Genomic DNA, 144,179 nt, shown 5'->3' with positions numbered 1-144,179 from the left:
GGGTATACTTTGCTCCTGGGCATGGAGAGGGTGATCCTTGAGTTGTCACGAAGAAGAGCAACAGACTGCTGACCTTATTCCTGATCCTTGCCTGCACACATCTCCAGGGTTTTGGATTCAAGGGCTGGTTTGGGACAAACTTCAGGGATTGCTGGATTTGATCATGACAGTGGATAGCTGCATGGATATGCTACAAAGGAGTTCAGAGGATCTCCCTCTGCTCATCTTGATGAGAAGGTGGTTCTCACCCTCTGCTCTGATGAGACCTGACCTGTGGAGCTGCGTTCAGCTCTGGAGTCCTTAGCACAGGAATGACATGCAGCTCTTGTAGAAGATCTAGAGGAGGCTATGAAAACCATCACAGGACTGGAACACCTCTGCAATAAGGACAGACTGAGACAGTTGGGGTTCTTCAGCCTGGAGAAAAGAAGGCTACATGGACACCTTACTGTGCCCTTTAAGTACCTGAAAGGGGCCTATAAGAAAGATGGGGATGGACTTTTTAGCAGGAGATGTTGTGACAGAAGAAAGGGTGATGGTTTTAAACTAAAAGATGGGAGATATACATTAGACAGAAGGAAGAAATTTTTCATAATGAAGGTGGTGACACAGTGTCACAGGTTGCCCAGAGAGCTGCTCTGTAGTTGAAGATGTCCTTGTTCACTGCAGGGGGACTGGGCTAGGTGACCTTTAAAAGTGTCTTCCAATCCAAACCTTTCTATGATTCAATGATTCTATGATCAATATTCACAGAGTGAAAGAGAAAGAAGTGGTCTTGTCTATCAGCATGAAGGAGAAGCAGCAGGATCTTGGCTGCAGCAAAAAGTATTTACAAATCTCAATGCTAACCTCTCCTACAGCACTTCTGTGAAACAATGTGCTGGATACAATAATGGGAGCCCTGCTAGAGTTTTACAGATGAGCCTTTTAGAACAGTCTTTAGCAGATATTTGTGTAGCCCATTTGTAAAGTTCTCCAGCAAAGATCTCTCAGCCTCACAAAATACAGGGTTTTGGTTTTTTTTTATTTACATTGAGCTATCATAAAAACCTGTTCTGGATTGCTTAGAGGTAAAGACCAAGTGAGGACCTGAGGGAATTAAATACACTTGCAGAAAAGTCTTTTCATCCTGCATGTGTTTTTTTTTCTGAGGCTACAATAAGTTGAAAAGAGAAAACCAGCAGCCAAGGTCCTGCTGCTTCTTCATGCTGATAGCCAAGACCACTTCTCTCTCTCTTTCACTCTGTGAATATTGACCATACAATCATTGAATCATAGAACGGTTTGGACTGGAAGAGACCTTTAAAGGTCATCTAGCCCGATCCCCCTGCAGTGAGCAAGGACATCTTCAACTACATCAGGTTGCTCAGAGCCCTGTCCAACCTGACATGAAATGATTCCATGCCACAGAATGATGGGGTGTCTACCCCATCTCTGGCCAACATGTGACACTGTGTCACCACCTTCATTACAAAAAATTTCTTCCTTCTGTCTAATGTAAATCTCCCATCTTTTAGTTTAAAACCATCACCCTTTGTCCTGTCACAACATCTCCTGCTAAAAAGTCTGTCTCCATCTTTCTTATAGGCCCCTTTTAGGTACTGAAAGGGCACAGTAAGGTGTCAATGTAGACTTCTTTTCTCCAGGCTGAAGAACCCCAACTGTCTCAGTCTGTCCTTATTGCAGAGGTGTTCCAGTCCTGTGATTGTTTTTGTGGCCTCCTCTAGATCTTCTCCAACAGCTGCCTGTCTTTCCTGTGCTGATCTTCAATAGCTTTATTTACTCATTATTTGTATCTTGGTTGTGCACACAGGTCCAAGTAGCATTGGAATGTCATGTGTTTGACGCTTTTACAGGTGTTTGCTGCAGCCCTTCACACTCCCAATGGCCTAGAAATATCAAGACAATTAGAAGACAGAAATAGTGATCTTCTTGTAAATAAGGGGTAGCAAATAATGACCAGCTGAAGCACTAGCTCAAGGGCCCACTAAAGGAGCTCTCTGAGAGCCAGCTACTGAGCTTGTATCTCCCTAATCTTACCCACAAGAACACAGTTCCTTTTTCAGCTGTCTAAAAATAGGAGACAACTGGCTCTAAAGGACTTTGAAATGTGGCAACCTTCGAGGCTCTTTTCCTTTCCTGTTTCCCATGCTGTAAATACAAAGTCTCTTGGTGAGATCATTACTGAACAGAGTATTCCCATTATGCTGATGATGCAAGATCTGTTTTCCAGGCCTTGTAGCTACAGGGCCTGCTCCATGGGAAATTTGGAAAGAGACAGTTAACTGAATGTGTCAGGAGTGATTCATCCTGAAATCTGAGAAGATTCACGTTCTTGGCAGAGGTCACACCTCAAGCGGGTACTCAAAAATCCGCAGCGCATCACCACACTGTGTATGCTAACAGAGCCTTTTTCATTGTTTTCATCCAGTTGCATTGTTCCAAGACCTCATCCCAGGACTCTTGATAGGGCAGCTGATGTCATTGCAGTTGTACATTTTCTCAATGTGATGGGCTCCTGTGACACATGATGTCCACCCAGTAATGCTGCTTATTATTTCTAAATCTTCCACCAGGCTTTCCTCTGGCTCTATTTAAGAACTACTTGCTGAGCTCGAAACCGGTTGTGCCTCTGTGCTCATACACCACCCACTGCTGAAAGTTTCTAACACTGAATATGAAGTCAGCTGGATAGCTTAATTCTGTTATGACAGACCTCCTGAATAAAATTCCATCTCCATCACATCTGTTTCCATTTATCTGTTCCCAGTGCTATGATTTTAAACTGCAACTATGCCTCTGCTTTCACAGGCAGCCCTTAGCCTTTCCAACATAGTTGCACTTGCTGCCTATTTCCCTTTAGCACACAGAATGATTTTACACCTCCCCATCCTAAAATATGTGGGGAACAGCTCCCTCCCCTGCAAAGCAGAAAGTATTGCTGCAAGCTAGGAAGAACCAATTGCATACATATGTCTTAAGCGTTAAAGGGAAGATCAGCCTCTTTAGTTGGATTGCAGTGGTAAATTGCACTTGCTGATCCATTTGCACAGTATTTCCTGTATTTAGAGAATGCAGTTTGTGAATTACATAGTCAGACATCTAGACTGTACTTTTATTTACAAATAAGAGTCTTTAAGAAACACAATAGAAGGAGATCATTAAGGGCATTCTTCTCTTAGAATAAAGAAACTTTGCCTTTGTTAGACTTCTTTTCTCTGCTAGGAAGGCTTATCCATTCTTCCCATAAAAAGAAGATAAAAGAAGCATTTGTTTCATAGTCATCACATAGACAGCATAATAGCGTAAGAATACAAATATTACAAGACCTGCAGATGCTGAGTCAAGCTAGCATAATATCTTGTCTCAAAAAGCATTCCATGTCCAGTGCTTCAAAACTGTGTAAGACTAACATATATAGAGGCATTAGTCTTTTCCTAAAAATCCCCATGAACCCAAAGCCCCAAACCTCCCACTTTCCTGCAAGGTCAGGGCTCAATGCTTTAATTTTCATTAGCTGAAATACATCATGTGATTGCAAAAGAAAAAAGGTAAATTATGAAATTATGTCATAACAGATTATGAATCCTTTGTAAGAGGCATGACCTAAGAAATAAGTCAATGGGTTTACCAAAGATGAGAATTGTTTTAGGTAATATTTTCTGCTTAACTATTACATGGAAAAATCCATACTAATTGGGACCCCAGGTGCAATAGCAATACAAATAATAAATATAATTTATTGATTCAAGTCCCCCTCTTCCCCTAGTGCTAAGGTTAGAACTATGAAATTGCAAAAATCACTGGAATGGATTTAAAAAAAAAAATCTACAGTAATAAAATGCTGTTTTATTATACATTAAATTTTAAAGGTATTTTAATGCTCAGTAAAAGATGCCAAGGCAGATTCAGACCAGCAGCTGAGAGGAGGCTGTTTCCTGAGCTTTGCTGGTCAGAATATGGGAATTCTTGGCCTGTATGTCTCTTAGGTCGTAATACGTTTCCACATCTGTTTTATTAAGATGCATCTGATCTTGGTTTGCTGTTTATGTTAATAAACATATAAACATTAATAGTCCATTTCTCGTCCCATGTGCATTGATTGCACTGTAAGTAGCCCATGGCTAAATTCATGTCTCCACATGTAGTCTGGAGTGGTAAAGAAAGAATTTTTAGGCATTAGCTAATCACCTAAAACTATTCTACTTCCCTTGTATTCTCACATCAGAGACTTTCCCAGAATTATAAAATTAATTGAGAAGAGTATAATCTTCAGCATACTCCACTAACATATAGGGAAAGTTTTTAGTTAGCTTCACACAATCCCAGGATTAAGAACCTAAATAGTCAGAGTCCTGGTGTAAGTGAGCAGGTCCAGCCATGTGGCATGAAACTTGAATCAAAATGGTCCTCTCTGGTGTAGAGTGGGCAGGAGGAGTGAAACCCTTGGATTTTAAAACTGAATAAGTTTATATGTTTACATTATTTAGAAATTAATATGATACTGGAGGTTTAGGTTTGACAAATCCTATGTATTTTGTAGGTTCTACAGCTGTAGAACAGACTAATAACCTTGTAATATAGCACCTACTGAGGAGTCATAGAATCACAGAATCATAGAATGGTAGGGGTTGGAAGCGATGTTCCAGTTTCTTAATCACCCTGAGAGCCCTCTGTTGGACTATTTATAGTATTTCCCTGTCACTCTTGAACTGGAGAGCCAAGAACTGGAGACAATACTCCAGAAGTGGTCTCACTAGGGCAGAGTAGAGGGAGGGGAGAGCTTTTCCTCAATCTGCTGGCCACACTCTTTTTAAGGGACTCTAACACACCATTGGCCTTCTTGGCCACAAGGGCGCTCCCACATGCTAATGTTTATTTTGTTTCTGAAGGTGTGGTTACAAAAAAACATTGCTTTACCTGGCTCTCAAAACATTCTCCTTAGAGTTTCACAACTGGGAGTTCAGTGTGACTTATTGAAAACAGTTAATAATTGCCAGGTTTAGACTTTTTTGTTTGATTTTTCTAAACAGAATCCTCACAATGTTTGCATGTGCCATTGTCAACATAGGCTTAATAACACACCATGTGCAACCCACTAGGACTAAAAAAGTAGATCCAGACATATGCTACTTTAATGAGAAGCCATTAAAACTGTCTGTCAAAAATGAATGTCAATCATTTTCCAGCATCTCATCTGCAAAATACTAAGGCATGTTTAGAGCAAACCCAGAATCACTAAGCTTCTTGGTTTTAACCATGATACATGGCACAAGAGTCACTGGGAAATCTTCACTCTTGCAACTGGCAAAGCATGCCCATTAACAGAGAAGTTGGCAGAAGGAAAGTGAGTATTTTAAGAACAATAAAAAGATAGTGATGAGCTAACAGCTTTCATCTCTGTTCCTATTTCCATGAGAGCTGGCTAGTAGGCAGGGTGCAGGATATAAAACACTTCATGGCTCCACCTTTAACTGCCTACATGTGATTTTCTCTGACTTTTCTTTGCTTCCTGATGAGTCTTGCCAGATGAAAAAGGTACAATAGGAATCAAGACTGGATCACAGTCTTACCAGATTATCACTGCAATAAGAGAAGCAAACCTGGCAGAATTAGTAACATGGAGTTCTTGATACATTTTTCTTTGATTCTTTTTTTTTTTCTCCTCCAGCAAATATTTTTTAAGCCCACAATTTCTTTTTGGTATTACTGATACTATTTTGGTGGATTGCTCATCATATTTCTGGAGTCTAATTTGTCAACCACAACGAAGGCATAACCTTACTGAGATTGATTAAGCTGCTCCAGTTTCTTTCAAATGACACGCTGGCCCATTGTTGAGGACAGTATGCAAAAAATAAAAATAATTTTAATAATGTCTTGCAGTGCTGCGTATCTGATCTTTCAAAGGTATCCCTTTAGGAAAGACAAAATGGTAAGAATAATTATTGACATGAGGAGCCAAGCCCATTTTGTAATACAAAGAGGGCTTTTTAAAGAAGGTTGAATAGATGGATGGTTATTTAGTTTATTAAATGTTGAATAAATACACTGTAGTCCTGAAAAAGAAGAACAGTAACATCACATTAAGAATATTAACTTTCTTTTGCATATTAAGAACCAATGGTAAACTACAGTGGAATATCCTGAGACTTACGAGGAGCAGTGGAGGCCACCTTGTTTATTCAGCTTGGAGAAGACAAGGTTGAGGGGTGACCTGACCACAGTCTACAATTTCCTCAAGGCAGGCAGCAGGAGGAGAGGTGCTGCTCATCTCTCTCTGGTGACCAGCAACAGTACACAAGGAAATGGAATGAAATTGCATCAGAGGCAGTTCAGATTGGACATTAGGAAAAGCTTTTTTACTGATAAAGTGATCTGGCACTGAAAAGGCTCCCTAGGAAAGTGGCTACAGTACTGAACCTGTCAGAGTTCAGGGAGTGTCTGGAAGATGCTCTTAGTCATATGGTTTAGTTTCAGGTAGTCTTGTAAAGATCAGGGAGTTGGACTCGATTCTTACAAGTCCCTTTCAGCTTGCGCTATTCCATGATTGTAAGCAATGTGAGCTAAAGGAACAGCTCGTACGCATATCACAAAGTTACAAGGGGAACTGAAAACTCTCAAACTTTCCCAGTTTTCCTCTAGATGCCATTGCAAGAAAATTTCAAGTCAATTAACTGTAAAAATCTAATAAGATTTAGCCCAGTCTCTCCCATCTGACAAAAGCTGAGGCAGAGTATAAGAAATACAGCTGATGGATAATGTCCTTTGATGTGTGTTAGTGGTTTATGGATGTGCTGTGCCAAAGTGTTCATATTTCTAATTAGTCAAGAATAGCCTGGAAGCAGAAACTGTTAAGCAATTAACTGTGGAGTTAAGCACAGGCAAGCTTTTGGTGAACTACAGCTCTTCCTGCAATTGAAGCCTACACACCTATTCATTTCAGCATCATCAGCATTGCTTTGACTACAACGATTACCTGTTCATCAGCTGTTTTTTCTTCAATCTCACAGAATCACAGAATATTAGGGGCTGGAAAGGACTTCAAAATATCGTCTAGTCCAACCCCTCTACCAGAGCAGGATCACCTATTCCAGATCACACAGGTGGGTCTTGAATATCTCCACAATCGCCCTGAGCAGCCTGTTCCAGTGTTCTGTCACCCTCACAGGGAAAAAAAATTTCCTCATATTTCCATGGAATTTCCTATGCCTCAGTTTCCACCCATTTCTCCTTGTCCTGTCATTGGGCATTGCCAAGAAGAGCCTGAGTCCATCCTCTTGGCACTCACCTTTACATATTTATAAACATTAATGACATCACTCCTCACTTTCCTCCTCTCCAGACTAAAGACCCCCAGCTCCCTCAGTCTCTCCTCGTAAAGAAGATGTTCCACTCCCTTAATCGTTTTTGTGGCTTTGCACTGGACTCTTTCAAGCAGTTCCCTGACATCCATCTTGAATTGAGGGGTCTAATATTCCAGATGCAGCCTCACCAGGGCAGAGCAGAGGGGGAGGAGAACCTCTCTCGACCAACTAACTGCACCCTTTCTAATACACCCCTCCAACTAGACTCCGTCCCACTGATCACAACACTCTGACTTCTTTTCTTCAACCAGTTCTCAATCCACCTCACTACCTGAATATCCAGACCACACTTCTTCCGTTTAGCTGCAGGGATGCTGTGGAAGACAGTGTCAAATGTTTTACTGAAATCAAGATAAACCACAACCACAGCTCTGCCATCATTTATCCACCTCTTATGTCCTCATAAAAGGCTATCAGGTTGGTCAAACACGACTTCCACTTTGTAAAACCCTGTTGACTGCTCCTAATGACCTAATCTGTTTGTATAATAATATCCTTATGTGTTCGGCTTCTGCATCCTTAATGAATCCAGTGTGAAGTTCACCTCCCACTTCATGCTAGAAAGGTAGTCTGACCAGCAACTTTTTCAATTCACAACAACAAAATGTGAATTTCAACTGATTGCCTAAAACCATGACTAGTCATCTAATATGTCCTGCAGTGATGTGATGTAGTCGCAGGGGTGTAACAGCAGACTTGACTGTGAAACAATCTTCATTGCTTGTGGCCTCTGGAACTGAGAAATTTTGAAACAAAAAAGAATGGTGTGAACTTAACAATGTCACCTCCACTTCATTGCCTAAGAAAGCCTGTGTGTGACACTGCATAGACTGTCCTGGGAATAACAGGACTGTTACAGGCTTGTGTCATGACTGTTGTTGTCTCATAGTTGTTTTGTTGATGACAATATCCAGAAAGTCCTTTAATGTTTAAAGGAAAAGTGAAGTTTGTTATAGATTTTTCACAGTCTTTATGCTAGCAAGAGTTATGTGCAGCATTAAGCTTAAATTGATTTTCAGTGCTTTAGTGCTAGCCTGGACAGCTAGCAACCCTAATTAGCATCAGAAGTCATTTAAATAACAGTATTGAGTGCTTGGGCTGCAATGGTTCCCATCTTGATTTAGAATTACATTTTGTTATGGAAACTCTTCTTGTGCTTCTGAGAGATGAACTTCCTGGGGAACTTTAAACATTAAACAAAACTTGCTTTTGTTATTTAAGCAGTGATAGTTTTGCCTCAGTAACTCAGCTTAGAAACCAGCAATGAAAACAGAAGCTGAGCTGCAGAAAAACCTGGCTGCTGAAAAAAACATCTCATGAGAACCATAAATCTGTATTTATAAAGGGCTTAATTTGGTCGTGATTCTTTGCTGATAAATTTGGTCTTTGGCTGTCTTTTCCACCAGCTTTGTGCGAAGTGGGCAGAACACTGACCTGAGTGAAATCAGGAAATGCAAACAGACTAAATCACAAATCCTTCTTCTACCCTCTGCAAAGAAGGTATCTGGGGACAGAAAAAATTGCTAAGGTGGCACCTTGCAAATACATGTAAGAAACAGTATTCAGGGATGGCAAGTTCAACAGAAGCAGTGACAGAGCAACAGGGATGTCACACGTTTTCCTTATGTTGTAGTTACGCTTGCTTTGTGAATGTCATATTTAGATTTTTTTTTTCCCTCCCTACAAACCATTATGGAGTTTTAATGTTAGAAAAGTGTAATTTCAGCCACTGTGCTGTTAGCGATCCTCCTCTAATTTGCCATCAATTAATTAAGGTCTGACATGGCTCAGCTATTCTTTACACTTACAGTGGTTGGCCATCTGGGCTTCACTAATAAAAAAAAAAACACTTTAATGGCTGAACTACTTAATAGACACTTTCAGTGAGAGAAGGGGGAAATTACATCAATTTTTTCATTATGAAAATATGCTGTGCCATCTAATTGTTAAAAAGCAGATGTCACTCAAACTCAGTTAAGCTGTTTAATGACATGAATATTTATTGCTAGCTTGACTGAGGGTTTGACATGGTTAAAGTAAATACAAATGGCTGGTAAGATTCTAGCTTCTTGCTTTTCTGTTTTATGCTTCTCAAAAATATCCACTTCAGTTCCTCTGCAATTTTTCTTATGACAAATTTTGCACTATCTTGTCTGAAATCAGGGTCTGCACAAATTGTTAACAAGCATGTTTTTCTTATTTTCACTTCCAAATATGTAGTTTTGGTCTCACAAAGAATGTGTCCAATTATTCAGATGTGAGGCAATCATGGATGTTGGTGGTTTGATATATAGCAAAGTTGCCCAAGCAAGATCTTTGTTTGGGTTGTTTTTTTGTTGTTGTTGTTGTTGTTTTGTTTTGTTTTTTAGTGACAGATTGTGAGAGATATTAAGGCTGCTTTTTCTCTGTAAACAACTTATAATATGCCAAGTTTTAGAACATGTTAATGAAATTTATATATAAGTTCCTTCTGGATTATTAAGATGAAGACATGCAATATTCACTGATTATTATGATATTCTACACTTCAGTTTTCATAACATGCTTTCCTCTTCCTTGTTTACCTCATTCTCCCAACATTTTTTAATTAGGTAATTATTGCTTAGTACTGATTACTTACATAAAATTCAGAATGGATTATCTCTGTTACAAACTTAAATCCATGCTGCAGATTTCATGGGCTTGTATGCATTGTGAGGTGACTCACCCAGCCTTTCCTGACAGAAATAAGAAGTTGTGTTGATTAGATGTAGATTATCCTGCCTATGCAGTGGTATAGGCTTCAAGAAATGCTGCATATGCTGTGCCTTCCTGTCATGGGAAGTAAGGTCAGTTACAGCTGTCCAAAGAAAATGCTTGTAGGAAAGGTGTAGTCATAGCTAGTTCTGCCTGAGGATGGGAGAAGGACTAGATGACCTTTTAAAATCCATTTTTCCACTGGATACTATGCAAGTATATATTTACCATGAGTAAATTAAATTTTCAGATGTGCTAATAATTCCAAAATGGTGACTTAAAACCACAAAGAAATGCTGAAGTACATCCTGATGCTGTGTATGCTAAGGAGTGAGAGGCTTGTCCTTTAGACATTCATCTCAGGTCAATGTTCTCTTCACTTCCAGACTCTGTGATGGGAAGCAGACAACCTGGGAGCCCTAGAGGCCCAGAGTTATCCACATGGTGACGCAGCCCCAGGGCAATAGACCCTGAAAAACAGGAGTCTTCAGCATCTGGTGCTGCCAGGCAGCTGGCAAGACTCCAGTTAAGAATTGTTTATGTTCCAGCAGGAGGTTTTGAACAGGGTGTGTTTCTGAAATATATGAGTTGGCATTTTCCATTTTACTAAGTGATTTTTAGCCTACTTTTGCTACATCACAGCTTGTATTTGTGATGGGTCAACAACCCACAGCAGCACTTATGACCATTTCTCTGTCTTTATGGGAATATGGGGCTACCTGAAAAGCAGTGGTCCACCCTCTAATTCTTAAATGTGTCTATATGTTTCACAAAACAGTCAGAAGTACTCTGAGTAAGATCTATGCTGCCTGGAATTTGAAGCCACTGCAATTATTTTTTTTTTTTTTTAACTCATTGTAAACTGTTTGGGATGGAACTCACCTCATTTGTGCATTTCCATGTTGAGAAGTCACCCATCTCTGTTAGGAAGTAGGTAATTTTCCTAAATGCAAACATGCAATCACGAGGACTTTATAGTTCAGACACAACTAAAACTTGTGATGTGGAAAATGGTTCAAGTTACACTTGAGGAAAATGCAGATATTTTAATTTGGAAACGTGAAAGAACGTAGTCAAACCCAACTCACTTGACAACCAAGTACCAAAAATTTGCTAGAAACCCTTCTGAACAATAAAAAAATGCAACAAAATCAAGATCAGCAAATCAGCAACTCCATCACTGTATAACATTTTCCTTTGCTTTGTCGCTTCGTGGCTACAATCATTGGCTGCAATTCACAAGCTTTTTTGGAAGGTGAATTACAAGCACGTAAAATCCAATGTTCACTTTTCCTCCATCTCCTCTGTTTTCTGTATTTTGTACAGTATATACTTCAGTGAGCTTCTTTGAGTTTTAGCCAATACAATGATACTGGATTATTCTAGGACATCGTTGATCCTTAAGAAAGTTGCTTTTCTTTCCTTGGTTAGGTTCTCCTTATGTCTGTCTCACTTACATGGATTCATCTGAATGAAATCTCACTTTGTCTACTCCTACTTTAGAGTTCAATGCAACAAGGGTCTTTTCCTAGGGTGGGCTACCCACATCTAAAAAGGATGATGCACCGAGTGCTGTAATTATTCAGCAGAATAATCAATGTTTCACTTGGAGTATTTAATAGGAATGGCACTAGAGATCTTCAAAACCTGCCTGGATGCATTCCTGTGTGACCTGCTGTGATGGTTTGAAACTGTCTTTTTAATTTTTCCTTGCAAAATTCAGAACAGAGAAAGTGAAAGAATGTAAATAAGTCACTATTGGGTGTAAGAGAGCAAAATAACGATTGTTCTAAACACTTCCATTGGATAGATAGAAATGTTTAAGAACTATTACCCAAAACAAGGTAGGCACTCTGCACATTCTGCGTTCGGCAGTGGGGGCAGTTGCTGGGCTGTCTGGCTGCTGTTTCTTCTTCTCTTCTGGCTGAAGATAACACACTGACCTTGGCAGCTAAGTTAACAACTTTCTGCTTAACTAACTCTGCTTCTCTGTCCAGGGGGGTCTGGGGGGAAGCTCCTGGGAGAGGGAGGCCCCTTTGGGAGGGTCCCCTTGGGGGGAAGCAAAGGGAGATCGATTGTGCTTTTTCTGTTGATTGTATATATTTGTGAATGTTGTGAATTTTGTATATTTGTACATATTCATTGCATTTCATTGTAGATTTTAGACTTTGCTTGTAAATACAGCTTTTCATTTGCTTCCAGACTGGGCTAGCCTGGTTATTGTCGGTGGGGGGGGAATTTCAGCTCACACCGACACACTTTTTATTTTTGGCGCCCAACGTGGGGCTCGATTGCTTGTGATTTATTTCTGCTCAGATTAGGAAGCAAAATGAAGCTGTTTTGGATTTTGAGTAATTTTATTTCCTCTGTTATCAGTGTGATTGTCTACAGATGGGCTGTTTCCTGCATGATAGACAAGATTGTGAGATACGTGGCATATAAGTCGTTTCTTTGGGTTAAGAACAGGTTACTGAATGTTGGTGAATTCTGTTATGGTCTTATTGGGCTAAGAAGCTATGGTAACTCAACTATGGATCTGCTAGCAGACACATATGAGTTTGTTACTCCTCTTACAACTACAGAGGGTCTTTGTAACCAGTGGTACCCTAGATATCTTGTACTAGCCTTAATCTTAAATTTGTTGCTTCTTGGAATAATCATATGGCTACTGATAGCACTGTGTCAAGAAAGACATAAGGCTACTTGCTCTTCCAACTCTGCTGTGAATGTGAAAACCAAGCCAGTAAATTTGGTGGCCACTGTAACCAGAAAGCGTAAAGGAGATGCAGATGCTGCAGGAGATGGTGCAGATGGAGATGAGGGTCCTTCTACTCAGGGTCCCTCTGTTAAGAAAGATCCTTCTGATGAGGAAGAGAGGGTTAGCCTTAAAACTCTGGTAGACCTCTTGAGACCCCACATGGATGATGGAGATGTAGGTCAGGATGTAGACCCTAGTAGATTAGCAACTGCTGGTAGTGCCTCTGAACTCAAAGAAATTCAACGGAGGATTAAAATAGGATTATGGGGACAGCAACCTCAGGATGATGATGATGATGATGATGATGAGGATGACATACAGTCAGCTAATGCACCCAGACAGGAAATTAGACATGTGAGGAAGGATTACATCAGAGGAGATAATGAGCCAGTCCTGTCTTGGCTAGCCAGGTGTTTTGATATGGGAGCCCCAGCATTGGTGGTAGGCGACAAGTCGGCCTCTCAGTTGGGGATGCTCTCAAAGGATACAGGCATAGACAGGCACCTAGGCAAGTGCATTGGTAAAGTTTCTCTGTGGGCACGCCTCCTACTGGCAGTCTCGCTGAGGTACCCCAGCAGAGATGATTTACCATGGAACCCTAAGCCTTGGACCACAATAGCTGAGGGAATCAAGCGTCTGAGAGAGTTTGCTGTGAGAGAAGTAATGTATGGAGATCATAAGACTCTGAATCCTGATGAAATTCCTGTTGGAACAGGCCTTGCCAAAAAGCTCATTAAGCTTGCTCCTCCTAATTATGCTACTATTCTGGCAAGCAGGATTGTGGCAAGAAATTATGGTGGAGCACCTCCCACTGTTGGCCATTTCACTGACCAAATGAGGCAGTTGGAGGATAGTCTTGCACGTACTTCTTTGGTTTCAGCCATTGAAACTTTGTCTGGAGAAATGAAGAATTGCATGAAAGAGCTGAAGGAGGAACTTAAAACCTCCATATCCAACTTGATGAAGGGGGATGATTCTAATTCCTCTTCCTCCAGATGGATACAAGTTTCAGCTGTCAGAAACAGACGTGCTCCAAGAAGGCCATTCCAGAATAGGTCAAACCAAAACAGACAGCAGAGGCAATCACGTGGCAGTATCTGGATAACTCTGCGTGATCAGTTTGGTGAGAACATGAACAGATGGGATGGTCAACCAACTTCTGATCTTTTCAAGAGGTTACGGGAGCTGCAGAGGGGCAGATCCCGAGGTAGCAATACCAGGAGGGTAGCTGTCACTTCCTCAGTTTCCCAGAACAACTCTGATAGCTCCAACAGTGATCCTAATTCTGGTGCTGGACGTTGTGCCAGCTGTACATGTGGATGTAATCCCCACCATTAGGGGTGCCCTGCCTTCTGCCAGGGGGAGGTAAGGGATAATGGAGATAACAGAATCTATTGGGATGTGTACATCCAGTGGCCTGGCACTTCAAAATTTCAGAAGTACAGGGCCTTGGTTGACACAGGAGCTCAGTGCACCATAATACCATCAAATTATCAAGGGGGAGAATCTATAACTATTCAGGGAGTCACTGGTGGATCTCAAGAGTTGTTTAAGATAGAGGTTGATATAAGTTTAACTGGGAAGCAGTGGAAGAAACATACTATTGTAACAGGTCCTAATGCACCTTGTATTTTGGGAATTGACTTTCTGAGAGAAGGGCGTTTTAAAGACCCTAAGGGTTACAAATGGGCTTTTGGAATAGCAACTGTAGAAATTGATGGAGGAAAATTGAAGTTGTCCATTAGACCTGAGCTTTCAGATGAATCTGCAGTTGTTGGACAACATGAGATAGAGGATGTAAAGCTGCCGGTTGCTTCTCAAACTGTGCATCACAGACAATACAGAACCAACCGTGACTCTTTGGTGCCCATTCAAAACTTGATTCGTCAGCTGGAGAGTCAGAAGGTCATCAGCAAAACTCATTCACCTTTCAACAGTCCAATCTGGCCTGTGCGAAAGCAGAATGGAGAGTGGCGTCTGACAGTTGATTTCCGTGCCTTGAATGAAGTAACTCCACCCATGAGTGCAGCTGTACCAGACATGATGGAACTCCAATATGAGCTGGAATCCAAGCAGGCCAAATGGTATGCTACCATAGACATTGCTAATGCTTTCTTCTCTATTCCCATAGCAGAGGAATGCAGGCCTCAGTTTGCTTTCACCTGGAGAGGCATTCAGTACACATTCAATCGTTTGCCCCAGGGGTGGATTCACAGTTCAACCATCTGCCATGCAGTGATCCATGATGCTTTGGAGAAAGGTGGAGCTCCAGAACACATTCAGTTCATCGATGACATCATCGTCTGGGGTGAGACTGCTGAAGAAGTCTTCGAGAAAGGTAACAAAATCATTGACATTCTCTTGCAAGCTGGTTTCGCTATCAAGCGAGACAAGGTGAAAGGACCTGCCAGAGAAATCCAGTTTCTGGGAGTGCGGTGGCAAGACGGTCGCCGTCACATCCCAATGGATGTGATAAACAGAGTCTCCACCATGGCAAATCCCATCAACAAGAAAGAAACTCTGCGTTTCTTAGGCATAGTGGGATTTTGGAGACTGCACATTCCTGGATACAGTCAGATTGTGAAACCTCTCTATGATGTGACTCGAAAGAGAAACAGTTTCCAATGGGGTCCTGAGCAACAAGCAGCCTTTGACCAGATCAAGCGAGAGGTAGTCCAAGCGATGGGTCTGGGACCTGTCCGAACTGGTCCAGACATTAAGAACATTCTGTACACGGCCGCGAGTGACAATGGTCCAACCTGGTGCTTATGGCAAAGAGCTCCAGGGGAGACACGAGGACGTCCTCTTGGTTTCTGGGGTCGTGGCTACAGAGGCTCAGAGGCAAACTACACTCCAACAGAGAAAGAGATTTTAGCTGCTTATGAAGGAGTGAAAGCTGCTTCTGAAGTGATTGGAACTGAGTCACAACTTCTTCTAGCTCCTAGATTGCCAGTTCTGAATTGGATGTTCAAAGGCAAAGGTTCTTCACCACATCATGCAACAGATGCTACCTGGTCTAAGTGGATGGCTCTAATAACACAGCGAGCTCGAATGGGAAATCTCGAAAGGCCTAGTTTGGTGGAGGTGATCACAAACTGGCCAGAAGGCACAAGCTGTGCTAAACCTCCAGAGGAGAGAGTAGCTCGTGCAGAGGAAGCTCCTCCTTACAGTGATCTGTCTGATGATGAAAAGAGATATGCTTTGTTCACAGACGGTTCCTGTCGTCTGGTTGGGAACAAGCGGAGATGGAAATCTGCAGTGTGGAGCCCAACGCGCAGAGTTGCAGAAGCGAGAGATGGAGAAGGAGAATCCAGTCAATTTGCAGAGGTAAAAGCTGTCCAGCTAGCTCTTAACGTAGCTGAACGTGAGAGATGGCCAAAGCTTTATCTCTACACCGACTCGTGGATGGTAGCCAATGCCTTGTGGGGTTGGCTGAAAGACTGGAAGAAGAATGGCTGGCAGAGGAAAGGAAAGCCAATCTGGGCTGCAGATCTATGGCAAGACATTGCTGCTCGCATTGAGAGAATCCCAGTGAAAGTGAGACACATCGATGCTCACATTCCTAAGAGCAAAGCTACTGAGGAACAACACCACAACCATCAGGCAGATCTAGCTGCAAGAGTTTCCCAGGTGGACACAAACTCTGATCCTGATCCTGATCTTGACTGGAAACACCGAGGTGAGCTGTTCTTAGCTCGGTGGGCCCATGACTCGTCAGGACATCAAGGCAGAGATGCAACCTACCGATGGGCTCGTGACAGATCCATTGACATTTCCCTGGATGCTATCACACAAGTCATCCATGACTGTGACATTTGTGCTGCTATTAAGCAGGCAAAGCGGATCAAGCCCTTGTGGTACAGTGACCGATGGTCCAAGTACAAGTATGGTGAAGCCTGGCAGATTGACTACATCACTCTACCTCGTTCTCGATCTGGTAAGCAGTATGTGCTGACTATGGTAGAGGCGAGCACTGGATGGCTGGAAACTTATCCAGTTCCTCATGCAACTGCACGTAACACCATTCTTGGCCTGGAGAGACAAATCCTGTGGAGACACGGAACTCCAGAGAGGATTGAGTCAGACAATGGAACTCATTTCAAGAACAATCTTGTAAAAAACTGGGCCAAAGAGCATGGCATTGAGTGGATATTCCACATTCCCTACTATGCACCAGCTGCAGGGAAGATCGAACGCTACAACGGTTTGCTGAAAACCACTCTCAAAGCCATGGGGGGTGGATCTTTGAAAAACTGGAAGAAACATTTAGCACAAGCAACCTGGTTGGTGAATAGTAGAGGTTCAGTGAATCGAGCTGGACCTGCCCAATCAGATTTGTTGCGAAAGGAGGAAGGTGATAGAGTTCCTGTTATCAGAGAAAAGAATCTGTTAGGCAAAACTGTTTGGGTATTTTCTCCTTCAGGAGAGGCCAAACCTGTCCGAGGGGTGGTTTCTGCTGAAGGTCCTGGTCACACCTATTGGGTGATGCAAGAAAATGGTGAAATTCAGTGTATTCCACAAAGAAATCTAACTTTGGCTGAGAGAGGTTAAATTCAGAGTGTTGCGCAGATACAGCATCGCACCCAAGAGGAGAGTCCATGAGATCTACGGTGCACGAACCCTGAGAGCCCTGAGTCACCTGAGAGTCCCTGTTCCTTTCTTCGCTCCATCTGCGAGGAAACAAGCTGTTTGCTGTTTTTTCCTGTGATTTGACTCTTTTGAATCATCTACATCCGAGATAGCCGGAATGGACTATGGTCTTTATTCACCTATTGTTGTAGATATTATTTTAGATTAGATAAATGATAGTAGCAGCCAATGGAATTGTTTAGAAGGGGTGGACTGTGATGGTTTGAAACTGTCTTTTTAATTTTTCCTTGCAAAATTCAGAACAGAGAAAGTGAAAGAATGTAAATAAGTCACTATTGGGTGTAAGAGAGCAAAATAACGATTGTTCTAAACACTTCCATTGGATAGATAGAAATGTTTAAGAACTATTACCCAAAACAAGGTAGGCACTCTGCACATTCTGCGTTCGGCAGTGGGGGCAGTTGCTGGGCTGTCTGGCTGCTGTTTCTTCTTCTCTTCTGGCTGAAGATAACACACTGACCTTGGCAGCTAAGTTAACAACTTTCTGCTTAACTAACTCTGCTTCTCTGTCCAGGGGGGTCTGGGGGGGAAGCTCCTGGGAGAGGGAGGCCCCTTTGGGAGGGTCCCCTTGGGGGGAAGCAAAGGGAGATCGATTGTGCTTTTTCTGTTGATTGTATATATTTGTGAATGTTGTGAATTTTGTATATTTGTACATATTCATTGCATTTCATTGTAGATTTTAGACTCTGCTTGTAAATACAGCTTTTCATTTGCTTCCAGACTGAGCTAGCCTGGTTATTGTTGGTGGGGGGGGAATTTCAGCTCACACCGACACACCTGCTCTAAGTGGTCCTTCTTTGCAGGCAGGGTTGGATTTGACAGTCTCTGGAGGTCTGTTCCAACACGTAGCATTCTGTGACTCTATGATACTGTTGTGGTGACATCCTTTCTGTCACAACCCGCACTAGTTTTACTTACGTATCGCATTTGATCATAAACTTGCACAACATACAACAAGGCCTGCCTCCATGACTGTCTGTGAGGGGCATAACACATGATTCCCACCTCTGGCTGTGGTCCCTGACTTGGCTGGCTTTAAAAAAATGTGTATTAGTCACATGTTTTCTGTCCATGGAGATCAAATGGCAAATTCTTCAGATGCACTTCTAACAAGATAATATGATTGCTCAGGCTGAGGTCTTATTCTTTTAAGCATATTGCAATGAAATACAGTTGCTACTGTGATTGTCCAAAACAAATTTTTCTGAGTAATCCTTGTTCCCTTTCAGCTTGTTGTATCAACATTTATTTTCTCATTCCCTTTCTGTGTTTGAATCTTACTTGATATTCTCAGCTCAATGTGAAGTATGACCATAATGAATTATAAATGCTCCTCTATTGCTCTGTTGATGCTGCTTAAAAAAAAAAAAAGGCAAATAAAAAAATCTTACTTCCCAAATAGTATTATATCTAGCACATTTTTCAATCAGAGCTGTTACTGCTTAGCATTTCCTCCAGATACTGAGGAAGAGTCTCACATGATTACTTGTTTCATTCATCTGGCTTGAATGAATATCTGAATTTACTGGTATACCTTAAAGCTCCTTGTTCAGGTTCACAAAGCTCTTTGTATCTCAAGTGGCTGAGAAGGATAATAGCTGAATAAATAGACTGGACTGCCCAGATGATAGCCACTGCCTTAAGAAATACTGCATAGGTTTTGTGTTTGGGTTTTACCCAAGTGGACACATGGCTAGCCAAATGAATGAGCCTATGGCAAGACACACAAAAAAAAGAAAGTCATAGTCTTAATAGACAGTATTGCAGAAGGATGTACAAAAGGCATACTGGAATTGTATTTATGGTCATTTCTTCTATTCTCTAGAGCCAACTTTTTTAGAACCATCATCTGAAATTTATGCATCTTTGAAGTCACTTTCTCTTTGAAAGCATCTTGATGCAAGCAGAACAGTAAGGGTAAATAATAAAAGCTAAAACATCCTCCAGATATATGCCAAAACGAATCTTATTACAAAATAAAGTGAGGAGTAAAAAAGACTCACGCTAGAGGGTTTGTCATGAAGATCTTATTTACATGAAAAGCACTTACTATATAATATCTACAAATAATAACAAACTCCATATTAAGAGAAATCTGTGGAGAATTTTCCAGTTCCTTCTTTTGCACATTTATAAATGAAACATTTTCTTTCACAGTGAGTACATACGTCTTTGGAGATGAAGTAATTCCAGTGCAATTAAAAGAAGAGATGTGATAATAATTTGTTCAATTATTTGAAGCCCTTTCCTTTCACTGCCATGCCACAAATACTAGATGAGTTAATGGGTAATAGTGCCACTGCCTGAAGTACAGCTGGGTAGATGTGGCAACAGATTGTTTAATTTCTAAGGGGTTGATTTAGCATTGAAAATATCACTCTGATTCTGCATTGTACAAGACAGATGGGTTAATTGTACAATTAGGCCTTAAGTGTTAAGTTCTTCTCTTGATTAAAATGCCCAAGCCCTCTATTGCCAACTATCATTTAGGCTGTGTGCATCTAGTACAGGAAAAATACAGTCTTTGTGATTAAAAATGTGTCTTTCAGATAGCTGGAGAAAGAAGAGTAGAACACTGCACATGTCTGTTCTATGTTATTTCGACTCTTCATTTGGGAATTGATCTGTTTATGGATTGTAACCAAACATATTTGTGTTTACCAAAACCTCACATCTCATCGAGAGCCTGGCTGTGCTGCACCAGCGAACAGGCTAGAATTTCTGGAATAACAGCTTTCCAGGTTTATTATTATGCTGTCAACTTTCATGATGTTCTCTTTAAATAAAATCAGGACATCTCAGCCACCAATGGCAAGACATCAGTGTCTTGGTGTGTATGAGCCTATGCTGACAGTGTGTAAGAGACTGTATTTTGTGTCCATGCCCAGGTGCTGGCAGTGGGGACTGCTGGGTGATCTCTGTGAGGAGAGACCAGGAGCTGCCCCATGCCAGACACAGCCAATCCCAGCCAGATCCCATTGACCCATCACAGGGCACAACTGAGTTCCTCAGCCAAGGTGATGGTGTTTCTGGAAAAACAAAGTTAAGAAAGGGCAAAACTGTGCATGGCAATAAGGAGTGAAGAAAAAGAGCAGGAGCATTAGCTCTGTGGGCATCAAGGTGAAAAAAAGGAGGGGAAAAAGGTGGTCCAGGCAAAAGTAGAATATATCTCTGTCACATTTTCCCTTGTGTCAGTTTCGATTGAAATTGATTTCCAGATCTGAATTGCTTTGTTGCACATGCTGTTGACAGGAGTATTTGGTACAGCTCTGTGCTTTCCTGTCACATATTAGCCAGTGACCTCAATATTTAAAATGAGGCATATATACCTTTGCCATAGCCAATACAAAATGAGTTAAGAATTCCCTGCCCCATCACATCAGATCAGCCATCTCTTTACCTAGATTGAAAAGTAGGCCAAAGACATTCACATTTCTGTAGGCTTTACAGATGGCTAAATGAGCTTTTAAAACTATTGCTATTTTTAAAATGCCTTAGTAATCTTGCTGTGAAAAGGTATACTTACAAGGTACCACTGTGTAATATATAGTGTCTGACGAAAAAAAAAAAAAATCTAATGTGAGCAGGCCCTGACACTTGATGAAGTGAAAGAATGCATCTAGCTAATGATCAGTATTTGTCAAGTTTTGGGTTTTATGCATTCATTTTTTTTAAAGAAAAAAATAATTTGACCTCTCTCAAATCAGATATTAACAACTTCCAGTGTCTGGAAACAGCAGAATTAAACTCATTTAGACACATAATTGTGAATTAGTAGTCTAGTTAATCAATTATATACATATTGCAGTAGTATTCAAAAGGTCATTCATTATCAAATCATATAGATTGTGACAGTCAACAGATTTTCATTAAGATCATCAAGATACAATATCCAATTTTTAGGAGCGCACTGTTAGATATTTAAGGAACTCTTGACATTCCTTACTGTCCTTTTGTGTGCAACTTTTGACCTTTCCCATCCCTTCAGAAGAAGGTTTTCAAGAATTTTTTTTATTGCAATAAGGATCCAAGCTGCTGCGCACTGCTAACAAATGCATTCACTGATCTGTAGGGGAGAAGCAAATCTTGCCCTTTCTCCCCTCGACAGAACAAAGCAAATAGTGGAAGCATAAAGCAGTTATCTCCCTTTAAGACAACTGTAGCTTTACAAGCAGTGAGACCTTATGCCCATCATTGTGTGTACCAGGGTAAGTATGTGCAATAAGAAAGCAAGGGGCAGCACATCAAGATCTTTACCATCTCCTTATACTGTGGGTTTATGTCAAACTCAATCACTGCAACTATTACTTTTTTTTTTTTTTAATGGAATTTTGCACCTTTAGCATAGCAAACGGTGATAGGAAAAGAACATTTTTCAAGATGGACGATCATATGAATGCAAGCCAGAATAACAGTGTTAACACTGCTGTCTGGTGTAAGCCCCTTACCCACCTCACTGTTGTTAAAAATAAAAACCCCCTTTGGTAATACACATCCTGCCTATGAGTGATCACATTTGTCATTTGAAACATTGCCTCAGAGTTCCTTAAGGCATCATCTGTGGACAGAAGAAGAAAGAAATAAAGTCTGTACTTTAATCTGATCAGCAGATTTCAGTGTTCAGGTAAAGAACATCCACAGCCTTTCCCTCATCCACTACATGGGACACCTTGTCATAGAAGAAGATGAAGTTCATTAAGCAGGACCCGCCCCTCACGAACCTGTGCTGACTGAGCCTGGGCCTGATCACCTGGTTGCCCTGCACGTGCTGCATAATGGGACTTGAGATGATCTGCTCCATGACCTCCCCCAGCAATGAGATCAGACTGATAGGTCTGTTCTCCATTTCTTTTCTGTCCCTTCTTGTAGATGGGCATCACACTTGCCAATCTCCAGTCAGCTGGGACCTCCCCACTCCACCGGGACTGCTGGTAAATGATGCAAAGTGGCTTGGTGAGCACTTCTGCCAGCTCCTAGTACCCTCAGGTGTATGCTATCTGGCTCCATAGACTTGTGTGTGTCGAAGTGGGGCAGCAGATCACTAACCCTCTCCTCTTGGATTATGGGGACTTTGTTCCATTCCCCATCCCTATCTTCTAGCTCAGGCATCTGGGTATCCATCAAGCTACTGATTTTACTACTTAAGACTGAGGAAAAGAAGGTATTGAGTATCTCAGCCTTTTCCTCATCCTTGAACACTGTGTTCCCCCTTGCATCTAGCAATGAAGAGATTTTCCTGAATCCTTCTTTTGTTGCTAATATATTTGTAGAAGCATTCCTTGTTGACTTTACCAGCTGAAGCCAGATTAATCTCCAGCTGGGCTTTGGCTCTTCTAATTTTCTCCCTGAACAGCTTCACAACAACTCTGTAGTCTTCCTGAGTGGCCTGCCCCTTCTTTCAAGGACCATAAACTCTCCTTTTCTCCCTAGGCAGCAACCAAATATCTCTATGTAGCTAGGCTGGCCTTCTTCCTTGCTGACTCATCTTTTAGCTGATGGAGACAGCCTTTTCCTGCATCTTTAAGAATTCCCTCTTGAACAGTGTCCAGCTTTGCTGGACTCCTTCACCCTTCAGGACTGCCTCTGAAGAGACTCTCTAAACCAGTCTATGAAACAGGACAAAGTCTACCTGCCAGAAGTCCAAGGTGGCAGTTCTGCTTACCCAGCTCTTCTCCAACAACTGAGAACTCTGTCATTTTCTGATCGCTGCGTCCAAGAGAGCCCCCAGTTGTTACTTTACCCATAAGTCCCTCTTTGTTCACAAGCACCAGGTTCAGCGGGATGCCTCCCCCAGCTGGCTCCATCATCAGCTGTGTCAGGAATTTATCCTCTACACACTCTGGGAAACTCTGGGACTGCTTCCTGTCTGCTGTGTTTTATTTCCAGCAGGCACGAGGGAAGTTGAAGTCCCTGCACAAGAAAAGGGCTAGTGATTGTGAGACTTCTCAGAGATGCCTAAAGAATATTTTATTTGTCTCTTCATCCTGGTTGGGTGGTCTATAACAGACTCCCACCAGGCTGTCTGCCTTGTTGGCGTTCCTCCTGATTCTTACTCACAGTCAACCCTATCATCACCATCATTACCTTCAACATCATCAAAACATCCATGACATACAGGGCCAGGCCGCAGCTCCTCCTTTCTTTCCTATCCATTCTGAAGAGTTTGCAGCCATTGATTGTGGCACTCCAGTCCTGTGAGACATGCCACTAGCCATTATAACATTGTTTTCCTGATAACACAGTGGCTTTGAGCTCCTGTTTGTTTCCTATGCTGTGTGCAGTAGTGTAGACGTACTGCAGTTAGTCTAAAGGTCTTGCCATTAGGGTCCTAATTCCTACTTGGCTGTTCTCAGGTGTTCCTGTGGTTGCTAATTCATCAGTAACTCTACTATCTTTGGTGTCACATAGGTCTCCATTTCCTACCTCCACTGATACAGCAGACTGTAAGGCTTTGCTAGTACACCATCATTCAAATATTGGTGTACTGCCCTCAGACTTATTTCTAGCAAGCCTGGTTTTGTGCCCTTACACCTTCAAATCAGTTTGAAGCTCTTTCAATGAGCCATGCTAGCTCTTATGGTAGGTTCCTTTTTCCCTTTTCAGACGGGCGTATCACAGCTGTTGCCAGCAGGCCTGGTGACCTGGACATCAACCCATGATTAAAGAAACCAAAGTCCTGCTGGAGACACCAGGCTTGGAGCCAGACATTGATCTACTGGCTCCTTCTGTTTATGATTTCCTGTTAAATGTAGATGTATTCCTAGCCTTTCAATATGCTCAGTTTGTGCAGACAAACGGTAACACCAGCAATTTTACTGAGGTACCTCTGTATCCAATATTGGAGTAGTAGCACAAAACAAAGAAAATCACATTGTAGCAGTGTTCTGAAGTCTATCCATCGGTTTACAAATATAAACTCATTTGTGATGGCACAATTCTGCTACACATTTTTCAGCATTTCAGATCTGACAATCCTTCATCAGGTTGATGTCTCCAAAACCCGCATTTCTTACCAGGAATTTTGTGTGTAGGAAATGCTGCAAACAGGAACTGCAACAAACTGGCTCATGCACTGTAATATCCCTTCTTGCCTTTGCAACTCTTCTGTTATTTCCTTCTCTCTGAATCTTCTGTTGAATATCCCTGTTTCCAATTTTTAATATTCAAAGTTTAGTACACTTGAAATAATGCTTGTCTGAAGTAAATTCTTATTTTTTTTCTTTTTAATGAATAAAATTTTCTGTAGTGCTCTGAGTCCCTCTGAAGAACCTGAACATACGTATTTGCCTAAATTTTTTTCACAGCTGCATTTTGGTATTTGGCCTTTCTCCTTATTGCTGTGCCCCACTTTCATGCATGAATACTGTGGCCAAAAGGTGACCTAAAAAGAATAAATTTTTCTGATGTAAAACATAGTAGTATTTAGGAGTTAAGCACTCATTTCTATCAACACAATAAACTCTCTTCCTTCTGCTGCAAACCTCGGCTTGTTAGCCTGCAGGCTCTGCCTTCTTTGCAATCCCACTTCCTGCTGCTCAGCAGCTGAAGTATTAGTATTAAGCAAAGCATTTCAAAGTCTTGTCTGTAAATCTCCAGATCCCGTAACAGCAAAAGCTGATGAGAAAGTTCAATCACCACTGCACAGCAGGTCACCTACCAGAAATGCCTCCTTCCTTCTGCAATGTATGTTATTCTGTCTTTCCAATCGGAGCTTCAAAAGAGCATGAGGTATTCAAGAACTTAAATTCAACTGACTTTGGAGAGACTTTCAATATTAAGTTTTCAAATACCCTTAAAAGTGACTTCAAGGAGCCTAATCATACAGGCACCCCTGAAAATAGTATTACACAGTTAATTTGCTTTCTGATCGCCTTTTTTGTTTGTTTCTTAGAAAAAAAAATTATGATTTTATCACTTTTATGCACTTTGTAATTAGGGGTGAAGGGGGCAGAGATAGGTTTGTCATTGCTCTTTTATAGTTTCCTTCACAGCTCCCCATTTACAATTAGCTATTCTTTGCCCTTGCCTGTGGTGATGTGGCTATGTGCTATATACTTCCAATTCCATTCATATTTGCCACATACCCCACATTTCTAGTAAGAAGCTCATGTTTTGATGCAGTTACCCTGAATGAGGATGCAGGAAGATGAAACACCAGGAAGACATGACTGGATCCAAGTGTACCAATGTTAACCTGATCTACTATTAGTTCAATGTTCGAGTGGCTTTAAATACATTATGATCTATTTCAGTAATTCTTTAACTATCAAAATAGGCATCTGACCTTTTATTGATGTTTTATAAACTTAAATCACATACCTGTTCAAGAAATTGACCAAGGGAAACAACTTTTGTTTCTATTAAGGAGGTTGCTAGTAAGAGAGAAAAGTCATTGCTGCCTGAGATGCTGAGCTTTCAGAAACTGGAGTCTGTCAGTGCTGTAAGATCAGGGCACAGCCATCTTAAGATTTCTACCTATCAGTTAGCTATTCACAGGCCTCAGCAGTGACAAGGATAATTAGCAACTAAAGGTCCAATTCCCATTTCTGTGACTTCCACTGCTCCATAAAAAGGCTACCAAGGAGAGACAGACATTTTCAACTGTCTGTGCACTGTTTCTATGCAGTCATCTTTAGCATTGCCCAATACATTATTTCTGCTAAGTAAAATTATTTCTATATTATTAGAACATGTAATTCATAATGTACATCTAATTAAACATATATGTTTCAATCAAACAAACTACAGAAACATTCACTTGGAGTGTTTTGTTGCATGAATGCAACAAAACTTGATGACAGTTTTCACAGTCTTATGAACTAGGAACTAAAAGTCAAGTGCAAGAAAATCTCTGTATTTGGAAAAATCTTTATTAAACATTTTATTACAATAACCAACAGTGAAACCAAACCAAACCAGATTCTTATTTATTACTTCACAAAGACTTATTTAGAAAAACCTAACAATATCAGAATCTATCGGAGTTTTTAAAAATCTAAAAATAAAAACATTCCCTTCCACTGTTTTCATACACTATATACAAGAGAAGCAAAAGAGATTGCCTTCAACTTAAGCCCTACCTTTTGAAATAATCTGGATACAGCCAGCATCTGAAGTTTTACAATATTAATGTAATAACATGTGATAGCTATTTTTAATTTATTTATTTATTTATTTATATATTCTAGACTCAGGAAAGCTTTCATAAGCTAGTACTGTCTTTGGTAAACTACTTGTTCCATTCTGAAGCTGGCTTTTTTTCATACTTTTTAAAGGAAATATCCACTAACCACTTGTTATATTGGGTCTTCCTATACATCCATCAGTAAGAACAAACTCCTGGTTTATGACAATTTTTTAGAGTACCAAAAAACTATCAGAAGGTATTTAGATGAAATTTTAAATTACAAATTGCAGAATCAACCTAAAAGACCTGAAAAATGGAAAAAAAAAAAGTCATCTACTATCAAAATAATAACCTAATTGCAAGTATTCCATCTTGTTTTGAACTTCCTTAGAAAACATCTCTTGTAAATGTTAAGTAACTTTATCTGATGGAAAGCATTTCTTTTGACAGGGATTTCTACATTAATTATCCTTGGAGAAACATGTCCTGAATTGGTCCCTCCAGACTTCTGAATGCAAAGTGAAACCACCAAGTAATTTTTTTAGTCCAGCAGTATTTTTAAGCCATATCACCAATCAGTTCTGTATCTCTAAATTTAGTCATACAATCTGATTACGTAAGACAGAAACAGCAGATTTGGGCAGTGCAATCTGACAGTAAATTTAGCCAGATATGTGACAGCCTTTGAAAACACAGATCCAGCTACTAAGCATGCTAACAATTCTAGTGCCAAACAGGGCCACCTTAAAAACCATCAGATCTAGCAAATGTCAGTATTTGTTTTACAGTTTCACACCACCTTACTTTCTTTCATGGCTTGACTTTAATTTCAGTGATAAGCATTACATGGTCACAATCTTAACTCCCATCAGAATCTATCATTACCGGAACACAGACAGTTACCTTAGTATGATTAAAAGGAAGAGTTCTGTCTAAATATATCTGTCAATGCAAAATTAAGGAATTCTCTAAAAGCAGATAACCTCCCCATCAAACTTTCTGAGAACAGTAACATATGCTTGCACTAAGTAGTCTGAGGGAAAGCTTACTGAAGAAATACAGAAATTAACAAAGCAGCATCATACTTAGTGTATCTTCTGAGTAAAACTCACCAGTTTAGAATAACCTCATCACTGCATTTTTTGAAGGACAGATGGATACTAGATTGCTTCTGTCAGTCTGAGCCAAGCAAGCTCCAGTGAAAAAGCTTACTACCTCTACTTGCATACAGATTATAAAGCTCTATACCAGGAAAGTAGCAAATATATCAAAGAATAATTCCTGATCACATTAATATACAAACTAGAACTTCATACATACTGATTGAATTCTTAATGTCACTTTTTTAACCACAGTTCCTGATCTCCCCCTCCAAAAAACAAGAAAATTGTATTCTTTCAAGATTATTTCCTACTAGCAACACATCACTTGCTATACAACATCTTCAGCAACTGTAGTGTCAAAAATTTGGTAATAAACTTGATGTTTCGTCTCATCTTTGATATTATAGGACTTGATGAAGCATTCCAGCCATGGCAAGTCACCTACAAACAAAACCCAAATTATTGTTTAATATTAATTTCTAACTTTTAGCAGAGAGAAGTAGAACAAGCAAGATCTTAACCAGGATATCTAATTGTATACACCAGTTAATAGGAACGAAAGTGAATTACTGATTTTGAAATTCCAATATGTATCTTAAAATTTCCAGCATCATCTAAAATGGTGTTCAGCAACAATCTTCCAAATCTCACTCTCCCCACCCCAGCATCATCCCAAAATACTAAGTACCAGCAGTGTATCACATATAAAGACTCATCTTCATGTGTCTCAATGAATCAGTTTCATTCATCTGTAAGAGAGTATCATTTACAGCCTTTACAATAGGGCCACTTTTTATGAGTATGGTAAAGACTTCAGTGTGATTGTGGTGGCCACTGACTGCCAAGTATGAGTAGGGAATATGCTCTGGAGGTTATAGGAGCTGTGGCAGAGACAGAGTCGCCTTGGACCTGTGTATTTTAGGCAGAGCCTCTTCCTACCATAACAGAAATACTGCATGAAAAACTCTATGACTGGATTTGGATTAAAGTTTTGCTCAATTTCCATGGATGTTTCCTGTAGCAAGGGATGCTTTAAATCAGAATGTGCATTCAGAAGCAGAGTATCACCCAAAACGTGCCATACACTGAATTCCCTTTCAGTTTTCCCTAGTATGTTGTGACGTTCAATACAAAGGTGTTTTAGTTTACTTCCAGAGGAATATAAATGATGTGTTAGTGCTGGCACAGACATGACTGTATTCACACATCACTGCATGCTACATGAGAATTGACTGAACTGTTACTTTCCTTTCTTTAATAGGAGTTCCAGTATTACAGAAACATATCAAAACAAATTAACTGGAACTCTCCTTTCAGATTCCTTCATTTCTCTGTTGAGTTTTCCCCATGCATAAGTTGAATTCTAAGACTTTGCCTACGCAAAGGTAATTGGAAGACCCTTTCCCTTTCCACCCCACTTTTAAAAATAACAGCAAGCTGACCTAATTTTCTTCCTGGAGGACAGAGAGTATTCATGGTCATCTCCATCTTTTGCTGAAGATAATTGCTGGTTAAGATTTCAGAGGCAGGAATTTGGAAAAACTTTTCCTGAAAGAGAACAGAAAAGTATGAAGTGTTGCAAGAGGGATAAGAAATCGTTAGCCAGAATCCTGACTGCACGTTCTTTTACCAATTAAGGAAGTAAAAATCATACAGATAGAACAACATTATTTACAAAACTGTTCAGATACAGAAAAAAAACCCCAGACTGTCTGAAATAATTAATAGTTTGTATTTATGTACCCATAAGTATTCAGGGGCTACAGCCACCCAGAAAACACACATCTGTAGACATTACTGGCAGATATTCCTCATAAACCTCCATAACAAGGCAATGTTATGGCTGGAGAGGATGATCAGTCCTCCCCAACAGCCCCTTCATGCAGCCAGAAGAAATTTTCAGAGGAACAAAGTCAGCTGAGAACAAGAGGGCATTGCAACATGGATTCATAAAACACCCTTAGTTTGAATTTTAGAAAAGATGCAAAAAGGCTTACATTATGGAATGCATCGGAACACTGAAATGTTAAATAAATCTTTTCTTTGTATTTTTAAACTGCATACACTAAGCATGATTGGCAAAATGCCTACTTTTTTCTTTTACAGTTTGTTACCTGTTTTTGTATCTCTAAAGACTCATTACCTTATACCTTCTTAAAGGGTTCTGATGGCAACTATTCCTTTTTGTTAAAAGATACAAATACAGAATAATCTGCCTTTCTGTAATTTTTGTATGACATGTTTGATGGAAGTACCAGAAGCTACTGGATAATCCAGCAGCAAAACCAACAGAGGTAACTACTTTTTCCTCTCATTCTTGCAATTCTTCTTCTGACTACAAAACTTTCCATTTTTTTCCCCTTCAATGACTTTTGTTATAAAGAAAGGAAAGAGAAGAACCAAGAGCATTGCCACAGAAGTTAGAATGGATGCTCGCAGAAACTTGCACTTCAAAGTAGGCCAGTTCCTTCTCAGGTGGTACTGAAGGACCCAAGTTTAGGCTTGGAAGGTATTTTATTGACTTTGAAGTATCACCAGTAGGAATGTAGGCCACCTGGGAAGAATCCTGAAGATCTGTGAGGATGGTCAAAGCTTTCAAATAACTCTGATATGGATTAAAAAAACTCTGCTATGAAAAAAACCCTGTATATGGAAGAAGACAGGATGAATGTTGGTTTTTAGCCTTCAGAAGTTAAAATCATACAGTTTGTAATGACAGGAAACCCATCCAATCTTCAGTGTTTCAGGCAGCAGGAATGGTCTTAAGTTGCTTCAGAGAAAATTGAAGATAGGTTAATTCTAAAGTTAGAATAAGTAACTGAATCAACTGCTTCTGAAATCAAAGACAAATATCTGTATAGCTACAGCTGAGTCCTGCCTAAATTCAGGTGAAGAAAGGTCTCGTCTATCTCATAGTCATATGAAACCAAAATCAAGAATTATTGAATGGATAGATTCTACTTGGAGTTTAAAAAAAGAGGTAACGAGATTTTGGACTACCTACATGTGAAACATTCCCATCATTTAACAGTGCCAATAAAAGAGAAATTCAGTCATGGAAATGTAGAAAAGTCTGTGGAAGTACCAAATAATCTATCTACAAGCCTCAGTCTTGTGGTTATGTTTTGATGTTCTACACTCTGATATTTTATTGAAAAATTGCGTTCCGTGCACCTTCAGTGATGGAGAGTATTAATGACATTACAGTGCTCATAACTGCCCCTGCAAAATACTGCAGATAACGTAGAACGAGTATTGTCTGTGCGTACATTTGCTATTCTAAAAACAAATACAATGCAAACTCAAATAATCTGTAGAGTCTACTTTTACCTAGATTTACTTACATAATCAAAAAGGTATGCATTTAGTGGTCCTGTTCCATCAACAAATGTAAACTTCATAACAAAAACATACTGGAGTAGCTCAATACCTAAAACTGAAGAAAAAAAAAATTGATCTGCTTCTTAGAGTGATCATGCAAGACAAACCGTAACGTCTCAGGATGACAATATCCATCATTCAATAGGAACAGACTTTAACTACTGTCATTAGAATTGAAAATTGACAGGCCCAAAACTTGAGGCCCTGAATAACAAACTATATTTTCTATTTTCAGATAAAAATGGAGACTTTTAAGTATTTACTCATCCAAGTAAAATAAATGTTAATATTTACTCAGATCTCAGATCCTGCCTTCGTAGGATCTTCCTACTCCTTTTATCCATGGAAGATGAAAGGAGATTTGCTCTTAATTCAGTGATAATAAGATAGTGTTCTACCTGGAAAAATACCTTTTGAGTAAAAAAAAAAAATATATTCTAGCATAACTAAATGACTACAGCCATTCTATCCCTGGCAGCAGTAACTTTTATGCTGCAAACATAAAATTTTTTCAACATACAAAGTTACTGCAACTCTGCATCAGTATTTTCTGGGTACATCTACTTAAACTGGCTAAGCACTTTATGTTCAACTGATGTGATATACTTACAGGTTATCATTTAACCTGAAAATCAAATTATTTAAGTGCAATAGTTTAAATGCCAGAAAGCACTAAATGTCAATTACAGGTGTGGTAACATTGCTAGTCATATATTAATTTACATTTATTTAATAAAATATAATTATGACAGTTTATTTCAAAGAACCATTGTATTGCTCAAATATTTTTTCCCTTTTATAAAGTCTTTACCAAGCATAGATACTGCTAGATATTCCAACTTATTATGTTAGAAAATGAACTGATATACATGAAAATATTCCTAATCCTTCATGTGTTGTAAATTTTATGTTCTATTTTACCTCCATCATTTGAAGATGTTGAGTACACAAAATAACGCAAGAAACAAAGCATGAAACACACGTGTTACAGTATAATTCATTTCATTTGAGTTATTTCTTATAGGCTCTCTGGAATACACTTAGCTTTGATAAGGTTTACAGAAGAGAAAAGTCTAATTTGTACTAGGCATTAAATAAGACTATCTTTAGTTCAGACCGGAAAAACTGTATATTCTGAAGAAAGAGCAAAACTAACTTGCATGAATGCAAGCATGTACACAGTTTAAAAATGACAGATGGAACCAGAAATTCATTACATCTGTACTACGATAGGTGTTACTAGTGACACCTGCAGTAGCATCAACTCTTCAACATACAAAATCCTTTAATTCATACTATAACGGTTTCAAAATGAAGTATGTTATTTCAACTAGTAAAAAGGTGAATACATTTTACAGTTTTATACAGAAATCAAACTATTTAATATAAAAACTTCATAATCGAGGCACCAAATTATTTCAGGACAGTATCACATCAGCTGACCTTCTGCTATTTCAGTTGGTTCCCATGATGGTTGCTGTTCTGCTGCAAGGGAACTTAGACTGTTGATAGGCTTTGGAGTTGAACACTGCTTGCACCTAGCATTTAAAACAAGATACTGAGACTAGAAGCTTTCTGCACAGAAAAAAAAAACCAAACAAAAAATTTCTGATGTCCTTACTCAGCGGGAGTGCAAATTTCTATTGCTGTTTAAAATAACCATTTTACCAGACACACAAGCTTTAGAACACATCAAAACTTTAGAGCACATCAAAACTCTTAATGCTGCTTTTGAAGAGGAGAAATAAATAATTTTGGTCTGGAAAAGACCACCTCAGTGAACAGAGAGGAAAACTGTACATCAAGGCTGCGTGAGTTTGAATTGATCAGCCTGGGGAAGAGAAGATTTCAGAAAGAACTTTTTGTGGCCTTTCAATATATAAAAGATTCTAAGAAAGACAAAAATTTTTACAAAGGTCTGTAGTGACACGACAAGGGGCAACAGTTTTAAACTCAAAGAGGTTAAATTTGGATTGTATATGGAAGGAAGAAATCCCTTATGAAGAGGGTGGCAAGACACTGAAATGGGTTGCTCAGAGAAGCTGGGGATGCCCCATCCCTGGAAGTGTTCAAAGTCAGGTTAGATGGGACCCTGAGCAACCTGATCTTTGAAGGGCTATTCCAGTTCAAACCATTCTGTGATTTTTAAGTTCGCTACATCGCTAGATCGAAATTCATGTCACTGCTAAACATATTTTTATATGTCACTACTTTGTTCTAGTAATACAAATACCTCACTTTGTAAAAGCAGGAGTGAATCTGAACTCATAGCACACTCTAAAAGCACAACTGGATTAGGGAAGAAATTTGGCTTTACCTACATAAAAAAAATACTGAGTTTTCAAAACAATGTCTTTTTATTTCTGGTGTATTTACACCCGCAGCTATAAATTTAACATGTGACATAATAAATGCTGCAAACAGATGAAAATATTGAAGAACAATTTTCAAAGTCGCTCTCATTTGCCTCAAGGAGAAAAATTAGAGAACAACTATTTTTTTCCAAATTAAACTTCAGTTCTAGTATATTACAATTAGAGCCTAAAATAGACATTTACTGTATTTTAGAATTAAATACAAAATGTAATAAAAAGAATAGAACTAATTCTGATCAGGTGATATAAAATCAAGCTCAATAAAGTTACTTTTTTGCCTTTAAAAAACCCACCTAACTAACAAAATAACTTAGCTGTGATTTTTTTTTTATATGCAAGTGTGTGTTTATTTATATACATATACATGCATCTGCACACAGAAATATTTATGTAGGTATTCAAGCTTATTGCTACAGTAAAAATAACTTTGTTTTTCATTCTGCTATACAGAATCTTTTTCATAATTTTCTAAGTATATGCTACTGACAAAAAAAAAGTGCATGGAACAAAGCTCTGAAATGCCAACATTCTTGCAAGGTTCCTTCCCTAAATATCCTACGAACAATCATGGGACATCTTAGCATTTGCTTTTACAATGGAGCCATTTAAACAGAGAACAATGTCTGAAGGTGAGTTGTGCATAGCTAGAGAAATATATAGATTACGAAAGAGCACGGGGAAATACGCTGTACTGGAACAGAGCCAGTCCCAGTAGGAATACTCATATTATTGCTTTAATTTAGAAGAGCTCTGGACAACCATATCTGGAAAAGGCAAAACAGTACATGACAAAGACAAATACTTACCTGTATTCATTTTATTAGGCCCTTATAGGAAACTTTAAGAGTTCAAGTGAAACTTGCAATATTTCTGCACAGAAATTATTTTATTGCCTACAGGACTGAAGCAATGCAACACAGGGCTCTGCTTGAACTTATTAGGACTGTTGAGAGGGAGGAGTCAGCAGCTTGCATGAAGGAGATTCTGTTTTGGTGCTTGGTGACTGCATGCTGCTGTGTAGTGCTGGGAGAAAACACTGCTGCTCTCATTGAGAATATACATGGAATTGCATGTTATAACACACATATCAGACGCAGATGTCTGTACTGTATTCCCATAGTCTTGGAACTATGGAATTCAGAAACCCATAAACGTTTTCTCTATAGTGACTGAAAATCACAAATAGGTAAGGTAAATGGTAAGGAAAGGCCGTCCAAAATCCCTTATTTCTTCCCAAAATCAAGCTTTTCCAACACAGGAGGAAACATGGATCGACTGCCTGAAATTGTTTTCTGAAGCTGTAATATTTAAATATTTTTAAAAATGTACAAAACCCCCCCAGCATACAGTTTTAAAGAAACATGTATTTTGACTTCAGTCTACTAAGAAGGCCAGAAAATGGAAGATCTGGACTAAATGAGAAAGACTTAGGCATTCTGTAGCCTTCAGAAACTTGGATCTGCATTTCTGTCTCTGTAGTATACTGCCCTACTCACACAACACAGGCAAGACTGAACTAAGGGTGCTGTGTAATTAAAGCTGTCAGATTTACAGAGTAAGATAAAGCTTAACTGCAGTTGAGCCACCTGATATGATGTAGCAGTATGACATTTCATCCCTGATCTCATAACTGCTGATCATGCTATTTATTTTGCATCAAAGAATCTTCAGCTAAGTTATCCCCACAGCACTGCACTCTGAATTACTGAAGAAAATGATATCTATCCATTACTGCAGCTACTAAAATACCAACAAATACTTTTGACTTACCCATAATATTTTACGTTCCCTTGTAAAAGAAAAGGAGATGAAAGATCTAGTAATTGCAGACCATCTTCTGTGGATCTCACAGGAATAACACATTTAAATCTTTTTGTAAGCTTCCACATTTCTTTTAATGTTCCACCTACGAAAAACAGAAAGATGTGGGGGTTTTATCAGCAGCTTATGAAAAAGTAGCTATTCAACTATGTCATAACTGACATGAGGTGGGAAATCCACCAAACTTTAGGCTACTAATTGAGGCCATGCTAGGAACAAAGCATAAATTTGATATATTAGAGAATCACACAGAATCAACCAGGTTGGAAGAGACCTCCAAGATCATCAAGTCCCACTGATCATCCAACCCTAACTAATCAACTAGACCATGGCACTAAGTGCCTCATCCAGTCTTTTCTTAAACACCTCCAGGGACATTGACCTGATCATCTTCCTGGGCAGCGCATTCCAATGGGTAATCACTCTTTATGTGAAGAACTTCTTTCTAAGATCAAGCCTAAGATCAACCCTGTGTAGCTTGAGATTGTGTCATCTTGTTCTGTTGCTGGTTTCATGGGAGGAGAGACCAACTCTCACCTGGCTACAACCACCCTTCAGGTAGTTGTAGACAGCAATAAGGTCTCCCCTGAGCCTCCTCTTCTCCCTCAGCTGCTCCTCATGTGGCTTACAGCTGGAACTCTGAGATTTTCCAGTTCCAGTGGCAGGAAAAGTTCTTTCAAGTTTATTACAAATCACAGAAAAATGCATCTTCAGTCTCTGTAGTATGGATTGCACAACAGATTTTGGAATCTTCCTGACATTTCATCAATCCAGTGGAAGTATGGTACATTTATTAATTTAACACACAGGGGAAAACTATTTGGAAATAGTTCAATAAAAATATATGATTTTATCAGCTGTTGATTAAAAAAACTGAGCAAACTGTTTAAACATATTCTACAGCAGTGTTGTTTACCAGTGACCATAACATGTAATTATGACACTTAATTATAAAATATTGATTGCATATAGATGTTACTTGTATTGCAGAGAGGAAAATAACATCAGTAAAATTGCATTATTACTGCTGATGAAAAAATGCACAACAATGTGAAATGTCTTCAATAAACTTCTGTTAAAGAAAATAAAGAAAACAAAGACACAGGTATTTGAAAATGTTAGAAAACAGAGATCCTCTAAGTACAGAGACACAGATAAAGCATCTCAAATACATTTGAACTCATTCAAGGGATTAACATACAAAATTCAGAGTACTTTTAATCAACATTGCTAAAGGGTCTCCAGATTATTAGCTTGGCTGTTACATTGAACAAATGTATTAAGGCCTCTAAGAGATTGGCATAAAAGACAGAGAATTACCAGAGGTTGACAATGGTATGAATCCTGGTGATGTCATGTACAAACAATAAGGATATGTGAGAGGCATTAATGTACTTGATAATCATAACATTTCACTCTTCAGTTCAACTAATATGTAGCAGTGGCTATGGATTCCACCCATTCCCTCTGGAGGGTAATGCAAAATTCTGTCCATCATCCAACTATTTCCTCAATTCCAGCCCAACTGATGCCAAACACTTGCTTTGGCATATTGATTATGAAAAGAATATAGAGTACTGTGTTGCAGAAGTACAAATTGCTTGTTTTTAACAAAAGAGTTAAATCTCGACCATGTCTGTCTAATAAATGTCATAATGTGTTTAACCTTTAAGGGTTGTCTGTACCTGGAAGGGTGCTGGGAAGATTTTTAGGGATACTTCAGTATCTCCACTTCCAAAAAACTTAAAAAAAAGCATGTAGCTTTGGCAAGGATCAAGATCAATGTTCTGGGAAAAAAGAAGTGCTAAAACTCTGATTATGCCTTTTCCTTGTGCTCCAACATGAAGCACATATATCCACATACTCAGCTTCTGGCACTTAAGTCTGAGAAAAAGAAATAAAAATTATGAAGTTATATTGTTCAGTTATGTTAGAAAAATAGAGCAGAAATAGAGTATTTTTTCTTTTGCTTTCACAAAGACATAATTAGATTGAAAAAAATAAAAAAAAATCCAGGTTGGAACATGTCAGAAATAAAGCAGCTATCAGAACTCACTGAACATAAAGCAAAGCAAAAAACAGAAGTGGTCTTGTCATTAACCCTCACACAAAGACCCACCTGACTTACATTTGCTTATTCACATCGCTACTCGAGAATAATTGAAGATTTTATTTTACACTTGGAATGGTACTATATGCAATTATTTACTACTTCTATGAAAGACATTCCTTATTAGTATTCTTGATAAATTGCTTTGTTTAATGTTCAATGACTATTTCTCTTCTCTGAGGAAATACGATATAAAAAACAAACATGACCAAATAAACCTCACACTGCAAGAAGCCCTATTAACATGAAACAACACTGACATCCAGAGGCTGACAAAGTTAATTGTATTATCAAAAGCTTTCCAAAACTTTCCCACATCAGTAATAAAAGTATTTTTTTGGTTGCTGAAGACTCAGTGAGTTTTCAAACCAGAACTGAAAAAAATTAGTAGGCATAGCTGAAAAAAAAAAAGGATGGAAGCCCCATCCCTGAAAATTCTTAAGGCCAGGCAGGATGGGGATCTGAGCAACCTATCTAATGTGAGGTGTTCCTGCCCATGGCAGGGGGGGTGGAACTGGATCCACAGGAAGTTCCACCTCAGCATGTGGGAGGAACTTCTTCACTGTAAAGGTCACAGAGCACTGAAACAGGCTGCCCAGGGAGGTTGTGGAGTCTCTTTCTCTGAAGACTTTCAAGACCCATCTGGATGCATTCCTGTGTGACCTGCACTAGATTATGTGGTTATGTAGTCCTGCTCTGGCAGGGGGACTGAGGACTGAACCTGACGATCTCTGGAGGTCCCTTCCGACTCCTAACATCCTGTGATCCTGTGATGATCTTTGAGGGCACTTCCAATCCTGACAGTTCTGTGATTCTGTATTCATACGTTAATTTTAGCAGAACTAACAATAATCTTATTGGTAGAGTTTTAAAATAGACCTTGTAAGACCTTCACAGAGGACTTTTTCTTGTTTGCACAATAACTCAATGTTCCAGCTGAGTTTTTCTTTTATTTGAAGATGCCTTTATGATCATTACTACTTATATTGAATGCAATTTCAACATATCTTAACTTCATAGATACTCAAAGTTAACAGTGCCATAAGAAGTGGTGTATTTGCAATTTATCTTACCTTCTACCATAAGCAAAGTATCTTTAGGATGCTGAAGCAGTTCATCATGCCTTACAAAATGGATAACTATTCTCCTTTGTTTCTGGTCTTGCGTAGCCCACATTATAGAATCATACCAAGACACATTGTATAATTCTGTTTTTTTGGCAGTAACAGCAGAGCCTTGTAAATTAAAGTCAAAGTCATCTTCAGTTGGGACTTCTTGCCTAAAATGATTTCCAAAATGAGTAAGTTAATTCTAACAGCTTCTCCCTATGTAATCTATCAACAATGATGAGAGTACTCTGAAAAAAAAAAAAAGTATTTATAAGAGTAAAAGTATATACAGAAAAAAACCTTTGTTGTTTTATCAGTTTAAACATTTAGAATTGTCAAGTGAATTATAACAAGATAATTTACTGCCATGTTAATAAATATACTAAATAATATCACCTTATCTAGGACCAGAGGCAGCCTAGTAGCTTCATCCACACATATGTAAATCCAGGTAAAAACAAATATATTAGCTTTATGTGATTTTAGTTGGGCCTTAAAAGGGACACACAGCTGCATACCACTTCAGTGGAGTGAAAAGACTGTATTAGCTCATATAATTTCAAGTTCTATGTTCTAGTCTATTTTACTTTGCATATTTTATGGTGAAAAAAATAGGGAAGGAGCAGGGGAATAGCTTCTTTACAGTACAGTATGTACTGTAAACGAGAAAGCTGCAACACTGCATCAGTTTCTTTTCTGTCCTGCTAGAGGGCACCATTCATGCATTTCCAATTGTCATCCACAGACAATCAATGCAGGTCATTCAAATTATACCTGCTGGTATTACCAACAACAGGCAAAAAGCCAGTGGCAGCACTGAAAATGAGAAATGCATTAGAATATTTTCTCCTAAGTAAGACAGACCTGTTGGCTTTAGGTGAAATATGAACTGTGACAAATGCAACAAGACAAAAAAGGGCCAAAGTTTGGGCGTTTTCATAAAAAACTCTGAAAGAAAGTCAGTGCCAAGCTTCAGACTGGAGTTAAACAAAAAATGCCATCAACTCCCACAGATCATTCTGATGATTTCACTTTCAAATCCAAGAGCAGCTGCTTCCACCAGTGAATAGAACAATTCCTGCCTATGAAATTAAATTTTAATATTCGGCTATGACTGTTAAACTGGCACACAAGAAGTCTTCTGGAAGCTGAATTTTCACTTCATGAACACAGTGATGTTCACATGAACTCTTTCCTCTTTTGTTCCTGGATTACTATTTTAAATGCAAAAGTAATGGACCTACCATAACAGGTCATCTTTTCAGATACACCTATTAAACCCCTCCAGCCTCTACAGGCTGCCTGTAGATTTCCTGCTGAGGCAGGACTGGAATGAATCGTTTTTGAACTAAGCTATACATGAGGGATGAAACTTCTCTATGTGCATACGAGAATAACACTACATCCACGTATATTAGTATTTTGCTATTTACAAAGAAGCTTCCAGCTGAAGCCTAAAAAAAAGTTCTCTCACAGGGATTTTATACTCCAACCATTATATAAATCTTACTGCATAATGTCTTAAAGGATCAAACTTGTAGTTAATCCAGTTAATAAACTAGTTAATAAACTAGTTAACAAACTAGTAAGTTAATCCAGCTGGTTCTTTGGTATATGCTAAAATATGAAACAACTTCTTCTGTAACAGCAGAACACGTAGGAGGAGAAGGATGCTGCTAAACCATGTTTCCATCCTGGGCCTCTTAACTCACCCAATCCAGGCTGCAGTACAGGTCCACTATATTTCACTGGTTCCTGCCATGTGCACAGTTGAGCAAAGAGAAACTAAATTTCTGGGTAAGCACTGCAAGTACTTCAGTCATTGCAGCAAGATGGTGATAGCTGTAGTAGTAGTAGTAGTAGTAGATATGCTATCTAAGCCTCACAAATCTTTCTGGTTAAAAGTCTGCCCTAATTCTGTGGCAAAGGGAGAGAAGCTAGCAAGCAGTATGTAAACCAGTAGGAAACACAGACAAACAGAAATGAAGACGTGAAGTCAAGAATATATAAAAAGGCTATAGGAATCATGGAAAATTGTGGGATAATGATAATGTTCATAAGAAGGAAACAAAATTCTATCAGTTGTATCTGCTTTTTACTACATAGAGTTGGCAAATATATCAAAAAGCTGGCAGTTATCTCCTTTCTCACTTGGCAACAAAGACAATGTACTTTTAAGTTGTGAAGAAGATGAAGCACTTCCCCTTACATTAGCAACCAAAGGAATGTTAAAACAACATCTGATAAGGATCAATACTGTTAAAGCCAAAAGTGTGCTACTTTGTATTCAAAAGCTGCAGGAGAAGAATCATAGGGGCATTTTGTTGTCTCAGTGATGCTTATATCTAATAAATATTGATTGTGGAAAAAAAAATTAAATGGCTAGGAGAATGTTAATGTGCCATCCTTTAAAGAGAGCAATAGTTTACATCAGTAGCAATGAAGACATTTGCTTGGGACTGATGCTAGGCAAAAGAAAAGCGATACAGGATTCAGATGACAATGCATAGTACTATAATCTATGTCAGTCGGTAGTTTAATCAAAACCAGGCAATTTCAAACAAACCTTCTTTACTTTTTAAGATGACTATGTAGCAGAAGTGGGAATTATTTGAATGGTATTTGATATAATGGTGAGTGGCATTAAAGGGGAAATAACAATGATAAAATGGCCAGTGAACTGGCTTGGGTCAGAAAAAAGACAAAAATACTAAGGTGAATGGTGTTTCCTTGCTACTTTTTGATCCAGAAAACATGCCCTTCCCTGAAAGATACATTTTAATCAAAGATATTTTACTCATTAATTTGGAAATTATCATACGCTTTTGCATATCCTATTTAAAAACCGCAGTACAGAAACAGGTACACTTAAACGCAACTCTGGTGTCGGAAACAAAGGAAAACCATTCTTTTGAAAACACTCAAAGGATCCTGTAATTGGAATTCATCTGATGATTTAAACATTTCCTATTACCAGTGAGTTTCAAATTTTTGCCCCAAATTAAATCCATTTACGTTCAGCTCATTTTCCATAAAAATGAGGATGAAAATACAAAAAAAACATCTAGACATGCCAGAACAAACAGAACAACTCCTAATTACTTTTGTTGTGTGAAAGACTTACAAAGAGTTGCATTTGGAACAATGAAGTTTAACAGACTGATAGAGCTTCTGAGGTTGGTAAGTTCTCAGCTTTGCTCTAATGCGATACTGCTGAGGAGCTGTGCTGTTCAAAATGGTTTTCAAGTCTGTGTTCTTCAAATCCTGATGATCTGTTAATACTGCAAAATAACAACATCAAAATGTGGGAAATGGTCATCCCAGGTACATATTTTCCCTTAATTAGCAGTGGTGGTTTTTTTCCATTCCCATTTCCAGCCTCAGTTTTATCAATGTAACATATTACTAAAGTTTTTAAGATAAATCACAACAACCTGTAGGAGTGAGGAGTATTTCAGGGTACAGAAATTCAACACACAGAAAAATACAAGAAATCAGAATATATAAATATGCACTACTGCTTTAAAAATGGAATAAAACTAATGTAGTATTCATGAACTTATAGTATTAGAATAGCTCTTCTTACAATAAATAAGACATATTTCAACCTTTGAGCTGATTCCTCAAAAATATTTTTGTTCTTTAGCAAAAATAAAATTCATCTTGAGGTCAAAATGTTTCTTACCTGTAACAGGTAACTGCTGACATCTCTGCAGGTGTGATTCAAGATCTAAAATCAAGAATAATTTCCTAATGATATTCCTGCCTTTTCTTTATCATGTAGACACAGAAAACCAGAGAGAAAGGCAGACAGACACACACACAAAAACAAAAGCTGAGCAAGGGAAAATGGAAAATGTAGCAAAGGAAAAATCGAAGTAAGCAGGATACAAACAACAGATATCAAGTGTTAATACATCTGAGGAGAAATTAGTGTATATGTTAAATAGAAATGCTTACCAAAGTGAAGACATTTCAAATGTATGCTATAAATGACAGTGCTGACATAGACTGTATTCATCCCCCAGTAATCTTTATGGACATGGAAATAAAAACATTATTCTAAGAACAATATGGACTGTCTGTTCCCTCCTCTGAACAACCCCTGCTATGCACAGCGCAGTACATACGTGCAAATTTTTTTCTAAATTTTCAGTCTAGACATGAAATATTTATTCTTGACTTTTGAACCCTTAAAGAAATAGCCTGTCACAGTATGTGAGTAATGGCTAAACAACAGAGGTTTTTGAAAGCTAGAAGCAAAGATGCAGGCTATGTCCAACCAGCTTTACAGTTTAATTCCTCTTTAGTTATGATCTAACATAGTATGATTAAGGATATCATGTGTGTTTAATAATTTATTCACTACCTCCTATGAAAGTATTTTTCCATGTATATGAAAGGTTTCTGCTGTGAGTCTAATAACCCTCTAAGGCTTTCTTTGTGACAGTAACCACTTAGAGAAGCAGTAACTGTGACCTTATCTTGACCATATATACCTTAGAACATAGAGCAAATTAATTTTCAATTGCTCTTACCTGCAACACTGTTAGAAGTGCCCTCTAATTTCAGTGAAGACATGCATTCCATATCTTGGTTGTCTGCCAGATCCACAGATTCTAAGAATCTAAGATAAACAAATATAAGCTAGAAAAGTATTTTCTATACATATATATATACACAACTACATATGCACACACACATTATATGTGACTACACATACTACTGTTTACCAATACACAAGTATAATGTTCAGACATACGTTTTCCAGGAAGAACATAAAACTCATTTGAGTCTGAAGTTGCAGGAGTATGCATCAATGATGCAGATGAGACACTCCTTTCCTAATCACTTCCAGAACTTTAAACACAGTTTAGTGCCAAATGAAATCTGTACTGAAAAAGAATTCCTGATAAAGGAATATGGATTTTGGTTGCTTGCTCTGGCTACTGCCTTAAAGATAATAAAAAATAGTATTTCTGTAAGTACATTAACAACAAAAGCAGGACTAAAGAGAGACTCCACCCTTTACTGGATTTGGGGAGAAGCACAGTGACAAAGGGTGAGGAAAAGGTTGAGTTATTAATGCCACCTTTGACTCCGTCTTTAATAGTAAAACCCCATCGTTCTCTGAGTGCCCAGCCCCCTGATCTAGACAACAAGGACAAGGAACAAAATGAAGCCCTCATAACTTAAAAGGAAATTACTAGTGACCTGCTGCACCACCTAAACATGCATAGGTCTAAGGGGCTGGATGGGATCCACCCAAGGGTATTGAGTGAGCTGACACAAGTGCTCACCAAACTATTTTCCACCATTTATCAGCAGCCCTTGGCTAACCAGGGAGGACCCAGGTGAATGGGGTTAGCAAATGTTATGCCCATCTACAAAATGGCAAGGGTCAATACTGGGTCCAGTCCTATTCCATACATTCACCGACAACCTGGATGAAGGGACAGGACAGAGTGTACCCCCACCAAGCTTCCTGATGACACAAAGCAGGGAGGGGTAGCTGACATACTGGAAGGCTGTGCTGCCATCCAGCATGACCTGAACAGGTTGGAGAGTTGGGCAGAGAGTAACATTACTAAATTCAACAAAAACAAGTATAGGGTAACTCTACCTAGGGAGAAATAACCCCATGTATCAGTACAGGCCAGGGACTGACCTGCTGGAAAGCAGTTCTGTGGAAAAAGACCTGGAAGTCCTGGTGGACAACAAGATGACCATGAGCTACTAAATGTGCTGCTGCGGCCAAGAGGGCCATTGGCATCGTGGGATGCATCAAGAAGAGTGTGACAAGCAGGTCAAGGGAAGTTCTTCCCCTCATCTGGAATGCCCAGTACTGGGCTCCCTGGTTCAAAAAGGTCAAAGAATTGCTTGAGAGGGTACAGCAAAGGGCTATGATTAGGGGACTGGAACAGGGGAATAGCCTCTCTTATAAAGAAAGGTGGAGGGACTTGGAGTTTTTTAGCCTAGAGAAGATTATGGGGGTATCTTATTAATGCTTCTAAATACTTGAAGGGTGGGTATCAGGAGAATAAGGTCAGTCTTTTTCCAGTGGTGCCCAGTGACAGGACAACAAATAATGGGTGCAAACTTGAACACAGGAAGTTGAGGGTGGTAAAGCACTGGAACCAGCTGCCCAGGAGACATTCAAAACCCACCTGGACACTATCCTGTACAACCTGCTCTAGGTGAACCTACTCTGACAGGAGCATTGGACTAGATGATCTCCAAGGGTCCCTTCCAACTCCTATCATTCTTTCATTCTGTGAGGGGCCAGAAGGAGGATTCAGGAAACTACAGGCCTGTCAGCCTGACTGCGTTGACAGGGAAGGTTATGGAGCAGATCATCGTGCGTGCCATCACATGGCACACAGAACAAGCCGGTGATCAGGCCCAGTGAGCTAGAGTTTATGAAAGGGAGGTCCTGCTTGAGTAACATGATGTCCTTCTATGACAAGGTGACCCACTTATTGGATGAGGGAGAGGCTGTGAACATGGTTCATCCAGGCTTTAGTAAAGCCTTTGACACCATCTCTCACAGCATCTTCCTGCAGAAACTGGCTGCTCATGGCTTGGATAGGCACACTCTTCAGTGGGTTAAATCCTGGCTAGATGGCCAGGCCTAAAACGTTGTGGGGAACAGAGTTAAATCCAGTTGGTGGCCAGAAAAAGTGGTGTTCACCAGGGCTCAATATTGACACCTGTTCCCTTTTTATCAGTGATCTGGATGAGGGGATTGAATGTGCCCTTGGTAAGTTTACAGAAGTGACCAAGTTTTGTGAGAGTGTTGATCTGCCTGAGTGTAGGAAGGATCTGCAAAGAGATCTGGACAGCCTGGTTGGATGGGCTGAGGTCAAGCGTAGAAGGTTTGACAAAGCCAAGTGCTGGGTCCCACACCTGGATAACAAGCCCATGCAGCGCTACAGGCTTGAGGGAGAGTGACTGGAAAGCTACCCAGTGGAAAAAGACCTGTTGGATGTTGCTTGACAGCCAAGCTAAATATGAGTCCAGGTGTGCCAATTTTGCCCAGGTGGCCAAGATGGCAAGTATCACCATGGCTTGTATCAGAAGTAGTGGGTCTGGTGGCCAGCAGGACTAGGGAAGTGATTGTGTCTCTGTGCTCGGCACTGGTGAGGCTTGAACACTGTGCTCAGTTTTGGACTTCACTACAGAAAAGTCATTAAAATACTGAAGTGTGTCCTAAGAAGGACAACAAAGATGGTGAAGGGTCTAGAGAACAAGTCTGGAATTGTTTAATCTGAAAAAAAGAAGGCTGCAGGGAGACCTTATCACTCCACAACTACCTGCAAGGAGGTTGTAGCAAGGTGGGTGTTGGTCTCATCTCCCTAGTAATAATTGACAGGACAACAGAAATGGCTTCAAGTTGTGGCAGGAAAGATCTAGACTGGACATTAGAAAAAGATTTTTCACTGAAAGGTTTATTTAGCATTGGAACATGCTGCCAGGAGTCATACCTAGGAATACCTACCATGGTCAATACCTACCATCCCTAGAGATATTTATAAGATGTATAGATGTGGTGTGTAGTGACATGGTTTAGTGGTAGATTTGGTGGTGTTAGGATGATGGTTGGACTTGTTGATCTTAAAGGTCCTTTTCATCCTAAATGACTCTATGGTTCCTTATGTATATAATACAGTTTAGTAAAGCGTTTACATTATATGCTTCATTTTGCACATCTAAGTCTCGTCATTTCCAAGTAACACACATACACATGCTTAAAATGTGCTCAATTTATTTGCTTAATGGTAGTTTTTTAATCTGTAAAATATTACATGCCACTATAAACCAGATTAAGTAATTTACATGTCCAGGCCTTATTATTAAAGCCCTCTGAAATGGAAAATCCCTACTATACTTTAAATTTGAAAAATTAACCTTTATTTACCTATTCCCTAAAGCAGTATCATAGAATGGTCTGGGTTGGAAGGGACCTCTGAAGGTCATCTAGTCCAACCCTCTCTGCAGTCAGCAGGGGTATCCTCAACTAGATCAGGTTGCCCAGAACCCTGGTGAGCCTCACTGAATAACTCCAGGGATGGAGCCCCAACCACCTCCCCAGGAAACCTGTTCCAGTTTTCCACTACCCTCAGGGTAAAGAACCTCTTCTTAACATCCAATCTAAATCTGCTTTTCTCTAGTTTGAAGACTTCACTGCAGGCCTTTGTAAACAGTCTCTCTCCATCCTTCTTGTAGGCCCCCTTCAGGTACTGGAAGGCTGCTATTGAGGGCTCCAGACCTGGACACAGTACTCCAGATGTTTGTTACTCTTCATCCTAGTGGTGCTAAAGACTTTCTGTTCTAGAGTTTCTGGTTCTTACATACGTTTATAATCCTAAACTGTACAGCTGTTACATTAGCCTAGAGTTTTCCAGAATAATGTAGGGAAAAAAGTCTTACAGAACTTACTCTTTTAGTTCCTTAACTTCTGGGTTACTTTCTGGTAAGACTCCTATTCCTCGACCATAACAGGTGCCACCATGGAGATGAAATTCTATATGTGATCCATCTTCATTGTCAGCACTAGCTTGTTTTGCATGAATACTGTAAATTCTCAGAAAACTTCCAATCTTAAAGAAGAAGAAAAAAATCAGGTACACAAAGTTAGCTATTTACTTGGAAAATTCTAGGTCACATGAAGCCTCTTCCCTATTTTCAGTGAATCACAAACTAGTTGAAGTTGTCAAGGACCTCTTGAGATTGCCCATTCCAATCCCTGTGCCCAAAGTAGAATTAACTAGAGCATGTCTATTAGGGTTGTCTGCAGCTGGGTTTTGAATATTTTCAGAGACAGAGATCCCAAAACATCTCTGGGTAACCTGTTTGTTTTGGTTTATCAGACAACATTACCAGCAGGAAAGGTTGATCCAGCACCAGAAAAAGCCTTCTTGCTAAATCTGAGTCTCAAGCACACTTCAGAGGACATATATAAGCCAATATATTCATCTCCCAAGGGTACAATTTATTGTATACATTCACAGCCCTCCAGAGACTGACATGCTGTCATTTGGCCATGTATGATCACACTCAGATACTGACCTCGTGTCCGTCATCATCCATGGCATATTATCTGTCTATGCATACAGGCAAACACATCCGCTTACCCAGATTTCTTTATCATATCTTACTCTTACAAGTAACATTTTTTCGTCATCAGGACAGAAGTCAACACATCAAAGATTTTGGCACTGTTTCTGTTAATATTTTCTCCTCAGGTACACGGAGAACATGATTCCTTCTTGGTTAGAATTATTTTGTGTTCTCTTAAACAGTTTTGTCAAGTTATACATGTAGATTTAGGCTATCTTATACAAATACCTAATAAGAAGACAATATGGAGTGCAGTGCCTTGAACATATCTTTGCAATTCTGCCTCTACTTCAAAATATCACTCCTATTATCCCTCCCCTTAAAAACAAACAAACAAACAAACAAACAAAACCCAAACAAACAACAAAACAAAGCCAAACCTAAGTTTCTAAATGTAGATGATCTGGAGACTTAATTGTATAGATTATTTCCCTTTAATGTGTTTTAAGAGTCTATGAATCAAATTAACCAGCCTCCAAATATTTTTTTAAAAGTATAACCTAAGATGGAGCTGATAGTTGGCAAGCTACACACATTCAATAACTTTGATTTATGTTCACTCTAAGGATCTTTTAAATAGCCCCATATAAATGATAAATGATTTTCAATTAACATTTATATTACAGCAGCCAGTCTTATTTCAGCTCCAGCTTCTGCTTTAACCAGTAGAAACCAAAACAGACTGGACTGGCTAGGTCTTAGTATGATCCTTATAAACACATATACATGCATATAAAAGCAGACAAAGCAGCATCCTGATTCTGGAATCCTCCTCTGTATCAAGGAACAGGCTATGACTATATAACACTGGTATCAAACTGCCCTGTTAAACAACAATCTTCATGAAAAAGGCAGTGTATTTTCAAACTCAGGCACCAGGAACATGAAAAGTGCACTTCAGGCTGTACTTATTTTGCGTCTGGCACGGAGCTCTTACCCAAGTTTTAACTGATCCGCACCATTAGGGTGCTGCTCATTTTGTTCATTCAAAGCATATCAAGAAGACAGCTTGTGCATTTAGACAGAATTTAAGAGACTCACCTGGAGCCTTTTTTTATTTTTTCCTTACAGATGCTAAATTTCACCTAATTATGTTGAATATCCAAAACTGCAAGGGAAAGTCACATTATAAAACTAATCTAATGACTACAACAAATGCTTTTGGAGAAAGTTTTTTTAAAAGTTCTTAGCTAAGTTCCACTTACCAAATAATTTTATGCCACTACAATAGTGCCAAAATCCTTTCTTCAACCAGAGTAATTTGTACATAAGGAGGAAAAAGTCAATTATAATTGAACAATTGCTTGCTTTCTTTCAAAAGCAATGTACAAAAGCCTTAAGTATTTACTATGTGTACAAGCACAAAAGGTTAAACAACGGAGGGGAAAGCCCAGAAGCCAAAAATACAAAATGAGAGTTTTGCCTGCTAAACTTGTGTGCTGAAATTCATGCAGAAGTAAACTGAATTATGTTTTAGTGCAACTCTCAACTTCCCAAGATTTATGATCATTATGAAAATGTATCTTCCCATATATGCATTTTATTAGATCCCTTTCCTGAAAAGGTTATTTTTTATATCTTGATATAATTTAGAAGAAAATGTGTTACAATCAGCATTGCCAAATACTGAAAAGCATTGGGAAGGCTGTGAACGTCGACACTGACCAGACCTGAGTGTGCAGTTTCCCTGAGCTCCTTTAGAAGGCAGCATTGCCTACTGTTAGCAGGGGCTGGCAAACGAGGGTGTTGCAGCGAAGAATGTTACTGTATTGCTGTTGTTTACAAAACGCGACCAGACCGAGCACACTTTATACACTTGACTGCGAAGAAATTATCATTTACCTTAAAATAAACACCATGACATACAGAGCCATCACTAAAATCTAGCACAAAACCAACTCACAGATGTTCCGTGCATGAACTACCTACCTCATTCAGACCAAATCCATTTAAAATTAAAGCAATAAGACACATTTCTTGCCATATAAAAATACACTAATACCCCATTTCCAGTCAAATGCTAATGGCTACTTTAAAAGTACATCCTAATGTTAAAAAGAATTAAAATGTGACATCCCATAGGCAGTTCCTCGTAACTAGTCAACTAAACTAACTTTTAAGCGTAACAAATTCTTGTAATTATTTCAAAACACAGGGTTTTAATAACTCTAATATTTCAACAGTCTAATTTTATTGAGTAAACTGTGCATAACTTTTGGTAAATGAGAGGAAGCATATACACAGCATTTGGGTGTGTATATATGTGTCTGCAATAAAAAAAACCCAATAATTTAAATCAATTCAAGGGTTTGGAGGACTTGGGGGTGTGAGAGGGGGAAGGTGCTGTGGTTTGCTTTTTCTTGCTTTTGAATAGTAGAAAAAAGTGGGGAAAACGACACTAACAGGTCAAAGGAATGCTACCCAGGCCTGAAAAGTATGATGCTAGATTTTATAGTTGTGTAACTAGTCTAAATTGCGGGCTGGAAATGTGGCTCAAGCACTAGAAAAGCGAGCAAGACTTCTTAGCAAAAAATACATGACATAGTATATAGTGGGAAAAACATCTGGAGATACATAACACAGAGCAAATATTGTGAAACTACAGACTAGAATTTGTATGCATGCTTAAGGTTAATTATTTTAATTGTACTATCCAGAAAACGCACGGAAACACAAAACTGATTATAACCACACGTTAAGAGGAATGTACAATACCATGTATTCAATGAAGGACAGCACACAGGAAATCTCCCATCAGTTGTGGACAGCTGGACTTCACCTGTGCAGTGAGTGACTCCACTGATGCTTACGTGGCTTGATTCCTACCATCTAGCAAAATGACTCAGATGAAAAAACCCTTGTCACCAACCTATTACTAAATTTTCTGGCAAGGTCTGAGTGAATCCTGAGAACCTGTGGAATTACTGGAATAAGAATGACTGAAGAGTAATGAATTACAACCTATGGAGCAATTCTTCTATGGAGAGTTATCTGGGGTTCCTACAGTAACAAGAAAGCCTTATGCATCCCAGGTGGCCAGAGAAAGAGGGAAATTAATGAAAAAGCAGTGAACACCATTGTCTTTGCTTGGTTGTAGCTCTTGCTCGTGTCTTTATGCTCCAGGAAATCTACTTCAAAGATGAGATTTCTGAAAATTGTGTTTGTGTTCTGCTAAGGCAACAAATGCTGCAAAGCCACAATCTCATCCAGCAGGAAAAGGAGGCCAGAAAATATATGTGACAAAAGGTCTACTTGTGGTATGAACTGAAGCATACTTTCAATATTATTAAGGTTCTCTCCATTGAAAGTGTTATTCGACTGGCTTGGAAAATTAGACATAATGTTTATATCTTCAATGTTCTTAGGATAGACACTCCAAACAAGGAGCTTTTAACAAATATTTGCAGTAATATACCTGATGCTGTGCTCTGGGATGCTCAAAGAATTCACTGTACTACCCACTTTCTCTAGACTGTAGGGTTTAGTCAGTGATTCCTTATCTGAACACACGCCTACAGATACAATTTTAAAATAAGTATTTCATTTTTTTCCAATCTGCTCTTCTTGACATCAAGACTGCATAAACCAGTTAGTTCCTACACAAACCATCAACTTTAGAGTTGTAACTGGCATTTGAAATAGCACATGACAGACAATGAAATAGCACAACACGGAGAGTGTAACCTAACAATTCCATAACAATTTACATTAAAAAGGCAATTCTAAGATACTCTTCTCTGCAGAAGAGATGGCACTTTTATGGTTTATGAAACTGTAAGCTAGCAAAATATATAGTACAGTTTCTGTCCACACTGTTCTCATGCTCACGTTAGGCAAGGTACAGTTGCATACAGTAAATGCTTTCCAGTTTTATGCTTTTATATAAATTATTAAAGAAAAAAATGTTTGCATAACAAGACTGACTCTAAACTAAATGAAATATTGTACAGATTAATATAGACTATTTCAATTATACTTTCTTACCCTATGAGATGATTAGTATATAAAATCAACCCTTTTATTAAATCTTCCATTTTAGGAAGAGTCCCCCCAAATTTTATTATCTTTAGATTATTCTGTGAAGTAAAATTGCAGGTGTCGCTACCTGAAATTAAAAAACCTTCTGGAGTTTTAACTGTTAGGATATCAGCACTTATTCTTCAATTGAACTCCCCTAAGACGAGTATTCAAACATGGTCTAATTCAAAACTTCTATAGCTTCCTTGAGTGAAACTACTGCAACTTTGGATATAGACAGGAATAAAACATCCTGTGTGGCTCAGTAGGTAAAACTAGGTTTCTTAACAGTTTTCTTTGACTTCTGCTTCTTTTCTTTGAGCTTCTGCTAAACACTGTGGTATACAGCAAAGGCACAGGTGCTCTAAAGCTCAGAAAGGAGAAAGCATTGAGAGCTCTTGAAGACATCCCACATATTCAGCAGGAATTCCTGAATATAAATGTAAAAAAGTAATAAAGCGATTGTCATCAGCTATTCAAGAAACTGTGTTTCATTAATAGTAAAGTAATTTTTGCCTTCATTTTAAAAACGTACTGCTTTACTGGAACATCAGCAGTTATACCAGGTAAGAAAAGAAAAATTCTGAAAGAGAACTTTTAAGTAAGGAACTACTTTCGTGAGTAAGTTTTGTTACAAATCCTTACACAAAGGCAAGTAATTTTGCTGTCATCTACCTATGAGTGGGTATTAATATATGAAATTGATAGCCCCAGCCCAATGAATGGCTATCACTTATCTTTAGTTTCTAGTAAACACTATCTTAAAAACGATGCTTGGGCATAGAGAGCAAGGCATAAAATGGAAGATGCATTCATTACTAATTTACTGTATTTAGAAGCAAGATGGCAGTATTGCTGAAGATTAAATGTTTAATTATGTTGTTGTGCATAATCGACATTACTGACCCACTAAATGAAGATTGTGCTGCAAATCGCAGAAGTTTAAATAAATGAAAATCTTCCATTGACTTCAGAATTACAGGCCTTTAATGAGACTGCAAGTTTAATCCCACTTTATATAATTAAAAAAAAATTCTAAAGCATAGAACACATTTTGTGAGTGTATGATTTTCACAGGATCATGTATGATATTACAGTATCTGGGAAGAACTGCTTAATTGGAAGAATCTTTTTCATGGCAGTTTTAGGGTAATGAGGCTGTTTTACAGATGTTGAAGAGTTTTGCATTCAAATAAAAAGGTATGGGAAATACAGCAAAAGATAAAGAGGAAAATTTGAAACTAATTAAGAAAGAAACTGAATTGATACCTTAAGTGAATTCTAAGCAGAAAATAGGCCACAAAATGAGAGTGAGAAATAGCAAACTGTGCATTACCTTAAGTGATTTTGCCAGTTGCATGTGGTTATCATAGACTAGAATGTCTGCCGTTAGATTTCGCAGCTGATGAAGAAGATCTTTTTCTCCTTCCAGGTCTCTTTTTTCCACAGACACTTTCCATGTTGGGAAGGGACATTTTGTGCCATCCCATACCTGCAATGAAAATGAACTATTTCAATATACTCAGAGAACTTTAGAATAAGATTTTAAATAACTTTTAATATTTTAATAAATTTGCTGTTTGATTAAAAATTGATAACAATAAGAAATCTTAACAGAACTCTCAGCTTCAAGGTCCTTAAATTAGATTTTATGGGATTTAAAAATTATTATTATTCCTTACAGAGTAAGAAGTCATTCTATAAAGAATATGATTAAATGTCAAGACTTGAGAATTATTAATATTTTAAAAGAAACCCAAAATCAGCAGTAGCAAGACCTCAACTGTTTATCCAGCAGTTATAACTAATAGAATTTCTCATATGCAGAACTGTTTAAATGTAATATTTTAATTCTGCTACAGGTGTTTTTTAACCACTCCAGTTGCAGACTTAGCACACAGTATATATTCCCTTAATTACTGATGTTCTCCTGCATCAGTATACACTGCTAATTATTCACAATGTATTAGACAAGCATCAGTATTTAACATACACTTAATAACAAGGATCGTAATTTTTTTTCCCAAAATCTAAGTTCTTGATACGTTTAAGTATTGAAATATCAACAGAGTTATTTTTGAACTATCAAAGTTATTGTGAAAAAGTAAGATTACCGATAGATTTATCACTTTGGAACAAAAATCTTACTACTTAAACCAAACACTGACATTTCAGTGATAGCTGCTTATGACATATTCTATGAATTATAGTTTCCTGAGTTCCTGAAGACATACTCTTATCAAGGACAGCAGAAATAATGGTCAGAAATACGAGCACATTTCGTAGGATTTCATGCATACAGGTTTGACATGAGCTAATTTTCAGACAATTTGTGATACCAAGGAATTTTGTCCTATGAGCTAGGCACTGCAGCGGGTGAAGAGATGACAGCAAAGCTTAATTTTTAAAGGGTTTCTACTCTTTATGCTTAACTGTTATGGATCAAAGGACCCACAGGAAAAGATCTAAGAATCAGCAAACCCATATGTAAATACATTGAGAATAACTCATGGTTGAAATACTTATCCCAAATCAAGAGATAAAAGGAAAAACTATTCAGTGAAAATGGCCCATAACATCAAATGAATGTTTCCAAATAAGAGTGTATTCTGAAGGACTGAGATAATGAGGTGATACATGCTGCCACAGATTTAACAAAACAAACAAAGCCTATCATCTCCTGATCCTGTACCATAAAATACTTAAAACCACCTTTGAGAGGTTGCCCATTGCTTGAATTATGAAGCCTTTTCCGGAACTGAGCTTATGAAACAGATTTAGAACATTATATATTACAAATCTAAATCACATTGACAAAATAAAGAACCTAAAATTTGTCAAATTTTATGATTCAACTGGCACTCAACTTGGGATACTTTGGAGTTGTGTCCCAAAGTGACACAAAAGATGGATCTGACAAATGAATTTAAATAACCTGAATGCTCCCTGTCAGATACAAGGATGACTGCTTAACCTTAAAATGTCCTCTGCTAGAGGAACTACTGGGGCTAGCATCAGGGCACCATCTGGAGGAATTTGTAAGAAATGGTTAGTGACAACCTTTGATCAGCAAAACACTGAAATGGGAGAGACACAATGAAGCCGGGTTCTCTTTTCAGTATACTAATTGTATGACATAGCTTAATGTAGACATTTTTAACTGACACACAGAAAGAAAGAATAAAAGTAAAATACATGTGAAAGGCATAAATGACTGAGTAATTTCTAGTGTGCATTTTTAGTCTCCATCAGTTCAAGTTAAGAAAATCCTCAGAAAAATGTAAGCACCGACAAGTTAGTGATACTGTCTTTCCATCATAGCAGCCTCAGGTGCTGTGCATATTCCAATTCACCATGTCTAATATTAAAGCTATGCTATGGGTGATGCACAAAATCACTGAAATTCGTTTTAATTGTCTTTGAAGCAAACTCCACTAGTTATATAAGTTTAGCGCTTGAAATAATATTACATCTTGTAGTATAATTAACTATTAATATAACTGATATACTTGGAATGACATGATAAATTGAAATAGCTATTACAAAATATATAACCAAAATAACAGTATAATAATATTTAGTGATCATGTCATTTGAGGTGGTATTGAATTTGTTTTGTGGGTTTGGTTTTCTTTTGTTCATGTTTTTTCATTTGGTTTGGTTGGTTAGGTTTTTTGCTTGTGTGGGTTTTGTTGTTTCTTTGTGAGGTTTTGTTTGTTTAGGGTTTGTTATTTTAGTGAATCAACAAAATAATCAGAGATCAGTCTACAATTTAAATGCCATGCTTTAACAAGAGGAAAATTAGCTACAGCATACCAATTATAATTATACTACTAAAAAGATGTGACCGGAAATAGAAATCAGAAAAAATGATCCCTTCTTTGATTTCAAACTTTTACCTTCCTAAATCTATCCTAAGTTTCTAGTTCCAAATCATTATCTTTACTATACAAAACTGACAAAATCCACTTCAGATCTTACAACAGATGGGAGTGGAAATATTAATAATTCAAGAAAGCACTTGTCTCTGTCCTTGCAAAGGGTCCTTCAATGCTGAACATATACTTATTAATGACCAACTTACCCTCTGCAAAGTTCTGAAATTTGACTGTCTCATTTGACACCTATTTCACAGGAGATAACTAAATGGAAATATTTGTAACAGCTGCAAAGCATAGTATAGGATGACAAAGTTTGTTTCTGTGCAGAGCATGCATTATTCTGCACAAGAAAAATCTTTATTGCTTTAATTAAGAAATAATGTAGTGTGCTGTTTCTAAAAATGTAACAATACAGATTAATACAGTGGAACCAGTAACTGATTTTATGAAATCATAAACCAGAAAATATCAGGCTATTCATCACTCACTTGTAAAAGAAAAAAAATAATAAAAAGGAGTTTCATAATAACACCAGACACACATCTAGAGATGAAACCAAGAAAATTATGCAGACCTCCTTTTTATATAGGTGATGTTATGGATCACCCTTGGTGGCAGTTTGCATTTTGTACATTCACTGAGCACTGATCTGTGAAGTGCTTGTCTATAGCTAAAAGAAACTATCCACAATCCATCAAGATAAAGAACATAAAAATTTTCTAGATAGTGACACTTACTGACTTAATTATATCCAGTACATCTAGAAAAAAATATAAATAATTGCTGCTAATTAAAACACAAGGTAAAAATCTAAACCAGTATTTTTTGACTTCAAGAAATCTTGCAATATGTACTTAAAGTGTATGTGAAAAAATGATCCATACCAATGCCATCCTAGAAAGCCTCTCTAAAACTAAATCATATGAACAGCTTTAAAGAGAACTGGGAATTTTGTATAGTTTTCATAGAAATAAAATGGTCAAGGATCATAAATTTGCTCAACCTCAAAATATTCATCTACATAACATTATTCAAACCAATGAATACGTCTGCTTGTTTGAAAGCTGAACCATGATGTCTTAATAATAAATCTAACAAATTATTTAAAAAAAAAAAATCTACCTTTAGAAGAAAAGAAGATCCATCCACTTTTGCTTTTCCTACCAGCTGGCAAGTGAGATCAAAAAACAGCATTGGCTGAACACCAGACAATTTTGCTGCAGGACCAGATATGGAAAGATTACTGGCAGCCCAAACACGTAATTCTTTAATTGTTTTAATTTCTTCTTCCACGAAAGTGTATACTTTGCTAGAGGTTCGAGGAACTATTGGTGCTTCTACAGTTCCATCAAATGTCAAGGACGCAAATCCCCCACTGGTAATTCCCTGCATCTGTCCATTGTACTCCCTGATCTGTAATAAAATATTAAAAAAAAAACATAAATAGTTGCAGTGGTTTGAAATATACATACTTTTCTGTTTGATCATGTGCATGAAGAATGGACCATGATCATTTTTGTTCCTGGTGCTAATAGGAGAAGAGAGTCCAAAGGCAAAAACCTGAAGCGTGAGAAAGATTAAATTTTAGGGTCACACACAAAGTTACGACAGAGCAAAGTCATTATGGATCTCTGTTTTCTGTCTCTCACAATAGCTCTGCTTCCTGAGAGTATGGAACTGAAAAAGAAAGCATCAGTTCTAGGAGCTTTTTTAATTATTTTTTTCCTTTTCCTTCTATAAAGCAAATGGTGACCAGCTTTCATCTCTTGAATTACGAATGCAGCTTTCACAATTACTCTTATGTCTACTGCCCTGCATATGGCAGATCTGCTGTATCTTGCTGATTTAGCTGTGCATCTGCTACCATATAAAACAGTGTTCAAAGTCTGAAATATTTCTTCATGGATCTAGTAGGGTCTTATTGTTCCCTGCGCTTCATATATATAGCAAAGCACTGCACGAGTCATTATCCAGAAATGTCAAAACAGCTGTTTTGATCCATCCTTTTTTAATTAAAATTTGCTTACCAAAAAAGCAACAAGACTTCTAAATATATAGCAATTGTGAGACACCATAGTTCAGGATACCCAGTGCTCAATTTTCAATTGGTAGAATATTCTACTGATTTAAAGGTGCAAAATCTGAAAAAAGATGAAAAAAGTTCTAAAACAGCAACATTTTTTTACCAAAACACTGCTGTAAGATTTAGGTCTATAAACACACTGGAATTTTAAAAGCACAAAAATAAAGTATTCATTGGAAATTCATTAAAAAAACAGTTCAATCTTCCATTTACTTAAGTATTCTCCAGATCTGACCAATGCAACACATTAATTCATGATGTAGTTTTTCTTCACTCTAACACTGAAAAGCTTTAATTTTTTAACCATTAGGTTTAAATATTGAAAATGAAGGAAAAGCCAATGGCAAATTCAGGAAAATACTTAACTTTATAATCAGTTTGTACCCATTACCCATCATCTGGAAAAAAATGTTCCACAGTAACATTAAGATATTATCCAACATAAATATGCAGATCTACTTTAGCTGCTCCCACTGGCATCATATTCCACAGATTTTCAAAACAGGTATTCTTCACTAATTCTTTTAAATCATCATCAAAGTATCTTAACTTCTTTCTTACTAAGAATTATATCCTAGACCTCTAGCCTACTTATGACTACTTTCTCAGTTTCCCAAATCCGTTATGCCATCTTTTGAGCATTCATGAGGGTGTGCTTGAACACACTCACATCTCCTAGTATCCTCATATAGTGGAATTAAAATTAGCCTTAATGTAGAGAAAGGCATTTATAAAATAACTAACATGGTAAACCTGAAATATCATGATAAGAAAAGTATCAATGATCTTGAAGCAACCCCAAATGTCCTTATGCACAGGCATGTGGAGAAGCCACCGAATGCTCTCAAAGGTAAAGAGCATTCAACATTATGTAAGTGAATGACAGAACAAACAGGAAAAGTAAATGCATGAATGAGTTGTAGAACAAACTATTTCGTAACTGGGAAATGACCTATGTCAGACACACAGAACAAATGATGGCCAACAGAAATTCTCTGGGTTTGTCCTTCAAAAACAAATCATTGCTAAAGTGATGATGAATGAACAACATGTACAAAATCCCTGGGCAAACATTGTTTCATTATGGCACTAAATAAACTATAAAATATATAAACTATAATTATTCCAAAGTTAGATGACACACTTACTGCTGTCTGCACAAATATGGTTCATTTAATTTATATGGTGATAACCCATTCCGTTACCCTATTTTTGCTTTTTATGCATGAGTTAAGAAGTGCAGTGGTGATGAACTCATGCTGTGTAACCAAGAATTTCTCATGTTTAATACCCCCACTTCATTTGTTGCAACAACTGGAGCCTACATTCATAAAAAGTTAAGGCACAAAAGTAAGAGAGGAGAATAGTATTAATATAATTGTGACAAAAAGCTAGAGAATTAAAATTTTGTAATTGCTACAGAGATTGCATTATGCCGAGGTAGTCATATAGATAAAGATTATGAGAGGTTACTCCCTTGGTCATTCTTCTCCAAGTGTTCCATGAGTTAGGTCTGCAATGCTGTGTATTCAGGAAAAAGACCCACCAAAACACTTCCTAGACAGTGATTGTATCAGACAACTAGAGTAGGATGTACAAGATGAACACCTAAATAAGAATGTGCTTCATTTTCTCCAATTATCAAACATTAAAATGGAAACAAAACACCAATTCACTTCACTGGGAGAGAGGAAATAAATTCTTTTTTTTGAATCATTTACAGGTAATAAGGAGTTCTACAGAAAAGCCAATGAGGAAATTAACAATTCTATTGTCATTGCAGGGCTTGAATAATAAAAGAATGGCTCATCCAAGCTCCCAAATCAAGCAAGGATAAAATATTAGATTTAGTCAGCATCAGCAGGTTGCCTCTACCTTCCCACAGCTTAAACATTAGGCATTAAATCTAAAATATTAAGAGCATTCATAGTGAACCACAAAAAACTTCCAAGAAAACTCCATTTAAAATAACTCCTTCCTTACCATGAAGATAGTGGTTTGACAATTACATCACAGACTTAGCTCTTATGTTGGGGTAGGGAGACTCCCCCTCCTCCTCATCTCTGCATAGCCTGTGGTTGAAGGCCCGAACACAGTACTGAAAAATTACTGAGTACTACAATTCACAAGGAATCATCATAAGAAGTCAAAAATGTACTTCAAGGAATATTCTGAAATGTAATCAAAACTGGATGATCTTTCAGGTCTTTTACTGAGACACTTAACATTTTCATTCTCTGCAACAAATACTGAGCAAATAAAATTATTCTGTACACAGAGTAAACCCCCAAAAATCCTCTCCATTAAGTTATTAGTTCTGAATCATGGGACCTTGCCGATACCTGTGTTACTATGAGGGAAAGTTATTCATTAGCAGCTGAGAGTGCAGCTGGGGGCAGTCATTTTTAAAATGTGTTTGCTATCAATATCAACTTCTTTGAAGTCTCTCAGGACATCTCAGAAAGGGAAACGTGAATAAAAGCTGGAAGGACTATCTTTATCTGTCCTCGCTGGTATACACAGTCCTGACATGGTATGGCCTCTGCTACCCTGATTGCTTTCATTCAGCAAGCTAAGAGAAGGTGATTAAGGCCTGAAGACAAAAGAAGAGAGAAAAGTAGAAATTACAGACAGTGTAATTAGAACTCTAATTAGTCCATTTCCTTTTTCAACTGAGAACTTTGCTGCACAGCAATCACACACAGTCCGTATACTGGTTGCAAAGAAAGAGAGGAAAAGGTCACCCTCCTCTCAATTCACTCCTAGCAGTGAGCACCAGGTCTCCAGGAAGTCAGGCTTTTACCTGCTCAGATCAGATATGAAAACTTCCAAAGTCATTGTTAGTCTAGAGTAGCCAAAACATCACCATCCGGAAGAAGACAACTTCATTACTCTAGATCATTCTTACTTAGAGAGTAATTAAACAAAATGTCAGTATATGAGAAGATATGCATTGTGAGCAGTTGGAAGTCAGTTAGGGATGGAAACCACATAAACCAGCTCAGCTGCGATTGAAAAAAAGCATATGTGAGGATGGAATTAACAGACTGTCTTTAAATATTGAAATGCCATCTTAGGAGAATGATGAAATAACAATTGACAGGTATTTTAGAATGATCTCCTCAAAAATTTGATGCCAAATCAGGAGAATGATGAGGCTCCTTACATATGCTATAATCAACGGGTTTCCTTAACAACTTTATACTAAATAGTAGAACTGAGACTCTAGGATGTTTGCATAACAGAGGGTGCATACCTAAGTGCCCTGACACTGGTCTGAATCTTACCAAGTTATTTGTTAATGATCTCAGTGGTACATATCTCAAGTACTGGAAAAATCTCACTACTTTATACACTTATTGCTATGTTTTTATTTACTTTGATCTCCTGCTACAGCACATCAAAGCGTACATGCTAAATATTACTGATATTTGTCTCTTTTGTCATTCTTCTGTATAATCCTAAATTTCCTATAGCTTTCAAAAGTGTTGAAATATTCAAATTATAATTTTTTAACTAGCCTCCTTCAGGACATTTGCTAATTTCTTTTCTAATTATTTTGAAGAAAACAAAGATAGAATTATGTGTAGTTACCTTGCAAGTTAATATGTAACATGGACAATCATGTCTTTGCTACTGCTTTGCACCTAAGACCAGGTACAGTCCAGCATTACAAGACTTCTATTTGTTCTCTCTGGTGGGTGGTTCTTTCCCACACAGTTGCAGCAGGCATATGAAAAAATCCAGCAGAAGCAGGACCAAAGCTACAAACACTGTTTCCTTCACGGCCTTTCATACAGGTAAATATGGTGTAAGGAAAGAAAACAAAAAGAGCAGCAGCTAGAGCATTTTGCATGCTAGCAACCCCAGATGGATTATCTCTGCTTGGGTAACTCTCCAACTGATCTAAACTGCTCATAACAGAAGTAATCCCTCAATGCTGTTAATTCAAAGAGGAATAAATTGTACATTTATGTCACTTAAATTCTATTAATCTAGAAGTATTATGACAACTAGTCAACTAGTTTAACAAATACTCAAGAAATGATAATGCTCTACTGGAATTGTCATAACCACATCTTTTTTTACAGAGAGGTATTAGCTGTTTAGAAAATTTGGTAGTTTATTTCCAGCTTTGTTCCATACCATAGCAATAGCTATTTTACAAATCAACTGTTTTATCCAATGTCTCCAACATGTTAATTTCAATACATGGAGAATTAAATTATTCCTACAGTCCTCCCACTGCAAAAACAGCAAGCACGTAAACCTCTCACATCCTAGTACATACCTTTATTCTATGAAATCGAACAACATCTCCAACTTTGTAGATTTTTGGAAGGGAATCCAAATTTCCACTAAAAAGAGTGCACGTTAATTTCGCATTTGATGGGTCCACAAGTGTTACAACTGAGCAGTAATCTGTAAAACATAGAAGTGTTTGAATGAATAGGCATTATGAAGTTATTAATACATAGATATTAAACTTGGGTTGACTAACCATATGGCCATTTTTTTCTGCTATGATCTGTGTAGCTCTTCAAAAGTTAATTTAATTACAGGAGCACAACAACTGAAGTGCAGCTTATCTTGATGATAATTAGCCCAAATAACTGAAAATGAAATGAGTGATTAAGCACAGGTCTGTGAGCAAGGAACACACAAAACTTTTTCTTCCATCTGCGACAGGCATGCTATTTTTCAGGTTTCAATTACTTCCTCTATAAAATGATGAGGATATGCACAATCTTACACTATCTGATTCTAAGGTTTCTTTTTACACTGCCTTCTAAAGAGGTAATGAGTTCTGCATTTTCAAAAAGCATATTAAAGCATAAATTACCTTTCTTTCCAACAAAATATGTAACACATACTGCAAGGTTTACTCACATAGCAGTGGATAGAAAGTATAGTAAAAACTTTAAGAGTGCCCTTTTGAAGTTAAATTTTATTATAGAATTTCACTTCCATTAAGGCCCTAAAAAGTAAACTCAAAACAAGATACAAATATGACAGGGCAAACCAGCCCAGAATAGAGTAGTATTTGCAGATGGCAAATGAAACCTGTGTTTCCACTTCAGCTTACAGAAACGTGTACTCCGGTATCTTACAAACATAAAATAGTGTACACTTGCTCTTTTGCAGCACGGTAGGTGGCTAATCTGCCTCAGAACTTTTCAAATACCTAGTGTCAACCTGGCTGTATGCTTAGAACCTCAAACATCCACATATCTTGTCCTTGTTGCTTTTAATCAAGAAGACAGAGTGCTTTTCTTTTGGATACTTATTACGCCAGCATTTATTGAAACTCACAGTAAGTTCAGCAGATCCATAGAGCAATGACATCATAACCTGTTTTTTCTTTTACCTTGATGACAATCCTGATACATTTATATACACAAAATTTTAGTTTTCATAAAGAGATAGCAAGATCCTCAAACAAAAAGCATAATTGTTAGGCATTAACAGTATTCCGTGATTTAAAATTTACAATTTCTGAAGTCTGGACTCTTGCAATGATGATCTCACCACTGGTTTTCCATTTGAACATACCATTCCTATTACTATAATAAGAGTGGTGAAAAATTTTAAATAAAATTAGTTTGTACTTTTCTGCATTGGTGTAACACTGATTTACTACCTTTTCTTAGCATTTTTCTGTATTTTGAAAAGACTGAATATATCCAAAGAGTCTGCAGCATGCACAGTGCTTTCAGACTGGAATCATGAATGAAATGATTCTGCTACCACTCATTCTGACTAAAACAGTATAAACTGAACTACCCAAAATGCTTGGGCAACTCTCCAGTTTTGTAACATTGTCTACTTTAACTCATGTTTTTGCTGTTCCAATCCTATTTTAAAAATGTTTTAATTGTAAAAGTTTATTCATACTTCTGATCTGCACATAAAATGCAGACATACTGTCCAGAAAAAGGAACAGTTCCTCTATGTATACAATCCATTTACTTTTCCAATAACCTTACTATAGTGGACCCTTGTTCCAACTGAAAGTACTTTACCAATTTTTATGCTGCAGTTTGATAACAGCCAACAACAGAAACTCAACACTGTGAAAAGAAAGTAATTGCAACTCTTAGAAACAGAATTGCACAAAGACTTGCTTCCACTCTCTTGAGGTACTGAGAACACTGTTCAGAGAATTCTGCATCATGAACCGTGTAACACACAAAGACACCATCATAATTCATCAGGGAACAAGTCAACAGTAAAGAAGCAAAATTCACAAATTCACAATGAATAAATCTGTTTTATGAATTCTATTGCTTATATTCAAACAAACTAAAACTGGCTATATAAAACTGAGATTTGAAATGACTGACCAGAAGTTTCTTGTTAGTGTGAGTTTTCTCAACTTCTGTAATGGTAAAATTAAACACTGGGAGGCTATAAATGAAGTTCAAGCAACTGTGGTTTGTGGGTAAGCCCATGCTGCAGAAGACCTGCCAATAAAAGGACTGAGTGCCACAGAGAAACCCATACTGGAAAAGGTTAACACCCTTTGCCCCTTAAAAGCAATGGTAACTGCTACAATAAAAAGGGGTGTAAGACTAGGAAGGGGGAAAGAGAGGTGTCTGGAGTAAACTGGAGACTGGGAAGGGTGGAGGAAAGGTGTTTTCCCACAGTGTTTAAATGTTTCACTTTGTTTCTCAACACCTGAATGAACTATTAAATTTTTATGTTAAATGACAATGAATTAAATTCCCTATGTCAAATCTGTTTTACCTGTGACAACGTTTCAACTCTCAAAAATAAACCCCCAAACCAAAAAGCAAAAACTCCAAACAAACCAACCCCCCCAACTTCTCTCAGATGTAATTCTACAGAGCAGTTAGTAATAATGATGTTAAAGCAGAGTTTACATATCTGGGAACTCAACAAAGGTGTCATAGTGCTAAAAACAAAGCCAACAAAATCTCCATTGTGCGTTTTATGATACAGACACATAAATAACTGTATTCCAAAGAGAGATTGTTGTATTTCTTTGGGTATGAATTCTAGAGGTTAATTTAACAGTTCAGCTGCAAAGCGTTAAGAGCAAAAAATGAGCAATTAAGAAGAAATAACCATATTTATAGATCTACAATCCTCTGAGGACACAGGGTGATATGTTAAAGTGTGTTGATATAATCCAATATCAGAATCAAGAGTGAAGTAACAAAAACATTTCACATTAAAATTGTGGTCATTCTTTGATGTTGTGATTCTATAACCTTGTCAGCTTCATACATGTGTAGCTGCCTGTTTAAGGGGGGGAAAATTAACAACATCCCTCCATTTTCAATGCAATTAGCATACTCAAAAGACTAATAGTCATCCTACTCAAATTAGTATAAAACATTATATTTGTTTTATATAGCCAGAGAAAACCATCTACATAATATAGGTTCCCTGACTCTGAGATTTTGAATATCCATTCTTAACTATCACCTCAAAACATCACTTCTACAATAAACCTAATTAAAGTAGAGATCTTCAAGCATAGACTTATCTTCTGAAAGAGAGAAAGCATTGATCTAACTATGAATCTTCCTTTAGACAATCACATAGGTATTCCTGACTAACATTTAAGTGGGAAACCCACTATCCAGAATCAGTAACTTCCTCCAGAAAAGAGATAAAAAGATTTTCAGCAATTTTGTTGGCAATCAGGGACTCTAATTAGAGGCTGCCTTCTGTTTCTTGTATTTCAATACACACAAAGAAAGAGCAAGAGATTACTGTAGCAAATTATTCTCACAAATATTAATACTGTGTTCAAGAATTACTGAGGCCATTCAATACATAAGTGTCTATACTAAAAGCAAATAGTTGAACCAACTAACTGTTCAACAAAACACAGGAACAAAAATAGTATGAATATATACATAATCCTATCTGTGTATATATGCATGTACACAGATACTGCAGAAGCCCACCAGAAAACCTCTGAAGAATCAAACGAAGATGTTTTACTAACTACAGCTTGTTATGTCTATCCAACACGGTGATACATTCAAGAGATACATTCAGTAACCAGAAGCATCTGGCTAAACAGATGCTTTAATGCCACCATTTGTAAATTGTAGATCAAAGTAACTGTCTTGAGATTTCTTTATATTAACTATTTATTCGACTTTAATTTTTCATTTCCTTCTACAAGTTTTTTAAACTTTTATTTATCTTCAATATTAGATGACAGGAAACAGCAATTTTTTTAAAAGACAAACATGCACAAGCCACTGTGAACAGAAGGTGTTTTTTTTCAGCTACATAGTTTTAAACAAATTACAGGCTAAGAATGCTGATGAACTCCACTCATGGTCAAATATAAACGAAATAAAAACAAAACTGTTCAAGGATTTTAGAAGTGTATGTTTTGAAAATGCTGTCCCTTTATTAATTTTGACTCTTTAAGAATTTTTTTTTAATAAAATACTTACCATTCATATGCATGTCTACATGGGCTAAAATGAGATTATAATTCAACATGTGGCATATGAATATACAGTATATATCTAAGAGAACACATAAGGTAGAGGTTTCCTCAGGAAAATAGGCCATTATTTGTATGACTTGTTTCCTAGTGGCAAGGATTCTTCTTGCTATAATTCTTATTATGGATTATAGCATTACGGAAAACATTGACTAATATCTGCAAGAAAGGGAGTTGAAGAAGCAGTAGCATCACAGTGTCATGTCCCAAAAGTTTCATGGTCAAGCATACAATCTCTGTCATTGGACACTACAAAGACAGAGGCTCTTTTTATTTTTTTTGTATTTACTCATTTTGCTCAGGCTTAATATTTGTGATGATCTTAAGGAAGGGCGAGAGAGACAGAATCATGTTAAAAAATACACAATGTCTAAGACTTAAATTATTCTGGAATGAAAGCTAGAATGTAATGTTGAAAAACTTCAACAGACCTTCCAGCAGACAGAAACAAATCTGTTGTACCAAGCAGGATCAGTGTTTTAACATTCATCTACTGTAATAATGGTAATCAAAATGATGAATATTTGATTATAGATTGCATAAACTGACAGGGCTAAATTAGGTACTACTTACTTTCAGTGATATCACACTGTAAATCTTCAGCCTTAAGCTTTAATGTATGTAAGAAGGAGGAATATCTCCTATCTAGGGGCACATCTATACAGTGAATAAAGACCCATATGGATTAAATACAGTGGCTCCACTGCTCAAACTTCCAACATGTACCATCTTAAAGCTATATGATTCTATTAACACAGTGTTAGATAGGGAATGTATTAATTTAGGACTGTGACAGATCTAATGTGACTACAGAATTCTCTGGTGAGAGTCATTTCACACCCTGGCAATTCAGAGCAATCACTGAGTATTTTAACTCCGGATTGTGTAAAAAAGTCCAAACCCAACACTGAAATAGGTTGAATGGTTTTATACTAAACACCAATCAGCTAAAACTCTTTAAGAGATTTTGCATGATAAAGCAGCAAGTGAATCATAGCTATCTTCATAAATAAGAGACTTCTCAAATTGTGTCCCTAATCCTCACTAATATTGTTGTGTTGGCTATTTTTAGTATTACCAACAGAAACTATACAGGAAAGATATGTTAGGAATTTATTCATTATGTATAGGCAAGGACTACTAGATATATAAATAATAATTTCCCCTACTAAATTTCTACTGCTTATGAAACCGAAGTGATTAACTGTCAAATAAGTTACAAAAATCTGTCCTAGTTCTTTCAGTGACCTTGGAAGTCAGTGTATGCAATTTTATTGGTTTTACTTATCTGAAAAGAGAATTTTTTTTTCTTTCTAATTTCTATCAATCAGTGCTTGTCTAAGTAAGATGTTCAAAGGCCTCAGGTCACAAAGTCTTCTTAAAGCACCTAGGTAAATGATAAATCTAGACCACACAATCCTTTAAGAACTGCCCCTCCATGATTTGCTCAAGAATAAAAGTATTTTTCTGTATTTGATTCATTTCGTCCTTACCTATTCAACAATATGAACAAAGGAAATAAAACCTTTAAAAGATTTGTGAGGTTTGTTTTGTTTCTTTGCTTTTAAGCCTGAGATTTAAACCTATTATATTTTTCAAGAGGATAGTACCTCCATTCACCACTGTCAATATCCTGAAGTAGTACAGACAAAACTATCTTTTCAGTTGCATATAAACACAACTTAGTAATCTATTGCAATTGCAGGCTGAGAAATCAGTGAGCCAAACTTTTCAAATAAAAACGTATGCATTCTGTTATCTAAATACTATATAGTGTAAGACTGATAAAATTTGAACAAGTCTAGCACAAGCAAGTAATCATCAGACACTACCACAAAACAAAGATTTTGAGAAGCTTACTATACTGACAGGCAGATGTCGTGGGCTGCCTGGGCAGATCAAATAGATTAAATCCATATTGAAGTAATTTATCAAGCTTTTACACTAAAAGTAAAATACTGTTTCTCTGCTCTGTACAGGTCTAAATTATATTTGCACCTTTACAATTTTTTACAGATGAGATCCCCCACCCAAAGGAAGTGTTTTGTAAGCTTTTTAATTTGGTCCTTCAAAAAAGCAGAAAGACTATGTGTTATTATTGTTCTTCTTTTTAAGCTAGAGATTATTCATTCTCCAGTATCTGAAGGGGGCCTACAAGAAAGCTGGGGAGAGACTTTTTAGGATATCAGGTAGTGATAGGACTAGGGGGAATGGAATAAAGCTGGAAGTGGGGAGATTCAGACTGGACGTAAGAAAGAAGTTCTTCACCATGAGAGTGGTGAGACCCTGGAATGGGTTGTCCAGGGAGGTGGTTGGGGCCCCATCCCTGGAGGTGTTTAAGGCCAGGCTGGATGAGACTCTGGTCAGCCTGATCTAGCGTGAGGTGTCCCTGCCCATGGCAGGGGGGTTGGAACTAGATGACCCTTGTGGTCCCTTCCAACCCTGACTGATTCTCTGATTCTATGATTCCTATCTTCAAAGGAAACTTTACAAGATTTTGTTATACTATGAAGAACAGGGAAGTCTCAAAAACCTGGAGAACTCCACCAGCGGTGCTGAGTTGACCTTGGCTGGCTGTCAGGCATCCACCCAGCTGCTCTCTTACTGCCTCTCAACAGGACAGCGGAGAAAATAAGGTGGGTAAGTTCATGGGTTGAGATAAAGACAAGGAGACCTCTTATCAGTTACTATCATAGGCAAAACAGACTCAACCTAGGGAAGATTAATTTCTTGCCAATAAAAATAGGGTAGTATGGTGAGCAACAAAGACTAAAATACCCTTCCTTTCCACTCCTTTTTCCTAGGGTCATCTTCACTTCTTCATTGCCAACATCTCTACCTCCCCTCTTTTTCCCTTGAGCAGCACTGGGGAGGATGGAGAGTGGGGTGTTGAAGTCAGTCCACAACAGCTCCTCTTCTCTCCTGCTCCTTTCTTCTCACATTTTTTCATCTTTTCTAGAGTAGGTCTTTCCATAGGCTTCGGCTCTTTGGGATAACCCTGCACAAGTGTGAGTCCTCCACAGGTTGCAGTGTAGATCAACCTGCTCATCTGAGGTCTCCTCCCTATACTCCAGCACATGGAGCATCTCCTCCCCTGTGGACTCTCTGACCTTGGTGTCATAGGGCTGTTTCTCACATACTTTTATTCTTTACTCCTCACTTCCATGCAGTGTTCCACCCTTTCTTAATTTTGTTTTCTCAGAGGTGCCACCAGCTTTGATAAAGGGCCCAGCTGTGCCTGGCAGGAGTCAGCTGGAACCATTTGTGTCCAGCACAGGACAGCCCAGCAGCCCTCTGCTACTAACACTTGGGTACCTGCACCCCGTACAGTTTGCTTCCCCATTTTTTGATCCATTCTCAATGCCTGGCAGCCCCAAAATCCTTCTTTGTAGTTCATTTATTACTATCCAAGAATCCACCTCTGACCATTGAAGAGGTCTTTCTGGAGTCTTTCTCTGAATTAAAATGTTTTAAATACTAAGCACAATTTAAGTATTACCCATAGTTAAATCACACGACAGTTCTGTAAGTATTCAACTCTACAGCCAGAATAATTCACTATTATTTCTAAGCTAGCAGCATGATTTGATTTGCTATACACACAGCAAGCACACACACACACTTAATTTAGTATTTTACGAATTTCTGTGTTTCTAATTAGATGCCAGAATGTTTTTCTGTTTCTAGTCTAGATGTACTGTATTCTTGCAGATATTTTCACTTAACCATTTTTCATCATTTACATCTAAGAACATCTATTGTGTTCTAACATTCATAACATAAAACAATTGGAATTTGTACTTCGCCATTTTTGCTGTGCTACAATATGTGTTTGGTTTGTCTGGTGGAGTTTTGGTAGCATGGAAGGTGCTACAGGGGTGGCTCCCATGAGAAGTTTCTACAGTAGCTCCTCTGGCTACAAGCTGGACCAGCCACTGGCCAAGCCAAGTCAAGTCAGCATTACTGTAATAAACCTATTTAAGAGGGGGGAAAAAACTGCTGGGAAGCTTTTGTGGAGAGGTGTGGGACACAAAAAACACCCTGCAGACACCAAGATCAGTGAAGAAGGAGGCAACAGGGTGCACCCAAGCAGAAATTCCCTTGAGACCCATAGTAACACGGCAGGTTGACACTGCAGCCCATGGAGATTAACAGTGGAGCAGATATCCACCTGCAGCTTGTGGAAGACCCCATGCTGAGCAGGTGGCTGCATCCATATAAGGCCATGACTCCAAGGAATGTCTGCACTGGAACAGTCTGTCTATGGGAGAACTCACCCCACAGAAGTGATATCCAGTAGAACAATTCATGGAGAGCTGCAGCCTGTGGGATGGATTCACATAGAAGAAGTATGTGGACTGTCTCCCATGGGAGGGATAATATGCTGGAGCAGAGGAAGAGTTGGAGGTGTCCTTCCCCTGGGGTGGAAGGAGTGTCACAGAAAGCATGTGAAGAAGCAACTACAACTCCCACCCCCACTCTGCTGTGGGGAAGGCAGAGAAAATAGGGAACAGAGCTGACCCAAGAAGGGAGGTGTGGGGGGAAGGTATTTTTAGGATTTGGTTGCATTTATGATTGTTCCACTCTGATTTGATTGGTAAACTGGTGGTGGTGTTTAAATTTACTTTGATTCCCCAAACTGAGTCACCATCACAATCTGTTTTTCTTTTTGTTCAATTAGAAATACATTTAGAAGGGGAAGAAACAACAACAACCTTAAAATGCATCGTATATTTATAATAAGAAAATAATTTTATTAATTCTGAGTCAAATTCTATTGTGTAAATGAACTGAGCAAGGATATCACCTAACTGTGAGCTCACTGAGCACCTAGTGAAATAGTCCAATCACCTAGCAAAACAAGTACTGTTTTCTAGGAAAATAAATGCTCAACTGACAGAGAAAAAAATTATTCAATCATTGCATAGCTTCTAAAAGTAATAAATATGCTGACACTGTATTTATAGCACACAGTTACACAAAAATCCTTTCCCACCAGAACAGGTGCAGGGCTTTTGTACCTTTTTTTTCCCCCTCTTTTCCCTGTTTTGTACTGATAACATTAGCTTGATAAATACTTTCTTCATTTGATATCTCTACCAGTCTGCCTAAACTGACTCTGATATCCCTTGCCTATTGGTTGTCCTGTTTCCTTGATGCTAGTTGAGAACCATGGTTAAAGAATCACCTGAATTTGTTGTTCTGGTTGATTTTTAATGAACAGTTCTATTTGGTGGAGGAAATTTTAAATTTCTTGAATACAGCACATACCAGTTCCTTTGCTTACATATGGAGGCTTGAAGAATTTCACAACACCATACAAATTCACTATAGTTCCATCTTTAAGCTGATTTAGAGAAGTATATGCATATTTTGGTGCAACAGACTGGAAAGGAGCAGAAGAAAAAAATTAGGGGAGAAGAAAAAATTCATTCAAATATTCACCCAGAACATTGTCTTTTAACATCATTCACCCTTAGATCTCTTTTATTTAATATTTAAAAAGTTATCTATCTTACTCACCTTAGACTTTCTAAAAATACATACATATATATGTTCACAGGTTACTGAATACGGCACATAAGACTTATTTCCATTTCTTTTTGTGGACTGCATCTTCCTTGCAATAAACTAACCAGTCAGTTTAAGTAAGTTTCAATACATGGAACAGGTGAATAAAAGTCATTATAATAAAAAACGATGTAAAATGATTTTTTACTCATCGATTTTAACATACCCATTCAAGAGCCTTTTAAAGCACATACGTAAATAATTTTGTAGTTCTTACTGGCAGTGTCACTGAACAGAATCACTGCTTCGGTGGGGAGTGTGTTTTACCTCTCACAGCCACTGAGTAGGTGTTCCTATTAAAATAGCACACTTACAGACTTCCTTCTGCTGTTGAAGGACTACCCTTCTTGCATGTTAAGGTCACATTATACACTAATTAGTCTCTTTTAAAGGATACAAGTTCTGCCAAACTGACTGAAACTCGTGATTTTCAATTACTATATTAGGGGGGACAAAAGGTAAAACTCTTCATAAAATTAACATGAAGTCAAGTTGTATCATCTTCAGTACTCAATCTTTAACCTTAGTATAAAGAACAGTAAAATTTCATATACCAATTTCTGTGCCTTTAATATACTATCTCCTGCTAGAACTATAAAGGCTTAATTGAAATGGTAATCGAAAGAAAATTTACAACCAGTACATGAAGTCTGATTTTAAAACAAAGGAAGACTCATATTTCTACCTTTTTTAAGCACAAGCATACAATCTTCTTTCTTTCCTAAGCCAACACAGCCTATTTTGAGATCAAAATGGGAACTGTACTACTTCTTCATACTTTATTCTGCTTTCCAGGCACATTATTTGCAAAATTAAAAGCTAAACAAATGACTGCTGGGATGCTAGTATAGAAGTAAAATAAACAGGAAAGAAAAAGAATTTCACACATTCTTATTTACATGCAGTTAGTTTCACATGGTTTAAAGACATTCCAAATAAACACTCACCATAGATAAGGTTTCTGAAGCAGCAATTCTTTTTGAGTTTGCATAAATCTGAGGAGAAAATAAAAAAACAAAAACTCTCCAATTACAAAATTGAAAGCATTACAAATAAAACAAAATTTGGTAGCTTGAAAGCAAATAAAATGCTATATGCAAGTACAAAAGAATACTATAGACATTTTTGTTATGTGAATCAGCTCTGAAATTAGTACAATTGTAAAAAAAAAAAGTAAAAAAAGAAAAAATTACTCCAATTACACACAGACAAAAACTACTGCAAATAACAGATACGTGTTCTAAAGCAGAAATGCATAGTTGAGCATGTCAGGTCATACTATCAGAGCAGCATTTGAAAGTTGGAGGTCACAAATTCAGAACTGTGCTTCCTTAGCAAAGAACTCAAACAGGTTTAGGCTTTGTACATGCCAATAGTTAAAGCAGATCTACTAGATCTACTTTCAGTGACTTGTTACTCTCCTTTGGGGAAAAATTTAAAAAAAAAGTTGTCGAGGCAAACGCACCTGAATGGGATATATTGGATTTCAAGATGGTTCCTAAGGTGGTAGAGCCATACTTATAAGCCAGACTTACCTTCAGTGTAAGGTCTTTTGAAGAACTAAATGTGGTGATTTGACATAATGCTAGCACATACCTTATAATGAGAAATCCAGGGCTCACCTGCCATCCTAATGCAACACCGTAGCTTGTCTACCAGACACAGGGTCCTATGTCATAGTTGTGCTTTGCCTCTGCTAGGGAATCTGTTTTTGCTCTCCACACTCAACTGCATTCCTGAAGCTAGCATTGCTTCCATTTGTTTATTTAAATAGTCAAGTGAACAGGAACAATTGAGAAAGTGAAGCACAAAAAATTTGCATCATATCCATTAATTTTAAACATGTCAGTAAATTAAGTGCCACAAGTTCCATTCTGTGGTCAACAATAAGACAGGCACCTCCTCAGCACATCCCAGACATTCAGCGAGTTGCACATCTTCCTAGGGATTTCCTTGTCTCATGAGGTCCTGCCATAACTCAGCTGCATGCCTTATGCAGTACTTAGAATTTAAGTGTGGTTAGTTTAGACACATTTGCTCATAGTCAGGGCACAGTTTTGCTGTCTATTATCTCCCATGAAACATACTTTTTCTACCTATATATCATTATCTGTTTGTAATGTCATGAAACAGTCTGCACTGTAAGTGTAATTACTTTTGGTTCTCATTAAGCTGCCTGACAAGTTTTAACTATCTATAGAGGTCAATTCTGTCAAAAAAAAGCCTTTCTGAAATTAAAAAAAAGTGTTTTCTTAAATTTAAAATTATTATCAGACAACAGTTGCACAGATAAAAGTTCAAATCTTGACACTGGCACACATTTATTTTATTAAGTCCCCTTTATATGTGATTTTGTGTTTAAGTTTTCATAATTATTTCTAAAGGTGTCTAAAACTTATGGATAGGCTTAAAGGAATCACCATATAGTACAATGCATTATTGTTCTTCAGTGAAAGTGCCCTTTCCTTTTCACTGACTACAGAATGAAGTTTGTAGCACTGTCAGTGAGAGTTCAGTTCAATGCTATCATCCTTCTCTTTAATAGAAGCAGACAATTACAGCGATAAAAAAAATGCAACACTTTCTTACCAGATGCCCATAACTATTGGGATAACTTCCATAAGAAATATTAGAAATACCCCACTGAAAGTGTCCAACAAACGTTTTGAAACCTTAGTTTCGTTCCACATCCGAACCATCCTCCCCCACCTACAGGCAAGAAAGTGTTGGGTACCCACGTACATAAACAGCTGATCCAGCATCTTCAGACACCTCCAGATGGCAATCGTGCCTACCATCCTCTGCCGCTGTAGGCGATTTTACCAATTTAAATCCTGCAACTGCAAAGTTGTCCTGTGGGGACAGGGTGATAAACAGACAATTACACAGCTGTATCACATACCCTATTTTAAGAATGTGTGATGTGATATTTCACCCTAAAGCATTAAAACATTCAAGATTCCAAGATTCAGAACAAATTCTAAATACTGCCTTTAATTTTCTGTGTTTAGTTCTTCTACCCATGGAATGAATATTTTCAACCAATGCCAGTAATTCCACTAAAATTGTCACATTCTTGATGCTACTGAGTGCTCCCTTTGACAAGGACCAGAGGAAAGAGTCACACTGAATAAAGCAAAATAAACAATCCCTTTTGAATATAACGAAGGTCAACTCCTTTCCAGGTAAGCTTAACTAAGCTAGAAAAGGAATCACAAATCAGAGCCGCAGTGACAAAACACTCATTCTCAGATCTTACTGAGTTACAGATGCACTTTGAAGACACTCTCCTTGTAGGTATTTTCTGGTTTGGTTTGATTGACATTTTCCAGTTTCTTCCGTATGGGTCAAATAGGTAGGTTCACTCAATAGGTATGCTTCTGGTATCACAAGAGACATTACAAACTTCTCTTGGCATCACTCTTGAGATTCTGGCACAGGAAGCATTTGCAACTGCACTTTCACTTTGTTATGAGTTTCTCGGAGACCACAAAGAAGTGGATGACATAAGGGGTAAACAATTTAAGTCCCTGCAAGCAGCTCACATATTTAGTAGCAACCTTACCAACTAAAAAACTAGAAACAGAAAATAGATTTAGACCAAACAAAAGCAATGGTGGGAAGCTCCTTCAGAGCCAGCTCCTTTGGTACCAGAACTGTATAGCAGGGCTCTAACAGTGTGATCCATTCCAATAAATCTATTAAACTCAGAAACCTATTTCTATTTGACCTTTTACCAAAAGCAATTCCATAGCTTTTACCAAATTACTTTTGTTCATGTGTTTTTTTGATTATAACAAATACAAGATTTTTCTGATTAAAGTTGACAGATTTAGCCAAATATGGGACTATGATTGCTCTTTTTTTGCCATTTCAGCAATCTGACAATGTTACTCTAAACGGTTTAGATCCAAAATCTTCATGTTTTGTGCAAGAAAAAGAAAGGCTGCTAGCTTAAGTGACAGTGACATATTTAGCTATTACAGGATTTGAAAAGAAAAAAAAAAACAAACTCAAAAAACAACCAAACAAAAAACTTGCAAAAAACATAAGTTTCATCACAGATTAATACACAACAAAATGTGCTGTAAATAGGACCACAATGTATACCCTGCCTAAAAGATAATATTTAAGTCACCTAAATGTAAGCCCTAGTCAGAGATAAGTTTAAGTCAAAATGGCTCAAAATAATTAGACAACTCAATATTCCTTGCACTTGGCATACACCATCCTGTTATCATACATTAAAGTTGTTTGATTTTTTCCAGATACAAACACAACCTTCAGGAAACTTTGCTATTTTGCAGAAACCAGGTGTAAGCATGTGTCTTTCCTTTTACTGTTGCTGATGCTAAACATGGTGTTCCTTCAACAATGGAATCAACCTTCATCTAAAAGTCTATCTCTTGCTATATATTATTCCCATTTCAGCATTTTATTAGATTGCAGACTGCACAAGATTCTGGGACTTGGTTGCTGAGTCAGGATTAGAGCTCTGTACAGCTGACTTGACTTGTCTCATTCTCCTGTGTCAGAAGGAACTTCAAATTTATACAGACTCAAGCTTTTACATGGGCTCACAGTAAATGGAAATGTTTGTGAATAATATTACATCACTGATTATTACTCCCATGTAATATGCAACGCATAACATGACATTCAGAAAACACCTGTGAAAGGATGTGCAAATTCAAAAAGGAAAAAAAAAAAATCACTAATCTCAAAAGCTAGTTTTACAGGTAGAAAGAACAGGTATATGCTCAGGTTTGTTAACTGTGAGACAGTGTTACAAGCCTTGGTAAGGTCAAGGTAGACCACATCCACTGGTCTCCCTGCATCTACCCACTCAGTTACGACATCACAGAATGCTATCAGATTAGTCAATCATGATTTCCCCTTGGTAAATCCATGCTGACTACTCTTGATCATCATCTTCTCTTCCAAGTGCCTAGAGATGACCTCCAGAAAGAGCCGCTCCATCATTTTTCCAGGGATGGAGGTGAGGCTAACTGGTCTGTACTTTCCTGGAACCTCCTTGCCCTTTTTGAAGACTGGAGTGACATTGGCTTTCCTCCAGTCCTCAGACACCTCTCCTGTTACCACAATTTTGCAAAAATGATGGACAGTGTTAAGAGTAACAACATCAGCCAGTTCTCTCAACTCTCTTGGGTGCATCTCCTGAGGGCCCATGGACTCATGAATATTCAGTTTATGTAACTGATCCTTGACCCAGTCTTCACTGACCAGTGGAGAGTTTACCCTCCTCCAGGCATTCTCTCCTTCATCCAGGAAGTGGATTTTTTTCTTTAACAAAATACTTTTTTATACTCATTTGAACACGCAGTCATCATGTCACCTGCTGTTTGAGGACTGTCTACATGATAAAAGCAATAATTAAACATTCAGTTCCTTCTCTCATCTATACATATTCATCAAACTCTTATTAATGTAGTCAGATAAACAATGTTGAAAACAGAGATTCCAGGGTTTTCAGTATCTGAATATTTATGAATACACAATTGTAAAAAACTGTAAAGATTACTATACATTATCAAAGTGCCTCAGCTGTAACTATGTGTAATTCTTGAAATTAGCAGCTTTAGTCCCATATATCTCATGAACTGATGCATGCATCCTTTAAGCTGATACAACTCAGAGCAAGATGAAACAAACAGAAAGATGACTCTTAAGAAATATTAAAGGTTAAATAAAAATATTTTTTTTAAATAAAAAAATACAGGAATCAATCAGAAGTCATTATTTAATCTCAGGCAGAATTGCATAAAAAGAATATGCACATCCCATAAATTCAAAGCAACTTGGACTTCAAGTATTAATTTAATGTCATGTCCTAAGGTCTGCTATAATTTTACCCTTTTTCTACACATACAGATCATCAGAGTACAGGTGTACTAATCCAACTGAAGTTCTCCATATTTGAGAAAGCCTTTAACTTTTGTGCATAACAAATATATCTAAAAACATAAGAATGGAGCCGTATTTCAACACTAAAATTTCCATCATTTTGATGGAGAAAGACTTTTTAGCAAAGCCAGCAGTGACAGAACACAGGGCGATGGTTTTAATTGAAAGAGGGTAGGTATAAAACGGACACAAGGAAGAAATTCTTTATGTGGGTGGTAATGAGACACTAGAACATGCTGCTCAAAGAAGCTGTGGATGTCCCATAGTTGAGAGTGTTCAGTTAGGCTGGATGGGATTTTTGAGCAAGCTGATGTAGTGTCAGATGGGACCTGTCCATGGCAGTAAGTTGGAAATAGACGATTTTTAAAGGTCTTTTCCAGCCTGAATCACGCTATGATTTAGTGTGAGTTTGTAGTACAAATGAAAAAGCCCTAAGATGAGGCAATAATGTATTGCACATGAATTAATTTAAAATATGACTAAATATTGAAATGTCAGCAATCTGTCAGGGAATCTAACAAAAATATTAAGATGATGTAGTTTTTTTCAGCTGTTTTCCTTCCTTAGTTGTAACACTCTGCCTCATGAAATCAGACTGACTTGCCAATGTCCTTTAGCCTGGAGCTAATAAAACTGAGCTTGTATCTCTGAAGAATAAAGGAAATAAAACTGATAAAGAAAATTGTATGTGTAGTTTTGAAATAATTCTTTCCTCCTAAAAAATATATAGTATAAATGTCTTTTAGAATTAAAATTATTTAAAATATACCTTATTAAATGGCAATACACACTGAAATTACAAACAAAAATGGATGACTTCTCTATCATCCATATTATTGATCCTTTACTTGCTAGGTAAAAAGCACTGGCAAAATGAATTGTTTTATTTCAATATCATTGTTAAAAAGAATTTACACAAACAAATACTTTTCATTTTTTTCTAGTTCTTATTGATAGATTTGAACTCATCAAATAGAGTATTTGTAGTTTTGGTGATAGTTATAAAAAGACATGATAAGAATTAAACATACATTTGTAGAAATCAGCATCTAAAATAGGAATAAATAAATAAATGTTACCTCACGGTGTAGAACTTTTGAACAATCCTCTGCCATTTTTCCATACATTAAAACATTGATGCTGTTGATCCGTGAACATGAGTTACTCAAATCTAGAAGGGAAAAATCAAAGCGATTCCAGTTACCATAAATTCTCCAAAACAAAACAGCATTTTCATTGTCTTGATCTTAATGATGGTGATGACAGTGATGAGTGTTTATGGATAAAAAACAGGAAGGCCAACAAGGCAGATAGTGTGGTGGGAATCTGTTATAGACCACCCAACCAGAATTAAAAGACAGTAAAATATTCTTTAGGCATCTGGGAGAAGTCTCATGATTGCTGGCCTAGAGGTTCCTAGAGTGTGTGGAGGGTAACTTCCTGACACAGGTGGTATGAGAGCCAACTAGCAAAGGTACCCTGCTGAACCTGCTGTTTGTGAACAGGGCGTGTGGGTGATGTAGTGATTTGGGACTATCTTAGGCACAATGATCACAAAATGATAAAGAGTTCTCAGTTGCTGGAGAAGAGAAGGGTCAGCAGAACTGCCACCTTGGACTTCCAGCAGGCAGACTTTGGCCTGTTTTGGAGACTGGCTGATAAAGTCCTTTGGGAGGCAGTCCTGAGGAGCCAAGAAGTCCAGCACGGCTGAACACTATTCAAGAGGGAAATCTTAAAGGTGCAGGAAAAGGCCATCCCCATGTGCTGAAAGACAAGTTGGCAGGCAAGAAGACCAGCCAAGCTACATAGAGACATTCAGTTGAAACTCAGGGTAAAAAAGGAGTCTGGGATCTTTGAAAGATGGCACAGGCCAATCACAACTACAAAGTTGTCATGAGGCTACACAGAAAAAAATTAGGAGGGCCAAAGCCCAACCAGAAATTACTCTGGTTTCAGCTGTTAAAGGCAGTAAGAAAAGCTTCTACAAATACAGTAGCAACAAAAGGAGGATTCAGGAAAATTTCTGCCCTTTGTTGGATGCAGAGGGGAACAGTAGTCGAGGATGAGGAAAAGGCTGAGGTACTCCATACCTTCTTTGCCTCAATCTTTAGTAGCAAGACCATTGTTTGATGGATACCCAGCCCCCCGAGCTGGAAGATAGGGATGGGGAGCAGAATGAATATACTATCCAGTCACATTTTATGTTTTAACACAGATCATATTGTAAAACTACATAAACTGTAGCCATCCCAAGAAACACGTGTTCACCTTCCAGGAAAACTGAAGCAATTTTATTGTTCCGAGCAAACATTTTTTGAGGCTGTGGAGAAAGGGCAGAAACTCTAGGTCCCTCTGAACAGTTATGTGAAATCACCAAGGCTCAAGGAAGTTTTTTATCTCTTTGGAAATTGTGAAGCCAACATCAAAAGTGACCCAGGTCCCATCAGCTTTGTTCACCTCTGCGAACACCAGTCACAAGCAGTATCAGCAGATAGGATCTGCATAACCCAGCTGACTGTTGGATCATAGAATCGGGAAGGTTCAAAGGGAACAAATCATGATTCTCTAACCAGTGCAAGGAAAGGGAAGGAAATGGAAAATTCCTTGAATCCAACAGACTGCTAATGACATCTTCCTCCTTCCTGCCTTGAGGGGGTGATGAGCTTCACACTTAAGAAGGGACATATTAATTTTTTAGTATCATTTATTACATGATGAACAACTTAATTATTTTGATGTATGAATCATAGAATCAACCAAGTTGGAAGAGACCTCTAAGATCATCCAGTCCAACCAATCACCCAGTCCTAAGCAATCAACTAGACCATGGCACTAAGTGCCTCATTCAGTCTTCTCTTGAACGTCTCCGTGATGGTGACTCCACCACCTCCCTGGGCGTTCCAATAGGCAATCACCCTCTGTGTGAAGAAGTGTCTACTGACATTGAAATACCTGAATAATCAATTGAAATTTCATTTCTAACTGCTTAAACAGAGTTAAATACAAATATTTTGCTTCTAATCAACATACTGACCTATCGTAAATGAGCACTTACATAGTATAAATAATGTATATTATCTGGTAGCTATTAAATATTTTTCTTAGTCCTTCTTTATGATAAGCAGTTTAAAAATACACTACTAAACCTGTACACATAGCTAATGCATTTCCAGGAAAGTATTTTGAAGGATTCTGCAACAAGAAGTCTACTGAAACACAGTTTGTAATATGTCCACTAACATACACGGCATAAATTTAAAAAACTTTTTGTAGAGAAAGTGCACTTTAAAAGAGCACTTTAAATAACATTTTACTGTACCCTAGAGAGACAAGTATTAGTGACGTAATAGCATGTCCAAAAAGTGTGAAGATGCTCAACAAAAAAAAAAAAATTAAATCTACACTTAAATGTAGTACCTTGTAGAACAACCTTGAAAAAGTCTGTCCCATCTGCAAGTTTCGTTAATGGGTAGGAAAGTGTAACTATTCCCTAGAAAGTAAAAAAAGGAAAATAAATATTGTGAACTAAGAGTACACGCCTCTAAGTTACTGAAACACTGGTAACAGCTGAAACATCTGTAAGCTTAAAAAAGGTAGAACTGTATTCTTTAAAAAAATAAAAACTGCTGAAGACATCATTGAAAAGCAGTATTCTTGGGATATAATGAAGTAAATATTACATGTCAATACTACTTAGAAGATACTGACTAGATCATAAGCTTACACTAAATAATGAAACAGCAGCTAAAAAAGGACCTCATCAGCTGCAATTGCAGTTATAGCACAAAATCTGAAAGGCAGCTAAAGAGGTAGAGTGATAAAAATCTTAAAAGACACGGTAATTTTTCCAAAGGTAAAGGATTACAACATAAATATCACAACAAAATCATAGTCAAGAGATAAAAAGATGTATATGAAGATAAATAGTAATTTGCGGAAAAAGAAATCTGTACATCTGGGAAGACAGTATTACAAAGTTTTGAGTATGTAGTGACCTATTAATTTGTCAATAATACAAGCAATCTAAAAGATTTAAAGGTTCTATTAATTATGTAAAAATACTCTATATTGAATTTTAAGTTACAAATAAGCAAAAAATCACAAACCCATGACTTCACTGATGTTAATTTCTCTTTGGAATGAACATGTTTTGTTAGAAATATGGTAACTCATCAAAAAAGGTTCTCCTTCAACCATAGTAAAAGTCAAATGCATTCTTTCACAGTATGACAGACAAAGCACTGTATCCTTCTCAAGGGTAACAACATAGAAATAGTTTTAATAATATAAAACACAAAAATTTGAAAACAGACTTTAGCTTAAGGAGAGGTACACAAACAGCACATAAATAAAAAGTTTCTTCTAAAGAGACAGCAGAGGTATTCTATGCATAAATGCACAAAAACAACATTAAGAGACTAGTCAGGTAAATCATAACCGTTTTACAGTACATGCATTCAGTGCAAAGCTTGACTTAAATATTAGTAACACTTATTAAACCTTTCTGAATCTCACGACTTAATGGGAAGGTCTCCCTGACAGGTGTATCTGACCCTGCCCTCTATGCAGTAAACAATCAAGTGTAACATGCCATCAAATCTTGCTAAACCAACATTAACTATTTCATATCAGTATATTGTTGCTTCTCTCTTACAAGTTGAAGTGCATGTTGCGGATACCACGACAGCTCCAAACTTCAACAAAACCAGCCTTAGCAAGACCTCCTCAAATTCAATCTTCCTCTACAAATCCTGCACTGATTACAGAACCCATAGACAAACTTCTTCCAAACCCCATTCTATATACTACACCTACCCTAAACCAATGTGCAATTCTTCTAGTGAATCTATCTCCTTCATGCTGCAGCTTCACTCCTGTCTGCTCCAAAAACTGATTTGGCAGCTGATTTACAGATTTGGTTCAGCATTGCCACAGTAAAATTTGGAAGATGATTAAATTAGTGGGAGATGGCATCAATTTCAGTTGATGGACATCATGACTGAGGATGCATGCACATTGCTTACACTGTGTTCCCACAAATATAAGTTAAAATTTGTTCAGAGGAATGACAGAAAACAACAAAAAAAAACATTTCAGAAGAATGAAAGGACTGAGACACACAAGCCAAGCAGAAGCATTCTGGATGGTACTTGCTGCTTTTTTCCAGAACACATTTCATAAAAATCTGTCTCTTCCCTTCCTCCCTCTGCAAAGAACCTGATCCCCATTTTGGCAGATCTAGAGCGACAATGTGCTGTGCCACCCCTCAGATAACCTAACATCAGTGAATTTTAAGGTTCGCTTCAAGCTTAGCCTGCAGAACTGGATTTTCCTACATATGTAATGGTGCATTAGCACTAGCCTTATCTGCTCTCCACTTGCACTGTTTTTACGCCAAGCTGTTTTAGTCACCTACTAATCCATGTCAGCCACAGCATGAAGTTCTCTTAACACAAAGCAAAAGCTTGAGAGAGTCTACATGCTTTCTCTTTCAGCCATCAGCAATAACACAGCATGTATGCTTTACATCAGTCTGGTAATAATTGCTCTGCTTTCCTAATGAAAACCTTTATTTTGGCAGAAACATTTTCTGATTTATAATCCATTTTGGTATGCTTCACTATTTCTTCTGTGAACAAAGGAAAATCCATGTGAGGGATGCTTACAGACATAGCTCTTAAAAGCAGGAAGGCCTATATTCCCTGCAGGTGAATGGGACAGAAAACTACACCCTATGGAATAAAAGCCCTGTTTACTAGCAGCATTGGTTATTGATGTTTCCATTTGTTCTTTGACAAGACCTTAGGGAAGCTGAATCACTCTAATCAAATCACCTCCTGTCACACCACTGCTGCCTACTTCCAAAAAAGGCAGTTTTGCTCTCCTTCACTTTACCTAACTGCACTATTCCTGGCAATCTCTGACACCATAATGAACCAGGACAGAGTGACTGCAGCAGCAAACTACCCTCTCCACATCAATATGGACAGTGTTCTGCCAGTTTATTTTTCATGAATGGACTCAATCACAGACCCAGTTAAGCACCAGAGCTGGAACAGAGAATACACAGCTGGGGAAGAAAAATGCTTTTTGATACAGAAAATCAGTAGGCCAGTTCAGCTTGTATTTTTTTAAAGAATTTTCAAGAATTAAGCATCAGAGATTATTAAAAAAGGATTTTCAGAACAATTCACCAAAAAATTAAGCAGGCTAGAAAACCCTTAAGAACTAAGACTGCATTTTATAGACTATACTTGTGTTAGAGATGAAAAAAATATTTCTGCATTTTGCCAGTACACTAGAGCTGTACTTCCAAACTGAAATGTATGCGGGACTATTGTAAAGCATAAAAGCATACTTGGTAATGATAAGAAAAATAATTGTATCTTGATGCAGGCAATTGCTACAGAGCCATATTTTCATGAAACTGGGTATTGCATTGCTTCATACAAGAAAGGAAAACTGCTTTAGAAGTTAGTCTGAAATCTGACCTTTTAACAGGATGATGGTGCATATTACTATTTTTTCCAAATAAATAACCACTGAATTTCCCCCAACCCATCCATTTTCAGCTCAGACCTCTGCATATTGTTTTTAAATGGGTCCACACATTTTAGACTAAGAAAATATCTTGTAATGATTAAATCTAACAATGTAAAAGGAAGAGCAGAACTGTGAACCAGTGAAGTCAATACTAACATGCAACAAAGTAGAATGAGGTCATAATTTTGCGATGTTTTAAGATACGCAACAGATGCACAGAGACACAGATACAGCAAGTCAGCAGGTGAGTTGGAATACAAAGATTTCACACCACAAGCCAAAATTCTTTTATTGATAAGTTACCTGAAAGTATTTGTTGGTATAATCAACACCTTCTCGCAAATTATTCAAATTCTCCTTCTGAATATGGCTTGGTAGTGACGTCTCAGCTACTCCATTAACCATCTTCAGCAACAGAACAGGCATAGCTGTTTTCTCTAAACAAAAATGAGAGGCTCCTGAAGGTAATTATCTTGTTCAAATCAAGAGTTAATAGAAATTGCAATTTATTCAGAAGTGGAGTATTTATCTATCTAGTTCATAATAAGAAAGTTTACTTATACAAGACTAAAAATCATAGAGGCATTGTCCTCATCTCTTAATAACAAGAATGGCAGGAAGAGACAAAGATTTGCTCATTAATAGTGTATTACTTCATATATGTAAAGGGTAATGTAAACTATGTAAGTATTTTATGTACAGAATGGGTTTCTATATTCAGCTGTTTCCTTGTAAGACAATTTGCATTTCAATATCCTTCTCCTTCATAACAAGATGCTAGAAAGACATAATAAAAGACATAATAATATGCACAAAACTCAACAGCAATGTTTATCTGCTTTTGACCAGTTTAGTTTTCAATTTTTTTTTTTTTTTTTTTTTTTTTTGGGGGGTGGGGCAGAGGGAGTAGGGGAGAGAGAAGAAGGAAGGGCCACAACACATTAATCAAGGGTGAAGTGTCAACATCTATGACAGTTTTCCGTCCAGCCATAACCTCACATGGGAGATGCTAGAAGTATTGGACAGGAGTTCTATCTTCTCTATCTTCTGTCTGTGCCATTGTGGTGGGCTGTCCTCACTAGAGTATTTCAAGCCTCTAGTGAAAAGAGCAATTAGAAGTCTTACAAAGCTTTTCAGTTCATACTAGCAGACTGAGAATGTGAACAAGTCCACCTACAAACAGTCAACTTCAAAGTTAATCAGCAATATTGATCTTCATCCAGCAGCACTATAATGAGCTAGGGAGACGTACAACATAATGGATTAACACTTTTTTTTTTTCTCTGTTATGGTACTTGAGCAATTAAATAGATTTTTCTGAGTATTTCTTCCCTGCAAAGATGTGTAACAGTAAGATGCATTTTGTTACAATTCAAACGTCATTGTTAAAGACAGGAACCGAGGTTTACAAACTCATCTCTCTTTGATGACTATCTACAAACTCTACAGCTCTCTTGCTTTAATTTAAAAGGAGCCTTTGCCATTTAGTTCAAATATTCTACATGTGCCTTCAAATGTACACAGCAAAATTTCCAAAGAGGAGCCATATTTAAGCTGAGGCAGTGGAATCCACTCATATTAATTACTTTTATTGTATACTCTTACAGTTGAGGATGTTTACATAAATAACATTCAAGCTGAAAACAATATTATTGTTTTTTTTTTCAGATCTTCTGTAAATAATAAACTATAGTCAAGTATCTTAAATTCTAACCTCTGAAACTACCAGGTTCCTGTACACTGAAATTAAAGAAACAAAAAATATGAGTGTGTCTAGCTCTAAGAGCTATAAAAGCAAATTTCAAATACAAACTGATATAGCACTGGCTTCCTGAATCAACATGAAGATATTTTTAGTGCTTTCCTTGGTGTCCACAACTCTCCTGAATGGCAGCAGCTAAGGGAAAATAAGTTTGGTAAGTATCATTGTTCTTCTCAAAAGGCTGACTTGGTAACACTGACAAGGATCATTTCAACCCAGTCTGATGCTCAAAAAGTCTGTAAGGGGCTAAAGAGAGCTATTTACAATGACGGGTGGTGAAAAAAAAAAAACAAGAAAGGTAGGCAGACCATGAGACATTCCCTGGAACAGGACTGACACACAACATGCACACAGAGTATAATGGCAGTAAACAGAAACATCTTTTGTCTTCCAGAAGAAAAAGTGACAAAAAGGTGGGCAGAAAGTGAACAAAAAACTTACTTTTAACAAGCAAAGAATTATATGAAAGGACATGTATTTTACGAGAAGCCAGAATTAACACCTTAGAAGAGAACAGGATATGTATCACTTGCTTAAATAACTGAAATATGAACACTGAGGAATGGCTATGGGTTGAACTTTCATGTGCTCCTCTACCCTATCCTTGATTTTCTACCTGCTGATTTTCTAGACCTCAAATTTCTGACAGTGGAACAACATACTACAACCCACTAGTTCTGTCTGAATTGCCTACAGAATATTAACATGCATTCCAAAACCATGAAAATCATCTTAAACTACAGTACAACAGAAAACGATTCAGTTCACACAGAAAGCAAAATAATTAGCATTTCCTTTTAGGTGCAGCACACCCTAGATACAAGCTTCAAGAGCCTGGTAACTTCAGTGTTCAAGTATACACCCAAAGTCTTATGTACTTATAGAATCAAACAGTGGCTCTATGTGAGTTTTAAAGGTTTTAATTTTTGAGCTTCACACTGCCAAATAAGGTGGTATGAAGAACCTGACAATCTGATATCGTGAAGAAGAGGCCATAATCAAATGGTACTAGAAAAAAAGGGATTCTTATACTGCATTTATCTCAACAATATTTAGAAAACAGCTACCTACTGCAAAACAGACCTCGGGAAAATATGGCTAGAAAACAGATCCATCCTGAACTCTAATAACTTCAGAGTCAATTCAGCAATTGCAAAAAGCTCTGATCTTTAAAACCAAGAGCTTGGATGTATTAGCATAGGCATATTAGCAACAAAGTCTTTTTTTCCAGTGTACTCAGTTCCAACACAGAAATGAGGGAAAAAAAAAAAAAAAGACAAGGAAGGCCTTATAATCCCTAAAAGCAGTGCTTGTCAAAGCAAGGACTCGATCAGAGGCCGTGTGCAGGGTACCTCAGGAAGAGAAGGATGGTGAGAGGCAACTGCAGGTCTCACGGTGAAAGCAAAGCCTAGTAAAGTGCCAGGACGGCACAAAGCAACGGCACAGACCCTGCCCCGCCGGGACGGTGGCAGCCCAGAGGCCAGGTAGAGACGGCGGTGTCTCCGGACTGCTGGACCTAGACACCCGTCTTCCACAGCTAAGGAGCCCGCCCATTCCCCTCAACCCTACGGAAGGTACAAAAGGTCGCGGAGGGAGGCCGTAGGCCTACCGGTACCTGTCTCCGAGCGCGATGCAAACACCACCCGCGGCCAACCCCACTTCCTCTCGCGCGGTGCGCCTGCCGCGCCGCCTCCCCTGCCCCCAGCGTGCCCCCGCGGTCCGCGCACGCGCACCAGCGGCGCCGGCCACCTATCCCGCCCTGCCGAGCGAGCATGCGCACTGAGGAGAACGAGGAGGGCGCTTTTCCCGCCGGCCCATGAGAGTGGGGCTGGAGAGAGGCGGAGTGGGCAGTGCTGGCGGAGGGGTCAGTGGCAGCAGAGGGAGGGGGGAGGATACAGTGTCCCCTCGGTCGGGAGCCGCTGGCCTGTCCATGCGGCTTACAGTGGGTCGGCGATGCCCGCTGTCGGCCATGTCTGTACAGGTCTGCCGGCCCTGAGGGCGGTCTTCTCCCGGCCTTCGTACGGCTTTCCTTTGTCTCCGCTCGGGCTGCCGGCGAGTTGGAAGATCCGACGTAGCCGTCGTGGAAGGGGATTCTCAGTCCTGGCAGGGCCCACTCAGGTGCTGGGTGGCGGGTAAAATGTGGAAACTGTTGTGACTCTGTTCAGGGGCTTTTATAAGCTGCCACTTGCATAAAGTTAAAAAATACAAGAGGGAAAAACTGCTACATGCTGGTGTTTGTTGTAAAATGCCAGGAAGCATTAGGCCAGTCTTTGAAAACTTGTGTTCATCGTTGCCAGAGACACAGGGTCCCCCTCAGACTCGCTGGATGCTGAAAGCTGACAGACGTTCCCGTTGGCAGTGCTTGCCATTTCAAAATTACAACACAAATGGCTCGCATCTCAACAGCAAGGTTTCTTCTTTAGAGATTTCAGCTTTCTCTTTCCAGTACCTCAGAGATAGGTCTTTTGCCAGTCTGTACTCTTACCTTTCCACTTCCTCATCTGAAGTCCTGGGTATCTGGGACAGCTTTCCAGCTCTTGTTTTCTCATCACTAGTGACTTGAAAGAAGTTCTCCTTTCTCTGCCTTTATAAATCTTTTCTGTCAAAGCCTACTGCCTATTTTAGAACTGTTTGGTTAAGTCTCTGAAAGGTTTTAGTTAAATTTAAAATTCAATTAAAAATTGGAACTTATATCCATCCATGTTCAGGAAACCTCTAGACGGACATTCACTTGACATTTACATTTTGTACTCCATTGTTTATAACCTTTCTTGGAACAGGTTTCTTTGATCACCACTATTCTCAATAAACTTTATATCCTTCATTGGATATTAATGTAGTACACTTGGTTATAAGCAAAAGTATCATAACATAGACATGAAAAAATAGCCCACAGTCAGAGCTAAGACGGAGCTGGGAATTTAAGCACACTTGCTTGCCTAATGATACAGCCATGTGTAGGGGCAACAGCAGAGTAGATAGAGAAGACTGGTGTCACTGATCCATGTCCTTCCTTTCCACTGAAAGGTTTTCAGAATTACAATCTTACTTTCAGACTATTAATTTTTGTCAGTTGAGCATTTCCTCGCTTGTGACCTGTATTTTTTTAAAATCTACATTGAAAATTTACCAGCAAAAAGAGTTGATAAAGTGGTGAGGGATACAACAAGAAATGAAACATTTTTAAAGCCCCTTTTCATTGTGTGAAAAGAAATGGGAAGAGTGTAAAGTGAGGGAATTCTGCTTTAACCCACTGTGCTTCTCTTCTGTTTCTTTTTTTTCATGTGTGTAAAAGATCTTCTTAGCAATTAAAATAATGATGAAGTGAAATAATGGAAAGCTTATACATTATAGATAATTTAAAATCATTTGGAAACAGCAAGTTGCACTCGAGTAATTTAAATGGTTGCTTAATCTTCTCATCTTACTTCTGTCAGCTTTTGCTGCTTCTGTTTCCAGCTGCCTTTTCTAAATTTGCTATTAAATTCTTTTATAAAGTAATCTCAAACCTCAAGGAATTTGAGTTTTGTATATGCTGTCCTGTACATAATAAAAGGAGAAAAATTAAGGAAAAGCTGTATTTGCAGAGAATTTTAATAGAAAAATACAGATCCTAGTTTGTGTTGCTAAAGCAGTTGTGTCTGACAGAATTTTAGATTGAAATACAGTTTAATTTTTGACATTGTTTTTGGTTGTTTGCATTTTGTGTTGATTTTTTTGTTTGTTTCTTTGGGTTTTTTTAAGTTATCATAATTTTCCTCTTTAGTTACTCATTTTTCTTCAAGAAACTGCCCAGTTTATGCCAGTAGTATATTACACTCAATATGAGAAGTTAGATGAACAATGTATTGAATTACATTACATCAGAAGGTGATTTGTAATGTTCTGGTAAGCAGGAGCTGTGTATTCAAACGTAACTCCCAAAATCAGACTTCTGGTCTTAACGTTAGTTTGCTGTATGACTTGTAATAAATGATGTTAAAATATTTCACTACTAAATGAAAGTTCATAAACAATTAACAACATAAATAAGAAACAACATAGTAGCCTTATTTCTTGAACTTGAGTTTCAAAATGGAAGAATTTCAAAGAGGGTCCACAAGTAACAGTTGCTCATACTCCTAACCAGTTTAGAAATTATTGAAAGTTCCAAATGCAACTGGAGTTCTGATCTTATTGAAAATAATGAAAATGTTCCATTCACTTCAGCAATGCCAAAACTTCCCCCTATGCATCAAAGATATATGTATCATAAGATGTTGAATCAAACCTTTCAGAAATAGAGGCCTTATATATTAAATCAATACCTAATCGCAGTTGCTCCTGAAGCCTGTTCCCTTCATGAGTCAGGAAACTAGAGAGGCTTGTAAAACTATCCTTCAACTCATGTTTCTAGTTTTTGGAGGCATTTGAAAATATTGGGTAAGATTTTCAGATGTTTTGAAAAACACATTTCAGTAGCATTCAAGTCCATAGCAATATCGAAAATTCTAGCTGTTCAACCTGATTTTCTTTCACTATCTTAGTAACCAATAGCATGAGAATTGTCCTATAGGAATGCAGGCTATCTCCATTAGGACCTTGGCATAATGTTTTCCAAGCTCAGCATCAGACATTTCACAGGCTGCTGATAGAATGTTGAAAGTATATACTCAGGTTTTAAATAATGTATCTCTCAAAAAGGATCAGCTTTCATTTCATTTGGAAGCTATTGTAAAACTACTTCCAAACACCTCCACAGCTAAAGGCAGTTCTTTTCTACTCCTCTAACTTTTCCTTGATGACAACACTTGATTTTTAAGTAGATTTCTATCGATAGAGGCCAAATTCAGTCAGTTAGAGGGCAGAGATCCTTTGCAGTACATCTGAAATGGTGTGTTGCTTGTTAGAGTTGATAAGCTAATAGAAGTTTAAAATTTAAATTTATTAAGATTACTAAAATTATGACAGTATAAATGTTTAATAATTTCTAGATTATTTCCAAAAATACGTTTTTACTCATTGCATCTTTATAAGCATAGCTCATGTGCAATGAATCAATAAGAAATATGAACATAGCCCCTTTCTCACTACAAAGTGCTGTGCTTAAATGATTTTTCTTCTGTGAAGGACAGTCAGGTCCATGAGGTTTTATTATCACTGCTAGCAAACCTGAGATACAAAGATGAAATTAGAGTATTTTGAAATAGTTATGTATGAAGTACTAAAATAAATAATTCTTCATTATTTGTATTATAGTAATATTGTACATAATTGAAGCTCACTTACATGGATATATTTTATCTGGATGTAAAAATAAATAGAATATACATTTAATAAGTATTTAATGGGTACATTATGGTAATTTAAGAAGCAGTATTTGCAGAAGAGGACAAAGCTTTTATTAGACCAAGTCGTATAGGTTATAGATTGTACGAGTTACTTGACAACATTGGAAAACTTTCACAGACTATGTCTGGTATTTCAAGTAGTCACTCACAGAACAGATTAATGACTGACTCCCTGACCAGAAGAAGCCAGCTTTTAATAACTCACTAATGGAGTACTGGGTGAAGAAAGACTCATTCTGTGATGGAGACAATTTTCTATATTTAGGGGATAAGGAAATAATTGGGAGTTAAGAAGTTTTCTACTTTTGTGTATGTAGAGATCTGTGCTTGTTGCAGTTCAGTGTTTCAGCAGTGTTAAATATGCCTGCAATTCTCCAGATTTTCCTGTAAAAAAAGAGTGATATATAATACATAGATCACTCAGAAAGAAATACTTCTTGAGCCTCCTGGCTACTTCAAGACTTACTGGGGTTTTAAACATTAATAAGACAGATGTTAATAGAATATAGAATTATTACAGTCTGTGTAAATTTTGGAACCTGACACAAAGTTCAGTGTTTGAAGTTAGTCTTCCCATTGGTTTCAAGAATGTCCTATTCATTAAATCATCTCAGAGACAGTAGATAAGATTTTTGTTTGCCAGTATGAAATTTGCTTTTTTTTCCAAAAGGGACATTTTTCTAAATTTATTACACTCATTCAGTATGCTTGGTCCGTGGTTGTGTTGTTACTTATTTTGCTCAACAATAGAATTTTATTTTCTGATGACCTAGCTATGCAAAAGCATTCTGTAGAAGTGAACAATAATGGATTTGTTACCTTTGCATAGCAGGGGTTTTTTTATATTTTAAATTAAATACTCTCTAGCTCTAAGAACGTTGAAATATTTATTCTAAGACCTCAGCTGTCTGACTAGTTATAGAAGTCTGTGCTTCCATCACTGATGCTTGAAGCTTATGCTAGCTAAGAAGGCTACTGCAAAAATAAATCTAATTTATATAATTTCCCAAGGCATTGGTGTGTGTGACATATCCTGGGAGTACGATAATGAAAAGAAACCCCAGCTGGATCTTTTATTGCAAACACAGGAATAAAACCAGGAATATCTTAAAATACTTTTGCAAGAAAAGAACAACATTCATATATATGACATAATTAAAAACAAAATTACATCATGGAAATGTTTGATCTTTTAGGTGCTTGTACCTGATGTCAGAGCCCTTGCTTGTATGTCTATTCATTGCATCATACGAATTTTATTAAGTGTGCTTGGGTTGTAGATAAGAGTGTGCAGGAGCCTAGGAATGTATTTTCAAGGTACTCATTAAAAGAACTTATTAAAGGGTGCAGTTGTGTGAGCACAGACAAATAGAACTATTTCTGTAAGAGCTATTTAAGTGTTACTTGTAATACAGTGAAGTGTTTCTTGCTCTTTTGTTAAATGAAGCAATCGTTTTTCTATGATATATATGAAAAACTGAGAATTACTTTTCTGGCATTTAAAATAGAATTATTTTGAACCAGTTTATTTGGGAAATTCAGGAATGAAAGTCCTATATGGTTATTATCACAGGCATCCCTATGGAAATCTATAGATGCCATCACGAGCTGGAATCTTTGTATGTTTAACACTGTGATAAGAAACAAGCCAGTCTCTGCGTGAGACAATTAGAAATGGAGTTAACTTATAATATAGTGAGATACTTGCTTTGAAAACAAAAAATATGTCAGGAGGCAAGAGGAAACTTGGAAAGATAGATTACTAGGAAGCCTGTTCTTATTTAATTACTTAGCTTTCACTATTGCCAGATTCTAAGAGGTCATTGCATTCTCCAAGTCAGGAGAAAACTTCAGTACAGAAAATGAATGATAGTTTTGTAAAACCCAGACCTTCTTGTATATATCAAATACCCCCAAAGCACAAAAAGCAGTTGTTCTTTTTCTTGAAATTTCTGCTCTTAGGGCTCAATTCTGATAATTCTGTTTTCATGGACTCTAGTGGGATTATCCAGAATATATTTATATTTTTTCCTGATTTTTTGCATTTGTTTACCTCTTTGGCTTTACATTATGGTATTATATCCCTTTTTAAAGTATGTATTTCTTATGGCTTTCAGTAACAGAAAAATTAAATGAAAATAAAAACTAAGTAAATAAAGGAGGGGAAATACACGTGGTTGTGTTCTCCCCTTGTCCTGAGATACACTGAATGTTTTCTAAAAGGTCATTAATTCAAGTTCTAACTCAAAGGGCCCTAAGAGGTTTTCAGTACCCTGAAGATAAGGATTGGGAATCCAGTGCTCTATAATTCCTTAGCTTTAGTGTTCTGTGAAAGACTGAACAGAAGTTGTTCTACTATGAATGACAGACTACTTTATTTTAAAACTTCTATAACTTCGAAGATGTTTGTCTTTAATCTTCCAAACATTTTCATCTGTTTATTTTCTTGGGCTAGATTACTATTTTTTTGAAGCTTTTGTATTACAGTAAAACAGAAACAGCATTTTCCAAAACATGGTAAACATAAACAGTTTTTTGTTTTACATTCATAAACAGCCAAAATATTCAAACTGAGGCAGAATATTCTCTTTGGTTTTTTGACTGTGCCTGAAAAGAAAAAAGTGTTCATTAGCAACTGAGTATGAGGAAAGCATAGAAAATGTCTGACCTCTCTTACAAAGTCTGATAGAAATTTAGTGATGATTTTGCTCTCATCTTTACTTCTAGAGTTTGTTTAACTTGAGTGCTTGTGATTTTATCTATTACTCGCCACATTTTTTTGAGTGCACCCATGTGGTATTTGATGGAGTACATTCTTGTGGAGTTCAATGAGACTTAAATCCACATAGAATAGATTCTTAAGATGTGTTAAGACCTTATTTAACAGACTGATGAGCTCTTGAGAAGTATTGCATGAGTTCAGTTTCCATGAAAGTGTCAGAACAGATATTCAGGTCCTCCAGAATTATGAGAATATGCTAATAGGCTCTTAGAGCCTTGGCAACAGAGTTTTGTTGTTGTCTCTAAAATATAGCACACCTGGGAGGTATTGTAACCTGAAGAAAGACTCTTATATTGGATACTGACAATGTTGTTTCTTTGTTGTTCTACAGAAGTATTTTGTCAAATTGAAGAAAATTATTTTGAAAAATAAGATGCAGTCAACAGAGACAAGCAAAAGATACTGCACTTAAGCAAAAATATTCAAATGCATAAATACATGAGGGTAAGCAATGGACTAAGTGCTATTTTTTTTAGAGAAAAAATTGAGTGAATCACAAGTTGATTTTGAGTCAGACGTCATTCTGTTCTGAATGAGAACAAATGACATAAATAACCTGTAAGATACATAAAATAACCTTTTTGTTCAGGAACTCTGATAAGCTGAAGTGATGTATCCAGTTTTGATCATAAAACTTCAAGAAAAATATAGGTCATTTGGAGAGGTTCTGAAGGACACCAACAAGAATGATGAAAGGCTTATGAAATATAACCTTCAAAGATGGATGGAAAGACCTGGGTTATTTAGTCTAAAGTCAAGGGTATGTTTCTCATGTGGAGTCATGTACAAGTAAGCTTAAATTCTGCAATGAATTTTTCTTATTAGAATGGAACAGTAGAATGAAAAAAAAAAGAATTATAATGTTGAAACATGGAATATTTTTTCTGAAATCTGTATTGCTGGATGAATTCCTTTTTTTTTTTTTTTTTTTTTTTTTTTTAACCAGGCTAATATTTTGTTTAGCTACCCTATCTATCTTGGAGCACATGGCTAAACAAGATACCTTCTGAAGGTCATTTCAACTCTATTTTTCTATGGTTCTATAAGATTTGGTATGAAACTTCAAGTTTATTTACTTCTTAAAGCTGCATTAATCTCAGTTAGATGGCATTATTGTAAGCTGTTTACATGAACCCAAAGTAATCACTAGCCAGAGGTGGAAGACTGTTCATATGCAGACTGTGAAATAAATATTTACAATTTGTTGCATTTTTGTAGCTTTATATGTGTTCATTGTATTTTATTGGAAATGGTTAACACATGCTTAAAAGTTGTCATCTAGTTTTGTGTTACACAATCTTGCATGATTGCCACATTTCCATGCCTCGTTAGTTCTTTGCTTTTTTTTTGTATATTGTCAATGTCATTCAGTTTTGTGGTTTGTGTGTTTTAATGTTACTGGTCTAATTGTTGTCATTTAGATAACTCATAAAATCCAAGAAGTGCTAAGGAATGAACATTGTAAACAGTGTTTTCTGATATAATTATAAGTGTGTTCCACTGAATTGACTAAAACTGGGTACTCAACCAAGTGTCTAATTATTTTGATAAATTGACATTGGATGCTGTATTTGCACGGAGTATAGACAAGGGTTCTTGATTTCTCTATCTTTAAGAAAGCAATCAGGCATGAAGGAGCACAATAGCACACCATATTTAGAGCCTGCAACTCTTGCTTGTACAAAGGATCATTTCTTAGAGGAGAAGGTCAGTTTATTTGCAGGTAGTTATTAATGTTCATATAATTTATAGCTGTAGAGAGTATGTCCTTTCTCAACCTGCCTCATGGCTTTCATTTAAGCAAATAATACAGAAAGTGTGTGTTTTATAATGATTAGTCTGATGTGATATTCAACAGGTACTGCTATGCATTAACAAAGATAATTTATCATTTCTATTGACATCCAGCTCTAAATTTTTCTCAGAGTAGGCAAATTTTATTCTTATATATTAGTTTCATTACTGTGGCAAGGAGGAACTTTATCAGAAACTAACACCACGTTGTCCTGAAGAGAACCACAGTCACTGACAGCAAGTGCTTTAAACCAGTGGAAGACAAGGGAAGGTCAGTGAGGTAAGGTGATGAAAGGTAGATTTAGCACAGCAGCAAATTAAGCATTGCCAAGGTCAGCAGTCCAATTTCTTAGTGGGTCATCTGTCCATTTCCCTGTTATTCTGAGAGAGGCCAGTTTTCACGTGTGAGAAAAAGTCAAAAGGGAAAAAAAGCCAGAAAGCATGAACTGTGGCAGACAGGATTTTAAAAAGAGGATCATAATGAACAGTGTAGGTCATTACCTTCATTGGAGAAATATACAATAACCATTTCAGAGGATTCAAATACCTCACGGCTAATGTATTTGGCTAAATGATAGTAGCAGACATCACAGAGATTTTTTTTTTTTAATAAATAAAAGGCAAAAAAGAACTGTGGTAGTGATTAAAGATAATTACTTAAACTCTGAAAACGCCATTACTACCTATTAACTCTGCCATTTTCCCTTTTACACTTCTTCATAGTAGTTTTGTGAAACTAGGGATCAGAAGAAGAAAATAAGGAGATGAAGGTTTTCTGTATTGTATGGATCAGCAACTGTGGCCACCGTGAAGGGGGCTTCTACAGTTTTCTTAGAACAGTGGTGCTGTAGTTTGGCACATCTCAAAAGTGGGAAGATGAAGAGATGACAGTCATGAAGTTCATAGGCAAGGTATTAGTAAGACATTGATTAACTGATAGCATATTTATGAGAGTAATCTCATTCTGAACTTAATAATCATTGAAATAAAGATGTGCTTGCAAAAGAAAGCATCACATACTGTTCAGAATATTAAAAATCTTCCTTTCTTACATTGTTGTCAGGAATCCAATTGTTCTGAAAAGGTTTATCAGGTGGTATTGCATGTAGCCATCTGAGAGTTGATGTGGACTCTTAATCTAGAGTGACATTCCAGAAATTAATGGATATTTATGGAAAGTCATGAACAACCCTTATATGAATTATTTAACTGTAGTAGGTATATTTAGACAGTATAAACCAGAGAAAGGTAATATGAAGAGCTGAAATGGAAAACAAATTAGAACAGGACAAGAAAAAAGAAGGCTATAAAAAAGAACAAAAGATATATTTAACATCTTACTGTCTCTCCAGACATCTATAACATAGTGAAAATCTATACAACATGAATCTATGAACGTGAAAGGTGTATTGGTGATATACCTTTGCTTTACTAGTGATGTGTCTGGTAATCTATAGCAGTATACACCTACTTAATTCTTGCCATTAATGGTTGCTGCTATTGTATTGATTGTTGCTATACTATTGGTTGCTGCTATTTCTGATGGTTACTGAAATTGTATGGTACCATGCCATTGATTGGTTCTGTATTACTGATTGCTGATAACAATTTGTAATAGCTTGATATATGTGGGTTTTTTCCCTGTATTCATCATAGGTATACTAGCTAGTGATGATTTTTTGTGGTAATTATAATAAAGTAGAGAAATTTAGAGAATAAAACCTTTATGTCAGGGAATCTTAAGAACCCAGGATCATGATCTCTACACAGCCACAGACTGAGTCACCCTTTAGGTTGTGACAGATACTGGACTTGGAGGATGAGGAGAGAGCATTTTATCTCAACTTCGGTGGTGCTATCAATTCTATTTCTTATAACAGCTTGTCTCTAAAGACAAGCTGATTAAGTGCAGATAAGTGGATAGTGAAATACAGGCCCAACTCTCTCAGCCTGTCCTTGCAGGAGAGGTGCTCCAGCCCTCTGGCCCTCCTCTGGACCCACTCCAACATGTCCGTGTCCTTCTTGCACTGGGGGTTCCAGAGATGGACACAGTACTCCACTTGAATGGCAGAATCACCTCGCAGTCTGCTGGCCACACTTCTTTTGATGCAGCCCAGGATGGGATTTGCTTTCTGGGCTGCAAGTGCGCATTTTTGGTTCATGTCGAGCTTCTCATCCACTGGTACCTCCAGGTCCTTTTCTGGAGAGCTGCTCTCGATCTCATCATCCCCCAGCCTGTACTGATGTCGGGGATTGTGCTGACCTAGGTACAGGACCTTGCACTTTACCTTATTACAGAATGTTAGGGCTTAGAAGGGACCTCCAGAGATCATCAGGTACAACGCCCCCACCAAAGCAGGATCTCCTAGAGCAGGCCTCATATGAACACATACAAGTGGGCTGAACCTCATGATATTCTCCTCAGCCCACTTCACTGGCCTGTCAAGCGATACAGAAAAGTAGGCTGACAAGAGCCCAGGAAACAAGCCATTTTAGAGGGAATTCATGAAAGGAGCCTCACCTGTGATCTCTGAAGTAGTCTGTGGAAGAGCCTGTCTCTTACCACTGGCTGAAAAGGAGGAACCTGCTTTACTTAGTCTCTTGTGCCAGAAGCTGCACTTGTTGTGAATGCACCTTTTAAGTGGACAGCTTGTAGAGCACTAGCACATAAAATCAATCTGACAGGAAGGATGTTTTTCATCATATGACGACTGGTTCTCAAGAAGTGGAGTACAGAGATGAAATGACACAAGTTCCCTCACCATTGTCAGTGTTTCACTCCTGAGTAGCGCTACCCACTGCTTGTCCAACCAATGTCCTGACAGCTTGTCAAAAGGCTCCTTGGAAATAGCTTTCACATGAATTACTGCATCAAACAAGCTGCCTTTACATTTCAGTTCAGGCTTGATGAATTTGTCAGTTTCTCCAATCTTTTCACAGTTCATAAAGTCAACATTTCAGTGAAGCAACCAATTCTGAGACACCTGCAAGGAAACCCCTGGTGATTGCTAGAAGTGTGACTAATTTAGAACTAATATAAGACACTTTTAAATCTCAACAAGAGAAAGGAGCTCAGAAGGTAACAGGAGGGCTTCATTGAAAATGATCTAACAACATGTAAGAATTTGCTATGCAGCAAAGATTTATTTCAAAATCTCACTAGTCTCAGTGCTTCCATTCAGGAAGTATTTTGTCCATATTTTTAAGCTCTTTGTGTTCTAAAAACAGTGGGCTTTGGGATAAGCAAAAAATCCACTTATTTTACCTGCTGGATAAACAGCTTCAGTTCTGCATTCCTCAAATATTGCCATCCTTTCGAAGTTGTGTTTGCAAGGTTTTTCACTTAATAGTTTTTGCTATTTTTATTTCCCTATTGCAAAGAAGAGCAGGGTATTAAGCTGTTGTAATACGTATGGCAGTAAAACAGATTTTTGAAAATTGTGTTGGCTTTTTCTAAATAACAATAGGAGGCTCTGAACAAAGATAAAGCAGATTTGTTGCTTAGCAGAGGAACAGGTATGGTATTGCTTCAATGGACAAGAAGTGGTCTTTCAGTGCTGGCAGAAGTATAAGCTCAAGATCACTTGAATGTATGGGCAGAGATGTGTAAATGATATTCACAAAATCACAAGAGTCCTTGGAGGATTTATGACACTAACAGGATTAGAAATGTGACTTTCAGTCTTTTTTATACAATTGCTTCTGCCTGACAGTCTCAGCAGTTACCAGCATGCTTGGCTCTGCTGTGGCAGTTACATGTTAGAGAGCCCACGGTAATAACAAACCCCTTTTGTTCTTGCTACATGCATGCTAACATTACTTGACGTGGTTTGATTTGTGCTGCCACACCTGACATTTTCTCTGTCAGCTGAGAGAACTACCAAATCTGACAAATCAAACTGGTCTTGCTGAAAACACTTTTCTGGAAATCAATTTGACTGTTTCACCTGACAGGTTTGTAAATTCCCCAAACCTGCTGTTCTGACCTTGAGATGAAAAATGCTTTGAGCTAGGAGGATGGTTTTTGACTTTCTTTTGGTCCACAAAGCTTGTACCAACCTAGAATTTGTGAAGCAGTTAGTTCACAAAGCCTTCAACAAATTCTTGTGCCTAGAAACAGCATTCACTCTGGAAAAAGCTACAGGAGATGATCATACCTGGCTTTGGCCAACAAGAGCAGCATTCGTTCTTTTTCTGTTTCCAAGAAGGAGTTTTTGGTAGTCTTCTACAAGAAGTCATGATCTGTGCACTCAAAATGCCATACAGAGATGGCATAATAGAACAGGCCAGCTGCAAGTAGCTGCTGCAACTGCATAATTCGAGGCAGTTTGGATTTGGTTAGAGCTGCATGTGAAGAGTTTTGTCTAATTCAGCTGTGCTACTTGTATTAATTTTTTGCTAACTTTACACCAACAGAGTTTAACCCAAACAGGAGGTATTTCCTGCTGCAGTATAATAGTAATCACAGATTACACTTAATGTGGAGCCTATTAATAGTACGAGGAATTCAGCTCCATCTACTCCAGCCTTGTCCATGCTGTGGAAGGGTCAGCTGAACCAGCTTGAGAGTGCTTTATGATTGTGACACAGCGAGTTAAAGGATTTTCTTGGAGAATGGCAGAGCTATAAACAATGTCAAAAAATACGTGACAAAAGGAACATATGCACTTCAAACATCTTGGGTTTCAACACTATGCTGTACTCTGTGGCTTGTTTCAGCGAAAATGCTTACCAGGGAAAAATTAGCTGTAAATTGGGGCAGAAGAGCAATGTGTGAGATCAATAGTCAATAAGTGAACGTAGCATTAGATCAACCCACTGTAAGGACATGATGTAAAATTGAATCATGGTGAATAGACATAGTGTTTGAGAGTGTGATAGGAGCTGTTTTCACATTATATGGCTGTTGCAGCATTTGTTTTATATGTGTTTATCTACATTTTTATGTGTATATATATATATATATATATATATATATAATGCAATCCTAATACTGAACACAAGCTGCTAGCTCTTTAAGCAATGCCTAATGCTGTTTCTGAGTGTTGGAAGACAGTTGTCTATGCTAGTAAGCTTTTAACTTTTTACCTAGTGTTTTTGGCATGATTTCTCATGTGCCACAACTTATCCAAAGAATTCTTGGGCCTGCTGTTGGAAATGGAAAGTTCCAGTGAGGAACTTTCTATGTCAATAGATAGTTTGCATGCAACCACCCTATTTCACAGGATAACAGTGATTACTAGCATAGAAACAGGCTTTTCTGTGCCAGCTGGTTTCATGATCTAGGAATCTAGTAAATTTAATTTACTAACATAATTCTCAGGTGTCTGATCTTTCCCCCTCATTTTCACTTGATCTCTATAAAATTCCTTCTGATCTCTTACAACCCAGAGTTACTGAAACCTGCATTCAGAAAAAGTAAGTTGGGTCTTTCATACTTATGAAGGTGGCTGAAACATCAGTCAAGAAAATAACCTAAGGTTTCTTGTATTGCTTCAAGTTGCCCTAAGTGTTACATGTCAGATGTTCAAACTTTTCTCTGCAGCTGCCTAGGTCTTTAATATTTGTCCCTCGTGAATCACACTGAAGCTGTGGGGAAAAAAATGTCAGTAGAATTTCCTGTCCAATATGCAACAAAATGTCATAAAATGCAAGAAGCACATACAATTAACTGCAGAAGTGCCTAAAGGCATACAGTAATTAATGTACTACATTATTTTATACCTTATGTTGTCATAGGTACATGCATTTAATATTGCTAACATAACTAATTGTTGTGAAATCAGTAGGACACCTCACAATGACTACTATTAAGGACAAACATTGGTAATTGCAACTGCATCACAGATAAGTAAAATAATACTTCAAAAAAAAAAAAAATTCCATAGATAAAGCACTCAATAAAGAATTCAGAGATTTTAATATAAAAGAATTTATCTTCTCTCTGTGGGATGTTTGCTTTTAAAAAAGTCTCTGTAGCTGTATTAAGTAATACTCAGGCACTAAGGTAAGACCAATGAGTAACTCTTTGAGCCCAGTAGTTTTGGCAAAGTATGCTCAAAGGCATATTTTTGTGTATGTGATCCTGGTAAGACAGGAATCAGTTCAACTTTCCTTACGTGTAAGGGCAACTTGAAGTTATCCAAATTTACACAGCAAATCCACTACACCAGCACACAAACTGTTTTACCAATACCGAGGATGCTCTAATGACCTTCTTTCACTGTAGCTACAGTAATATAAGGATAATTGAAATATAGGATAAATGAAATGTAAGGTAAACAGAGATTGGCAATAGTCAGATAGTTTGAAAAAACTGTCAGAATCGGAGGAAAGAGGATTCTCTTAAATGTTAATGCCATTATTAGACAAGTATTAGCATGTCTCTTTTGCAGACTGGAGAGAAGTTGGGGGAAGGAAGAGTAAAAGAAGTAAAACTGAAAACCAGAACAATCTCATTATATAGCTTCAACTGTCTTGTGGAGATTCCCTCTACCATAATTATCTTCAACACTTCAGTGCTGTATGGATGTCTAGTGAAGCTGTTCATTCTGATCATATAATTTATTCAACTTCTTTGATAAACACCTTTGAGAGAGGCTCAGTGATATTTCTGAGAAAAGTGTTATGATCTCTGTGTCTTTCCTCTTCCATTCACAGATTCAGTGAGAATTGATCAATTTTTGTTGATAAAATAAGTAACTTGATACTGCTAGTCATAAAATTAGCCATTCCTTTTTAAAATCTGTTGGGAACACTTGATTTTAAGACCTGCTAGTGTTGACAGTTGCACATCCTGACTATAGAGTATGCAAAGAATTAGCATGGAGTAACCCTCAAAAAAACCCAGTGACAACAAAACCACCAATTACTTCAAACACCAAGCTTAGTCTTTTATTAATGATATTATAGAACAGTGTAGATTTAGTGAGGGATAAATTTGGTAAGACATGAATCCCTTTGTGTTCTAGCCAGTCCTCAGGGGTTAGAGGGGCTGAGGGTGGCTGGATGCATCTCTTAATAACTATGCAAATTATTGGCATGATTATTGGCCTAACATCAGATGCAGAAACAGCCTGACTGCTGTAGGGCTGGCCACATTCAACAGAAGTAGCTGGGTGCATGAATAGTGCAATTTATTTACATGCAACATATGCATAGTCTTTAAGATTTCTGGTGATAAATACATTGAACTGCAGAATAGGTTTGAAATTACAGAAGAGTAGATTTAGATTGGATGTTAGGTACAAGTTCTGTACTATTAGGGTGGTGGAATACTGGAACAGGTTGCTCAGAGAGGTAGTTGAGGCTCCATTCCTGGAGATATTCAAGGTCAAGCTCAACAAGGCTGGGCTAGATGACCTTTGGAGGTCCATTCGAACTCGAACCATTCTATACTCTAAAATACAATCGCAATCACAAACATACAAAGCCCCAGGGAAGCATGTGGTGTAGCCAAGGTTGCAAATATTACCAAAAGGCATCCCTTCTGGGGACAGCAAGGAGAAACCCACTGATATGTCCCCTCATGTTTAGCATCAAATTCTCATCCCTCCATTGGGTAAGAAATCAAAGTCATGTTGGTATCTTGTGCAGAGTGCAGAGCGTGGGACTGTGGCTGTTACCAGTTGCACAAACAGGTAAGTTGATTTTGTGGGTGATCAGTAGGTGAATGAGCATCCAGCCTGTGCTGGTTCTACATTCTTTTCTGGTGACATGGCAGCACAGACCACACGGTCTTCATTCAGCCTGCTGTGGTCAAAATGTGTTTATAATATTATTTTGTGCTTCAGATGTTTTGTGCTTCTGACAAATAGAAAACAAGGGGCTAGAATGAGAGACTGAGATGGTCTCTTTTAACCTATAGTTCTAGAAGTTTAACTAACACTAGTCATAGGTGAAACAGGCAGGATGGACAATGTGAATTATATCGTTTGTGTACTTTTTACCTTTCCAGGAACCAGCTGGAATCATAATCCAAGTACTAGGTTTTTTACGATATCAGGATCAGTACTGAAAATGGAAGAAGTGATAAGCAGCTTTAATTCTTCTCTTAAAGTCAGAACACCATCTACCAAATAATAAATAGGTTCAACCACTGCTCTATTTTCTAGAATGCTACTTATCCACAAGAATCTTTCTTTTTTTTTTAATGGGTCTATCTACAGTCATTTACTTTTCCTTCACAGTTGGTTACCCAAGGTAATTCTAACTCTAATGAGACTGAGATATTTTGCTACAGAAGTAGGAGAACAGCTTAGAGGCCCTGCTGAGAGCATTTTCCTCCTGCTCACAACCAAACCCTCTTCTATGAGGCTCCTCAGTCCCTTTGTGAAATAGCTTAACAAGACTCATCTGGGACCCCCACCCACCTACCTGTTCATGACACCAAGCTACATTTCAACTGAAGCCTGAGTCCCTAGTTGTGTCGGTGTGAGCTGAAATTCCCCCCCCAACAACAATAACCAGGCTAGCTCAGTCTGGAAGCAAATAAAAAGCTGTATTTACAAGCAGAGTCTAAAATCTACAATGAAATGCAATGAATATATACAAATATACAAAATTCACAACATTCACAAATATATACAATCAACAGAAAAGCACAACCGATCTCCCTTTGCTTCCCCCCAAGGGGACCCTCCCAAAGGGGCCTCTCTCTCCCAGGAGCTTCCCCCCCAGACCCCCCTGGACAGAGAAGCAGAGTTAGTTAAGCAGAAAGTTGTTAACTTAGCTGCCAAGGTCAGTGTGTTATCTTCAGCCAGAAGAGAAGAAGAAACAGCAGCCAGACAGCCCAGCAACTGCCCCCACTGCCGAACGCAGAATGTGCAGAATGCCTACTTTGTTTTGGGTAATAGTTCTTAAACATTTCTATCTATCCAATGGAAGTGTTTAGAACAATCGTTATTTTGCTTTCTTACACCCAATAGTGACTTATTTACATTCTTTCACTTTCTCTGTACTGAACTTTGCAAGGAAAAATTAAAAAGACAGTTTCAAACCATCACACTAGTTTTCACCTTATTTGCTTCTTTGCAGCCCAGTCAACTTCCTGAGATGTTCATTAGATTTCTTGGACTGCTATTAGGATGTTTACCTCAAGTTTGCCTCAACTATGGGTGGCACTTGGTCTTTTTAAACCTCATCCCATTGGCCTCAGCCCATTGATCTAAGATGTCTCTCTGTAGTGCCTCCCTACCTTCAAGAAGGTCAACACAAAATTTAGTGTCATCTGCAAGCTTGTTGAGGGTGCACTTGATCCCCTCATACCAGTTGTTGATAAAGATATTAAACAGAACTGGCCCAAATACCAAGCCCTGGTGCACACCACTTGTTACCTTTTGCATGTTTCAAGTTAACCACTAAATGCCTCAAACAAGACATCTATGTCAATTTAGCACCCACTAATATCAGTGATCAATACCTTTTCTTTCAAAAGAAACATAAGCTAAAGTTTTGTGTGCTTTTGAAGACTTCGCTTGTTCTAGCAATCCTGTAGTCTATCAGTTTAAATGATCAACTAGATGGTAGTGGTGGAAGAAACAGAGATTTCTAAATAATCTGCCCTGGACCTGAAGAAGAACCTGAACTTGGGTAAGTGCAAGGGTGAATGTGAATGTGTATCCTTTAACTAGATTGTCTATCTGCAACAATTTTTGTAGCATGACAAAGAAAATAATTTGTTCAGTATAAAAGCTAAGCATGGGGTCATCCTTCAACAGACCTATTTCTATAACATAAAATCAAACAGATAAAGCTAATGGAAGGAGCAAGCAGACTTTAAGACAGATGTTATGCTACATTTCTTTGTTGAAATATGAGGACAAATTTGTAAATCTTGTACATCATCCTTTTGCTTTGATTTTATTTTTGTGTTTCAGTCCTTTTGGTTTAAATACTTCAATATCACTTCTATCTCAGCATCATTCCTGTTTGCTGTTGACTTAAATATCCTCCTTTGAGACAGTAAAATGATAAGTTTGAATCAATGATTCTACCCAGACTGTATGGGCAAGTAATTAATCATAACTAATAATAATATTTTGAGAGAAGTAGCTCTCTACAGACTCTCAGCTGGAAATGCTGCATGATATTAATGTTGTTCGATTGTTGCTTTGTTTCTTAATTACCTTTCAAAAGCTGAGCAAATCTTTCTTGTTGTCAGAAAGTTCTCTCATCATAAGCATATTGCACATAGGGGCCCACTTCACAGAAAGGCTGAGAATACAAAATTAGCATTTTAAACTCCATTATTTAACCGTTTTATTGTAGTCTTTGCCTATTACGCCATAAAATACTGCAGCTTCTATTTGGAAATGTAGTAGTAATATGTAGAAAGAAAATACATTAAAGCTTCAATCAGCAAGTTTATGAGGACTAGCTAAAGCTCTAAATGTTATTTAAATATCAAAGCCCATAACATTTAAACATTTTACGTTTAAATAACATTTTTATGTTTTTATGAAGTTAATTTGATTTTTATATGTTAGAACATTAACAATCATACTCTTGGTCATTTTTATATGAATAAACGACATAGGTTTTGGGTTTATCCTTTGATTTGTTCTTGATTATTTTCTGTGAGTTTCAGCAATTAGCCTAAAATTCTTAGTCCAGATTTTTACAGGGATCATGTTAAAAGAAAACTAGATTATTGGGGATTTTGCTGGACAAAATAGAAACTCTGACTCTCAACCCCATAGCATTGACTGAAAGCGTCTAAAAAAATTGAAATCACTGCAGTCTTGGTTGTTGGAAAGGAAAGAATAATTGAAACAAATGCAAAAGAATTTCAGTCTGAAGAGGGAGAAAGGATATTGGAACAAGAAGAATATCTCAGCCTTGTTCTGATCCAATTAACAAATTTCAGTTTCCTGAAACTGTTGTTTCAGTTTCCTGTTTCTTTTGTCCCTTAGAGGTCCTTTCCAACCCATCTTATCCTGGCCCTGTAAAGACGACTAACTAGAAGAATTGGAATGTTTAATTTTTTTATTGTTGTATGTGAGCATAATTTATCGTTTAGTAATGTCAGACATTTTCTTCAATTAAAAGAATTACTCAAATAAGGGAAAATTTTGAAGATTACCATGATTTTAAATGTTTTGTTATTAACCAGTTATAATTGCCCAGTTTCACAGAATGACACAATGTTAGGGGCTGGAAGGGACCTTGAAAGATCATCTAGTCCAACCCCCCTGCCAGAGCAGGATCACATTGGAATTCATCCAGGTAGGTTTTGAGTATCTCCAGAGAGGGAGACTTTGCAGCCGCCCAGGCAGTCTGTTCCAGTGTTCTGTCATCCTCATGGTGAAAAAAATTTCCCCATGTTTACATGGACCTTCCTATGCCTCAGTTTCGACCCATTGCCCCTTGTCCTGTCTTTGGGCATCACCGAGAAATCCAGTACAAGAGAAAAATCAACAAATCTGCCAGGGAGAATCATGAGAGGGCTGCTGTGCTAAAGTTGCTGTCTGATCATGCAGGAAATGGGGTTAAGAAAGCCAAGGATGACCTGCAATTGAATCTAGCAAGGAATACAAATGACAAGAAGGATTGTGTATCAGCTAAAGGAATACTAGGGAAAACCTGGCCCCAATGCTGAATAGCAAAGAGGAACTGCTGACAAAGGGCATGGAAAAGACCAGGGTACTTACTTAGTGCCTTCTTTGCTTTGATCGTTACTGGTAAAACCACCCTTCAGGAACCACATATCCCTGAGACCAGAGTAAATTCTGGAACAAGGAGTAATTACCTTTGATGGAGGAGGACCAGGGGGAACTTAAACAAACTGAACATACAGAAATCTGTGCCACCTGATGAGGTGCAGCCACAACTCCTGAGTCACAAGAAGCACAAGAAGGTGAAGTATAAAAAGGTGATCAGGAGTAGACAGTGTGGATTATGACTGATGAAAGGGAAATCATGCATAACCAACCTGATAGCTTTATACAATGAGGTGACTAGGTTGGTGGATGAGGAGTGTACCTTGGTTATTGTGTACCTTGGCTTTTGACACTATCTCACAACATCTTTATAAATTACCTGTCAAAATATGGGTTACATAAATAGTGAGGTGGATTGAAACCTAACTGAATAGGCAGGCCCAGGGAATCTGTGGTCACATCAGGGTTGTGATCAGTGGCACAAAGTCCATTTGGAGGAAAGTCATTAGTGATGTGCCTCGGGAAGCTGATACTGGGACCAATATTTTTAACTTCTTCATTAATGACTTGGATGATGAGACAGAATTTGAAAGTTTGAATATGTCATAAAACTAGGAGGAATGGCTGATACACCAGATGGTTGTGCTGCTGTTTGGAGGGACCAGAACTTGCTGGAGAATTGGGCTGAGAGGTTTCTCATGAAGTTCAACAAAAGCAAGTGCAATGGCCTGCATCTGAAGAAGAATAAATTCATGTACCAACTAGTACAAACAGGGTCTGGCCAACTGGAATACATCTCTGAAGAGACAGACATTGGGGCCTTGGTGAATAAGCTGACCATGAGCCAGGAGTGCATTCTTGTAGCAAAGACAGCAAACAGCATCCTGGAGTACATAGTGTAGTGAGTCAGTCCTAGCTAGCAGCCAAATTGCTCACTCATTTCTCCCATACCCACAGAGTGATATAGGGGAGAAAAATAGGAAAAAAATAGAGATTAATGAGAAAACTCATTAATCAAAGGAAAGACAGATAAATTACTTACCTGTTACTTTTATGGCCAAAATAAACTCAGAAAATTTAACTCAGTTTTAAACAGTAACTCCACCAGTATTGGAAGCAAAGAAGCCAAACGTTTAAACACATACAGAAAATGTGTTTTCTCCCCCTTTCCCATGCTCAATTTTACTCCACTCACCTCTCCTTCCCATTTACCAGCCTCCACGTCCCTCAGTCCCTTTGTTGAAGCAATGGGCATTACAGGAGATTAGGGTCAATATACAGAGTTTCTTTATGCAGCTACTGCTCCTGCTCCCTCAAACCCTGGCATTTATATGCAATACAGACAGGAAGACTTTTGCCAGCAGAACAAGGGAGATGATGCTTTCGCCCTCCTGAGGACTAAATAGACCACACCTGGAGTACTGCTCCTCAGTATAAGACAGAGATGGACCTACTGGAACAAATCCAGCACAGGGCTGTGATGACAATTAAGGAACCAGTGTGTCTCATGTGAGGGAAGGCTGAGAGAGCTGGGACTATTTAGCCTGGAAAAGAGAAATCGCAGGAAGAATGTTGTCAATGTCTGTAAATACCTGATGGGAGTGAACAAAAGACAGAGACAGACTTTTCTCAGTGGTGCCCACTGACAGGACAAAAAGCAAGGTGCACTAATTGCCTCTTGCAGACAAATTGTTCACTTGCAGTCAGGGGACTGAGTTACACAGAGACCAAATGAAAAGAGGAGACCACATCTTAATCAGGTTCATTGAGTGATCACAAGAGGTCTGTGACAAAACGTTTGAGGTCAAACCAGAAAGTCAAGCCAAGGGCAGGATCGGCAAGGAAGCATGACAAGCAAGGTTTAAGGTTAAATGCATCTTTGGAGCCAATACACATGAAGTGCATAGTTAGAATCCAGATGAGGCTTCTCACTGCTCTTTTTCACAACTTCATTGTCTTCACAGAGTAACAGTCTTCAGTGTCTGTGCTGACTTTGACACAAGCAGCTGGTCTTTGGGCAATGAGGTTAAAGAGAATGACACAGAGCACTCAAGGCAATGAGAGTCTTCTAATGAACATACACACCTGCTTGGAGGAGGTGATTGGACTAGATAACGTCCAAAGGTCCTTTCCCACCTGAATTATGTTACAATTCTATGACTGCAAAGCCAAATCTTGTTTCTTCTTCAAATCTTGTTTCTTCTTCTTCTGTTGCTGTTGTTAAAGTACATTCACAGTATGTGCTTATTGATGACAGTTTAAGCACTGGACAATGAGAAGAGCACTGCACTGTTTCTGAGTGGTAAATTTTCCTCAGGAAGCAGAATCTGGGATGGAGCAAATATGCCCTGTAGACAATATACCTGAAAGAACTGAAGCCATGTAATCCATTTGCTATTATCTTCAATGGAAGATCAGCTAGAGCTAAAGCATTTTTGTCAGTGGCTCAACTGACAACTGATAAACCTCCAGCGACAAAGACACTTGAGCTTACACTGCTCAGACCAGAATATCAGACTATGGCTGAATTCTTTTAATGACTGAAAAAATGGAAGGCTTAATTCAAGTCACATATTTTTGAAGCTATACTTCAGTTTACTTGAAAAAGAAGTGCGAGAATTTGACAGAAAAGTAGCAGAAGGTTTTTTAAAAATACATTAATACTAATGGAATTACAGAAAACCAGTCACTCAGCAGGAACCAGTGTTCATGTGGTGAAAGTGTGTGCTTTCTAAAATAGGTGTACTTTGTATTTCTTGCTTTCTCACCCACATGTATGTACACTTACCACTAATTTCTGTTGTATTTGGAATTAGAATTCATCACATTCTCTTTAGATAATATATATATATCTACAGCAGGTATCCCATTACCATCAAAGGAAAACACAAGAATTAATCACCTGATTTATTTTAAGATACCACAACCTAGAATTTCCATTTTTTCAACACTTATTTAAAAAGGAGCCTAAATTACTAGACTACATATAGACAGTGAAGGAATTTACACATGGTCAGATGCATCCCTTCTCTTATGGTTGTGATTGTTTCCAGTACACCAAAACAAAAAAAATTAATATTTGTCTGTAAAGGTCAAGGTAATCAATAAATTTCTTTTCCCTAAAAGCAGTTTTTGAGTCATGGGCCATATACTAATCAGGCTGCAATGCCGTTACTAGATGCTATTTATTTTGAATAGCTTACCTAAGCTAGTGTTATTGCCACTGTCCCAACCTTCTTTCTCACATCTACAATTCAAAATATTTTTATGTATACTGATTGCTAGTTTGCTATTGTCACTGTAATATAGATGATGTATCTAAAAAGGCATAGGTCAAATTCTGTTTACATCCATATGTTGCAAAACATCATTCAGGCCTAAGGCTTCTCCATAAAATGTAAATAAGCATGAAATGGTGTTCTACTTCAAATCTCTTTCCCCTGGTGTTAGAAATGTTTGGATAACTGGTGAAACACATCTTTGAGCTTAGATTAGTTATTTTATGCTTCTTTGTTGGACAGAAAGGTGTGTTTTCAAATGACAGACAACTTTTCTGTTCATGTTTCTGTTTCCACTGCAATTCCAAAACTAAGAGAATTTTAATTGATAGCTTGCATCCTCTTACCCTCAGCATAGCTGTTTGCTGCCTTTCTCAGTAGTTTTGTCAATACCTTTTCTACTGAGTCCATTAACAACTGACTCTAAACAGCATGAAGTCACAGGGGTTAATATTCTGTATTATATTCAATAATAACATGTAACTTACCATATAGTGCAACTGAAAGGCAGAGAAAGTAACTATGAAATATGGACTATCAATAAAATACTTAATATATACTCTTTTTAAGAGCCCAAGTTTCTAAAAAATCACTGCATTTTTCCCCAAACATAATAGCATTTCTATCTTTTTAATTTAGTCCTTTTAAGTAGCTACTGTATTTCATCATTTAACTCAGAAATTGGATGCCTTAGGGCTAGACTTTATCATGCACTAATAAAATGAAGAGAAACAGACCTTTAAAAATAATTGCCAAAATAGAATCTGTCAGCAAGCATTAGACTCAGCTGTGGCACTGGCTTGAAAAGGTTATTTTGCTTTAGAATACATTAAACATTTATTAGCTTCACCTCAGGTAAACATGCAGTTGTTTACAAATTTGCAAATTTGTATAGACACACTTGTAAATGAATTTAGAAAGGAGCATCACGTTCATAAATGTATGCCTCCCTTACCTATGGTTTGAAAAATAAATAAAGTGTTCCATTAGCATTTGTCCATCTAATAAAATGTGCTACTACTTACTTGATTTATTCTGTCTTCCTTCTGCCTCAAACTCTTCCTCTTCACAAGAACTGCAGGTTGCCTTAAGGGAAGTTTAAATGAGAAGAAAATGAATCCTGGCTTTCTTCATACTTACTAGCAAGAGAAGATGACCTAAACTTACAAGAAATGTCTGTGCTGTTTTCAAAAGAGATTTGTGAAACTGGAGATCTTAACTAACTCTTTATAAAATCTTGCTGAGGCCAGGTAATATTCAGAGGGTTTGCTTTGGTACCTAGGATAGGTTTTTGATGGAATATGGACATGTTGCTGGAATCATACAACAGAGTAGTTAAGAAAGTTTATTCCCTAGAACTCATCACTTAATTAGATGTCAGTATTTTGAACTTTTGAGTTCTTTAGGTTTGTGAAGTTAGACTTCTACTTTTGTACAGAAGTATTCCAGTCTGGGGAAGCCAACACCTAGATCATGGCCAGAATTCCAGGATTAACCAGTGGAAGGAGAGCCTCGAGCATAGCAAATGCACAAAAAAGGGAATGAGAAGGAATTGCATGCTCAAGCGCTGTATAAGAAATCTGGATTCCAGCATGAATTCTCAGGACTATTTCAATCTTCTGCATAATGTAAATTAATAAGTAGTCATAGGATTTGAGACAAAGTTGAAAAGTTTATTCTGAACCTTGAAATTAGTTTCTCCATACTATTTTCCAGTGTTTGACTGAGTTTTATCTGCTCTATCAGTTCTCTCTGTAACACTATTTACTTAGTGTTTCCTCAGCACTTTTATTTCTAGCTACCTTTAATAATAGATATCTTTCAGAAACTGTTTTATTATTCTTGCCTGTCTGCCACTTGTAAAATATAAGTTTTTTATGTCCTATGGCAGTAATTTAGATTGTTCTGTTTTGTTGCTTGCAGCACTGCTCAAGTTTTCTGAGATTTTTACTGCCCTCACCAAAATTTCCAAGTGTATTAGGTTTCATTCTATCAATGCTTGTACTCCTAGTGTCTTTTCCATGTGAATATTACCATTTTCCTCCTCTTTCAGCCCTTCTTTTCCCTGTGTCTTTGCCTGATTTTCCTTTCCTTTGTACTGAAATCAGGCATGGACATTGCATAATTTTGTAAAACTTTCTTCAGTAATTTAGCAATTGAATGTTTGACTTATCTGTGTATTTTCCCAGCTACTTGCATAGATTTCAGTTGAGAGAGTGAATCATTAAATAAATTCTCCTGGTGCTAAGACATCCCCAACTTATCACATGATCGAACCACCTTTGCATTATCCTATCCTTATTTCTCTAGAAAAAAAAAGACCTCTGTAGCCTGCACGTGTGTAAGCCTCTTCTGCAGATCAGGGTAATCCTCTGTGAATCCTTCCTGTGGAGTACTGGCAGTCATTCACTGCAGTGACAATCAGGACACCTGTTGCAGTTACCTTTCTTTTCATCCCCTTCAACTCCAATGCATATTGTTGCCCATGACAAGCAACAAGTACTTCTAGAAACATTACAATGTCAGGCTGAAAAATTATTTCTTAAACACAAAAGTTTCACTCACATAGATCTGCTTGTGCCAAGTGTCAGTATCAGTGTTCTTCCCAAACTTCTACTAATCAGATTTCTTTCTGTTCACAGATCTCCAATATGAAATCCTTTTGGTCCTTGTACATTATTGAGTGCTCTTTTTTTTTTTTTTTGTGGCTTTTTAAAAATATTTTTTTCTTTACTTTTTCCATAGATGACCATAACTGTCATTTAGGATTGACAAGCTTAGAATCAGCTGTGGTGAAATGCAAAAGGTTTGTGCATGTTCTCAGCTTTCAAGACATAGTCCTCCTGTGCAAAATTCCTAAGCTTCAAGTGAAATAAGTCACCAATGCTGTCAGCTGCGACCAAACAAAGCACCAGGAAACAGATGAGAAGTGGGGTTTTTGTCTCCAAGGAACAAAGCCCAAGTTCTTGTTCTTACTGGTAGTCATTTAATTTAAGCACTTTAATATCTTCAAGGAATATCCAAATTAATATGAATAATAAACTAATTTAAAATATTAATAATGCATTTACATCTGAACTTGTGTCTTCTAAACAGTGTTTTATTCTTTACATAAAAAAAGTAGGTGAAGCTAACAGGAATTTATTGAAACCAAATAGAAATGCTATTTTTAAATATATTTATCTATTTTAACATTAAGACACATGGTGAAAATATCTCAGTGTTTCACTAGAGGCTGTAGCTTTAGGTTCTTTTTAAGTTCTGTTTGATGCGAAAGACTGGAGTGCACATCACATTACAAATGCACATGACCAGATACAGTGACAAAACCCTTTCATATTCAGGCATTCATCATGTCTGTGGACTAAAACTTACACAGCCTGTAGACACTGTGAAAAATCATGCTTCTGTCCTTTAAATTGTAATCTGTATTAAGCTCATTGGTACCTGCATCACATAGGCAAAAACACGAGACTGCTTTTAGAAAATACTAGTGCCATAACATAATAAGTAGAGCCTTAACTGCTAAAGCAATAAAAAATGGTGGCATTGTTCTAATTGCAGGACACTTTAGTCGTTAGAAAGACTTAGGAAATGTGCTGAGTCTCCTCTGACTGCTTTGGAGAAGGATTGCCATAGAGATGTCTTCCTGTTCATGTTAATAAAAAGATGTGCCATAACCACTGAAACCATATTAAGACCTCTATTTCCTCAGCAAGTGTAAGTTCAAGTTGGTATCACTTTGTTCATGTGAGTTGTTATCCCTTTTAAGACTGTTGTGAATATGACCTGTGAAAGATTTTGAGTCAAACTGCAGGATTTGAGTTTGTAAAATGATTTACACTATGCATACATAATTTGAGCAAATTAATGTTTTTGAAAGTATGCTTTACAGAAAACCTATTAATATAAGTATTCACACTGTGCTCATTGGTGTGGTATGTCTGCTCCTTTCATAATAAGCAGGAAATAAAAGGACTGATCAAAGAAGCTTCTTTCAGCTTCAGCAGTGTGCCACCTATTTTGCTCCCAGTATCCCAAGCCAATAGAAAAACATTTACTGTTTGTGATATTTCTATGAAAGGGAAGAATATGAGAAATATGGTGCATGCTTGGTCTGCACTGCATAATATTATACCCTTTTGACATGCCTGAAACAAACTAAATGGAAACTGCACTTTTGTAGCTCAGGGCAGACACAATTTCAGAAGACAGAGAGCACCTCTTGACAGTGTGAAGCTTGAAATATGCATGAGCATTCTTCTGAGAGTCTTCAGTCTTCTGGAATTAACACAGTAAGTATTTGAGTAGGTACATCAGGTTAAAAGAGTAAGAAAATAATTTCAGCCTTTGGTGTAGTCTCTCACAGCAGTAAGCCCTTTACACATGGTATACAAGTAGGCACAATACACAAGGGTACAATAACATTCTAACCAGTGTTGGGTTTGGGTTTTTTTTTTGCAGAACACCATTCTTTGCAAAATCTCAGGAATTTCAAAGCTGCAGTTCTTGGTCCTCTCCTTCTTTATTGTTGTCATAGCCTTGACTCTGACACAGTAAAATGCAAGCTGGGGATATCCAGATGTGTGATCATGAATCAATATAACTTGATCTTACCTGTCTGCTGTAACAGGTATGTGGATGAGGCACAGAAGGCAACAGCTAACTTAAATTACGTGGTGGGCAGCAAGGTCGGTGCATTTCCACCAACAACATTTCATATTTCTTAGCCAAGAAGCAGGTTTGTCACATGGCTGTCATGTACAAGGAGGTAACTGCTGCCTTCCTTTCTGGCAGAAAATGTCGTAGTGCAGTGCAAATGATTTTATAGAGGGACTGGCATAAAAATAGCATCATAGTCTCTGGGATAGTTTTGGAAAACACTACCTGAGATAATTGAAAAAACATATTTTGGCTTACAAATTGCATCTTTAATCTTCTGGTACAAATGTAAATATATCAGATAGTGTTAGTCCCATTTAATAGGATATTCTGTGTAAAACTAGGTTAGAGAAAATGTAAGAAGCTTTTTCCCTGTTTGGCGGTAAGAACAAAGTACCTTGAACTACTGCTACCCACTGCTTGCATACAGAAATACATGACACTTGAAAAAGACATCTCTGCATTTTCTTAAGGGCTAGAAATGACTGTATATTTCTTGGAGAACTTAGTGTAAAAATAACTTTTCTTTAGTAGACAGTCAGTAGATTTGTATTGTACTTTGTACTTCTACAAATACTGACGTGAACTAAAGGGGCAATTAAGAGTTTAGTTTTGCCTGGCTTATATCTCAGGAAGCAAGTATTTTAGCCTTTGTTCATAATGACTGTAAAAAGAAGGTACAAAAAGATAATTAATGTCCACCTATACCAATAAAATATGTCACCTGCCCTCCTTCCAGAATTGAGATGTTGTTTGGTAGAGTTCCTCACTCTGTAGGTTACATTTTTAAAATCTAGAGCAGAATTTATTATAGAACTTGACTATAGTCACAAAGCAACAGCTATTGTTGATGAAGGACTGTGCACTTCCAAAATGGATCCTAGCATGAAAGTAGGTAGCCTGATATTTCCTTGACAGATAGTGAAAACTTATTAAAACCATGTTTGTGCATGTAAATTTTCTGGATAACTGTTTTCCATCAGCCTGGAGAAAGGTATGAAGCTAAGTTTATTGATGCTTTGATAGGATACATTTCACCTAACTTTAGCTATATGAAAATGGCATGTTTAGCCTGAATAACTTGTCTAGATGACTATTTAGTCAGTTGAGATATTTTAAGAGTGTGGGTCATTACAATCCAAACCACATTTCTAATACAGAATGGAGTGGATTTCTGTCATTTTGTGCTCTTTTCTCTCCACGGGTAAAAGAAAATGACAAGCTCAAACTCGGCACAGAGTTACATGAAATAAATCCTACCAGTAAATGATTGAAACTCACATTTGGGTAAACTAAGGGAGAGTATGAAATTGTAACTTAACTGACCTCCCAAAATGACTTTGAATATATATTGTCCTGAGATTTTTTTCCCTACACCCCCTTACTTAATTTATTTTATGAGCATGTGGGTTTTTTGCCACTGAAAATGAAATTCTGTTCTGTGTTAAATTGAAAGTAAGATCTGCAACCACTGTGAATTGAAATTATTTAATCATAGAGAAGAGATGCAGAACTTCTGCACTAGCACATGCTTGGTAGCATGCTCCTATTACTATAGCCAGGTGAAGTCCACTTTCATTAACTTCAACGCAGGTAACGTTTTAACCATGGAGATTGTTCTATTATCCCCACTTTCTACCACAGGAGACAAAAGCCCAGCAAAATATACCCCACGTGATGTAAAATGATGTCACTCAGACCTTCCCCAGTGAGAAGCTGAAAGAGTGACAAAGCTTTGAAACAGAGGAGAACTGAAAAGAAATCTAATTACAGTCCACTTTGTTTCAGATCTTTTGATACTTTTTCTCCATTGTTTACAGAAGGAGATAAAGCTGGAAGACTGAAGGGTACCATTTCCTCTCCCTGGTTCCTGAGCCTGCTCTGTAGCAGATGTGGCATAATATAGTTTAACATTCGGTCTGAAATGATCTATGTTAGTTGATAATAGGCCTTAAGAGATGCTAAACAGTCAGAAATTGCATTAGAACTGTAGCTTTCCAACATTTCTCCATATAAAGTATGTAGCCTGCAGAAAAATTAGGAGATAGCTATATATATAGTCACATATCTGCATGATACTGAGAGAATAGATGGAATAGAGCAGAGAATATAGTCTTGTATGTCCACATCTATTGCAGCGTCCTTTAAGCTGAAGCACACTAAAATACATTTATAAAACACACTTGGTTGTGTATGGATTCTTTTATTCAAAATGACAATGTGGAGTAGGAGTGGCTGATCATGATACAATTTAGAATATTAGGAGCTGCTACCTCATTCAGATAATAAGGGGTATTTTTTAAATATTATATTTAGTCTTGCAGTTGCCTTTTCCTCTAACTGAAAATAACTTGACCTCATCAGGTGGAGTAAAAGATTAAACAAAGAGACAGCAACAAGTCATTTACCCCTTGTTAGCACCTCAAATCCAAAGGAAGAGCGCTCAGTGGACCCTGGTTTATAGTTCTGATTCTTGTTTTCCCACAGAGAAACACTGCAGATAATTTTTGTGTTATCCTCCAAATCTCTATTTTGGTTTTATGATAAAAATCAAGTAATTCAAGATTTAGACATCTGTTTCTTCAAAGATTTACTGAAGCTAGATTTCACACCCAGGGTTTACTAATTGTACTAATTGTCACGAAGCTGAGCCAGCTTGGAAGTACCAATCCATCTGCATGTGTAGAAACAGGTCTGCAGGATTGCTCTAATTCTATCTGAATGTTTTTTGGTTGGTTGGGTAGGTTGGGTTTTGTTTGTTTTTTTTCTTTGTTTGTTGTTTGGGTTTTTGTTGTTTGGTTTGGATTGGTTTTTGGTGGGTTTGGGTTTTTTTGGAGTTTGGGTTGAGTTGGTTTTTTTTTGGTGTATGTATGTTTTGGGTTTTGTTTTTATTCCTTCAGTGGATTATATTTTACAGACTCTTCTGCCCCTGCCTGATGTGTCAGAATGCAGGCATTGTATACTAATTGCTGTGATTATGACATTAAAAATCAATTTTCTGACACCTCTGTTGCAGTGAGGTCAACTCAGCAATCTCTAGTGGATGAAGAACACACAAAATGTTTGGAACATACTGTCATATTTATTCCATAATTGTCACAGTCTTTCCTTATAATTAAATCCATTGGGTATTCCTTTGTAAAAAATTATGCTTTACTTACAGTTAATTTTTATACATTTTTAGAGCATAAAGTAGCATTGCTTGATTTCCTTTGACTGGCACAGGAAGAGCTTTAAAAGTAAAATGTGCTGCTTTCCTCCCCTTCCTGATCTTTTAAGTGGAATTTCTTGATCCTCATTACAACAGTGCCCCACAGGGATGTTGATGTTTACACACAGTAATGAGTTGCAAGCGGTACTGTAGATAAATCTTGGAATAGAAAGAAAAGGCTATAGATGAAAAAGAGAAAACTCTACTAGAAATGCAAGATAACATAGTGGGCTGGTTTTGCTGCTGTTCAAAACCAATGTATTTAAGCAGATAGGCTGAATAATTAAAAATTAGAGGACAGAAAATGTAGAGACACAAACATATGCATGGAAAATCCATAAATAAGATTTTTATTAAGGAAAACTTTCATGTCTATTTCTTTATGTTTGAAATGGTGCCAAAAATGAATGAACAGAGGAAAGAACTTCAGGAAAGATCAGAGCTAAGAGCAGTGTTGCTGTAACTGGGCCAGATTGTCTTGCAGCTTTCTTCTTTTGTCCCATTTTCTTTTATGCAACAACTATACAACAATTTCATTCATATTTCAGCTTTCATAGTAAAACTGGGAATATAAAACCAGACTGAAGTACAGTGAAATAATGAGAGAAACATCTGAAATCCTTTAACACAATAACAATTGACAGGGAACATTCTGTCTGGCATCTTGTTGGACTCCTGTCATGAACTTCAATAGGCACTGGAGCTGAACTAATGACTGAAGATGAGAGCATTTTCTGAAATATTGTAGGAGAAACATTAAGTATGTATCTACTGAAGAGAAATATTTTTCTCAATTATTACATTGTGTCCTGCTGCATGTTGGAATTTTGTGGCAACCTGCTTACTCTTTGATTTCAATGTCAGTGGAGTTATTTTGAGGGTTCCTCCTGGGTAGCAGAGCAGCATTTGACCCCTTACCATCATTCTTCTTTTGGTTGTCAGCTATCCCAGCAGCATGCCACATGGGTGGCAAATGGAATCTGGCTAATAACTGTCCTAATGAGTAAATCAGTGGATGGCAGTGTGGGAATGTGTTTCCCCTCCCTTGCTTCATATTCCAGAGGAGAAAAAAAAAAAAAAAAGAAAAAATACATGTACTGTTTGTATTACTGAATTGATAGGCATGGAGTGGAATTGTGTAACTATAATTCTGTTCTTCTAGTTATTAGAATTGAAATATATATATGTGTGTTTGTATATATACATACACACACAAGAGACTTCATATGGAGGACTGTCAGAAAAAGCTTAGAGAAAGGTCAGTTGTAATTCAATTCCAGTAAGTTAAACTTAAGAAAAAGAAAAAAAAAAAAACACAGAAGTAAACAAACATAAACACACTGCTGAATGTCATCCTCTTCTGTGTAGAGCTAGTGGTTGCACTATATGATCTGACCTTCATATTTCTCCTTCTCCCAACAAATCCACTCTTCATAGGGCACACATAAAGAAATCTACACATAGAGAAATTTGCCCAATGAAAACAATCCCTTGTCCTCAATATCCTGATTCATCTGGTAGAGTTCAATAAAAGTATTCTGTTAGTTGTGGAATAGCGTATTCTATGGTGTATACTGTCTGGACCAAAATACTATAGCATGGATTTGATGTCATTTTTTTCTCAGTGAAACTTTTTCCTTGGAAGAAGATAATTTGATAAAAGAGGAAATTTTGTTAGAAGTGATTATTTTTAATTTATCTGTCCAATTATATAGTTTAATTAAATATATAATTCCTGTTTACAATTCCTATCAGTGTTTTTGGAAGTATTTCTTTTGATTCGAGATACTGAGGTTTCCATCTCAGCAGAATTCAGTACTTAATTTCTCAGTTTTATGTGTTTTGTCACAGCGAAAGAGTAAACGTCATATGAAATGCACTACTAAAAAGTACAAACAAGTTAATTCTAGGGCAAGAAAGTAAGAATCACACAGCTTGTCAGGGCTCATCTCTTTTCCCAGGGAGGTGCCCAATGAGGGCACCCACTTGAGTGGGGGTGAAGCTTCAACTTGCTTTCCCTCCCTGGTTTGCCCTGCTTCTGGCTGGGGGCAGAGAGGGCAGGACCCCACAGGCAGAGCCCATCCCACCTCCAAGTGGACCCTGCCTGTCAGATCCTGCCCTGCCTACTCTGGGTTCAGCAAAGCAGAATACAACTGAATATTATGAAGTACTGTGGATTCTATTTTTCTTGTTAATAAAAGAAAAAGCTCCTGCATTGTTAGGATGCACCAGAAAATTTCTAAGGAGCTCAACATGCCACTGGGCACATTGCTTCACAAGCTGCAGGCACCTCTGATAGCGAAGAGTGGGACGATGCAGGGAGTGAGTCAGAAAATACAACGAAATTCAAGAAGAATAATTCAGTCCAAAAATAAGCGTAGAGAAAATAACAACATTTTATAGGATAGGAAAGTGAAGGCTCAAGAGCAACATGATCACAGTCTATAAACACCATCAAGGTGACAATAAAAACAAATAAAGGGAATTGCACTGTAGGGCAGCGTGGGAAGTTACTGAGGGTGGCAGTCAAGTTATTGGTTTAAGCTGGATGGTATTTCCTACACCATTCTGAGCAATGCTTAACTGCATGACAGGAGTGGAGGCTGCTGGGATTTGTGAGACTTGTGGCATGTTACACAGTTTGTACAATTCCTTCTTCTGGGGTTGGGCCCTAAGGGTTTTTCTGGTTTTGATTTTGCATGGCAGGCTTTGTGTGGTGGCCCAGGACCTGTACAATCCATTGGGTGTTTTCTCTTGTTTCCCTCCCTTTTTCTGCTGTCTCTTTTACATAATCTGATATTTCTGCAATAGAGTAGTAAAACAAAACTCAGTCTGTATGAACCCATTACACCAACATAGTGGGAAGTATTAGATAAAAAAAAATACTTTTAATGCTTCTGGTAAAGAAGTGCAGCAGAAGGGGAAGTGGCAGAACAGAAAATTAGTTTGTTAGGTTTTTATTGTAACTGAATTTGTGAGTTTACAATTTTTAATAAATGTATTTAGAAGAACTAAACATGGACATTGATTCGAGTCAATTTTTTTTAGGAAAAGGATTCTGATTTTATTTTTTAAAAGTACTTTTATGGGAAAATATCTTTATATTAAGATTCCTGGTTCTAAATTTTTTGAGATAAATATCCAGTTTCTTTAGTAAGACATGGACTATGCTATTAAATAGCAACAAATGACAGATGTGCTAATAAATCCCTGTATTCTGTTTCTGCTGATGTGAGACATTCAAATACAAATCATAATCATCTAGCGTAAACCACAGGGCTGCAAGTTTTGGGAAGAAACTTCTTTTTCAATAAAGATAAGTTGACAGCTGTTCATGATTTTTGAAATACATTAAATAAGTGTGGTGTTGGTGAATGTGGAAAAGTGTAAAGTGAAATTGTGTATGCTTCCCAGAAAGAGCAGCTGAGGACTTGATGGGGAAAAAAAAAAAAAGACTAGAGAAATATTTTACAGAGCAGGTGAGGATTCCCACAACGTGGTGTTGTCTGTTGACAATATTGCCAAAATAACACCTTGGTGTCTTAGATTCTTTCCATGGAGTTCTAGGAATACCCAGCATTATTTTCTTTTGATGATAATGCACCTGATTCTGATAGTCCCCAAGAAGTGTGATTTCCTGCTTCCCACCCCCCACCCCCCCCCCCGCCCCCAACTTTCCTTCCACTCTTTCTCCAGCAGCTCAGTAGAAATCTTGGAAATCATTCATAACCATTTCAGTGGGCTATGAGATCTAGCATTAGAGTACTGGCAAAGCTTTAAAGTTAAAATCTAATCTTGGATTTATTTGTACTTCACCTGAGGTAATATAGGATTTTCTTTATGGTGTCCCAGATGCAGAGATATTTCAAAATGCAAAATAAAAATAAAAATAAATAAAAAATTTAATGCCTGTCTCCAGATTGTGAAAAGCCACAATACAGTGATTCTTAAGTGCTTCTACAGTCCATATGTAGACTTCATACAGAATACATGTTTTCCAGCTGAAGACCTATTTTGATCTTGGTAACATACTGACATTATGTGGAACTGAATTTGTGCTCTAAGGATGACTGAATGCTCTGTGTGGAAGATAATGGAGTTCTGGAGTGTTACAAAGTGTTTAGAGTTGGCTTGATATATTTTACTAGGATGGCTGAATTGACTGATCTAGGTGTTTGGAAAAAAAAGCAAACATGATGAGAACTTATTTCTTTTCTTATTTGCTGCTCTATTCAGAGAAAATGTACTATGGGACTTCTAAATTGAAGATATTATTAGGAATATTGTATATTATGATTCTGGAGTTGCTGAAGGGCTTTTTTTCCAAATCAATGATCTTAGAGACCTTTCCAAGCAGTGGTTATGTATTACAAATCCATGGAGATATATGTAAATAGGTTCTATTCACCTGCCACAGAAATACAACCATATTCGGACTGGCATATAGCAGCTATGCACAGACAGTAGAGTGACACACAGTTTTGCACTGAATTAATATAAAGTAACAGCCACCAAGAGGACTAGACAGTGTGAAAACTGAAATCAGACTACTGGGGGGCTGGAATTGAAAGCAGTATCTGGGCAAAACTGTTGCAAGAAGGGTGCAGGAGGTTGCTTCTTCCAAAGTACAAGTCTTGTATGAGGGGCAGATTGTTATAATGTCTTCACTGTGGCAAATTATTTTGTTTTTATAGAGACAGACCATCTTTCAGTGGATAATTTGATCCTTCTTTTAGACTGTGGCTCAAAACCTGCCTGAATGCTTGCAGGATCCAGAGGGGGGGACTCTGGGAATATTGGAAGGGTTTGAAATAAGTGTACTAATGCAGGCACAAAATTCAGTGTAAGTATATTTTGCATTATCATTTCCAAGAATACAAGTTCTCTCAAAGTAAAATACTAAAGCACTGGTACAGATAATAAAGTGGTCTTAAAGGAAAGGAAGGTCATTAAAGATGCCTGATATTAATTCCAGCTAAGAACAAATACTTTTACTACCTTTACTCCATTTTATTTAGCAACCTTGCACTGAAAAGAGTTTATCTAATGAACAGTTGCCTGTACTGAGTTCATTTATCAGGATGATTTTGGTGTAAAACAGCCTTCTGAAATATGCAGTGGTAATATAAGGAGGGAAAAAAAAAGACCTGAAGGAAAGTAATCACTATGAAGCTAGCAGATCTAAGCCTACTCTTAATTCATAAAGTTAGAAAGAACTTTAATGTTAGCATAGGCTAACATACAGAAGAAAACAGTGGTCTTTTTGCCGTATAATAATAGCCATGAAACTTTTATTTTTTTTCTTTCAGGCACTGCAGAAAGCTGTGCTACTTTTAATGGAGTATTGTATTTGAAAGTTTGGTGGCGAAGGAAAAATAAAATCTTGTATGTTTCCCTAAACTTAGAGTTAGTTCAACATGAAAGTTAATTATAACTTTGTCCTCAGCTCTACAATGAAATATGCAAGCTGCAATAATTTCACTTCAGGATTAACAACTTAAGTTATGGATTTATTTTTTTTTTTCTGTAATGAAATATTTTTTCCAACAAATTCAATCCTAACCTGTCTTAGCTCAAATATTTGTCATGGAGCATGTTATACTTACTGTAAATTTGCTTTTTCTTGTGTCTGAGAGAGCTGCAAAATGTATTAAAATGTATATAAACTCATTTTAATTTTACCTGTAGAGAAATCATCTGGGCATTCTCTGCTGGTACAGAGCAATGATAACTGGGTTTCTGATTCCTCCTCATAGCATCTAGGTCTCCTGTCCTGCTCAGCTGTGTTCAGCATATATTAGAGCAGACAGAATTATGTGCATCCTGATAGGAAGTATGAGAATCCTGATGCATCATAGTGGCTTCTCTCTTTTCTGCTGTGACCATCGTAGTCACAAAACAGAAATAATGCATGCAGAGATGTTCAGAACAAAATAGTATTGATATGCTGTACACATAACTTTATATTTTCTGACCACTGTTTTGATTGTTAGGTCTTGTGAAAATGTAAGCTATGACATCAATGCCTGAGGTTTTGCAAATACAGTAACACTGCATACAATAAAACAGTAGCATGGGGATCAGTAGAGTCTCCTTATCTGACTCAAACAGTGTGGTTTCCCACTAATAAAAATACAGATTTGCATGGAGGCAGACTGAGTACAGGGAGTAAGTCCTCTTGTACTCTCTGCTGCATACCTTTGCTAATACAGTAGTAGGAGAGGTTAACACTACATTGCTTATCAAGGTTAACAAAGCATCTTTACCTGAATTAACTCATATTCTAGTACTGTGTACTACTCATCGACTTTAAAAGGAGAGCACTGATTACTGGTCTTTCAGAAGACTGATCTGTAAAAAAGAAATCCAGAAGCTTCCTTTTGGTAGTTAGAGCGCATGGCAGAAAGTTCAACCCTAACTTCCTAGACTGCTGCTAGAGAAAATAAGATTTATGTAAGGAGTACCTCAGCATTTCACAGTCTTCCTAAGTCTAATATTGCATAGGAGCTTAAAAGATAGTGCAGGGCTCCACATCACACTTCATTTCCCTCAGAAATGCACATAATGCTCCCATAGTGCCAGAGCTCAGTAGTTTACTCTGGGTAGTTTTCATTTTTCTCTTTTGATGTTTTTTCATTTTTCTTTTGTTAATCTTCTGCATTGTTGAGTGATGAGTATGGATGTGCATGGCTCAAACCCCATACTAGTCTCATACAGAAAGAGATGAGTAGCTATCAATGGGTAAAAATAGATTAGATTGCCACAAACAAAGCAGAAAATGCCTTTGTGGTTTTAGGGTTAACCTTGCTGTGAGCCATATAGAAAGAGAATAAATGGAAAACAGCTATACTTAAGAGAAGCTTGGGGTCCTTGTAGTTATTTATTATTTTTCCTGCAAAACTCTGTTCTCAACAAGAAGAGCTGATTATGTACTTGCCTCTTGTTCCGTGATCTCTGAGGTGAGGGTAACAGCTATGTTCCTATTGGGTGATGCCTGGATTTTGAAAGGAGATCCCTCTGTCCCTGTGGGCTTGAAATCTTACACCACAGCAGAATTCAGTATTGGGACATCAGTATCATCCTTTCCTGTGCCTCCTGTGTACTGAAATCAATGGGAGGTCATGTAGCTGCAATTTTGCCAATATGAAAAAGTAATATCTTTTTTTTTTTCCTTGAAACTGGTATTTCAAAGCACTGTAAAGATCAGTCAAGGCTGCATAAGACAATTACAGGTCTTATCTTCTGCCAAGCATATTTTACAAATCTAGGGCAAAGTTACTCTTTTTAACAGAATGGCAGAGCTTTGCTTTCTGACTGTAACTCTAATATGTGCATTTATTTATTTATTGTTTGATTGATCGCTTTCTGACTCCTTTGAGGGATGTGTCATTGTCAAAAATAGAATGAATCTGTGGGCTGGCCCTGAGTTCCTGCTAGCCAGAGAGCACGAGATGGTGCTACAGTTGGCCAGCTTGTTGATGGGGTGCAATTTATCTTCAGTTTATTTTCTTTATTTGCTGGCATGGAATTCCTCTGTGTGAATATTATTTTGAGTCCTTGCCAGATCTGTGGCCAGTTACAATTACACATTTACTGACAAATTAATATTTTCTCTTGGCATCAGCCTTATGTTTATTTTGTTCAGATATGCAATTTTTTATTTGCAGCATCTGCGTATTTCTGATCAGTTTATCAACAACATACAGCCACTCTCTAGAGGGATAGGAAGAGAATGGAAACCTAAAATGTGTTAAATTATATGATACATGTATATTTTAATATGATTTAATCTTTTATGAGTCTTTCCTGTTTAACAAAAACACAAACCCTCCTCCCCTACACTCCCCATTTCTGAATGTTTTTTGTTATTTTTTCCAAACAGTTTAAGTCTTTTAAGAACATAAAGAAAAAAACCCCCAAAACATTAGAGGAGTCTTGGTTATTCTTTTATAATTATTTTTCTCCCTGATTTTCTTCTTTCTTGTTTTCTACATCCTAGTGGCTTCTTTTGCAGGTCCTAGGTGGGAAGTTACTTAAAAGATACTATTATTTCATCACCTTCAATATATAATTCCTTGATAGCCTGTGAAATAAGTCCTTGAAGCTTCTATGATTAGTTTGTCCTTATTATGCTGCTTCAGTAATAAAAATGAAAAAAAAAAAAGTGATGCTGAATTTCAGTAGGTGGCTGCATTATATTGTTTCTGAAACAAAATGTGTGATTCCAGACATGCATAGAGATGTTGTTCTTTAATGACTATGCAGGATGACGATTTATTTCTCTTTTTGGCTGGAATGATTTTCTCAGAGCAGGTTTTATTTATTGTGCAATTTGTTTGAGGGGCTTCCATCTACCGCACAAGTTATTCTCTTGCAACTTTTCCATCCTTTTTACCATTTTCTTGTTCTCTTGCAGCTTTGCTGCTGACTGTTGAGAGATCTAAACATCCTCTTGGATGGATATATAATCTCAGTTGCTTCATACCTGTGCATGATGAGCTGATGGTTCCCAGCTTCTAACTGAGGCACAGCACTGGAACAGAACTTCACACAACTGCCATAAGAGAGGTGTCCTCTATCCTGGCATAGCATTAGCTCTGCCCTGGTGAGGCTGCCTCTGGAATACTGTGTCCAGCTCTGGGCCCTTCAGTTCAAGAAGTACAGGGAGCTGCTTGAGGGAGTCCAGCGCAGAGCCACAAAAATGATGAAGGGAGTGGAACCTCTTCCTTACAAGGAAAGACTGAGGGAGCTGCGGCTCTTTAGCTTGGCGAAGAGACTGAGGGGTGACCTCATTAATGCTTATAAATATGTAAAGGGGGAGTGCCAAGAGGATGGAGCCAGGCTCTTCTCTGTAATGCCCAATGACAGGGCGAGGGGCAATGGGTGGAAGCTGAGGCATAGGAAGTTACATGGAAACAGGAGGAAAAATTTTTTCACTGTGAGGATGACGGAACTCTGGAACAGGCTGCCCAAGGGGGCTGTGGAGTCTCCCTCTCTGGAGATATTCATAACCTGCCTGGATGCATTCCTGTCTGATCTGCTCTAAGTGATCCTCCTCTGGCAGGGAGGTTGGACTAGATGATCTTTCGAGGTCCCTTCCAACCCCTAATATTCTGTGATTCTGTGACCTTAACAGCTCCATAAAGAGAAATCTGTAGAGGTAATGGATTAAACAATTATATTATGGGAAAATGAGGTGACTACAGTTGTCCATAGTCATTTTGAAATTTAGAAGCAAAGTCAATTTAGAACTTATGCAAGGTGTTGAGACACAGCAGAATATTCTATGGGGATAATTTGTGTGAAAAATGGAAGTATTTAATAGACTGAGAGCTTGCTGTTCTCCCTGTCCCTGAAATAATTTTTATGTATAGTTAAAAACACATCCAATGAAATCTGATTTATAACAAAATTTTGTATCTTTATCTCTTTCTTCTTTATGTTGCAGCAACGTCATTTTCCCTGAGGCAAGGTTCCTCATGCATTTGGCATTTTTTAGGTATGCCATAAGATGTCATCTTTCCTTATCTTCTGCCGTTTGAATACCTAAACTCCCCCGATCTTCTAACTGTATATGCAACAAAATGATTTGAAATTTCATGAGATATTTATTTATTGTGATCCTTTTGTTTTTTAAATTGCAGTTAATGCAAAGCAGACCACTCCTGACTCAGTGGCTCCATAGTAGTAGGCACTGTTCAAGTCATGTTGTGAGCGAACACCTTTGTCCAGGCTGGAGAAGAGCAGATAAAAACTCTACAGTAGAGGATCTTCGAGTAATGAATGATGGACATGGACATGGCAGATTTCAGAGGATCTGCTAAATATTCTAGTCACAGAGTCAGGGTGAACTCTCTGATGTGTTTCCTGAAGATTTTGTTTTCCATCAAAGTAGTGATATGTTCTACCATGTTTTTTTAAGCAAAACTCTCTTTAGAGGGGGAAGTTATGTTATCACCATTTTTCAGAAGAGAGAAACTGAAGTAGGGGAAATGAAATACACGCCTGTGATCACCCAACAGAGACAAAACTGGAATCTAGTTTTCCTGAATGTCATCTTTCTTACACGGGTTATGTACTCTGGGCCTAAGGTTTTATTAGAACAATACGTCTTTTCTTCATTACACCAGTATTTTCCAGATGATTACATACTTCAGTGATACTCAGTTTTCAGACACTCAAAACCTCCTGCTACCAAACCAAATTTGTTTTGGAAAATAACGTGACCAGTGTCTGGCAGGAATACCCCTACATAATATACTTTTTCTTTAAACCTGTTTTGCCTTACAGACTTGAGATACATAAAAGAATGCATATATTTTTCTCTCTATCTTTGATGTACACATTAATAACCAAGTCAATTTTACTCAAATTCATTTTCATGAAACTTACTGGTGGGTAAAAAGAGAAGAGAACTTACAGCGCAGAGTAAGAATGGATAATTAGATACTAAAGAATGCTACAATGAATAATTTGCAACTTTAATAGTGTTTACTACATTTTTCATTTTCTGCAAGACACATTATATCTAGAAATGGACTTAAACTGAGCACTGAGTGAAGATAGCTGATGAGAATAAATGGGGTCTTCTGAAGGCAGCCGCACTCCCAAGCCAAATTGAGGTCAGAACTGCATTGCTTCTGATTTCTTCAATATTCTCACTTAAACCCAGGATGATGAGAGCTCTGTCTTAGGGAGCTTTTCATGAATATTATATATGTATTCAGTAAAGCTCTATACAGATAATAATAGTGACAAACGTACCTTGATTATTGACAATTCAAAAAAGTCTGTATTTTCAGGCCATCTTCTATGATCGATTCCTTCGGGTTGAGTAATAACATGTCACATTTTACGTGCATGCTTCGGGTCAAGCCGTGAACGGATGACCTGTGCAGAAAAACTATGGGGGCTTCAGATGTCACAGTTATTTTGATGGGTATTATACAAACTGTGTAAAAGAAGAACACTTCTTAGCAGTGCACTTTATCCTAAACCTAATGCAGCTTCAGCAAGACTACTTTAAATAACCTTCCGTACCTGCACGTGCATCTGCAAATATAATCATAAAGGAGTTAGGAATACCAAGATACTTTAACCACAGCACCAACTCAACGACTTTACTGCTTGGATTTTTAAAAAAACTTCCTCAGAATTCTATCCTAGTTTTGTTTATAGCCAGTTTATCTCTGATAAAGTAATATATCTAAATGTGATATTAGAGGTGTCTGATTTTTAAAAGTAAATCTAGTAAGTACGGCTTCCAAGACAAATTAATATAACTTCAAGGAAAATCTAAACACAATCTGATGTATTATATACATTTTTTTCCTTTAACATTTTTCTAATATTATTACACAGAGAATATTCAATAACTATTTTACTGAGATACACTTTTCATACTGTTTGTCAGAATGTGTAATTAATTACTAATGATGAAATAGCTATAACACAGAAGGCATTCCTACCTCATTGCTTGGTTTTGCATATCCCTGATATTACATTACAAGCTTTAAAATATTTAACTTTTCATTTGAAAGCCATTATGCAAGATCAATGTTTCAGAAGTCTCTGAAGAACTGATTCTGCAATCAGTTTTCCTTCTGTTTTAAGATGATCTTTTCACACAGGGCTAATTTTAAAAAATGGAAGCTGGTATTCTAGACTCCATTTCTTTATGTGAAGTTTTTGGTCTGACAAACTTTCAATCTGTTCATACAGCAGAGTCTTACTATTCTGTTTATAAATACGCTAAATATGATTGATGAATCTCCTAAATTGCTTTCTCCTCAGATTTGTGATGCTGTAACACCAAGGAAATGTGCCATCATTGGCAGAAGAGCCTGGGTATGCAACTTACTTTTCCTCTAACACTGCACCTTAAAAAAAGCAAAACAAGTGAGGTAATAAAATCAAGGGTGAGACATGCTAAAAATGATAAAATGCAGGATGTTGTCTTTCTTCTTTGGCATTCACTATATTTTTAAAATATTGAGCTACTGTGAAGGCAAGCAGACAAAATACAGAAGAATGTACTTCTCAGGTTTATTCTGCTCTTTCCAAAAGCTGAATAAAATCGTTAGTGCTGTTTTAGCACATCCCCCCCCCTTTTTTTTTTTCTTAAAGATCACAACCGCGTGCCTGACCTGACACAAAGCATGTTGTTTACTTCCTTCTTCATGATTGTTCTAATTGTCATCCTTTTATTTTAATTCAATAGGTACTAAGATTCCTGACAAAAGGTTAGAAATCAAGGTTAACAAGTAACAAATTACTCTAAAACAAAAATGTCACAAAGTCTCGGCGGAATGCAGCTGCAGACCTTGGTTACTCAGGATCAATTTTTCATTAAATTCTGCAAGTGATTTTAAACCTTCCTTCTAAGTCTATGAAGGATCTGTTCTTTATCAGCTACCAGAAGATGGAGCTCTTTTAATAAACTATGATGCTGGCATTGAAAAAAATGCAGAAAAAAATTGCATATAATAATTTTGAAAAATATTACAAATTCTTTTTATTTGGGTTTTACTAAGGCTTGGTAAGTACATTTTAAAGAAGGCAAAGAGTATTGTCTGCTGCTGTAAATCTGAAAATCAGCTTAATAAATTAACTGTATTTTCAGATTTTGATAGTTTTAATCTTATATTTTAAACTCTCTTCTTCCTCTATCTTTTAAAATTCCAGACATTCTTGAATAGGCCAGAACTTATCACTTAGCTGGGTTATATGGAGCTGCAAAGTAAATCAAAAAATTGACTCCAAATCTTTTATTCTGTGCTCCCAGTTTCAGTGGTGGAGCGGAAGGTGGTGTAGCTGGGCTCTGCAGAGCTGCATGGCTGTCAGACCAAACGTGCTTCACTGACATTTCTGTCAACTGCTAAGCAGGTGGCCTTCACTTCTGCTGACATAAGCCACTTCAGACAGGCAACTGTGGATTGTGAGATAAATGTGCCTGTGAAGGTATGGCTTTGTCTCTGCTGCTGCATTGACCATAGAGGAAAGACAGATAATGAGGTTAGACTGGACATCTAACTCTAAAGACAGGTAAAGTCAGGCAGAATGAATCTGGAAATCTTATTAACAGAGTTTGTGAAGAAAAGGTCGAGTCTCTAGGCATAGCACTGATTCACATATCTTTAGTGTAAGCTTTGACTGCAACAGAATATGAGCATGGAGTTCAGATTTTAGGGAGACAGCTTTATAGTTTGGAAAGTGTTAGAAAAAAGTTATTATTTTGTGTCCAAAGCTGTCTTAGTTTTCCAGTTAAAACTGAAATAACTCTTCATGAGTGTCAAGCCTAGATGGAAGAATCAGAAAATACAGATTATGCTACTTTATGTAGTTCATCATCGTGTTATTGAGAGTGGATGAATAGTATGCTGAAGAATTCTCACATTGACACAGCACTTGAAGAAATTTAGATCTCCAAACTTTGCTTGGTATGACAGGATCGTCTTTTTACCCTATTTTAAGAAAACATCTTTTGTCTGTATGAAAATTAATCAGCTTATGTGATCAGCCTGTCAGTAGCTCTCACTGAATTTGTCAGTCAGCCTGGATTGCATTGAAAGCCACTTTAGGCTTGAATTTCAAAACTGAAACTCTGTGCATGTTTGCATATGTGTGTGTGTCTTTACCACTCTTCTCCTGATGCAGAGAAATGTTTACTTTTAGTGGAGATTAACAAAATAATAAATGCACTTGTTAGAAGTTCTCACAGCTGTACTGTACATTAGGAGTACAGGCTGGATGTTCACATACAATACATTGGCACATTTGCTCCCTCTCAAGACACTGAACAACAACAACAAAAAAAATAGTCCCTGACATTAAAAGTTGGGCATGTTCAGAGAGGAATCATAGAATTTTTTTGTTTGGAAAAGACCTCTAAGGTCATTCGAGACCAACTATTGACCTAACTTCACCATGAACATTAAGCCATGTCCCAAAATGCTACATCTAAATGTTTTTTGAACACCTTCAGAAACAGTGACTCCAGTGCCTCCCTGGCCAGCCTATTCACAGAATCACAGAATCAATAAGGCTGGAAAAGACCTCAAGGATCATCAAGTCCAACCTGTCACCCAAGACCTCATGACCACTAAACCATGGCACCAAGTGCCACGTCCAATCCCCTCTTGAACACCTCCAGGGATGGTGACTCCACCACCTCCCTGGGCAGCACATTCCAACAGCTAAGAACTCTCTCCGTGAAGAACTTTCTCCTCATCTCAAGCCTAATTCCAATACCTGACCATTCTTTCAATAATGAAATTTTTCCTAACATCCAACCTAAACCTCCCCTGGCACAGTTTGAGGCCAATTCCTCATGTTCTGCCAACACCCACCTCACTACAACCTCCTTTAGGTAGTTGTAGGGAGCAATAAGGTGTCCCTTCAGCTCCTTTTCTACAGACTAAACAACCTCAATTCCTGCAGCCACTCCTCATAAGACTTGTTCTCCAGACCCTTCACCAGTTTTGTTACTCTTCTCTGGACACACTCCAGCAACTCAGTGTCCTTGTTGAAGTGAGTGGTCCAAACCTGAAAACAGTATTTGAGTTGTGGCCTCACCAGTGTTTCCTCCTGCTGGCCACAATATTCTTGATACAAGCCAGAATGCCATTGGCTTTCTTGGCTGCCTGAGCACACTGTTCAGCTGTCTGTGAGCCAGCACCCCCAGGTCCCTTCTGGTTTTCCAGCCAATCATTCCCAAGCCTGTAATGTTGCCTGGGGTTGGTGTGGCCCAAGGGCAGGACCCAGCACTGGGCCTTGTTAAACCTCATACAACCCACCCCAGCCCATTGATCCAGCCTCTTGAGATCCCTTTGCAGAGCGTTCCTTCCTTCAAGCAGATCAACACTCCCACCCAATTTGGTGCCATTGCAAATTTATTTAGGGTGTGCTCAATCCCCTCCTCCAGGTCATTGGTAAAGATACTAAACAAGACTGGTTATGTTTCATGAAATGAAGGGTAAATTTAATAAGAGATAAATCCCTTTGCATTCCAGTCAGTCCTCACAGATTAGAGTGGACTTATCTCTTAATAGGTATGGCAATTAAGATGTGTTGCTCTAGGTCCAACACCAGACATACTAACAGCCTAGTTTTACTGTAGGTCTGGTTGCCTTCAAAGGAAACAGTCAGATGCATGAACAACATGGTTTATTTACACTTGCAATATATACAGATTCCTTAAGATTGCTGGTGATAAGCATTTAGCTACAGAAATCACTATATGGCTCTAAGAAAATGCAATTGCAATTACAGGCATAATTACCCAGGGTAAAATACGCACTTGGCATAGCTGAGGCCACAAACTTGCCAAAAGGCTTCCCTTCTGGGATGGGGGAGGAGGACAAAGCCCTTCAATCTGTCCCTAGGGCTTTGGTGTTGAATTCTTGTCCATAAATTGGGTCCCAGAGGGGCTAACATTTATACTTTGGTTTTCTATTACTTGTAAAGTGTGGGGGTAGGACTGCAGTCAAATTATTATTATTATTATAATGGCTTTTCAGTTGCACAAACATTCCATGATGCAGCCTTGATGCCTTCTGCCAGAAAAGTCAACCTCTGCCAGGAACAGTCAACTGCTGCGATAAGCAGAAAAAAGGAGAGGCCAGAAGCACACCTTGCCCAAATCCGCATTTCTCCTTCATGTCATCCCAGTACTGGATCTTCACCCAGCCTCTGTGTCAGCTCTAGACACTGAATACTTCTCAGCAGTGATAAGCATTGGTATTTTCAATTGTTTGTGCTTTCTGCTTCAAACCAGCCCCAAAACGGCCGTTGGGCCCAACCATCCAGTCAGTAGTTTATCCAGTGAAACATCTGCCCATCCAAGCCATGAGCAGCCAGTTTCTCCATGAGTATGCTGTGGGAGACAGTGTCAAAGGCTTTACTAAAGTACAGTTACACAATATCCACAACCTTTCTTTCATCCACTAAGTGGGTCACCTGGTCAAAGAAGGAAGGCAGGTTTGTCAAGCAGGTCCTGCCCTTCATGAACCCATGCTGACTGGGCCTGATTACCTGGCTGCCCTGCACATGCTGCACAATGGCACTCAAGGGCATTTTGTTTCATGACCTTCCCTGGCACTGAGGTCAGACTGACAGGTCTGTAGTTTCCCATGAATTAGATCTTTGAAAGAAGAGCTTCACTACTGGCTATGCACCTCAATTCAAGACAAAGATTCTACAGTCATGTATATTTTCCAAATGCATCCTCTATCACACATCCTGAAGCTGTACTGTGATTATGTATTTCAGCTTTGCTCTAATTGCTCCTGTTTTCAGATCTCATTTATAAAAAGTCCACACTTCATTCCAAATTTTGAAATAAATTTAGAAAGAACAAAGACATGATTTTAATTTTCTTTCTTTTTAGGACTGTTTTTACAGTCAGTTTCCAAAAATGCCATTGGCTTTGGATCTTTCTGTAGGTTTCTCTAGGTAGCAATGAAAGGATCAAATCTACTACAAAGAAGAATGCCCACTTGACACTAAATGGCCCTAATGGACACATGCCAGAGGATTCAGCAGGAATGCAGGTGCCATCTATCCATAAATGATGATGCATAATGATGACAAAGAGAGCACATATGTTATTATTTGAGGCTTCTGTCACTTATGGCTTTCATGTTTGTGCTGACACATCCTCTTGTAGTTCTTAATGTTATATCAATCTTACTGCAATTGCAGAACCATTTATTCTACTGGATAGTTAAATTTTCCTGCAATCTTCTGAAGGGCCTTCTCAGAGGAGGTTAAAGTTGAGAATTCTTGTATTTTAAGCCATAACACAAACACAGTGTAGCACTTTTTCCTACTCATTCTGTTACCTTTGCTCAAAATAGAAATATCTTGCTGGGTGATTAACAGATAAAGGGATTATTGTCAGGGTTTGCAGCACTAAACCTAGTAATTACAACGGTTGTAGCATTTTCCTCATGCATCTCTCCCACTTCCTGAATGCTACTATTACCTCATAAAACAACCCCGCACCCTTGCACTCACTGTAGATGCTAAATTTCACTAGTTGAGTCTTCATTTCCTTTGCTTGCTTGAAGCAATACAGTGCAATTGCAAGCTAGTCAAAGTCAGAGGGAATTTAAAAGTAGCTTTTGGTACTGGACCTATCAGTTTTACTTTTGGATGGAAACTGATGCTTTTTCATTAATTTAATCATATAATGGTAGGGGTTTGAAGGGACATTTGGAGATCATCTTAGTCCAACCCCACTGCTAATGCAAGCATGCCTAGATCGTTTGGGAGAACCACTAGGTCACGTAGGAGGACTACAGAGAAATTGTCCAAGCAGCCAGGGATCAGGTTAGGAAAGCAAAAGTACAGATAGAATTAAACTTGGCTAGGGACTTAAAGGGGAATAATAAGAATTTCTTCAGGTACATCAGTAACTGTCCCAGGTTAACACAGCCCATCCTTACAAACCCTTCTCCCAGAACACAAATGGGAGAGAAAGTAACAGAAAAATAACCTCCTGAGCTGAGATAAAGACTTCTACTGGAAATGATATAATTCACAGTTACCTTAGCCTATTTGCAGAAAAAGAGCAGCAGAGTAGATTATCCAGAAAAGTGGATTATATTGTTTTGGAGTATGGTGCATCCTATAACAGAGGCATTTATGGAAAAAAAATAAATATATTCTGATATTAAGCAAAGAAATCTGTTAAAATGCAGCATATTAATTGTTTCTCTCAGCATATCAAATGTTTCTCTCCAACGCACTCTGTCTTAGCAGGCTGCTTCAGACCAAGAAAACCAGTGAAATAGCTACTTATTACCACAAAAAAACCCCAAACAAACAAAGAAAAAAACCCAAACCCCAAACCCTAATGGCAAAGGAAGTACCTTGCTAGCTAGATATATAAATATTGAACAAGATAGCTAATATTTTTATTTAGTATATCTTGGACAATAATAGAATTAATGTAGGAAGATAGCAGTGCTTTGGGGAAGGAATTGCACATCAGGTCATTGATTGCAGGTCCTTTGACTATAGTTCAAGGCATTTATAGTGTATGTATCTTCTGCTGGTGTATAAAAGAAATATGCACTCTATTGTTTTGCAACCTGTGGTAGCTTACAAAAAAACTAGAAGTCTAGAATGGAAGTCTAGAAGGTTAACCTATAAAAGGCTCTAAATGTTTGGGAGTTAGCCTACATTTTGATTAAAAGATTGCAAAATCATTCCAGGTGCTATCTCTTTGACACTTCATTTAAATACACTCACAATTTTATATCCTGTCATTTGTATCCTAAACAGGCAATACACTTATTTCATTTTTTTCCTAAAAATTTACTCCCAAAAGATTTGATGAGTCAGAACTGAATTAATTTTTTAGATTCATTTGTCATAATGAGCAGAGATTAGAGCTCAAAGAAGAGTGACTCATGATGACCGTGCCCATTGCAGCATGACTGACAGTTTGCAGTAAAGAAAGACATACTATTTTTTCCCCCGGGAAGTCAGCAGAGAAAAGGCCATTTTATTCAGTCAAATTAGAGCTGTATTTTGGAAAACATTACATCCAGCTGCTGGTCTCTGTGGACACTAATGTGATCTGTACACCTAGTCCAACACTTGCCCCAACGTAAGAGCATTTTGCACTGGTGGGTGTCCTGAGTGCACTCTTTTCCCTAACTTTTCATCTGTGAAAACTCTTGCAGACTTCAGGGGAACTTGAATGTGGTAAAAGGATACATTGCTAAGTTTTTGAATCAAACTGGAAGTTTGAGTCCTTAGTAATAGATCTGTAGATGGATATTGACACTGCTCATTTAACTTCCTGTTTTCAAAGAACTTCTCTTTGAATGGCCTGATTTCCATTAATTCACCTCTTACAGGACTCAGACTCATCTTTGTTGTGAGACTTTTAGATTTAGTTGCTTTAAACCTTTGAAGTTGAAAACTTCAGGGATCTGGAAAAGAACTGTTAAGAAATGTTCTGGTTGGCTTCATCACCAGACTGAGTCCATTATCTTCCTGCAGAAGAGGGAAACATTTCCTTTATCTTGTTTTTGCCCCTTTTATTACATGATAATAGACAAACAGACATGTAGTTTTCCACTTCTTACTGTTCCATTGATTGTATCAGTCTGTGAACTACTACAGAAAAAAACCAAACCAAACCAAAACTTTTCTGTTACTCAGACTGTGGGGCTGTTCCTTGCTATTTCATTAAGCCAAAACTTCATTGAATTTGCAGTGAAATTTAGCTAGTTACCTTGAGATCATGTTTAGGTGTAAGTGAAGATCCTTGTAGCTGCCAGAAAGAAGTAGGATATTCCATCCTGTTCCCTAATTTTACAATTTAATTCTGCATTGATTATTTGGATTGATTTTTCTAACTCCGATCTTGGACTGTGGAAAACGTGCAGGGTGCTAATACTGCAGCACAAGAACAAGTCTACCTTATTCTGATGCACAGAGTGGAGGATATTCCATCTTTTTGGAGGATACACAGCAAAAGCATAGTCAGGCATTCAGGGAGGCAGAATTGCTTTGGAAACCTGAGTTTCATACAGCAGCAAGCCACAGAAGAAAGCAGTGCTTGAATACTGTAGCTGATGCAGAATCTTGAGAACACAAGGGCATATATAACTTATCAATGACAGCAGTAACTGCAGAAGAAAGAAATTAAATTCAAAGGAAGAAGGAACAGAAAGAAGGAGGTGTTTTAAAAACAAACCACAGAGCTCTTTCTGGCAATGGTGCCTTATAGGATTCAAATGCAGACGGCCAGACTCTTCTATTGATTGCTGACTGATCTGTATTTTCCCTCCTGTCAAAGTTAGCTTATACTTTGCTTTTAAATCTAAGATCTGCCATTAACTTTAAAGGAGTAAAGGCTTGGATGATTATTCTCAAAGAATTGCTTTTCAGAAAAGAAGAAAAAGAAAAGAAAAAAAAAGAAAAAGTAAGACACAGAGAATGAAACCTTACTGCATTAATGCTCTATTCTTGTCTTTTAAGATGTAGAACAGATATTTAAATACCCAGATTTTTCTTTTATCCACATAGCAGTCACCTCCCTGTAAACATCTGACTCCTCAATAGTAGATGGTCTGAACATACTCTAGGATACCTTCCCTATAGCTGATGTGATTTGGGGAATGCAGAAGGATCCCCATAATTCAGTGCAAAGAATCACCCACATGGAAGGAAGTTGAATGATTAATCATCAGTCACAAATGAACAAGTTAGCCTTTTGATGAAAACCAGAAGGCATCATTATCTAGTCATTCTAACATGAGAATGGACTTCTTATGGTACAAGAAATCACAGCATCTGCCAGGACTCCCACAGTCTTCTTTTCCTGCACTGATCCTTATGTGTTCTTCATCAGCTGGGGGAAACCTTCAAGAAACATAATCTGCATGTTTATTACATCCTGTTGGTTATTAATGAGAGAAATAAGAAAGAAAGAAAAAATAACTCATTCTACTTCCCTTATAGAGTGTAATTGCTCTCCTTGTAATATTATCAGAAATATTTCAACCACTCTAGGATATGATGATTATGTTGCATGTTCATCTTGAACTCATCTGTGAGGTAAGGACAAAATCTGAGATTCTGTCCTAAATTCTCTTTCAGTCTTTCTCCATAAGTATCAGTTTGCTGGAATAGAGTCAGCAGGTTTCTAGAACAATCACTGCATACACTTTGGACAATCTTGTTCCTTTCAGGGATGGTACTTCCAGAAATAAAGAAGTGACCTTACAGACATAATTTCCAGGGAAGAAAAAGGTTAGCCTCAACTGGAATCATCAGTCCATTTTAGCATATCACTTTTATTTGCTACTGAGAATGTTAGCAATGATGCCAACCTTGTTAAAACAAGATCTTTTATAAAAGGCATTAAAATGAGTTGAGGTGATGCTGGGAAACCCCATTTCAGTAAAGACAAAATGTCCAAGTTTACATTTGTTTTCCAGCTAATAATTAAATTTAAGCAGCCGATCACAACGTCCCTGCCAACCTTACAGGACATAATAATAATTAAATAATTTTTGTCCTGAGAAGGCTGTTGTTTTCAACATCTGTATATTCACATTAGCATTGCCATTCTCTGCTGCAAAACAAAACCATATGCAGCTCTGTTTCTGACACTCTATGTGGTTAACATGTACCATTTTATGGTAAGTACTTTTATTAGAAAGTGCAGTTATAATGTAGCAGCTTTTAAAAGCCAATGTATACCAGGATATAAATTCTAAAAGTATGCAATAGTAATTATTTTGACTTTATAATCATAAAGAGTTATTGCCATACCTCAGATGTTTATTAGTAAAATGTCTGTGTTATAAATGTATAAATATAAGCTTTGAAAAATTATGTTGGTGATGGTAAGCACAGTTCCAGAAGCAAAATCCTAATGTCTCTTGGGTTGTTCTATGCAAATTTGAAATGATTGTATTAGTTTATTACAAAGGAATTTGGTCATTTAGGTATGTTCTTTAACAAAACACAACCTAGAAAAATGAAAATTCTCAGACTTTAAAAATAATTCTGCTGTGACATATAAGTATGAAGTAAACATAACTTATAGTTGTTGGGCTCTGTGTTGGTTTTTTTAAACTTTTGGCTATAAGACCATATTCATCCTAAAAGCTAGATTAAGTGATTTTTTATGAAAATGCATCAATAAACTGGAATTTCTATATTTTCTCATAAAAATCTTCAGACTTTGATCAGTACAGGTACTGTAAAATGAATGAGAAATCGACAGTGGGACTTTCAAAATTACTTTGTGGCCTAACCATTAATTGTTAATGTCATTGAATGATTTGTCATGGTCTAATGGGAGCAGTTGGTCAATTAACTCTAGATATTTAAATTGCTGTACCACTGGCCAGGAGACTTCCATCACCCTGAAACCAGGTTTGTTTATCTTTATTTGCCCACTGATCTGCTGGTCACATTTCCTTATTCCGTGGTGCTTAGAACTCCTTCATCTGACCAATGAGACTGTGCGATTGTAAAGACTCACCAAATTTGTTGCTAGTTTATGCAACTTAGTTTTAATGCAGCAAATAATTGACAAAAAAGCAAAACTTTCAGTACATCTATGAAACACACAGAAAGCATCAACACTGCTTGGACTTCCAGGGTTACTGAGTCCTTAAGGGAGAAGCCAGTTTTAAAAAAGGGATGCATAAATGTTGAGGTATTCAAATAACTGAGTTTATTATAGCCGTTCAGTTTCTTTTAAACAACTAATTAGAAAGTCTATGCTAAAGGTCATTTATTTTAAAATCTTTACAGAAGCGGTAGGATTGATGAGGATTGTATCCTGTATACATGATCAGTATTCAAACATAGCAAGTCACAAATCATTTTAATATGAAAGTAATAGCAGAATAATAAACACCGGTGAGATACCTTTTTGCATCCCCCAAAACCCTACATCATTCTTAATGAATAATTGCATTAACCTTCTTTATCTAAAAGCAGCAGCTACCCCAATATATCAGCTCTTGCAGCCCGAGAACTAAAGGTAAGGACCCTTCTCTGTGCATATATTTTTTCCTTACTTTTTAATTATACTTTTGGATCCACCATATAACGAGGGCAGCAGCTAAAAAATAATATGATGTATATGTTTCCAGAATACCTAGTACACAACCCATAAATTATTACTGAACTTTCTGAGTTTCGTCCTTATGTGGCATGTGTTGCTCCATTAACTTCAGCTGCAGAGTAAGAGAAAGTCTAGTTCTTTATTTCTTGTTCTGGTATTATTCTTTCACTCATTCAGCTTCCTCTCTTGCAGTCTCAGAAGAATAGTGGGTTTTTTTGTTCAGTTAAGCAAGAAGGCACAGATGCAGTGCTTTGGTATGGAGAGACTGATACTGGTAGAAAGAAAATTTCAAAACATTTGGGAACTAGTCTTTTTTGTCATCAAAATCCGTAAGAGTTTTATCATCAACTTCAAGAAGAGTGGATTAAAAAATAATTGCTTTTAAAAATCCTCAAAAAAAGTAGCCCTTTCTTCCTCCTTTGTGTGCTGTACTTCTCCCCTCCTTATCCTTCTGACTCTCTAAATAAATTTCTCTGGAGGGTTATCCAGCACATACATAGCTTTAAATGGAATTTTTAGAATGCAAGAAGTATGTGCTGAATTAGTGTATTTATAGACAAAGTAGAAAATATAGGCATGTTATACTGAAAGTATATTACAATACTACCTCTCAGAATGTCAGAGAAAGTGACATGTTTCAAGAAACTAGAATTCTGAATTTAGCTATCTTAATGTTTATTTTTGCATTTCATCCACTAAACATGTACAGCACTACATACACATATTTGTATTGTTCATATTTAGATGGAAATTTTTTAAATGTGAGAATTTTGTTTAAAGCAAATAATTTTTTTATTTGGGTTTGTTTTAAATATTCTGTTGACTTAATATTTTCACAGGTATACTGGGCCAATACTGTTAGGCTGCATTCTAGAAAGAAATGGCTATTTCATTCTTGTATTTATTTCCATATACTTAACACAAAGAAATAATTCTTTGGAATTAAGTGTCATTAAATGCATCAAGCAAGAAGTGATTCATCTACTTGTGTAAGTGATGGGAGATTTCATTTTATTTAGATGTATATGCAGATATTTGTTTTCTGTTCATCTTTTATTCTACGTGTCACCTCTCTTACTCTGTGATTTTACACAGGGAAGTTACATCTAGGCACTTTCCCATCTGCTGAGGAAAGTGCTGCAGAAATTCTGCATCATCATCATCATCATCATCATCATCATCATCATCATCATCATCATCTGTATGTCACAATGTTATGAGTAAATGATGCTAAAATCTGCATCTGGGAAGTAGTGGTAGAGATCACAAGATGTGATCTCAGGATCCCAGGATGTTAGGGATTGGGAAAGACCTGGACATCTTCAAGTCCAACCCCCGTGCCAGAGCAGGAACATATAATGTAGCTCAGGTCGCACAGGAATGTATCCAGATGGGAGATGCAGGATCAGAGGCTTTTTTAAATAAAATAACGGGCGGTATTTGGATGCCTGAACATAGCACCTAGTGACATTTTAGAAGCCCAAAGTATTTACTGACTGGATTCCAGATGACTCAGCAGAGGGATGTGCATCTTGCAGGAACTGTATTATATTTTCCAGCTCTGTGTAGGTTCTCTAAACATTGACATTTAGACAGGAGAATCCTACCCTGTTAATCCACACTGATCTGTAAAGTTTTGAAGAGGGTGGGAAGAGGAACAAGGAACATCCACAACAGGATGTAAGAACTCCTTAAATTTCTAATGGCCATATTAAAGAAGAATTACTGAAAGCACCTCTTTTAAAAAATATTTTAAAAAAATAATATTTCTTATTTCTTTTTGTACAAACCTAGTGAGGTAAGATTTTCAAGGTGACTTTGCAAGCAAGTTAATTCACAACCTGTCAGAAACCGTTGCTTAAAATAACTGACTCTAGAGATTTTCCATTCTATTCCAGAAATAAGTAAATAAGAAAATACATAATCTAAAAAATGGCTCTAGTTGCATTTTTAAACTCACAGTTCAGAAGAATGTTGCTAATTAAAAGGTATACATGTCAATTTACAATGGCCTATTTCTTTTGATATTCTGTATGCAAATAGTGTTATAGTTATTATGAATTAAAATAAGGTAATAAAAATAACTAATTAAAACTCCTGATCATTAGAAGTGTTTGAGCTTTGATGCTTAAAGCACCAGTGGACTTAGATTCTGTACCTCTGGTGTGCCCAGAAGGCTCATCAGCAAATCTCATTCTATTGTTTATTTCTTAAGATTTATCACCATGCAGTGCCAGCTCCCAAGACGTTATCCAAGTAACACATTCAAAGGTGGTTTGTTTCACCCTTGTTGATTGATATTCCACATACAGGCTTATTTTTATTCCTCTTTTCCAACCTCACAGTGAACTTGTTGGCTTTGTGTTACTCCAGCCCAAACAGATACAGAAATTTGGCATGGTAAGGGGAGACATTTGGAGAGCTATGCTTTTAAAAAGTAGCTGTTCTACTGCTACAGCATAAAGATGTTCTTTTCTGGCCCTTGATATTCCTGAGTAGTGAACAGCTGTATCAGGCCTTCTGGGTGATTGATAGTTCTTTTCAGCTCAGCTAGGGGAGAGGGTATTATTTGTTAAAGAGCTCTGTCTGTGTTTGTGAACTGAACTTTTTCCGGACTGCTGTGACCTGATCATTCCTGTGGATTAGGAGGTACAGGAAGCTTCAGTTTTGGTGAACTGTTGATTCCAGTCCTTAAATTTAAATAAGTCAGAAAGAAAAGGACTTTAAGCAAAAAAGCAAATTCTGGTTTTTGATTCTGCTCCAGCAGAAATTGCTAGCATAAATACTTTAAATTCTTTAGATTCCAGATGGAAGCAGAACTATCATTATATTGAATTTTTATCTGTATCTGGAACTAAATCAAATAAACACATCTTTAGGAGAAAATCCTTCTTGAAACAAAATATTGGTTCCATTGCCT

The 144,179-nt window shown here is 37.5% G+C and overlaps 1 protein-coding gene across 1 annotated transcript; it reads right to left on the bottom strand.

Moving 5' to 3' along the window:
- Positions 1 to 27,724: 27,724 nt before the first annotated feature.
- Positions 27,725 to 87,579, bottom strand: POT1 (protection of telomeres 1). The gene is made up of 21 exons (XM_054399523.1): positions 87,552 to 87,579; positions 84,478 to 84,611; positions 81,049 to 81,121; positions 78,702 to 78,802; positions 76,457 to 76,474; positions 74,449 to 74,559; positions 72,654 to 72,701; positions 71,407 to 71,521; positions 61,930 to 62,060; positions 56,678 to 56,968; positions 53,011 to 53,166; positions 46,977 to 47,137; positions 43,076 to 43,164; positions 42,223 to 42,267; positions 41,662 to 41,818; positions 38,502 to 38,707; positions 35,268 to 35,403; positions 32,566 to 32,660; positions 31,086 to 31,177; positions 29,184 to 29,289; positions 27,725 to 28,182 (listed from the first exon to the last, which is right to left on the bottom strand). Exons 2-21 carry the CDS (start codon positions 84,598 to 84,600, stop codon positions 28,070 to 28,072), a joined length of 2,367 nt encoding a protein of 788 aa, XP_054255498.1. The 5' UTR covers positions 84,601 to 84,611; positions 87,552 to 87,579; the 3' UTR covers positions 27,725 to 28,069.
- Positions 87,580 to 144,179: the final 56,600 nt, after the last annotated feature.

Source organism: Indicator indicator, chromosome 3, assembly GCF_027791375.1.
Source record: "Indicator indicator isolate 239-I01 chromosome 3, UM_Iind_1.1, whole genome shotgun sequence".
Taxonomy (NCBI): Eukaryota; Metazoa; Chordata; class Aves; order Piciformes; family Indicatoridae; genus Indicator; species Indicator indicator.
This window is presented reverse-complemented; position numbering and strand designations above follow the sequence as displayed.

Coding starts and splice junctions, on each gene's coding strand:
- POT1 (XM_054399523.1), bottom strand. CDS start 84,600: ATGCCTGTTCTGTTGCTGAAGATGGTTAATGGAGTAGCTGAGACGTCA. Junction 62,061..71,406: donor ATATGTAAGCAAAGGAACTG/GTATGTGCTGTA, acceptor TATGTTTTACAG/ATTACTGCTCAGTTGTAACA. Junction 31,178..32,565: donor ACCAACTGAAATAGCAGAAG/GTCAGCTGATGT, acceptor TTTTTTCTTCAG/TTTTAGGTATTGAGCTACTC.